A 144179-nucleotide genomic window follows, 5' to 3' on the forward strand; every position below is an offset into this window, starting at 1 on the left:
ACATAAAGGGGGTTGTTTTATTGGTTGTAAATGTCTTGTTTCATGTCCTGATGCTTTTGTTTTGTGGGAAAGGCAAGCTTCCTTATAGCATTAATTATTTTGTACACTTCTATCATGCTGTCGTTTCTTTTTCCTCTCTAATCTAAGCATCTCTACACTTTCCACACATTCCTTAAAAATCATCCCTTCAAATTTTCATTCCTCTAACCACTTCATTTTTCACATATTTCCCTGGACCCTTAGTATTTCTGCAGTACTATTTTGAAACTGGCTGACCTGGAAGGAGGAGAGAGGATGTGTCACTGGTTTATATAATTATATCATATTATTTTCAGTATTGTTTTCTCCTCTTTTTCTTCAATATTCTATCAGTTTGCCAACACTTTTGCTGCTCTCAAAGCATATGGTTTGGTTAAGATGTCTGTTGAGATACTTTTTTTACTGCATGATTGTTAATAATTTAGAGCCAAAAAATACGTCATTCTGATTTTTCCTTCCAACTTACATTAATTTACCTTTGTCTGTAAGGAATTTAATCTACCATCAAGCCACCTTGCTTTCTTTACTACAAAGTTCCTCACAGACTTGTGTCACTTGGACTACCTTATCTCTGCCCGCGTTATTTACAAATCTTACTTCCTTATTGTGTCACTTGCTTTCAAGGGCATTTCTAGTGAGGTTCTTTTCTTTCTTAAAAAACACAAATTTTGTCCCTATTTCACAGTTCCTTTGAAAATGTCTGAATTAGCAGAAGTACCCCATACAGTGCCACAGACAAAGTATCTTAGTGCAACAGCATTTTTCCTGAAGGAATACTAAAAGGGAAAGAACAGTCAACATAAATTAAACAATTCTTATATATTTACAAACCTAATCTTTCTTGCACCCAAGTTTTACAGTCTTCTGCTAGTTTTTTCACGAGGGCAGGAAATTTCCCACTCTGTTCCTCAAAACAGGAGGGAAGATCTTTGTCCTCCAGCAGAACAAAGACTAAACAAGCTCATGCAGGATTGAAGTGAAGGATGTCACTCTCAGAGCTACAAAGTCACAGGATTATTGTGAATGTGGCAATATTCAGTCTAAGAGACTAACGTTTTATACTGAAAAGTGGAATTGTGGGTGCACAGAAACTATGGGACCAATGACAGAGTTGCAGAAACAAGAGACTGAGAGATGTGGAGATATGAAAGGAGCTAGTTGTGGGAGAGGAGTGGAAGTGACTAATTGCTTCCATTTTGTAGGTCCAACTGGGCTTCTTCCCTTCTGACATGAACAATTGAAATTTCTATGAATTTCCTTGATTTTCATTTGCCTAAATACAAAGGCTTTGTCCCTCCCAGTGTAACCAGTCTATACTACAGTTTGCTCACTTAATCTAGAAAGTGAGAGGGGAGGTAATGCCAAAGCAAATTCCGGTTCCCAGCACTGTTTCAGAACCCTGAGTTCCTCTCCAGGCTCTCTGACTCTTCTCATTCACCTTTACCTCTCTCAAGAATTCAAGTACTATTCCAGATGAGTATTCCCCAGGCCACACGACAACAGCGTAGGTAAGGAGCAAATTTTTGCTTGGGTGTGGTAAACAGCAGCACAAAACTGATCTTTTTATTCCACATGACAAATAGAATGTGCATTGCCATTCAGGTCGACAGGATAATTGCTGATTTCAGTGAAGTTTTAGTGAGGATTTTTCAAATTAAGTGTCACAAGCTACTTCTGTCATGGGAGTAAATTCTGAAAGGCTTTTAGACTTCAGCAGAGCTAAGTTGCTTGTCACTGAACATCTTGATAATCTACCCATTGCAAACGTTATTCCTAGAAATTCAGTCACATCGTTTATTCCTTAATTCTCACACTTGAGACTTCAATTCTGTTTCACATGGTTTTGACTATTCAGACTCTGACATATATTGTAACTTTGTAATTTGCAAAATCGTAGATATTTCCCTTATATATCACTAATTGACTTTAGCACATGTTTTATCAGAGTTAGCATGAGAACAGAAAAATTGCTGCATCTGAATACTGTGATGAGTTGCCTCTGCCCAAACCTCTTTAGCACCTGGGAGTAAAATATATCTTTGGGTAATCTGTTTCCCATCGCCATTTTAAAGGTCTGCAATATTTTTATAGGCATAAGGACTAAAGTGACTCAAGACTAAACTGTATTGGCTCACCCTGGGGTAACCCCTGTAAATGACAAACAAATCAGCATTTCACAGTGAAAAAACAACACAAAGTGTTCTGCAAAATCCCCCAGAAATTTACCGCTGTGATTCTAACAATGCTAGACATTAAGGCAAGAAAATTCCTTTCTGCATTTCAAGAGAAAAAACACCACAGCTGTTTCTCAGTGGATTTCCAGCCAAGTTGAAAAGGTCACTGACCCAGTCATGATGTAACACCAAATACTGATAATGGTGACTTCCCTAACCAGCTTTTCTCCAGAGCATTATCCAATAATAACTTTCACCCTCCAAAGAAGGTGTTTATCTGGTGTGCCTCTTACACTAAAGCCTTACTTAAAAAGGGTGGCAAGAGTCTTTGCTCTTCTACTGGTTGAAAATCTCCAGCAAATGTTTGTTAACGGACTGGTAGGAATAAGGAAAATCTGATCCTGAAAGTGACATGCATTACCTTGAACTACTGCAGAGTGTCAATGGTTGAGAGAAAATACCATCTTGACCTCAACACCCATTGAATAATCTACGGTGTGCTTGATTAGAAACTGCATGGGTAGTAATTTCTTTTTCTTGGCAAAACATTGAAGTTACTACATAGCCTAAACAGGAAAGGCAGAAGCTAGAGTTTGTAGGAGCTCTGATGATGTGACTGATGTGATGGGGCAGTAATGGAGGTCTCACAACTGAATGTGTCTGCAAACACCTGTGCACAGGTCACCCTCTCCCCTCCAGTGAGGTGAGAGCTGCATTCTCATTTCCAGGATGGTAGGGAAAACTGGAGGCCTGGGAGGGTTGTAATAACACAGGAAAGATTATTGGTATAACTGATAGCATTTGCACAGGCATCTGCCATCTGCACTGGGCTGTCATCAGCAGGAAACAATGGAGAAGTGGCTTACTGGGAGGGGAAGCACCTGGGAAGACGTACTGGGATCTGATGGGAGGGGACAACCAGGCTAATGCCTCCTTCAGCAGAACAGTGAAGAAAAGCAGTTATCTGCAGTTAACAGTCCTTGTGAAGCAGGAAGTGAGAAAATATGACTCCACATTCACAGAAATTTCCCAATAGATTTTCTCATTTTAGATGCATTTTTTTATACAGCCTGTAAGTTGAAGTGTTAAAACTAATTTACCCCTGAGTGGGCATCTGCAGCCATGCATAAGATTACCTTGGACCTGCTTTTAGTTGTATGGCTAGATTCAAGCTGAACAAGCCATTTTACCTTACCTCATGCTTATCCTTAACTGATGTGTCCAATAATTACAAATTCTGCAACACTGGTCCTTCATATATCCAGGCACAGGTATTTTTGGGATGCGGCAACAGGTGGGCAACCCAGTAGCTTTCAGAACTCACTGCAGCACTCCAGTGTATGTAGCAAAGGGAGAAAGCAGTGACCTTCAAAAAGGAACAGCTGGTTCTGGAAAAGACAGTGCCCAATTGACCATGTTTCATTGAGAATAGCAAAGGAAAATAGCCATTATAATGTCAACATTTGCACATAAACAGGGATGCAAAATGTAAAGTAAACTATATTTGCCATTTTGAAGGGTTATTTCCAAATGTTCTCTCTCTGCTGCAAGCTAAACAAACCTTGTGTACATTTGCACTAACTTCAAGTGTTCAATGAGAAGCTTTTATCTCAAGTACACTCACATTGACTCTCCTTCCTTACTCAAATTACAAAAGATTTTGATGAGGAAGTTTATATTGGTAAACAGAACATCAAAAGCAAAAAGAAAAGAAGTACGTTTTACATCTGCTCTTCCTCTGTGTCCAAAGCACATACCTTGCCCAGAACACAGCTTTGTGGGGCAGATGGCAATCTTTTTCATTTATAAGTGAAGAAAGACAGAAAGCAGTTTATCTGCAAATTTTTTGCATTAGAAACCCATATATTATTTTCCTTTGTATACACTGTAGCAGCGGAAATTCAATGAAGGTACACTATAAAGGCAGGATTGGAAAAAAAAAGCTGGAGAAATGTTTAAAGGGAAAAATGCCTTTAAGATATAATAGACTACAAATCTAAATCTCATTTTTGGCAGGTCTTAAGAATTCATGCTCTATTTACACTGGTCACTGCAGTTTTGAGTAGAGATGCTAAAATAGGTATCAGCAACCTGTCTGGGAGCCAGCTGTGCTAAAGCTCTGCTGACACAACAAAAACACAGCTTTGTGTATCTTCTCAGACCAATGCAGAGTGAAGGCAGCAGACTTCATGCCTGCACGTGCCTGCCTGTGCAAACACAACACAAGTCACTCAAGTGCTTCCTTCATTTCTGAAGCACTATGCATAGATGTATTCATGCACACAGGAATCATTCGGTAACTCACAAAGCTCTGAAAGAAGAGCATCATTAATGCTTAGGTCACCCACTTGATAACTCAGATAGAAAACCATGGAATAAACTACATCCACAAGGGAAAAAAAGAAAAAGATAAAACTAAATAGAAATACATTTTTATTCCCTTATTATGTACTTCAGAAAAAACAGTACACAATTCTGCGGGCGAGGAAGGAGGTGTCAACTTTGTGCCGTTTAAGTGAGTAACTAGTTACTTCACTGAGAAATCGATTTCTTTTTTCTGTTTACTAGCTGCCCTTCTTTCTCAGGTAATTAAGTTTTCTAAAGTTTACCTTTCCCACAGTTTGACTATTACTATACCTTGCTTAGTGATTGATTAGGATGCACTCTGTCATTCATGTTTCTGAATCTAAAGCCAGGAATTGAAAAGGAATTTACATAAATAAACCCCTTTGTATTTTACTCCATTCTAATAACCAGTTAAAGAAGGAAAGACCACTAGGTTATTTTTTGGTTTTGGTTTGGTTTTGTTTGTTTGTTTTTTCTTTTATAATTTTGTGTCCTATAACAAGGGAAGAGAAATATGTCACATTCTAAGAAATAACAGCATCAATTGTTTTTTCTTTCAGATGGAATAAAATTTTGAAATCACTTTTCAAAAATATTGATGCTCCCTAGGGAAAATAAGTTCTGTCATTAGCAGTCTCACTTCCAACACTGATATTTCCTTTTCATGTATTTTTTGTAAGCCTTAGGAATGCGGGTGTCCTTTTCCTACTCTCTGGGCTTAAAATGACTAAAAAGACTTTGAAAGATCCCATTTCTGCTCTGATATTTCTGTGGTGGAGGAGAGGCAAGCCCAGAAAACTTCAGTGGAGGTACCAGGGCTTTAAAAGGAACTGGTTGACCTTGCTCTTTGCCGGTGCATACTGTCACTGTTCTGAAAAGGGAAAATAAAAAAAAAAACTTGTCAGAATTTTTGACAAAGTAGGTTTCTGTGAGAAAAGGCAGCACCAACAGACTTAAACCAAGCCCCAGGCAGATTGCAGGTTTCACTTCAAAAAGTTTCTGTCTGTGCAGCATTTGTAGTATAGTGAAGCTCCACCAGTATGGTCATGTAAAACACACTAGCCAGAGAGATAATGACTCTGATACTGCCTGCAGCAGCACCTGGGTTAGTAACACCCCAGCTTGGAGCTCTGTGCTGCTCTCTGCCATGTGACTTCTACCAATAAAGATGTGGGTGTCTGAGTCTCTATGTAGCAGGCAAAGGATATTGCAGGGCATCCAGATATTGCAGCTGTGAAATAACCTTGCTATGGGAGCTATTGAAAGCAGGGGTCAATAGAAAACTCCCATGTTTCTTGCCTAGAATCAGATCAGAAATCTTCACACCTCAGGGAATCATGGCTCAGCTGGGGCATTTGAACCTAGGGAATTCCAGGTTAAGACTCCTTTTGAAAAGAGATCATTCAATGATGTCCTAGTTAGAACAGCTGGGACCGATTCATCACTGGATAGGTGTAGCCCAAAACTGTGTATTCTATGGCCCTCCATGCCATTTCCCAGAAACTGTTGTTGGGGGGGGGGGCTGCGAGGTGGGGGGGTGTTCCTGTCCTCATAGCCTTTTATGGAATTCCCTGCTCTGAGCATCCTCATACCCTTTTATGGAATTCCCCGCTCTGAGGGAAGAACTGAGCATCCTTTTATGGAATTCCCCGCTCTGAGGGAACGACTGACCATTCCTGCCTGAACTGGAGAATATATAAACCTGGAGTTTCAGAACCTTGCCACCACTCGTGGGATCCAGAGGAAGACTGCAGCTCACTGCTCTCAAACAGACTGAGACCACCACCCTCAACTGGACTGCAATCACCACTTTTGGCCAGACTGCAACAGCTCTCCCACCAGCAGGTTTTTCCCCCCTCTCCCTTTACTTTGGACTCGGGGGGGGGGCAAGGAACACCACTTTGTTCATGCCCCAGGGTGCTGGGTTATACATTTGGGTTTTGTGGGTTAAGACCAATTGTTTGTATAATTGTACTTATTGTACTATTTTAATAAATTGTTATTCTGACTTATAATCTCTCTTTTGAGTTGAGTTCATTTCCCCTGCTGGTTAACTTTTAAACCAGCACAGATGACTTTAAAAATATTTTTGTGGGAAATGGAAAAATTAACTACCAAATCCACTTTTTATTATATATACAAATTAAAGCCACTGTCAAAGGTTAAGGCCAAGGAATATCCAGTCTTTCTTGCAAAAGAGTTTTTTTTTGCTTCCAACACTTTGTATCCCAAAACTACTACTTGGAAAGAGCAGTTACACCGTTGGCATATGAAATGCCTGTGCGTTATGCAGCATATTGAGTAACAAAAGGCTCCAGATGCAGCCCACCAAGGGAAGGGAAGCTGAACAGTAGAGAGGTATAAGGAAGATTTGAGACCTTTTATGCTTTTATTTGTTCATTTGCTTTTCAAGTCTTAATCTTTTTAACAGCTGCAACAAAACCCATTTATGCCCAGGTGTCAACTTTTGCCCTTCATGGACTTAGAAAAACCCTTCTTATCAGTGTCTCAGTTTCACCCCACTCTCACTGGAAGCTACCTGATGGAAAACCCTGCAGCAGACCTGTCTGCCCATGGCCCAGTGCAGGTCCACAGGGTGCTTCTGCCCACCTGCAAAGTAAGCAAGGCCCCATCCAGTCCTGATCAAGAGGACATGCAACAGGACATGCCTGGCACTGTTCTTGTGTCAATACTTCTCATTGCCTGTTAGTATGACCATTGTTTATAAATATCTTTGAAAATTACATTTCCAACTCAGATGAAGGAATGACTGTATGATCATGTCTTCTAAATTTATCAACCTTAGAGTCCCAAAGCAAAGATTTGACAATGACATTTCTTATACTTGCAGATATTCGAGCACACTAAATCCTTCCCTGAGTTGTCAAAGCTTTAGGTATAGTTTGTGAGCAGAGAGGAAGCCATCTCCAGATTGAAATATGGCACCCATTTACGGATACACAGCAGTAGCACAGAACAGTTTGGCAAAGAAATGTGGAAGAAAAACTGCATCCAATTGAGATGGCACGAACATTCACAGGTAGGAAGAATGCAGTTATTCAGGCTGGAAGCAGACCAGGATGCCATACATACTGCCAACTTGGTATTTCTCAAAATGAACTAGCAGACGTTTTTCTAAACTTCTGTCAGGTATGTGTTTTAGTAATTAAATCTGTAAGGACTACTTTGCCTCTCTGCCTTTGGCTTTTTTTTTTTTTCAAACACATGGAAGAAACGTGAAATGTAATTATGTCTCTATATAGATAGATAAATGCATATATATATATACACACACATACACACATGTATTTATATACATATTTTTATACTTTGTTTTGTTCAGAACAGATTAATTTTATGAAGTAGATGAAAGGGGAAAATGTTGCTCTCTGAGGCCTCATGATCATCTCTAGTCTCCAGTTGCAAGAAAGATCCAAGACAGATAAAGCATGAGAAGAGGGCAGCAATTTAGACTGACAGGGTGATAGACTAGGTGATTGTATAGATTTTGCTACTTTTAACCTCTCAGAGGTAGCAGAATAGCTACAAGGAGGGGGATGGTTTTGGGAAGACAGGAGGAGAGATGTAACTAATGCACTGAACGCAAGCAGGTGTACAGCCCTGCAGCTGACCCAACTCTGCAGCTGACTTCTGCAAGATGTACCTGATGAATGGAGATACACAGCATTACTCCTGGCTGAGGATTTTGTGATAGGTAACACACACACACATACACACACAAAGCCCCTTGCTCACTCTTCAGAATTCCTCTGCCACACACTTCTTTTAAAGCTCTAACTATGACAGATAGGGTGAAACAGACTTGCTATACTGTCAGGTGGAAAAGCAAAGAAACAATCAATAAACCAACCAAAACAAACCAAACATCCCCACAAAGCGCCACACCAAAAACAAACAACCAAACAACACAGTAAGGCTTTTTATATTAATGCTTTTTTTCCAAGAAGTGAATAGAAACCACCTACACTGTAGAATATTGGCCTTCTTAGACAGTAAGCAACAGAGCTGACTTGTTTCCTGTCCCCAGCAGAGGGATGTTTGTGTGAGATTCAAGTGCCATGAGACAATATAGCAACAGAAAATTGAAGGTAAATTTCTCACTGTAGGCCTCCCTCCAGATCTCAGTAACTCAACTACTTTAATTAATATTCTTCCAGTGACATGGGAAATTCAGGTGACTGTCTCCTAACAATTCAGTCCCTTCCGCTGATCATAACAGATCATTCACTTTCTCCTTTGTGATGCTATGGTGTTAGGGATGAAAGCAAGCTCTGAGGGCAGTAATTCCTTCCACTTGAAAGAGAATCCTTCAAGCAGCACTAAAGGGAAAGTTGCCATGGAAGATCCCATGTCCCTGACCTTGCCTCTCCAATTAAGATTTCCAGATTTGTAGAGCAAACTAAAACACTCATTTACATTTTTTTCCTCAGTGAAATATGAGAGGGTTTGAGCCAGAACAAATGAAGCCAGAACATTTATCTTTTTCTCAAGTCTTATTTATACAGGTGTCTAGAAGTAGGACAAGATCTTTGGTAAATAAAAATAAGTTAGTTAAATAGCAGTAACAGTCTTACTCCTTCAGCTGGCATCATTATTTTGATTAGGCTGAACATAAACACAGGGGAAAAACAGATATTTTATCTCTAAGCCACGCAAGCTAGCCCCGGTTATTGCTGTAATTTGACATGAACAAATGCAGTACTCTGTTCAAACCGAATGTTCCCAGTTGAAATTGATATTGAAAAATGGGGAATAGTTCAAAAGAGCTGTATGACTCAGTGAATGAATGGTATATGAAACATGTCTGGTGGTGGGAAACTTGATATACTCAATCTATCTGCTTTATCTGAAAACAAATCAAAAGGGAGAAGTTTGCTAATAGCAGACGATTCTTTAATGTAGCAGAAGAAGGCAGAATATGATTTCATAGTGGATAGTTCATCATGGTTGCAAATGATGAAAAATAAACATTTTTGACAGCAAGGGTTATTACACTAAAGCACTGCTCCTGGGGCAGCCTCACCTGGTTCAGTGCAGAGCTGTCAGTCATTTCCACACGTGCTGTCTCACTTATATGACTTAATGCCAGGCAAGGATGCCCCCTCAGGTACTACAATGCCTTTGGATGACACTGGACTAAGATTCAGCAGCCTGGTTTCTCACAGTTCTTGCAATCTTTCTGTCCCTGCTGCTGAGACTGGTCCTCAGCCTCATCTCTGCTCTGCATAGTGCAGGTGCACAAGCCAAGATGGTTGCTCTTTGAAATGACACCTATACACAAGTCAGGCTGGTGGTTTGCATTAAGTATTATTCAGTTCATGTTCAGTTTTAAAAACAATGGTTCAGATTAGTTCTTGGTTCAAGCTCAGTTAAGCTCTGCTCTCATGATTGGAAAGCATCTGACTCACCATCTTTTCTGGATTTATTGAGGATTTACCCGGAAATGATCTAACCTATCTGCAACTGTCAGTGTCTCTGTAGCAGGAGTAGCATGGCAGGAGGGATGCACATGGTCACAGTGAGCCAGGGCCCCTGGGCTACACAGTAAAGGCCAGTTTCTCCTCTTTCTCCCTCTTCCCTAGCCTTGTAACACTGGAAAATCAAATAGAGCCCCCCACACTGTGTTGATCTGTATTTCATTCCCTCTCAAGGTGGAGAGAACTACAGGAAATACTAACATAACCTGCAACTGCTCAGTGGATGCAAGCCTTATATGTAAACTGGAAGAAAACTTTTTTAGAGATTATTGAAAAACCTAGTTATTTATGTCAGGCAGCCAGGAGGTAGGCCAGCTGAGGGGGACAGTGTGCTTTCCAGCAGCCATGGGGGGTTTACAAGATTAACCACATACTGAATTCTTTGTATGCATCTCAGACTATATAACCAGACTGAAACCATACACTCGTGTTTGTTTTCAACTAAGCAAACTCAACAGATCAAGATACTCCTAATTACTAAAGAGTCAGTGCTGGATTCTAGTTATCCTGCGATCAGATGTGGACCTGGTGGTTATATGAAATGTCCCTCTTCCAAGTGTACAGCTTCCTCAGAATCCAAACTGAAAACAAACTGCTCCAGATGCACAGGCATTAATGAGAACACTTTGTTCAGGTAGGTAAAGGGACAGATTATAAACCACAAAATCACTGAGTATGGCAAGGATCTCTGTATCGACTCATCCAATCCCCCTGCTCAAAAGAAGGTTAATCACAGCAGGTTGCTCATGGCCATGCCCAGTTGGGTTTTGCCTGTTTCTTTGGACTGAAATTCCACAGCTTCTCTGGACAACCTGTTTGACCACTCTCACAATTGAAAAAATGGTTTTTTTCTTACATTGGAATGGAATTTTCTGTATTTCAGTTGATTACTGTTGCCTTTGCCCTTTCACTGAGAAAGACCTAAAGTATTATCTGATTTAGAGCAGTACTGGAGTAGACTTTGAACAGCCACAGCATGGAAGGACCCTGGACTCAGGAGGCCTGCCTTCACCCCTCACTTGAGGGACATCCACTCCAACTTCTCCTGCAAAGCACTGTGAGACCTGTCCAGTGCCTATGTTATTGGCAGGTAAAGCCTGTGGGAAGCAGTGATGATTTGTATCAAGCCAGTAGACAGATATAGCTAAGAAAGAAAAAATCACAGATTTTGAGTCACCAGCTGTTTTGTAGGATTGTTCATTCTCATTGGAATTAGAAGTGAGCAGAAGATTTTGCCCTAAGTACGCATTGCAACTGATAAACTCATACCTGAGGCACTCAGTGTAAAAATCTACAGCTTCTTCTTCTTCTTTTCTCAGTATATGCAACCTATAGCAAAATCACTCACAGTTGAGCAGATGTCAGTTTAAATTTCGGTCATGATACATTCATTGGCATGATAACAGAATTTCCTGTTGATATCAGCACAAATTGTCTTCAGATCTGAAGAGCTGGTATTAAGGAGAGTTCAAGCTTAAGAGGAAACATATGTCTCCGAAAGAAGGTGGTTTCAAAATCCTACAGTGCCTAAGTTTATTCTTTCTTTCTTTAATTTAACCCTGTTTCTTCATACACCTCTTCTGGTCAGAGTTAAGCCGAGAAATACCAACGGCCTGCTTTGTCAGCCATGCATGTCCCTCCCTAATTCAAGTCTACAATAAATGGACCTGTCAGGACAAAACTGTTCAGTCATGTCTGTCATTGCTAACAAATGCATCTAAAGACACACCCTAAATGCAATTTCAGTTCAGTTCAGTGAGATGAACTGAGTAGAGTGTTGACCCTGACTTATAGCCTGGAGACATGCTATGCCTCTGAGACAAAACCAGTGAATCTCAGAGGTTTCGTCTAGCTTAGAGAAGCAGGCAAAGTACAAATTTCTTCAGACTTTGTCAGAATGGACAGACTGGCAAATTGAGCTAGAAGTCTCAGGAGAGCAATTTTGTATGAATGTGTTTTGGCAGCAACCTGGAAGAAATATAGTAAGAGAATTGTCTACCATGAGGCAGTTTGGTATTTCCGCTTACCGTCTCCAGAACAGCAGAGATGCCCAGAGACGGTAAAATGGAGCAGCTCATCTCAATTCTCAATTACAGAAGGCATGCAAAATCAGAATTGTCTGTTTTATTTTATGCAGACGAGACAACTCATAGAACTCAAAATATTATTTATGCAAAAGCTGTTTAAAAGACTGAAGCATAAATGTCTGATCTTATCAGTTTTCCTTCAAGTCTAAACATCTTTAATCAGCCAGGAGCAGAGATTGGACTTTTCTGGTACAGGATATAGCCTAAGTCATAATCATGACTGGGAATTTCAGGCAAAGAGGATAAGTTAACAAAATAGAGAGAAATTATTACAAAAGGCCAAGAAAGGTATAGTACTATACATACTAAAGGAGCCTAGCATCTGCATATTGGTGTTTATTCCTGAGCCACTTATCATTTGTTAAATTCTCAGCCTTTGACTAGGTCGCATAAGGAAATGCAAAATGAGACAGGGGGCTCCTGAAGTAAGCAGGGAATAGCAAGGTATGGAACAGAGGCCGTTAGGGCATCGGCCTCAAAAGCGATTGGTAACTGATCTCTTCCATTTGGATTCAGAGATGGGAGCTGTGACTAGAGCCTGGTCCAGACTGTTGCTTTTCAGCAAACACACACAAAAAAAGCCTTGGTTGGAGTCCCACTTCTGCTACTGGATTTCCTGTTAGTTTAAGGCTCTTGCTCTGCAAATTTGGTCGAAATCCTACTTTGCCTATGCAAGGTAGGAATATGGACTGTGGTTTCTCCCTCTCACTCTCAGCTGCATTTCCTGTTCTGCATGAGCAATGTGGCCTTGTTATTTTGTACAAGAGACAGTTTAGTAAGCAAGTTCCAAAGACACTGATCAAGGCAGGGAGAATGCCTGGCAGGCAGGGCAAGAGCAGGACAGGCTTTGGGCTACTGGGCAGGACTGGTGATTGCACATGTACCCAGTGAGTGGCAAACATGTAAGCACCCTGGAGGTTTTACTGGGGGGAATAGAAGAGTAAAGGAAATCTGGCTTCCTTTCAAGTTAAGCAGTAGCTGAACAGGAGGCTGAAAGATCAAAATTTTGGACACAGACAATTAAAATGCCAGTCTCTGTGAATGTGGCTACTGGTGCCTAGAAAGAGATTAATTTAAATCTGCATATCAGATGTACACTAGAAGAAAGGTGTTTTCAGTTCAGAGTAGGATTTAGCCACTGTGCACAGTCAAAGAAATGTTAACAAACTGCAAATACTTTTAAATTATAATTTAATTGTACTGGTGATGCTACTGTAAATATTAATGAAAATGCAAAGCATATGTTTTAAGCAACAATAAAAAAGGCATGTCATGTGAGTGAGATGGGGTCATAGACTACAAGTAAGAGTACAAATATGGGTATTTTTGGAGAGTCAGAAAAAAATTGTAAACTTGACACAGAAAAGAAATTAGCTTGCATTAAAATGTAGCTTGGGCAAAAGAAATAAAATTTTGTTACATATTTTATACTCTTTCTTTGAGCAGATTATAATATAGTGAACCTTTTAATAGTTTTAAGATAAACTAATTGTCAAGTTATTTTTACATTTTGTGCATGATGCTAATCATGCTTGTAGCTTTATGGGTCTGAGTACAATGACTTTTTTATTTCTAGAATTCAAGTAATGCTTTTATAAACTTGTCTCATGCTTATTTTTTTTATAAAGCTACACAGAAAGGTCAAAGAAAAGATTGTCTTTTATACTATGACAGCCCCCAGTGGGTTAAAGAATAGAAGTGGTTTATAAATAAAAGCCTCTTTCATCTGTCCTTTGATTCCCCCATGACAAAACCTCCTTGCAAGTATTTTGCTTGACATAGTCACCATTTCTTATTAGTTTTGAAATATCTACAAGACAATGTCTTGATCTTCAGTTATGAGTACAATCTGCTGGGAACAGAGAAAGGACTTTATTGTGCAGGGAGGGAAGAGGCCATACACTATTTCAATCCATGATTTTTGTCTCCCTGACCCTTGAAAAACTGAACTGGTGATTAAATCTCATGCATTTCAGGACAGGTTCATCGCTGGAAACATCTGGAATTACCTCCAAAAGTTGTGTATCTTAGTCATGTTATTCATTCCTGATTGAGCTACCAATGTTTCTCTGCGTCAAAAGCCATGAAAATAAAAGTTCTTCAGGGCAGCCCTGGACATTTGTGCCAAGTGACCTACAAAGTTTGTGACACTAGTTGTCCTCCTGGTTTCTCAGGCAGAAGGAAGAGGAGGTACTTCACATTCACTCCTCTGTCTCCAAACTCCTCTACTCCATTTTTGGTCTGGCCTAACACCTGTGGTGGGATGTTATACCTTGTGAGGAGAGGCAGCAGCCTGAGTGGGTGACCTACAAATCATTTGCAAACTCCAGCGGGGATATGGGATGAACAGCCAAAGAGGAGAACATCCCAAATTTGACTTTGTGGGTCCTCCACATGGGCAGAGCAGGGTTCCCAGGGTAGAGCTAACAGTGTCAGTCTCTCATTTCTGTGGGCTGGGAATAAAAAGGCCTTTGAAATCAGACAAAATCCCTTCCTTTTAGAACCCTAACTGGGCTGAGTGAAAGAGAAATAATTAATCTCACACACTGAAATAGATGAAAATAGAAATATTTTAAAAGGACTTTCTTTAACTCTTCCAATAAATTATTTTTCATACTTAGCATTTGAAATTTTTATCTGCTTGTAACTTGTTGCTTATGCTCAAACTGTGTGGGGTTTGTTTAGTCCCTTTTCTCTTATAAAATTAAAGTTTACAAAAGTATCATTAATTTTGCTTTATTAAAAACAGTTTTTCTGCATAAAAGTAATTCCAACTGATCATTAAAAACAGACTTTAGGAAGCAGAGAAAATATGTTAAGCGCATAGAATTTGAATGGCAAGAAATATGTTTTTAATTATTGTTATTTTATTAATGGACAAGTGCTATCTTATTAAATCTAAATTGGATGTGCACTGAGGACACTAATGCAAACCATTCCAAAGACAAAAACTAAATACATGTTTGTACATAATAAACCCCTCATGTACAATAGAGATGGTTTGCAAAAAGATCTTTCAACTTTTGAGCAGATCAACATGCAAGCATTTCACCATCTGAGTTCATGGTGAGGTCCCTAGAATAAAGCACATTGCTTAAAAGAGCCTGATCCTTTTTTCTGTTGGGATGTATTTGTGTAGCTTCATCAACTTCCAGGCTACTGCTTCCAGTTTCTAACAGTTCAAAACAAGATTTGAGCTGGAAAAGCTGAAAACATCCGGTTAAAAATTAGTAGGGTAATAACTACCCTACATAAACTACCAAGCATTGACCCCCCCAAAATACATTTCAATTTAATTAAATTCCTATGTACAGCAGATTGCCACTTGTCTTGGCTCCCCTTTCCTTCCTTCACCAGGCAGATTTTTGGTCCTTGTTAGGAGTCAGAGCAGGTGAAGATGACTGTGGTCAGTGTCATGGACCAAGTTCACCCTCTGAACCCTTCTGGTGTCTGACTGCAATTTGGCTTTCCAGTATACAGAAAAGTCTGCTTAAAACAATGTAATAGGCCAATTGGAAGCAGTCCAGGCCAGTTCCAGCTGTTCCTTCTGATGCTCTCACAATGTTAAGCTGAACCCTGTCTTTCACCAAAATACCTGGCAAAGCCACAGTGCCCCCATATGTGTTACAGGTTCCTGTAACACAGGACAGTTGTTGGGGTTTTCAGTGTAACTCTGCTGTTGCTTCGGTCATCTGGTTTCAGAAAAAGTGCAAGTGTATTTGCTTATTCTTTAGTGAAGGGAGGTTATTAGATCACTGATCTGAGCGCACATACCTCAACCCACAGCAGCAGTTTTTCCAAGACATATTGGAATACCAAAAAGGAATTTCCTGTATTTACTTGGAATAATCTATTTTCTGCAACATGTCTTAAGAATATGATCACTGTTTAGAGTGAGAAGTTACAGGCAGATAGACACAACAAAGCTTGGGTTTGGGGTTTTTTTTGTTTGGAGGTAAGTTAATAACTGCCAGTTGTTCATTACTTCACAATCAGCTCCCTCAAAACTCCTAGCTGGAGGTTCAGCCTTTCTGATGCTGGGGATTAGATGCCAATCAAGGGCACTTGTGTGGTCTAGTGGAAAGATCAGGTAAAATTGTCCTGGAGTCCTGTTGGCCATGGAAACAGGACTTCGCTGGAAAGTAAAGTACTCATGTTTGGCCCACGAGTGAGAGGATTTAGGAGTATGTGGCCAGTCCCTGTTGGCTGGTCACGGAGATGACAATGGGCAATGATGAGGACTGCTATGGCATAGGAAGGAAGGGGAGATGGTGGCAGCTTTTCACATTTCAGCAAATCTGCTCAGTTACTCCTTCAGCAACTTTATCTCTTGCTGTCCAGGAATCTGAGAAGACAGTTGGGCAGAATGCAGTTACTGCTGTAGACCTTTGCTACCATGGACCATTGCTACCGTAGATGTTTGCCGTAGTATATTTTGATATCCTTGAGAAGGCAAGACAGGTTACCTGCTTCCGTGGCTTCTTTGCCACAGTGCCAAGTCTGAATCATGAGCTAGTAACTGGATGACATTGCATAATGCACTGGAAAATTCTCTAATTCTGATCTACAAACTACATTTTCCTAGACATTTAAAGAATTGGGGGTTTTTTTACATGTCCTCTCTTTGGGTGTGATTGAGAAAAAAACATTTGCCACACAAGCCAAATCATGATGATTTCGTGCTGGAAAGCATATTGTGAAATCAGTGAGAACTTTTCTCAAGTTAAAGGATTTTACCTTAAAACATGAAAGGGGAAGTGTAAAGTAACAAACCTTCCAAAATGCCAGTTGACTGGCTAAGGCAGAAAAATACGCAAATTGTCTCCAGAGTTTCTCTGCCTTCAAAATTAATTTAAAGAGTCCAGCTGGTTAATAATTTAGAAGAGGTCTAGTAGTTTGTATGGTACTTGTGTACGGTCGACTTTTCTATCTGAAAAAAGCACAATTGATTTGATAATCAATGACCATCAAGAGCTTAATTTAAAAATGAGTATGTTTAAGTAACACTTAGGAAACCGACTAATTTAATTTTTGTTGGCCTTCACATCACACCTGAACACTATGTCAAACACAGATGACACTCTATAACAAATCTGAATCCCCAAAGACTATACCTTGAGGTGCCTTGGACTACCTGCCTGTATTCAGGCACTGCCTGCACTGAACTGAAGCTTTTTGTTATTCTACCAGTAATTACAGAGCATAGTTTAGCTACTGAGGTTAAAACTTTGATCAAAGTTTTTAAGACTTCGTCTAAAAAGGCTTATTATTTATATAGAGTTGGGTTCCTTTGCCATTAGCTAAAAAACCCTCCCAAATCTCCCAGACCCACAATGTTCTGGTCTCATAGATCAAGCATTTTCCACTGTGAAGAATGGGTTTTCAGACAAAGGTAAACAGCTTTTCAAATTTTGTTTATGTTTCACTATATTGAGAGTACAGTTCAGTCCAGAATATAATATGCTCAGAAAAGAAAAATAGAGACACAAGAGATAAGATCTGCATGTAAGTTAATGTACATTCATTTGAATTTCATGAAACTAATCCTGTCAACAAATTAACCACTACTATGTACATTATTAAAGTCCTAGGATGGATTTATGCTAGGATGAGGTAGCTACACAATGAAGCTATGTAGCTAAACTTCTCTAGTACATGTATGCTTGAAACCTTCACAGAAGAACTGGTTAAACAGATTTCTGTTATGCAGAGGCCAGTGTCAGGGTATTGAAATCTCATTTTGAATGAAGTATCTCTCTGTCAGGCTCCACATGAGCAATGAATCAAGCACAGTCCCAGAGGCTCAGCATAACAGAAGACCATGATCACAGGCATTGGGCAGTTTTGCAAAGATTTGGTGATGTGAGGGTAAAGCTAAACAAATGCAGATGATAAGAGGGTGTCATGCAAAGGGTGTGGATGGGAGAGAAGGGAAACCAGTGAAGTTCATCATAATGTTATGGCCATCACTGCCTAATTGCTTGAACAAATAAAGAAGGGGTACAATAATTTTTTGGAACTGTGCTTTACATAGAGAAATTTATGACTAATGTAGTTGTCTGAACCAGAAGCCATAGAGCATGACTGCTCGAAAACATCCAAAAAACAACAGATGCAATCCTTAAGAGAGCGCTTGAGAAACTGAAGGATTTAATTAAAGAGGCCCCAGTCCTGAAATACTATGACAATAAGCACAAAAGTAACTTGTTCATGGGTGCATCCCAGGAGAATATTGGCACAATACTCTTTCATAACACAGCTGAAGCTGGAGACAAGTGGCTAATGCATCATGGCCACTAACAAAAACTGAATGTAAATATGCCTAAAGAATTAAGGGGATTTTGGCCTTAAGCCATGGCTGTAAAAAAAAACAACTCCTTTCTTTATGGTGGACCACTGTTAACTGAAACTGACCATAAACCACATAGTGCTTTTGCCAAGAGAGGCCTGATAAATATCTCTTGGAGAGTACGGAGATTGTTTTTTTCAGCTACAAATGTATGTTTTACAAATTGAGTAAGCCTGGGTAAGATTTGGCAGTTGCAGGTAAACTCACAATCGTTTTACAAAACTTTCAGACATGGATCATGGAGGTGCCCCCCTAAGAAGCCCCCAAACAACCCTCTCCAACTGCAGGGAAAATGTAGACTGTGACTGCCTGTATCACTAATAAGTCTGAGATAATGAGAAAGGTAATGCAGGCTTTTGCACAAAGCTGTCGATGCCTTATCGTAGCCCATTATTGTACCTTGGCAGTGAGGCCTGAACAGTATATGTGAATTTTTAGAAAAGCTTGAATGGAGAATCCTGAATGTATTAAAAAGCAGTATGCGAAGGCCATTCGAAAGCAAAGACCAGACTGTTCAGAAATCAGCAATTATATTACAGCAAGTTGATATTATCTACAAACTTTCCTTATGCTAGCAACACAGGACAACTCCTTCCAAAAGAATTCATGAAGATGGCAAAAGAAGAAGTATGTGTAGATCTCCTAGTTGTTTTTATTTATTAAATTAATAATAACTAAAATATACTATTATTGTTGTAGTTGCCTCTATTGTTACAATTATTTCCCCAACATGGCTTTCCCAGAAGTTACTGCAGTCAAACTGTCAGCCATATTCATATTAACTAAACATGACATATCAAGCACAATAATGTCTGACAACAGTCCACAGTGCAGTAGCTATCACTGAAGACAATTTGCTCTGAAACACAGAAGGGCTGAAGGGCTTTTCCTGGATGAATTGAGGGAGAAGCTTAAAGGGACTGATGGAAGTGTGTAATATTATATATATAGTTGCTTTTAGCTTGTACAGTATTTTTATTTTAGTAAAATAAATGTATATACTTCCCCTTTTCCCCTATGGAAGCCTCTTGCCTGAAAGTTTCTCTTTGGTGTTGAGATAAAATTGTGGGAAGGGGTGGGGGAAGCCTGGAATCTGGATTTTGGATTTTTGTGGTGGTTCAAACCACCACAAGTATAAAACCAGTATTTCAGATTTCTAAATTTACAGAAATGAAAAGAAAATTCCCTCTAAGCATCAGTGGAACATTGCAGGGTTCATCTGAAGCTTGATCCTATGCATCTTGTTGTGAGAGGGAAGCACGGAACAACTTCAGTGGTTGCATGGGGAGACTTGGGTGCAGGCTAAGGGCTGGTTTGGCAGATGGCTGAGCACACCCTTTCTTTTCCCATCCAGTGGGTGTCCTGGGCTCTACCAGAAGCTGTCAGCAGGTCATTATTCATGATAAGGTTGCCATCACACACAGAGGGAGTTCTTGAAAAAAGCTGCCTGTTGAATAAATGATTGGTGAATATGCCTTCAGGGAGAGCTGGATACTCTCTCCCTGAAGCTGGATGCTCTCGCTCCCTTGTTTTATTTTTGTGAGTGTGAAGGAAAAGAAGTATTTAAGATACAAAGTTAGCTATTTCTTTTGTTATTGTGAAGCTGCAAAATGCTTAGACAAGACTTATTTCATGTTGAAAGTTAAGCTTAGAGGATTTTTTATTTTAGTAAGTGTCTGATGATTTGAGCCTACAAGAGATAAAACAGACTCCATTTGTTGCGTTTCCTTTCTCTCAAGTTTTATTATTTCTTCCACATTTGTCAGGCTACCTCTTCTTTAATAAGGATGTCTTTTTTTCCAAAACTATTTTTTAGAGGTAATCAATTAAAAACCCAACAATATGGATTCAGTACAACAATTGATCAACTTAGAATTGTGTTTTGTATAATGCAGCTGATCTGGCTAGAGTAATTTCTGAATAGAAAGCCATGTAGAGAATGGATATACTGTCCTTACCCTCACTGCTGCTCTACATTTAATTTACTTGTAGATAAAGATTTTGATCTAAAATAAGACAGGGCAGTGCTGCCATTCATTAACACATGAATATCTGAGACTAACACACAAAACTGATTGCAAAATGGAGCAAGTTTTGGTATAAACTTACAAGTCTCCCAGGTCTCATATTAACAGTTTAGGAAAACGGCTTTCTGGCCATCCAGAGGAAATTATGATAAAAAGAAATTTAGCAACTCTTGCACATCATAGGTAAGCAGGAGGTTTGAGATTGCTTCAGCTCTGAGCAGAGAGAGAGGAGTACCAAGCTGCATTGCAGCACTGTGGTGAGCAAGCAGTGCATAGACTCTTGCACCTCAAATCCTCCACATCACTTGCATGAAGAAACAATAAAATATTAAAGGGAGATGCAATATTTTTTTTTTTTATTCAACATGGGGCACATTTGCCTCTGGCGCAGCTTGAGAACACTGTGGAATTTCCTTCATTTATACTGTTAACGCATAAAATTCAGAAAAGATTTTCACTAGTATTTTCTTGGGAAGAATTTATCTTCTGGCAACAATTCCAAAGTTGAGACAGATTTATACAATAGAGTCCCATTTTGTATTCCTTGGGTAGAATCCCAAATTCCCTCCACTTTCACCTCCAAGGAGTCATTAGCATTTATCAGGTAAATAATCTGTAAAAGGCAGATTATACCCCTATAAATCCATTATAATTACGTGGATTTCAAAAGTGTTACTGAAGATTTATGCTCACGTAACTGAGCTCACAGTTGGTAAGCTTTCTAAGGAAGACTCTAAACATTTTCTCAAGAGAAAACAGCCCTTACTATGTGCTATTTTTTTCTGTTCTATATGTCCTCACCTGCCATCATAATGAAGTATTTTATATAAACACAACATGAGATAATGACACTAACTGAGAAGGAAAATAAATTCACACTAGAACATCAAGTTGAACTCTTCCCACCTGCTTTTTATTAACACAGACCACCATCTTAACATTATTTTGCATCATATACTTATTTAATTCAGCCCCTTTATTGCCTCTTTACTTTGCCTACGTGAAAAAAACCTTTCTTCTCAGTACACTGTAATACCAGGCATATAAGTCTCAACCATCATCTTCACAGACTGCCCAGACTAGAGAAAAGGCATTCATCAGCTATTTTCTACTGCATATCCAGACACTAACGCACACTACTCTGCCAATGAACCATTTTGAAACATCAGCTCAGTGTTCATTATTTGTGGATACTGCTTTGTAGAGGCTCACAGGAGTCCCATCACAGACCCTGAAGCCCTTTGTGCTGCTGCTTTATGGACAACACCACATCCATTATGTCTTGCACAAAATATGTACATTTAATGCACTGTAACAATATGAATAATCTAATTTAATGGAGATTGAAAAAGGTATTTATTTCCTCATTCAGGTTCTAGTGATCATAAGATTCTACATAGTCGGTCTCAGAAATGTCTTAAATTATTACTGTTCCAATTATAAACTTCTAACACTGTGATGCAAAAAGGCAAAGAATTAGTGATCATTTGTATGTTTATTCATAAGAATGAATATCACTGTGACTTCTTGTGGGAAGAGTTTGAAACATGCAGAATACACTTTGTTATGATATAGGTTATTTTTTTCATAAAATAGAGGTGTGGAGAGAATCTGTGCTCCACACGAAGAGCCCAGAGGTGTGGGAAATCTGCAACACCATAGAAAGTATCAGTGGATGCTCTGTAGGAATTCAGTTACTGGAATTGCTGTGAACTTCAGATTAGCAGCGTCACTAAAAGTGTAAGCAAAGAAAGAAAAACAAAATACATCATATTAGGAAAAAGTAAATGGTTGGAAAAGGAGAGAAACAGAGAAAAGCGTATGATCAGGTACACCAAACATTTGCATAACCAAATGGTTCCAGATTATGATCCACTATTTGTTATGTAAATATACATATTTATTTATGTAGGTAGTAATTGTTTCAGACCTGTCACAGTTTAAAACAAAATACAACAAAACCATAAACCCCCTTCTTTTTATTTCAACAAAGTAGGTGGGGAAAAAGCATTTCCACCTTTGACAAGACTCTCTGCTGGTAGTGACAAGACAGTGAGTGGAGAGCATTGCATGTCCTCATCATCCTAGTCAGTCAGGAAGAAGATTGTTTAAGCTTGTATCACTGATTGCTTGTATCCCAGGGATGAATGCCACCTGGGGGAATAAGGTCAGAGAGTCTCCAGAGGGTTAGGAGAAGTGGTGTGATCAATGGTCTTAACAAAATGCCTATTGCCCAAAACTCTCATGAGGCAGCAAGTTTACAGGTCAACAAAGAAACGGAATAATTGAGGTGGAAAACACCTTTAAGATCATCAAATCCAACCATTAACCCAGCACTGCCAAGCCCTCCACTAAATCACATAAGAGGCACATCTACTTCTGTTTCTGTAAATCCCTCCAAGGATGTGGCTCAACCTCTTCCCCGGGCAGCCTGTTCCAATGCTTAATAACCATTTCTGTGAACAAAGTTTTTCTAACATCAAAACTAAACCTCCGTAGGTGTAATTTGAGGGTGCTTCCTCTGGTTCTGTCACTTTTTACTTGGGAAGAGACTCACCTCACTACAAACCTCCATTCAGTTGTAGGGAGCAATGTCTCCTCTATGATTCTATGACTCTATGACTATATGACATATGCTCCAGATGCTGCACTGGCTCTGTCACCCTTTCTGGAAATGCTCCCACCTCAATGTCCTTCTTGTAGTGAGAGGCCCAAAACTGAACAAAGGATTCGAGGCGTGACTTCATGAGTGCTGAGCAAAGGTGAACAACAATTTCCCTGGTCTTGCTGGCCACACTATTGCTGATACAAGCTAGGATGCCATTGGCCTTCTTCACTGCCTGAGAACAGTGTTGGCTCATGCTCAGCCTCTGTCAATCAGCACCCCCAGGTCGTTTTCCATCAGGCAGTTTTTCAGCCACTCTTGCGGCTTTCAGTGCCTGTAACACTGCCTGGAGTTGTGACCCAAGTGCAGGATCTGGCTGGCCTTGTTGAACCTCATACCACTGGTCTAGGCACAACAATTCCACTTGCCCAGATGCCTCTGTAGATCCAGACCCCTTCTGACCGTCCAGCAGATCAACTCTCCCACACAACTTGATATCGCCTGCAAACTGAGTGTTGACTATCCAGATCACTGATAAAGATATTAAACAGGACTGGCCCCAGTACTGAGTCCTGGGGAACACCACTTTTGACTAATGGCCACCTGGATGTCACTCCATTCACGACCACTCTCTAGTCCCAGTCATCCATTTTGTATCCAGAGAAGTGCAAACCCATCCAAGCTGCAAGCAGACAGTTTCTCCAGGAGAATGCTCTGGGAAATGGTGTAAAGAAAATCTCCTTTAAGTTCTGCTCTACACCACAGGGATGGGTTTGTGTAAATTTTCTCCTTAAATCATCCAATACTCAACCTAGACTACAATCAGCCCCAACATGTTTCTTTCCTCACTCATCCTGCATAATTTTCTGTCTTCTCTTGCAAACTTAAATATAACCTCTCATTTACTAGGAAGAAAAGCAAATGCTGGGTTCCCAGGGCCTGTTAATGCATCCAGATGTTCTCCCAGTTGCTCTGCAGGGCAATATGGTAAGAAGGCCAGGCATGACTGGTTGTGCTCCTCTTCTCACACAGACTTCCTTTCTCAAATTCCAGCTTGTTTCCCACAGAGCACTTCAAGAAAAAAACTTTCGGAAAGGTTCTTCAGTGCCTTTCTAGCTCATCTTTAAAACTATTCAGTCTTTTATTTTAAAACATTGAGTTCACATCCCAGACACTTCACTTTTTGGACTTTCAGATGTTAATAAGTGGACCCAAGGTGTCTTTATTATCTTGGGGTTTGCTGCAGAGACTCCTTTTTGTGCAGATGTCCTAGAGGACCAGCTGAAGTGTGAGAAGCCAGGAGCTTTGTGCTTTGGCTACCGTTCTTACTTAGAAGCTCACACAATTGAAATTATTATTTGAAATTATTAACAGATATTCAGTTACAAGATTACAGTCTAGATGAAGAATAAGACCCGTTTCAATAGCAAAACTTATGGTCATGAACCTGCACATACCTGCACGACAAAAAGACATACTCGTTTTTGGCTGACTTCAGCTCTGTTTTGGTAATGCTAATCAATTTGTGCAATGCCATAATTTTTGGATTTGTTTCATAGCGCTTCATAATTATCTGCAGTCTGTTTTTCTCCAGTTACCTGTAATGCACCTCTGTCTAACAATGAGGGACATTTGGGCCGTGCAGCGTACAGCACAGCCTGTGCTGTGCTGATGATAATGTATAACAGTAACAACTAAAACACCTCAAAAGTTTATGAAGTAAATGTGAGGGAATAAAGCATAAATACAACAAACAGTAACACATCTGAATGTGGACCTCTTTACTGCTGCTGTCACTAGCATAGCTGTTTCCATTTCTGTAGCCTGCACCTCCTATGGCTCTCAAAGTTTGGCATAAAGTACATAAGTGCCATGAAAACACAACTGTCTCTGCCCCACTGGGTAGTAACCAACTAGAACAAAATAGAACAGTGAGAAAACTTACCTAAAATGCTTAGGATTATCAAAATGTGAACAGTGGCACCATGTCTAGCTGATGACATCCATACTTCTGTGGATGTGATGCTGGTTGTGGACAGCCCCCTGACAAAATAGCACTGTGATTTATAGAAGAGACTCATAAGAGTGTGAGGCAGCCAGGACTGTGCTGATGCAGCATCTCACAGCTCCAGTTTTACATTTCCAAGTCTGCAACTGTAGTTAAAACACAGCTTTACCTCCTATTGAAACCAGATTGTGTCATTCCTGGCTTATTTTGCATTCTCTTCTAAGTGCTCATGATTTTGTTTAAGTTGTTCACAGTTTCCATGGGCTGTTTGACTGATTAAGCTGCTCTGATATACTAAATAATTGTGAAAATAATCTAAGACAGCAGTATTGTTCCATTTACTCATGTAAGTTTGTTCATGGTTTTATTCCTGGTACAATATAAAGCTTCCTGTAGGAACTGAAGACACTGGTGGGTACTTATTTCAGTCTCTAATACTGAAATGAGGCAAATAACCTTTTTGAAGTTTTACCCTCTGGCAAGGCTCACAGTCTGGTTTCGCCTTGTTCAAAAGGTTTAATGAGACATGGGTCTTGTGTGCATGTGTTTATGGAAAGAGAAAGAAAGAAGGCCTGTCAACAGCTGGGAAGCATAAGAGTGTGAGAAACAAAATAGGCTTTGTGGGTTGACCTTGGGTATCCCTCACCTACCAGGCTTTCACATGGAAAACTGGTGGTGCCAGAAGAAGGTAAATGTGTGGGAAGGTTAGTGTGCCTCCAAGCTTATCTCTTTCTGTGACCAAAAAGCACTACCTCTCATAACTAACTTTGCCTTATTTATATGTGCTTTATTGTTTTGATCCAGTCCTGAAAGAGTTTGTTTAGAGTAAATTATAATCTGTTTTCCCGGCAACATCTGGGGTACTGTCTCTGCTAGTCCTGAGAGACCATATCTGTAAGCACTTAAGAGGTGCACGGTTTGCAGAAGTAGCCCCTGGGAGCAGCAGAACTCTACAATAGAGTGCCTTCATTTCGGCAGAGAAATCCATGGGAAAAGAGGCTGGCAGTTGGTGGGACAAGACCTGACTGGGTTGCCCACAAAAGGACCTCTATTATAGAGAAACTAAATGAATTCAGGAACTACAAGGGCTTCAGTCTGTTGATTTAGAAGTCATCTATGGTACATCTATGGAATGAGTTTAAGAAGTAATTTATAATCCTAATTAATAATATTTTCCCTCTGACTTTGCTTAGCCATCTACCCAGTTCCCTCACTATTCCATTTCTATTTTGAGATTTTTCAAATTGCTATTACAGTGCATAGTCAAATTACAGCGAGTACTTCTAAAAGCAAGGAACAGTGACTCATCAAAGCCATTACTGAGTAAACACATCTCCTAATACTGATATATTTCTGTAGTGTGGTATTCCAGATGACCACATACATAGCCAGTGCTCATAGCCAAGGAGCCCCAGGTCTTCCACACTTATTTTCATCACGTTCTTCTTAACTGGGATCAGATAATGGAGACTTCTACTGAGACACCTCTACCCCTCCCTACTCATTGTCTCATTTTTAAAATGATTACTTGAACTCCACAGTAAGTAGAAGCTGGACATATTCTGTACTCCAGATAAACTCTTTCAATCAGTGTGAAAATATTTAACCTTGGAGGTGGATGAGGAGAAAAAAAAATTTACAGGACAATGTCTTTCCTCCACTGTACTGTAGTGAGAAATCTGTAGGCTACTGGCACATAGTGACCTTACACCCTATATTGCATATTTCTCTACTTGTAGGCAAATCTTGCTGTGTATTTGCAAATGCTTGCTTCTTGTTTCAACAACAGTACTTTTTTCCCCAATAATTATAACACTTAAAACAGTCATAACTGTCTCAACAACTCATCCTGGAGATTAATAGTAAAGGTGACAAGAGAACAAAATGCTGTTAATTTAAAGCAAAATTACCTTACCTTTTACTGAACCAGACATGCCACATTCTACAGACATTCCTACAGAGACAGGTGTCTCACCGCTGAATACACGTGCTGTCAAATGCTAGTTCACACACACCAGCTTTAAATTCCCACTAGCCCTTACTCTCCTTTACCGCCTTTGCATTCTGCCAGGACAGAGCAGTACAAATTTCCTTTCTCGTTCCCCAGAAGTGTTCTATAAGCAGTATACATTTTCCTGTCATTTCTACACAGCAAGGAAAGTGCAGAAGGAAAGACGGATCAGTGTGCAAGACTTCAAAAATCACAGGGTTCTTTCCCCACAATTGATTTTCTACATCTATACCTGGTACAAAGAAGCATAGAAAAAATATATATACATATATTTCTATAAAATAGGAGGCCACAGGCACATCCTTTCCCTATGGAGCACATTAACTGAGATGACCCAAGCAGCCGTAACAGGCAGCAGCAGATCTCTCTTCGAAGCATTTCAACAGACTAAGATCTGAACAACTCTGATGTGAGAAATACAGTTTTACTATTATGAAAAGTCTTGCCTCAGTGGTTAGGTCACCTCTCAATAAGTTGCTTAAGAACTAAAGGTATTTTTCATTTGCAGATTTTCTGCCAGGTTTATGCAGATGTATTATACAATACCTAAAAATAACTTGCACCAGAGCCCCCAATTTTATATCTGTCCCACAGGGCAACAGAGTCCAGATTACAAGCTTTACCTCAAGCAAAAATGATAATTGTGGGAAAGGCTGTAAGAACTGCCAATGTCTCTTCCTAACAAGTGGGCAAAGTGGGAAAAAGCTGCAGGCAAAATGCTGTGCTAGTTCCATTAAGTGAGCTAATAGAAAATGTCAGCAGCTTTCATGGTAAAAGGGCTATGTTTTGTTTCATTAAGTCTTTACTGAAGCTGGTAGAATAGAAAATATTTGCCATTCAGCACCATGGAATCTGGTGCTTTTGTATCACGTTGGTGGATCTGTCAAATGTAAAGGAAAAAAATTCTTTTATTACACTCCTTACCCACTTTAACAAATTTAGAGGATTTCCAGCTAGGAAAAGACATGATTATCCTGCTTGATCAGTGCATTGGAGTCCGAATATTTACTTGTAACTTCTTTGTCAAATCCATATTTTCTGGCTGAGATACAATGTAATTTCTGCAATGCAACACATCTTCAATTAGTAGCTTTGAAGTAGCTCATGTCCCCAGATAAACAGGATCAGCAGTCATATCTTCTCATGGGTATCTCTGTGCATTTATCCAGTAGCAGCCACCTGCCATAGAGGTTTTTTATGGCTTTATCTACTAGATGAAAGACCTCTCTCTCTCCTATCTGCAAATTGTTTTTCTGTGTAGGTTTCTATCAACTGAAATAAGTCACCTCTTAATCTTCTCCCTCTACTTGATAAACTAAGTAGACCTTCTCACATTTTTCACCACAAAGCAGGCCTGTCAAACCTTAGGGCATCTTGTTCTTTTTTGGTCCACTCCTAAATTTCCAATGCTGTCCTGAAATGGAGCCATCAGATTTGACGGAGCCATTCTGTAGAAAAGTAACATCATCTCCACAGTCTTGCTCAATAATTCCATGCTTATATGTGCACTGTTCTTGAAGCAAAACACCTAGGAGATACTGCTACTGGCTCCAGTACAAGCCTGTGTAGAGAGTACAACCCTCTTCCCAGCTGGCTGGACTCTAGGCTCAGCGGCTCCATATCCTTGCATCTCTGAATGATCAGTAACACTGAACAAGCAGCAGGTTTTCCCTGATGTTCACATGTAAAATGACACATTTACATCTAAATTACATTTACTAAATTTCTGCTCTGGACATCAGTATAGTAATGCTCATTAAAATGTGTGTGTATATACATATATATATATATATTAAAGCAAGGCCATAGTCTCTGCAAACAGAAGAGCACAAAAAATCCCCAGTCCTGCATACTTCTTCCTAAAGCAAGACTCAGCATTTTCCATGGCACTTGTTAAGACGCATGGAGGTCTGCACATGGAGAGCATTTGTATAACAGCTTTACCTGGCCATTGCACCATTAGGATCAGTTAAACTTTTGACATAGGTAGAATTATTCACATGCATAATTGTTTGCAGTATCAAAGTTCACACTGCTTGACCTAGGCAAGTATAAAAAATGTAGGAAAAGCCCTGATTGTTCTAGCACCCAAATCCCTTTTTTTTCATCAGTAGAATTAATGATGTAAAGGTCTGGCTATGTAAAGCTAATAATGGGATTGAAATAGAAGTCAAAAAAATGGAAATCAGAATATAAAGATCCTCCTTTTCCAGTGCAGGGCCACATTTGTAACAGAAAATAGACTGGTGCAAAGGGCTGCCAAGGGGAATTGACTCTGAGACACATATAAAGACAATACAAGGAGAAAATGTCATCTGGACAGGAATGCAAAGCCTACTGAGGTTATAAAAAGGTGGCACAGAGTCTTTCCATTGACCTGAATTACACTATTGTTTTATTTCAACCCAGATAAGTAAAAGTGATACCATTCTTTGGAAGACTGATGCAATGCAGCAGGATATGAATTTCAAGACAGGGTTAGAATTGCTTTGCAGGTCCTTTCACATGTCTTTTGACATTTGAAAAATGTTGTCTTCTATAGAGGAGCCCTTGAAGTCCTACATTGCATCTTGCCGTGGAAGAGTTATAACAGTATACTCCCTTAGAGTCCTGGTGGGGCATCAGAGGCCATCAATGCAGCTCAACCATAGCATTTGCAGTGCATAGCTGGAGAGGTATTGGAAAGCGTTCAGCAGAGTGATACTGTATGGAAATAGCTGTAATTTCAAAAGCATATGCTTACATTGTAAGAAAAGACGCTTATAGAGAGCCTGTCACAGAAGTCATGAAGGCCATTACATGTAGGATCAGCATGCCATTCCCATACACAACATCTTATGAATCACAGGTTACTCTTCTCCAAGAAGAAATATGCCTAGATGAAGTATGCAAGACCTTTGGTCTGCTTGTACCCTGTGTATCGCAAGGTGCCATTCAGCAGTGCACTGAGAGACTCTCCCTGGCACTGAGGCTGTTTGGATTGGGATCTGATCATGAATTTCCCCCATCAAGACTGTTCCCAAATACACCTGTCTGCATCCCACCACCACATATTTCACTGTAGGAAATTCCTGTGGTAATGGAGTAACATACCACAGCTGCCAGAGAACATATTTTTCAAACTTTTCTCAATTGCTGGAAAGAAAATTATTCTTTGCTGAAACAATTACTGTCATCCAGATATCTAAAATGGAAATTGCTGCCTATCTTGTTCAGATTTCACAGGCTCAGAATTTCCTTCTAGCACCAAAGATTTTGAAAGTCCTGCTGCTCTGATAACACATTTCCTTTTACTATTCGCATATCAGGGTTTCAAGATAATGACTTATGGAACCATTATTGTAGCACTCAGGGCATGTAAAAATGTTGGCACCTACCTAGAAAGCAGCATGAGTAGTATACAAATGTCTCTTTCCTCATATTTCCAAAACTCTTCCTTCTGTGTTTATAGGACAGGGACACACAGAGGCCTCAGATGTGATTAGGACCCCTTTGGGCTGGCTACTGTACAGAGAAATGTGTGAAGACCCTATTCCTCAAGGGGATAGTCACAGCAAAGACACAGCAAACAGGGAATCTGATGGATTTGTAAGAAGCATAAAATCATCAGTGACCTATAGGCATATAGTGCCATGATATAATTAAAAAATTCCCTTGCCTTTTTATAGTACATATTTTTGATGCCTTCAGTAGGACCCTACCATCAATAACCTCAGCTTTCTCATCATCTCCACTGTTAAATACAGCTCAGGACCTTTTCCAAACTGAAAAATTTAGTGTGACATAGGAAATGCTGATACCACTAACTACTATCTCTGAGGCATCTCTGTTTTCATGCATTAGTGTGGCAAGACACATGGCAGAAAGGCATTTATCCCCCTCAAAACCTCCTAGACTGTGCAGGTTACTGATCAAAAGTGCAAGGAGAAGAGAAAAAAATGAGCATTACATTAGCTTTACTGCAACTAAATAGGTCAGTGAGCAGTAACTGCCTCTTACTTCACTCCCCTTGCAGCCGCCTCCAACAGTGTCAAGACTCAGGCATTCCCTCTAAAAAGATGTATCTCAGCAGGCTGATATTGCAGGTTCACAGTCAGTAAGAAGGCCAGTACTTCTGCACCATTGCTCTGGAATATACTGTGTAGAAGCAAGTAATTCACCTAGTGCATGGTCTGCCCTACCAGCTTCTGTACCTTTGCTAGACAGCGCTCAGGACCTTACCTGTGGTACATGCAGATGCTGAGCAGCGCACAGCAGATGATTTTCCTTGGAGGCAAGATCCCATCACCTCTTGGGGGGCCTTTTGCTATGTGAGATTTCAGTCTCTCAAGGGCATATCACACAGCCGTCTTCAAGTCACTTAAGGACAAATTGACAGCATTTTTCCAGCTGTCCTGGGATATGTGTTCCTGCCCATGGCAATAGAAGATATGTAAAGTCATCATAGGATAATGATATAAGGATGAAAGATAACACCATCATTATCTACATTAGTTGTGCCACAAAATGCTATTATAGGAACACTGGTGAAAATTGTAGCAGAGCAGATTTTCCACAGCACTCTGTCTCAGCATTAAGAAACCTGCCACTATGTGGAACAAATTATGTGGGTTATATTTACCAGACCTTGGAGTGCAGCAGATAAGTAACACTTCCTAATAATGAACTCTGAGGCCAGGTACAGGGTGTTAGTGATAAGACTGCCATATATGCCTGTACAAATGCAGAGCACCAAGCACTGAAAGCCACCATTGACCTCTGGAGTTTTAGTGAGTTACAAACCCAGTAGAACTTTTGAAATAGTTGCACGCTGCATGGACCATGACAGAAGTGTAAGGAAGGTCTTCAGTCCACAATACTCAACAAAGTCCTTGGAAGAAATTGCCTTTGAGCAATGCCTGGGAGTAAAATGAAAGCCACCTCTTTGGACTGACATAGTGACACTGCAAGATGCTTTTAATGCAGTTTAACTTCCCTTGTGTGACAAACTTAAAGAGAAAGGTAAACAGGAGGACTGAGAGAGCACTTGTGAGACTAATCACAGCTTCTGAGGTCCGAATTCACAAGTTTGTTCCTGAAGCAGATTTGCAGTTTAGAAATTTTTCTATTAGGTAGTTTTTCTATTAGGTACTTTTAAAATGCTAAGTACCTAATAATCTGTTTAATTAAAATAGTCTTTTTTATCTGTAGATAGTAAGTCAGCTGAGAGCTGGAGGTAAATTTGCTCAGAGTGAATTTGCAAAGTTTTGTTCTCCCTATTGAGGAGGTGTCAGGTGTGCAGGGGAGGAAGTTCTGTAGCAGTTAGAAAGGAGGGCCCTGCTCACACAACCTACTGCCTCTGAGATCCAGAGAATTGGGCCAGTTGTGTTGCTGCTACCACCCTCAAGAGACCCATTAAAATTAGTTGCTAATTTTCTGAGTCATTAAGGCATGTGTCATTGTCAGAAAAACTCCTAGTATCAATCGTGTGGTATCCAGCAAGCCTTGGGACCTGGAACAGACTAGCTCAGAACTGTGTTCACAAACTGTCAGCATACAGGGAAGTTAGGTGCATTTTTTTCTCTGTTTTGTAAAACTTTTATAATCCCTAAACATCAGGAAATGCAAATGTTTATTATCAATAGTCAAAGTTCTACTGTATGTATTTTTAAATAGAATATGCTTTTCAGAATTTTTAAAATACAATAGAAGGAATTATGCAAGTGTCCTCTCTTTTACTCTTTTATATGTGTGATGTGTTTTAAAGCCTTAGTCTGCACTTGGATCCATTCTCTTAGATTCTGGATTGAACCCCACTAACATGTCAGGCTATAGGACCACTAATTGGAAGCTGGGGCAGTTTCCCCCTTCAAACATGCCACGTATTAACTTGCAACTTCCTATGTGAAATGGATTTAACATTAATAGCAGTCCATTTCAGAAATTACCCTCACCTTTCTGACATACCTGTGTTGGAGAATGCATTAGATTTGGAAGTCCTCTGCAGCTACTTTTTTCTTTTAAGATCATTTACCTTGTCATACTGTAGCAACACAAACATTGTACTCTGTGTTCTTGAGTTAGCATTTTGAAGGTTTCCCCTTTTCTTATGGCTATACATCTTGACCTTTGACATCTTCATGTGGAAGAGAACAATGGTTGAAGAAGCAGTAGTTTCTTAACTGCTTTAGGCAGAGGTCAGGCAGGGCGATAAGCTGAGAGTCAAGGTAACAATGCAGCTGACCATCCCATTGTGAGTGCTTTGTGTGTCAGTGAACTTGATTCATACTTAGTATGAATAGAGAAACATTCAGCTATTTCAGGAATGTCAGCAATTTTGTCTTAAAGAAACTTTGATCTTGCTCCAGTTTCCCAGGCTCATTCATTAGCTGAGAATATGAAGGGTAAGATAGGCTCTCTCTTCTGGGAGACTGACTGCCTGCTACTTAAATAAATCACCTGCTTTCTCCCTAACCCTAACCTGTCCCTCTCACAATAAAACAGTCCCTCACAGGTCCTCTTGTCATACTATGAAACTTTTACTCCAAGGAAATCTCTCTCTGATGCATGGGCTGAGAGGAATGCCTTTGATTTTTGAAACTGAGGTCAGATTTTATAAACATACCACCCCAAAGCTGATCAGTTCCCATCTACTCCCCCAGTAACTTGAGACATGCTAGTGACCTTTTGATACTTCTGACAATGTGGAAGTCAAAAAAATGTCTATCCTTCCATAAAAAAAGAAGGGCTCTTGTCTTTGTCCTGCCAGTTCTATGTGTTTTGAAGTGCGAAGCTCTCTGTTCTTTCTCCAAGGACAAGCTCTCTTACATTGGGATGGCTGCAGTAGTCTCCAAGCCTGCCCAAGCAGCATTAGCACCAGCAGGGCTAAAGTTTTACGTGCTGTTTGCTCTCTCACCGTCTCTGAAGCAGAAGCACGCGCAGAGGAACATCTTTCTGGGTAGGGTTTGTAGCAAGGGGCTATTTTTCCTCTATTCTGATTTGGGATAAAAAGAAATATTCTAAGCTATCTTTTATTTTCACTGGTACTTTAATAATACTTTTACAAAAAAGACACTTTTCTCTAAGGATCTTATTTTTTTTCTTTCCAAAATAATTAAAGCTCATTTCCCACCTCCCTTTCTCTCCCGCTCCTGCTGTGAAGCAGGAAGTCACCTTTTAAAAGAATGTTAAGTGAGGTAGAGAAAAGCTAATTGATTCATCCAAAGGTCAGAGGGTGTCGGTAGCTGAAGGATAGAATTAAGAAGAGCACCCCAGGTCTTCTATGCTGGCCTTCAGAACACATGCTCTGCCTCAGCTTTCCTCTATGGCACCACCTACGTTTTTCATTTCGTCTCAGTTTATTTTATCTCAGATCCCAGTTTTTCAATCTTCCAAAGTTCGTGGCTTTGCAAGCAACATGTTCATGCTCTCAAACAAACACCCAGAACTCACTAGCACAGTTGTTAAGTCTTGTAATCTTACACATACTTACCTTAAGAAAAGAAATCACAAGCACACTTGTTCAAACAGTTTTTGTGCCAGATTTCCTCAATTTTAATCTTATAAAAATGTTTCAACTACACAAAGGGATTCAGAAACATGTTTAAGAACATTTTCCAAACATTTTTTAAGATTACCGTTAAAGCATTATAGTTGCCAAGTGATGAGATTCTGGAAAAAGTGAAGACAAGATCCTACAGCTCCATCTCCTCAAAGCCTGATCTCTGCATCTTCTCTCATTTCAGCAAAGGCTGAAAGCTGTGAAGCAGAGTCCCTGGGTCTGTTAGGCGTTTTTAAGGGCCAGTGCTGACTGGATGCAGAACATGTGTCAGGGTCATCATAAAGTCAGTCTTTTGGGATGTGGTGAAGGTTGATTCTGTAATTATCCATCTACATGCAATATGGGTCAATACTAATGGGAAAGAAAGCCATTTTTTTGCTTACCACCTTGGGTAAAATCATCCCTGTGGATGCCAGAGGCATTATCTTTTGTTCTTATTTTTATAGCTCTGGAGTGAAAATCATGATATCTTTTACTTGCTTCCAAAATGGTGTATCAGAGAACAGAAATCATACTTTGTGCTCCTAAAAGCAGCCTCTCCCAGTGCTTTATATGTGTAAGGAGAAGTGCTACAGGGAGGAACAAGATTCTCTTCTTATCTGAACACTGCTTTTGAAACTACTTAGAATGCAGCTTTCTTGGACAATAGATGTATTTTCCCCTGTGAGGCAGGAGGATCTGCTACAGTACTGCTCTGATGCAAAATAAATCAAATCATTCAAGCATGCTGTAATAAAAATACTTGCTTTGAAGTACAACCTTAAATGCCTAATTTCCCAGTGGTAACAATGATGCTTTATCATAGGGTTTTTTCATTCAGTCTGTTTTCTCTGTCCAGTTGTTTTGTTAACATGTGTGACTGTCTAACGACTGGATATTGTATTCCAGATGTTTTGGCAAGTGAAAGCACTAAACGGTCATATGCATCCCAGAAACCTTATACCACCCAAGTAGCTGTTATGTCAACTGACTAGCGTAAGCCTACCAAGAAAATTCCTCCCTCTTTCTTCCCCTAGATGGCTGCTAACCCTTTAGTCATCAATACAAAATGACAGAAATTCTTTTCCACAGCTACTATTAAAGAAACATCCATGGTGGGGGATATAAAGCCTCATACAAATGAGATCCATGTGTTTTTTGTTGCCGTGGAATTTTGATGCTGAAAAAATCTCCAGAGCAGTTAATTAGGGGTGAGATAAGAAAAGGTTTATTTTGCCAAGGTTAAGATGTTACAAGATGGGTGCAGGCCGTGCCTGAGATGTTACATTTTGTAATACCATCCATCCAATCCCAGATGTGTCCACCCTGTGGCCTTTACTCTGGTCCGCCCTGGGTCCACCCCCTTAAAATGGGTCTGAGGTGCATTTCAGGACCCCTCATTCATCCCATCTTCACCATCATCAGAGCACAAAGGGTACATAGTTACCTAATTCTTGACCATATTCTGTGGTTTAGGCCCTGATATACTGTTCTGCCAACAATCTAGGCCTTGCCTTGACAAACGACTAAACATCTCTGCTGTATTCAGGAGTAGGATTGATATAGGGAGCATAGAATGGGGTAAGAGGGTTAAGGAATGTATAAACAAGGGTGCTAGAGAAAGGGAAAGGAACAAGGGACAAAGGGGGGGGGTGCTGCTTTTAAAATCTACTTCCACTACTTATAAAACTTACAAGTCTTACAAATATTAGAAAAACAAAAAAACATTAGGGGCTTAAGGCATCATTTTGATGGAGGAAAAAAAGGTATTTTAATTAAATAATGAGCTCAGGTTCTTTCCTGGTGAACACAATGATCAGCTCAGTGATTAAAGGTGTATTTGGACACACATACATGTACACATGCACATATATACATGCAAAAGTACTTCTTTTGCAGGCTGTTTACAGTACTGTTGGTTTTGATCTAAGCTTTTTTCTTGCAGGACAACAGAAGTAACAAGAAAAGCCATCAGTAGCATTTGTTTGTTTCGAAAGCCAACATCCTAATTTATTTAGTGTGGCTATAGCTTTAGCTGCAGCTACGCCAGGAGCTAACAAAGATGCAAAAGAGTTTTCCGTTCTGCCCCTAAACGTGATTTGGTCATCACAGTCTGAAGTACAAGCATGTATTGCTCTCTGTACTCAAGATACATGCGCTACAATATCAGAAATGTTAGGGATAAGAAAAGTCAGGCGGCCTACACTACAAGGGCCTCCTACAGCACAGGAGGGTATCCCAGGCCACGCACAGTTCTCCCCAGATTAAGAAATACCCCTTGGGTAAAGTTAAAGGTTTTGTTATGCTTTCCGTGGGAATAATTCCCAGTGTGCTGTCATTGCATCATGCATTTACGTAACGATATACTACATTGACCAGAGACTTCCTGTCTCTTTATTCTACCAGGTGTACCTAAGGCATAACTACTGCACAGACTGCAGTTAAACCTAACACAAAAGTCTATTTTTACAGACCCAAAAAGATCAAGTTCTAAGGGTTCTATTGTAGCAAAATTTTGTACTAGGATAACTCAGGGAAGGTTGGTTGCATTCAATTTCCATTCAAACACCCAATGTCCAGTACTGATGTGAGTAGCTCGTTCTCAAGCCAGTCCCATATCAGCAGTCTACTGTAATGCCACGAATTTGTCTGCATCTATGGAAAGGCTCACTAAACAAGTCTGAAATGGGTCCGTAGGAGTTGCTGTAAACAGAAGATGGTATCTTGACCCATGGCATTTGCTAAGGTGACTCAGGCGTTGTGTTCTGGCTGCACCATGAACGCCTCTACCATCATCATCATCAGGATGCTGCAGATGACAATGCAGGTTTGACACAGTGTGCTGGAAGCCATCGCATTCTGGAATCTGTGGAAACACAAGCATACCCTTGTCCCCAGGTTATTAGTGGAAAAGGATCTTTCCAATCTCCTGATTCTAAATCTTTTATTTTCACCTGGGCTTTGGTAGGCTTCCCGCTGGGGGTTCCTGTCGTTACTAAAGCAAAATGACGAATCATGGGAGGTACATCAGAACTACCACACTGTAAAAAATTTAAAACATGAAATACTTTGGCCAGCTTTTCTGCTGGTTGTACTAAATGCCCCTTTTTCTGTTTAAGGAGCATGTCTTTCAGTATGCAATGGGCATGTTCAACAATGTCTTGCCCATTAGGATTGTGGGGAATGCCAGTACTACGGTGAACACCCCAGTCTTGCAAGAAAGACTGGATGTTTGAGGAAATATAGGCAGGGTCATTATCAAATAGGCAAAAGCCATAAGACAATGGCAGCATACATCATGAGTTTTTCCACTGTTGTGAGCTGAGGCAAACATTGCCTGAAAAAGTATCAATAGAGATATGAACATACTTAAAAAGACCAAAGGAAGGTACATGGCTGACAGATTGCCAATTCGAGGACTCCAGGACCCTGAGGATTAACCTCGAAAGCTGGTGCTCCAGATCTAATACTTTGACAATCTGGACAGGCAGTAACAATATCTCTCACTTGAGATTTTGAACTGGCATACCAGTGCTTTAGCATTCTAAAATGCATGTGCCAATCAGGCTTGTTGACAATGTGAGGGTATAACAACTGCAGCAGCTCATGCAAAAGAATCAGCAAGTGCGTTACCTTCTGCAATAAAGTCAGGTAACTTCATATGAGATCTAACATGCATCACAAAAAATTGACAAGGGTGCTGTTTCAATAACATCTGAAGCTGCTGAAATAATTTTGTTAGTGGAGATTGGTCAACATATTTCAAATAAGCACCATCCAAGTAGGGTAACAAACCTGCAATACAAGCAGAAGATTTACTGGACAAATAGACCATGTTTCAAAAACCCAAACTACAGCAACAAATTCAACAATTTGAAGTGATCCGTTGGCATGGAGTACCTCAGAACTCCATTTGTCATATTTGTCATTCTGTTTCCGTACTATGACAGCTTTTCCTGTTTTCCTGGAGCCGTCTGTGAAAACTGTTTGAGCTTGGAGTGGTAGAGGGCTGCATTTCGGTTCCAGTTGGATCTGAAAATCTCAATGCAACAATTTATGTTGTGGTACATGATGAACAATTTGTCCTGAAAATCCTGCAACAGCACATTAAAAATCATCAGAATAACAATCCAATTGTTTTAACATATTTGTAGGGACCGGTAGTGCAATAACCGTAGGGTCCATTCCTGTTAAAGTTCTGCAATGACTGCACCCTCGATCTATTAATATTGCATACATCTCTGGTTTAGTAACAACAGTTTTCCCAAATTGATGTGGTAAGGAAATCCATTCTAAAATTAACGATGGGTCCTTTAATAGCTCATTCCACTGAAATAAAAGGCCTTTTGGCTGAAATTCAGGAGCTAGTACAGCAAAAGAAACAGGTAGCTCAGGATCCCATTGGTTTGCATGATGCTGAGAAAATTTTGTGCAAACGTCCTGTAATGCATGACGTGCTGCTGGGGTGAGAGACTGTTCAGATGTTAAGTCACTATCGCCTCTTAACAAATCAAATAAAGGATGTAACAATTCATTTGGAAGTCCCAATAGTGGATGCATCCAGTTAATAGATCCTAACAGTTTCTACAAGTCATTTAAAGTTGTTATGGATACAGGAATTGTGAGTGACTGAGGATAAATAGAATGATCAGTGATTTTCCAGCCTAAATATAAAAAAGGTGTTGTCCATTGAATTTTTTCAGGGGCAATTTCTAAACCATATTTGCTAATTTGACTCTTAATATCCTGTAAAACCTCTTCTGTCTCATTTTGTGAGGGTGCGGCAATCAGTATATCATCCATATAATGATATATGACACAAGAATGAAATAGTTTTCTGGTAGGGGATAAAACACGTGTTACAAACCATTGACAAATTGTAGGACTATTTTTCGTCCCTTGAGGTAACACTACCCAATGATACCTTTGGTAGGGTTCCTGCATATTTTTGGAAGGCACTAAAAAGGCAAATTTAGGAGCATCATCTGGATGCAAAGGAATTGTAAAAAAGCAATCTTTTAAATCAATAACTACAACATGCCAATCATGGGGAATCACGGTTGGTGAAAGGAACCTGTGCTGAAGAGGTCCCATAGGTTCAAGCACAGCATTTACTTGTCTCAGGTCTTGTAGCAATTGCCACTTCCCACTTTTCTTATGAATGACAAAAACTGGAGTATTCTGGGGACCTGTGCTTGGGATAAGCTGGGTTTTACTGCACTATTTCTTGTACTTTTCATTGTGGAGGGGCCACTACCTAAACAGGTCTTTGTGTAATCCATTTCATTTTTAGGGTATGCAGTGGACCAGTGGCCCTTAGGATAAATTTGTGTGTAAGTTCACACCCCATTGTCCCAAGCAATCTCAGTCCCACAAGGTAAATGGAACAGCCATTATAAAAGGTCGTAGGGTTGCTACATGACCCTTAGGTCCTATAATTTAGATACGACTGCAACTTTGGTCTGGGACTGCCAGGCCACCGACACCACTTACTGAAGCAGCAGCTGGGCTAAGAGGCCAGTCAGATTTGGAGACAATGGTCACATCAGCGCCTGTGTCTATCAGGCCTTCCACATTGACAACTCTTTTGTTATAAATCAGAGTAAAAAAAAATGTGGGTAGTGAGTGTGTTATTTTTTGTGCCCACATAATTTGTGGAGGACTGGTCGAACCAAAACCATAAGGGCCCCTAATGGCTTGTTCAACATTCAGGATAAAAGCATCAAACAAAATTATTTGTGCAATAGTAGTACCTCTTAAAATTGTACATGGAGGATTAGGGGTCCAGACCATGATTTTTATCTCCCCTGTATAATCAGCATCACCTGTGGATAAATCCACTCCAGTGCTCCCTCTGGTCTTTGCACAGAGGTCTCAAGCCCAGGTGGCTTGTTCCAAAGTGCCGCCACAGCGGGAAAATTTTGCTATCAGAGTGCCTCCCCTCCAGGCACCTCCCTTCTTGCTGTTTTGTCATATCAGAAATCCTTACAATTGAGTATAATGACTGTCAGTTCTGCCATTGCCTGTGAAGAAAAGTAAAGGTAGATTTCTTTCTCACACCTCGCTGGGTTATGGCAAACCCTTGGCAGATCAAATGCCAGATCTTCTGATTCAGTGAGTGGCAGAGAATGCATTACTTCATTGCCTAATTGTTGATAACGTAGGGCTTTATGGGGGAAGACATGGTCAAAACATGCATTGAAATAGGTAGAACAACAGTGGAGTAGAAGAGAGATGGGCAATGAAACCTGAGACTGGCCAGTGACCTTGGAAGTGAGGGATCTAACCTGAAATCTTATCCAGAAGATGTCAATTCAAAGAGAAATGTCTAAGTAAAAACCACAGGCAAAGAAAATTATTTTAGCCAATGGAGTAAAAAGAGAACAAGATTGAGATCATCTGCAGAAGAGAAAAATGCTTTATGAGAGGCAAGAAGCAGCAGAAATTATGGATAAACATTTAACTAGAGAGAATGGAGGAAGAGAGACAGACACGAGAAGAGAGGGTCAGTTCTGGTGTAGAACAGCCTAGCCTGGAGTTTGACAGCCCAGTATTTTTACACAGCACAGCACAGTGTCACAGGCCATGATAGCTCCTCCAAGCAAGGCTGCTCTTGACTTTATATGCCCCAGGACAGAAGTAGCAGGAGTTGGATATCAATGGAGAAGGAATTGACATCAAGGCTGTGAAAATGTGGGAAAGCTGAGGCAGAGAGATTTTTCCTGCTCCCACAAGTATAGCTCTTGCCTTCTGTCATCTGTATCCAGGGACTTCCTTAGGCCAAATACCATGCTCCCCTAAACTTCACACCCACCAACTATGGCACAGAGATGATAGAGCTTTTCCAGAATTCCCAAAATCATCTAATAAAGCAACTAATTAGACAATGTTGAAAAAAAGAGACATATAAAGCATTGCAAGCGACATTGCTATTATTTAAACTAGTGGGAAGAGTATAGAGACTGTTTTCACAGTCCTTTTCTTTCCAAAGATGGCCACCACAGATGGTCTGCATAATAAAAGATACCATACAGACAGTCTGTAGGCAGCAGCTTGAAGGAAGTTTATCCAATTGCAATAGTGACTCTTTCCCAAAGACCGAAACTGTTTGTAGTGAGACAATCTTTTTGGCTCAATTCAAATAATATCAAATTCAGCATTGCAAATTCCAGCTACACACATATGATGCCAAAAGGTACCATTCCTGGTAAATCACACAACATCTGGAATTCAGCTGCACTCACACAATTTAAGCCTAATTCCGTATGTATTCATATACGTATTCACACATGAATATGAATATGAATCTTTCTACTCAAGAAAATCTGTGACCCCGAATATGAATGGTGAGTAAAGTGACATTGTCAGTGCCATATCTGTAAGACTAACAGATAGCAGTCATGTCTAAGGCTAGAAAGACATTTCTGCCTGATGGAAATCCTATACAGGGATCTGTTTTTAAGGTCAGTTTTTCCTTTGAATCTTTTTGACCATTTACTGAACTATTGCCACAGTAAGGAGTGTTGAAATAACTGCCTCCATCTCTGAGCATTGCATATCCTAGAACATTGCTCTAGGGCTCATGTTTAACAGTAATGTTCCAAGGTCCTTCTTTAGTTCCCTGGTACCAGATTCATCAATCTACTTTCTTCAGAGTGTTTGAAAAAGTCTTCTTCAGTTTCTGGAACTTTTTAGCCTGTTTTTAGTTGAAACTCTAGTATTTCTTTAGCCTGGGAGACTGACATGAGCAGAATGGGTATCTGAAGTTTATTAAAAGCAAGTCATGTGGATAAGAACCTATGAAGAAAGCTATTAATAATGTCTGAGAAACCAACAAGGCTTCAGGATCTGGCCAACTTATACACTTTTACATTAAATCATAGAGCACAGAGCTTTCTGAATGGAGGCCAATTCCAGGGAGACAAGTGATGGCAAATGATGAAATATTATCGCATGTACTCCTGCTTCAGTTTGTACAGATGTCATTCTATTTGTTTCAAGCTGACAGGGTCTGTTAAAGCATGATCACAAAGAAAAGGGAAGACTGGTATTTTATTTTAAGTAAAATAATACCATAATTTTTCTTGAGGAAACCAATGTGATACTGAAGGGAAATAGTATATTTTTTCATGTCAATAATTACAGAAGCAACATAGCTAGCAATTTTTAACCAGTCAAAGCTAGCTGCTCATGTGCTGCATGTCACTCATCCATGAGATGTCTTTTTTTTTTTCTTAAGAAATGAAAGAATGGTACTTTAATTAGGTTAAAATCTCAAAAACAAACCTAGGTTTTTTCATTGTTACGCTGCTCCTGAATATTAAAATACTAAAAATTTCAAGCTAGAAGAACACCTTCTCTATCTCTGTACACAGCTAAGCATATATGTGTGTATGCATGTATGTATACATATATATTCAGATCCATATATAACTTAACTTCATTTATTCAAGAAGTCCGCTCATGATATTCAGCTTTAAAATGCTAGAAAAATGACATGGCAAAAGTTGATCAGAAAGCTTAACACAGATACTAGTGCAAATTTTAACCAGTTTTCAATTTGTCAAGAACTATAATAAATAATAATGATACATTCCATATCATGGAATAAAACACAGCATATTCTGAGGTGGAAGGGACCCACAAGGATCATTGAGTCTAACTCTTAAGTAAATGGCCCATACAGGGATCAAACCCACAACCTTAGTGTTATTAACACTAGGTTCTTACCAACTGAGCTCATCTCAAGGTTGTATGGAATATATTTCATTTTATTTACCAAAAACCCAGACTTGACTTCCCTGTAACATCCACCCATAAATCATCTGCACAATTTAAAATGGCAAGCACACAAATTCCAACTGGCAAAACACCTGGGCAGAGGCTAAGACCCCAGCTTGTTTGCTCTCTTATTCTGAAACAAAATAAAATTCCCACTGAGACAAGGAGGGGCCCAAACTTTCCCCTCAAACGAAGCAAACTCTGGACCAAAATGGTGTAAACAGTCATATGGCTGTGGAGGTCAAGAACGTCAAGAAAGAATCTGAGCCCCTGGCTGCTGGAAGCTGTAAGAATGCATCAGGGGAAGGTTTACCCTGTACGAGCCTTTTGCATACATTGAGCATACACTGACCACTGTCAGCAGAAATGGGATGCTGGATAAGACTCACCTTTGTTCAAGCCCAAATGTCAAGTGAAAATGGAACCACTATAAGACAAAAAAGAACAGCAAGATAAAAATAATTTCCCTCTACAAAGGCACCTATCATTATCGTTCTCAGTATTTGTCTCCAAATCTTCCTGAAACTATTCTGAAGGGAAGAAAATATTGATGATGGCATCAGTTATTGCTGACTCTTCCTTCACTGTAACAATCAGTCAAGGGCAAGATGGTTGATTTGTTCTATAATTAGACATGTCTTCCTGTCTACCTGCCATTGCCACAATAACTACCAGATCCTCATCTCTTTTTTGATGGTTCTCTGTGTCCTCCCTCACTCTTCTACCTCCCTCACTAAAATTATTTACTGATGCTGTGAAATTTTGCCCTAGAAGAAAAGCTTGGGTGCAGAAACGCAGGGACAGAAAGATGCATCAGCTGAGACCTGAAGTAAAGTGAGTTGATCACGTGTTATGTACATGAGCACAACATAGGTACCTTCCTTTTTCCACATACATTCTCTGTTTGAAGTAAATATTGGTATCAAGTGTGGATAGATCACAGCCCAAATCTGAAACTTGGCTGGTATCTACCTCCTTTTTAGGATCCTAAACTAAGGGTCACTAGGGATTTAGATACATAAATGCCTGTTTGGATGTGGTAATGCAGAAAACAAGACATTTCACTCACGTGCAGAAGTATTTGTCTTTATTGGGATGTAGTGAAGATATCTTTATTTCATGACACTTGACATGAATAGGTCATTACTTAAGGTCTCATATTAACCCTCCCTTTGCTGGAAGTTGAATTTCCCTAACTCTTGCTCTGGGTGTAACATTTACCTCATTTTATTTAAATTGAAATGGATGTCTTCTTTACCCTGATTTTAAAATTTATTTTGCTTCAGAGAAACATTAAGAAACTCTGATTACCATCAAGCAATTTTAAACAATGTATTTTCAACTCCGTCTCCAGTCTGTTGCCTGCAAGTCAAAATATTTTAAGTGTTAATCACTATTAGTTTTCCAGTCTTTCCCCAGCCTGCTAAAAACATCAGTAACTTGTTTCTCTAATTAGTCGGCTACATCTATTGCCAAACCAGACTGTTGTGAGCAGACTGCTACCTCTTACATGGTCTGCTTATTATCAACCCTTATTGCAGCAAAATATAAACACCTAGGGGGTTACCAGTTACTCCAGAGTTGTCAGGATATTTCTAGGATGATTATTGTGGTGTCCATGTAGCAAGTGCTAATCCAGGCATGTGATCACTGATATTTATACCTACCAGATGGTTTTATCTGTCTGGGTAACTGGGAGCTACTTCAACAAACTCACAGCATTGAAATGCAGTTACTTTTCAGATAGAGAACATCAGCAGAAGACTCTTCATTTTTAAATGACTTGTTAACATCAGTCTCAGATTTAAGCAGTAACTACACCTCTTAATCTGTATGATAATTTGGAAAATAGGAAAGCAAAAAACCCAAACAAGGAGAAATCCCCTCCTATCTGCCTTCTCTCCATCTTTTAGCCTATCAATACAATAGGCAAAGATATTGCAGAATTTCTTATGACTCTGACCAGAAGTGTGTGATCCTCTGCTCTTGAAATACGTACAGTGTGTATTTCCTATAAAATGCAGCTTGATTTTCTCCTGCTTCTAGCATCATCCAGTGTATTCCAAATAACAGAGCCTGGTCTCCTTTCCTACTCCTTTGTGTTTTTCTGTAGTGATTCCTGACCTGCCCTATGAGCAGCTCTACAAGATATTAATCTGCATTTTATGTAAGACAAAGTAAATCTGGAAATCTTTCCTGGATTTGCAGGACATGAACTGAACAGTTTAAAGAGCCAACAATGTTAGAAAAAGTCAATCAAAGAAGGCTTTTACTAAGGTATTAATCAATACGGTATCAATGTAAAAATGAAAAAAACCCCACCTATATAGAAAAGAAGCACACAGAAGAAGGTGATGGAAGTTTTCTGTAGAAAAAGGTTTAGGACAAGTGCCAACCAATGTCAGAAAGGCCATGGAAGACTCAGTGTAAATCCAGTAGAGTAATTTTATAAAGCACTGTGGAAGGATTCTGTTGCATGACTCTTGCTACAGTCATAGGAAAGTAAAAGGTTAAAAAGCTTGCAAAGTATCTTAAAAGACAGTCAGCACCTCTAATGTTCCTTTCTCTCCTCTATCCAATCTCATTAAATATTCTTTATTGGGTGTTTTTTCTCTTACAGTTAAGTAACAGCTAGTCTCCTGTTGAGTTGCCAGCATGTAAATTATAGTTTATGTTTGGTTTTCTTCTAGAGATTTCAAATGGAAGTGGGGATAACAGAACAACAAATGGCAGGGTGGGTTCATCTCTGCTGCAGTTCCACTGATCTGAGAAGACACAAAACCAGCACAACTAGGATTCATGCACAGGCCATCTTAACTGACCATGGGCAGGGCTGGTGCCTTCCTCAAATTTTCTGTATGCTTTAGGAGAGCTCAAGAGTTTTCCATGCTGCTGGTTTAATGCTCAGAGGGCTGTTTTCTTGGGAACTGTGGATTGGTGAATAACACAGGCCAGCAGCAGCACAAATATGAGGCCAGCATCCACTTGGATGTCAATGGCAGCCCAGTTGACATATCTTTCACTCTTTGTCCCAGCATAAGCCTTCTCAGTTCAGCTCAAATTGATGCATTTTTAGTGGAGTGCCTGGAGCTTCATCTCTATACAACTAGGTGACTTCTCATACTTCTTACAGTCCCTGTAGTAAGAGTGAAACACAGTCTTTGAAGACTAAAATGCTGTTATGTACTCTAAATGCACTCCACCGGAAAAACTCTTTGTGTGACAAGTCAATGCAGCTGGATGGATGGCTTCCTTTCCATTTGAGGATAAACAGAAACAAGAGGATAATGCAACCCCTTCTCCAGCCAAAACATGTCTTGTACAGAAGCCTTATTGTGTTCAGGTGCATTTATAACTGGGTCATGACATAAAGTCACAAAAGAGGTACAAGCTGCTCCTCACCATGACCCGATGCTTCAGTTGAAGGTACAGAGAGAGCTATTGGTTGGGCAGCACTTGGATCAGTCTACAATAGTGCTCTTCTCAGCTTTGTTATAAGTGACGTGCCTACTAATCATCTCACAGTCTAAGCCAGGGGTGGTCTGTATGTCATAAAACATAAAATGGCCCAGAAGCTACCTGATATAGAGAGCTGGAAGAGAAGTGGGGGCCCTTCAGGGAGGAATCGCAGGTATCTCCCATTGCAGTGTAGGGCTTGGCTGGAAAAGCAGCCAAGACCTGAGGCTCACTTCCCAAGTCCTCCAGGCTCAACTGTACTGCAGTTCTGGCTCAGCAAAAGGAAGTGCGCGCAGCAGCCCATGGCCACCCCAGCACAGTGCTCCTCCCACCCGGCTAAACTCCACTTCTTCACTCTCCTAGCAGATGACACTCTGTTCCATTTGTTGAAGAGGTCATTCACACAGCCCACTGCTGTTGTATAGCATAAGCACCTGCCAAAAGGCTCCCCAGAACCATTTATGGGTGTGTGCATCCAGAAGAACAACTGAAAGGAAATTAAAAAATGCTACTATGGGATACAGTGAGAAAATATAATTCCTCAAAGACTGAACTAGCAAAGCTGGCATTAATTTGCTTGGCATTGAGTCGTCTTTGTCTAAAACAGCTGAGGACCTTGGATCAGAGAGCAGAAGTTGATTATTTTGTTCCACATCCTACGGAGATGTCAACTTTCTCACTTTTTAGTTTATTTAATTCTGCCCCATTAAACTTGGTTTCATTCACTGTCGATGAACTTCTGCTGGCTTGCCCCCTGACACAAACTACAGTAATGCCAATCAAAGTCTTCTTGTCATACCCTGATGGTAGGAAAGCTTGAATGGCTGAATGCCTGAGGGAAGGTGACCTCATGAGGAGGAGACAAGGTCTGCATGAGGGATCTCTGGCCTTGGACTCAGGTGCTGGACCTTTGAACATGTCACTAGTCATCCCTGACTAGACACCTCCATTGCAGAAGCTACTTAGCTGGATTAAACTACCCAAGTAGGTTATGATTCTGGCTAAGATGGACACCAAGACACCAGCAGAAATCCAGGAGTTCAGTGAGAGCCATTCTCTCACAATTGTGAGGAGAATCTCTGAATGGAAAGAGTTAAAAAAGATAAGGGCAGATTTGGTTACACGAGAGAGGAACTTTTCTAATTCTTCAGAAAGTCATCCCAGAAAAAGATCGATCCCCATATCCTCTGTACCTCACTCCACTTTGTGCCAGCCCAATGTGTTTTAATTTGAGTTGAAATGTTTCATGGAAGGATTTCAACAGCCAGCCTCCCTCTGTCACCACCAGACATGAGAATGGACAGAAAAAAGCTCTGCCTTTCTGATGGTGGTGTTATCCCTCAGGTTGACTTCAAGTCATTTACATAAAGGGTCTTCATAATGGAGGGCCTATTGGCTTTTTGTTCTGGAATTTAACTAATATTGGATGTTTCACATTGAAACCTTACTGAAATAAAGATGGATCAATTACTCAATTCTCACGTAATGAAGACAGGCATCTGTTTGTATACAAAGCAGGAGTGGCTGTATGCATATTGATCTAATCTAAAAATGGCAGTTTATTATCAAAATGGGCCTGAAACATTAAAAATACAGCTGGAAATAGCAGTTTCTGAGACAAGTACATTGCACTATGACCACTCCCCCACTTACAAACAAAACCTAAGTAAAACCCCAAATGACAAGAAACACTGAGTTTGCAGTGCTGTCTTTCCCTCTAATACCTGTATGCAAGAATTTAAAGGTAAAGCTAGCACTTTATATGCAAAACAGAAAAAGAAGGGGTTTTTTGTTGGTTATTTTTAAATGTACTCTATAACCTGCTCCAGGGCTTAAACAATGAGGCAAACTTTGAAGTATCCTTGTTCTTCAGCAAGAATCCAAAAGGGAAAATTTTGGCCTTTGAGGTTGTAGGAAGTCTTGCTTTACATTCTTCAGTGTAACTTTTAATTCAATTATAAAAATGCTCTGGTCTTCAGAATAATTCAAAGGTGATGAATGAGACAGAAGCTGTATTCCATTGAAATCCTGAGATATGGCAGACTTTCCTAGGAAATCCAGTTCACACAGCTGTGGCTTTATGAGAATTAGACATACCTAGTAGATCAAATCTAGATGCCAGGACTGAAATAATAAACATGCTGACATCATAGTAATTGATTTGTTTTTATAATGCAAAGGTCTGCACAGAAAGATTATGCTCTGATAAAAGCCCCATCATTTGAAATATGTAACTATTTTCTATAGATTGCTTTTCAGAGCATCTGGAAAACATGATCTACTAAAGATAAAAGTGTTCCTGCAAACACATTAAAAAGGACTACATGGACTGAGTTATAAGTCATCCAAATTTAGAGAAAGATGTCATTACTTACAGTGGTAGAGGAATGTTGCTCCATCTCATTCAAAGATGGTGTCCTCAGGTTACAAGATAGATCTGTGTGCTGGTTTTCACCGAGTTTGTTTCCTTCACAATATCTAGTATGGGGCTATGTTTGGATTTGGGCTGAAAACAGCGTTGATAACACAGGGATAGTTTGGTTACTGCTGAGCAACACTTATATAACATCAAGGCAATTTCTGTTCCTTGCCCCCACACAGCAATGAGGACACTGGGAATGCACAAGGAGTTGCAAAGGGACATAGCTGGGACAGCTGACCCAAACTGAAACATTGCTCAGCATTTAAAGCAGGGAGAAGGAGAAGGAAAAGGGGGATGTTCAAAGTGATGGCCTTTGTCTTCCCCAGTAACCATGTGGTGGAGTCCAGCTTTCCTAGGGGTGGCTGAACACCTGCCTGCCCATGGAAAGCAGGGAATTGATTTCTTGTTTTGCTTTGCTTGTGTGCCCAGCTTTTGCTTTACCTATTCAATTGTCTTTGTCTCAATTCATAAGTTTTCTCACTTTTACCCTTCCAGTTGTCTCCCTCACCAGTGGGGAATGAGCAAGCAGTTGAGTAGGGATCAGCTGCTACTTGGGTTTAAGTCATAACAATATGAAACCAAAAGACTGGATCTGAATTACCCTGAGTAACTCTCTTTTAGAGGCTCTCTCTTATTGAGAAACAGATCTGACTTCAGATTTTACATGTCACTTCAGACTAAATAAAATACAGTATGTGATCATCCACACAATATGAAACTTAGATCCATTGAGAGACAGAAACATTTTTTAATCAGGATCAGTTTGCGGTCTATAAACATAAGGAAGCCAACATGCCAAGATGAAATTTATACAAAAATTAATAAGATGTGAATTCTTTTGGGGGAAAAACTTTTTTAACAGAAACCTCCCATTAATTTTCTTCCACTTACTGAGAACTTGGTCCACACCAAGGCACTGGCACATAGAAGAGAACAAACTTGGATAATTCTTGGAATAATTTTTTGGAGAGGATGTTGAAATCAATTAGCTGTTTCTATAAAATTAGGCTGCTTTTCAGTCCCAAGGTAGCTAACTATTCTAATTTCAAACATCAGAATTTTTTCATCACACCTTTAAGTGCAACAAATCAATCAAAATGGAAGTGTACTCTACTTTTTAATGATGGAATTATGAGTGATAAAAATATCTGCACAGTGCAATAAATAAATAAGAGATAATGGTTACAGTATATTTTACTAATATATGCTGAAAGATCAATTAAGAGGCACTATATTTATACAGAGTATAAACATTTTATGTGAGGAAACAGGAAGACAGTATCTTGAGGTCATTGGATGAGCCTTCCAATTGCATAAGTACAAAACTAGCAATAGAGAAGATATGAGGTTTTAACTAAACGAGTACTTTATATGAGCACAGTTGAATAAACTGTTTTGCAAAGGGTTCTTCAATTGGATAATGCTGTGGTAATAAAGAAGGGCAGTAACTTTTTTACAAAATACAGAGCTCTATTATCTACTTTGCAAGTGCTCCTTCTCCCTTTCTTTTTCCCAGAGGATAAGGGGTGTGGAGTAGATTCACTCCCTGTTCATTCTAATGAAGAGGATCTTAATTTAAAGAGATTATTTGGCATTAATTCATAGTAAAGAATTACAATGACCGACAGACAACAGAAGGGAAACGAACTCAGAAGGCATTTCCTGAACAATACACGACCTTACTGTTGTTGGTCAAATAGCTGTCTTGCAATGAAAACCAAAGTTGTTTTCCCTGGAGAATTAACACAAAGAGAAGAAAGCTTGTCACCAGGATTACAAATAAAGTGAACTGATTTGATAATATATTTATAAATTACTACACTTTATCTACACAAACAAAACTCATTCCAAACATTTGTCAAAATATTTAATATCCAGAGGTCTCAACTTACATCTTTGAAGTAAAATGGGGAATTTGATTTCCTTCTCTAATGCTCACAAACAGATCCTCAGACTCCCTGAGATATACTATGTTGGGGCTCTGGCCCATTTTGCAGACACCAGAAACTTTCTCTTCTTACCTCATATCCACAAGCATCCAGTCTGGACCTGTTCTCATACCCACATGATTACTGATATAAATAGACAAAAGGATGTAATTCAAAAGTCTGTTAATCTGCTAATGTTGTATATATAGTGTGACTCCAAATTAGTAAATCAGCCCATTCTCTTAGTTTTACAGCCAGCTACAAGTGGTTTGGGAACCACTGCTCAATTATAGAATGGTTTGGGTTGGAAGGGACTTTGTATGGTCATCTAGTCTAAGTCCCCTGCATGGCCAAGGACATCTGCAACTAGATCAGGTTGATGGTTGAGCTTAGAGCTCCATCCAAACTGAACTTGAATGTTGCAGGGATGGAGCATCTACCACATCCTCTGGGCAACTTGAACCAGTGTTTCACCACTCCCATCATAAAAAATTTTCTTCCTTTTATTTATTCTGAATCCTACACTCTCATAGTTTAAAACCTGTACCCCTTGTCCTGTCACAAGTCCCACTAAAAAAATCTATCCCCATCTTTCTTATGAGCCTCCTTTAAGTATTGAAAGGCTGTGGTAAGATCTCTCCGGAGTCTTCACTTCTCCAGATGGAACAACCCCAACTCTCTAAACCTTTTCTTATAGGAGGGGTGCTCCAGCCCTTTCATCATCTCTGTAGTCCTTCCTTCTCTGGAGCTGCTCCAACAGATCCATGTTTTTCCTGCACTGAGGACCAGAGCTGGGTGCAGTATTCTAGGTGTGAGCCAGGTGGATACAGTACACCAAGTGAACAGTCATTTTTGAGCTGTGGGTCTCATCACCACAGGAGACCAAAATTACAAATGGGTTCAAAAAGTGGTCAGATATATTTATGCAAAAAATTAGTCAGGAGCAAGTACATACATATCATTTGGTGACCCTAGGACTCAGGAAGATCCTAACCGACAGATTGCAGCAAGTTTGAACAAATGCAAAAAGGGCAGCATTCCTCAGTGCTTGCTCTTTGCCTCACTTTTTTCCCAAAGCACTTGTTTCCCAAATCCAGAGGTGGGACAGTTTGTCAAACAGATTTTTGGCTTTAGGTGGTACAGTTTTGGAGGTAAGCAAGACAAAGAGGCAAGGGCCAGTAAAATCAAGGATACAAGCGTAAACTTCCAGCTACAGAAATGTAGGATGGAGCAGATGCCAGGTAAACAGTGCTGGCACTTCAGGAAATAGTTTGGGATTTCCTTTTCTCACTGTGTTATTCTACCTTCCTTTATTCTTCTCTTTTCTAGATACTTAAAGAGGAACAACATTCAAAATTTCTGAGCTCTGTCCCCTAAGTGTTTCTTTGTTTCAGTTATCAGAACAGATTTTTGACAATTTGTTCTCAAACCAAGGTAAATCAGGAGTACCACCACTGGTGTCGCTGAGCTAGATCCACTAACTGATAATAATAATGGATTTCAAAATTATTGTGGCATTTTACAGCCTCAGAGTACTGAGTAGTGCATTCCTGTTGAAATATTCAGTAACTGAAGAGAATAGTTTGCATACAGATACCTCAGACAAAATAAATATGAAAAGATGAAAACTTACTTTTGTCACTAAACCCAAGGCTTTTAAAATACTTGAACAATGCAAGCTAAAGTTACCGGGAAAACTAAGTTTATTTTTCAGAGAAATATTCTTTGTACTTTCCTCAACAGTAAAGGTCAAGGCACTCCCACAGTGATGATCACTATTTCGTAGTGTCTCTTCATCTTTGAGATTTGGGTTGTTTCATTATAAGTGAAAAGAAAAGCTTCCTGAGCACGATCAGACAATGGGATTGGCTAATGACTGTGTTCTGTTTCTTCCTAGCTACAGAGTAAAGGGTAAGGAATAGTCGTGTATCAATTAGGAAAAAGCAAGGGATTAAAAAACAATCATTTGTTTTTTGTAGGATAAATGATTTCCCTGACTGAATTAATTCTGTTGACTTTTTTCTTACTGTGATAATGCTTCCCATGCATGGCAGCCTTCTCTTGGGTTTTAAAGCTAAAGACTGAAAATTACGTCACAAAATCTCAATGTACATAGGTATCTGCTTTTGAATTCTCCCTCCCCAGCTGATTTTGCCCAGTCAGGGGGAAAAGAAAAAGAGCAACTTATTGGCTCCCTGTCTTCTTATCAGGACTACTGAAGAATAATTATCATGATCCAAATTCTAATGTGTCTATAATTTGTGGCTGCTCCTTCCTGAGGCTCAGTTTTCAGTTGGACTGCAGCTCAATCCAAAGGGCAGGGAGTCACCCATGTGCACATGAAGCTGGAATGATGCTAAACTTCTTGTGAGCTGATGTTTGGGGGCCTGCAGAGTAAGCCTAAGGCAGGGCAGCACAGATTCACCGCCACAGATAAAATTAGGGCAAAATGGGAACTGTATCTGTTAGAAACATCAGTTCTTTTGTTCATTCTTCCCAGGAACTTCCCTTTAACACCTTATTACCATGGACTTTTCTAAGAAATGCAAAATTCTGCACGTGGAAGGCAAAACCTACATGTGTTGGTCCAGGCTGCAGAAAAGGATTTTAGTATCCTGGTGGAAAGTTTAGTATGAGTCAGCAGTAAACTCTTGCAGCAATGCAAGAGTATCACTAGTAGGTCAAGGAAAATAATGATCCATTTCTGCTTGGCACTCATGAGGCTGCATCTGGAGTAGTCTTCTGTTTTGGGAACAAGTCCAGAGGGAGGCCACTAAGATGTGTAGGAGCTGTTCGAGAGGCTAAGGCAAGTGGGGAGAGAAGAAAAGGATTCTAGTAACTGTCTTCAGCTACCTAGTCAGAGCTATAGAGAAGAGGGCTGTAGAGAAGACATATCTTGTCTCTTCTCAGGGATGTACTGTCATAGTGATCACAGTTTGCAGGAAATGAAATTGCAACTGGTCATAAGGAAAACGTCCTACTCCATGACACTGTGACAGGTTGCCCAGAGACATCATGGAATCTACATTCTCCATCCCTATACATTTCCAAAATTTGACAGGAAAACGCCCTGTGCAACTTGATATAACGTTGGAGTCTGCCCTGATTTCAGCAAGGATGTGGACTGGAGACTTCCACACGCTACTTCCTACCCAGAGTATTCCATGATATGTATAAAATGGCAGCATGTGAAGTGCCCCTACAGAGCACCAGAGATGAGAGGGGTTGGGCATGGGGCTGTTAGGTACTGTTAAAAGCTGAAAAGAAATGGATCCTGTTACTTTGGTTAAAAGGGTAAACCTTTTTAGATGTAGAATTCTGTATTGCAAACAATATAAAATAGTATCCATGGCATCAAGTGGATCTTTAAGATCCTCTTTAAAAGAGATGATAAATTATCCTTATAAGTGAAGGTTTGCAATGACTTCATAAGATGCATTGCAGTTTATAGATGACTCCTGACCAAGTCTTTCCTCATGAGTACATTTAGTATGTTTTTTAAGGGTTTCTGAAGTACTTTTTTTAGGGAGAACTTCAGATTTTGTTTACAAGAAGAAGTTGTGGGAAAATAGTCTTGCAAATGTTATCATGAAAAACAACTAGACTGATTTCCTAGAATGTAAGTAAAGACCTCAGAACATTTCAAACACAAAAGGAATGTCAAAATTTTCAAGTAAGTCTCATGGTTTTTCAAAGCCTGACTTGTGGTTGTGTGATACTGGTGGTCAGCAATACTGTAGAGAGAATACACTTGAAAAAAATTTATTTTGGAGATGTGTTGCTGGAGTCCTTCCTTCTCCATAGCATGAGGAAACAAACTCCCCAAGCTGTGAGAACCAGAGTCTAAGACAAGGTCCAAAAGGGAATCGATGTATTCAGGCTCACCTCCAACATCTGGGAGGCCTGTGTTTGCATCAAAGCTGCTGATTTGACTCAGAAAGGTCACTTGAGATTTAATGAAGCTGGAAATAGAGCAAGAACCACTACTCTATGCTTGTGAAAGCAAGGGCCCTTGCGGCAGTGTTCATTCGCGCAGTGCAGGCAGAAGCTGCTGATCTAAGGTAATTTTGTTGCTAGCACAGAATGCTTCAGTGGTTGGCTGAGGGGGTGAGAGGACAACATGTAATAAAAATGCTATGGAGAAAATGAGCTGATGAAACACTTTCTGTTTCACTTTCTGGAGACAGAAGGATTATCTTTCACTGACTGCTTTTTTAACCTGTCATATTAAACAAAAACAAAACAAAACAAAAACAAAAACAAACAAAAACCCCCAAAACCAAAAACAAAACAAAAGCAAAAACAAATTTAAAAAAACCAGAAGAGCTTCCAGAGCAGTCTTGAGTTTAGTACAGTATTTAAACCCATTTAATTACTGTGATTAATTACACACCTGCCATTGATGTTCTTATTTGCCCTTACAGGCTGTTCATTTGGCCTTCTCAAAGTACAAAGTTTGAAGTTGGTTTCTGTTTACTTACGTTAATAACTAATCACAGGAATCAAAAAGAGCTGTACATGGCTAATTGACCAGTTTGTTTTACTGTCCTCCGTGGCAATGCTGATAAGGTTTTCTGACAGCATGCAAATCAGTCTGCTATCAGGAAAAGGCCTACTCTGTATAAAAAGCAAAAGGAGCAGGCAAGGTGCAGTTATTATCTAGGAAAGATAGCAGCCACTTGGGAAAAAGGAGGGGCCTTTTGCTGGAAATATCAGGCCAGAGAGGAGGACAGGATTTAATGAGCTGCGAGGACAAGAGATCTGCAGCGTAATTAACTCCCAGAAGATCTCACTGAGTGTTCAGCAGAACCCCCACTCAGCAGTCCTTCCACCTTCATTGGAATTAAAGTTTAATTTGGTGTCAAAGGGCAGAGGAAAGACCTGCATTATCAAGCGTGGAAATCAATGAACCAAGTGAAGGAAAAGGTCACACCCCCACTTGCAGCACAGAAGGTCAAGAAGGAAAAGGTGAAGACATAAAACTGCTCAGCACTTACTCTCAGTGTTGGTAGTGGGACAGATGAATGTTTTACCATACAGATTTGTCACCACCTCTCTTTCCGTAAAAGAATCTCTATTGCAATAGAAGAGGGCAATGAAGGGTTTTTTCTCTGTACTTGTGCCCATTGCTGTTGTTATTTCTAAGCCTAAAGAGTTGTTGCACAACTTTTTACCTGATTTAATGCAGGTATCGGACAGGTGAAGCAAGCATTTCCATCCACAGTGACCTAAAACATTTCAAGACATCTTAGCTCACTCAGTGCATTTTTCTGGTGTTACTGGGCATTATATCCATCCTGCTACACCCATAAATAAGAATACTAGCTGCCATAAGACACCCACTTGCTATATGGAAACTGAATAATTTTCCATGCAGAATCTTTTCTGAGTAACAACTAGCAACCTAAATCAGTGCAGGCCATGAGTAGCATTCAGTTAGAAGCAAGAATAGCAACTGGTAGGAAAATACTTCCCACTGCCAACTGGGTGCAGGTTGCCTGAATCCCAGGCTTTCCCCAGCATGGTAGAGCCGTCTCTATGGGGAGGCACTGCACTGAGAACAGTGGAAACTCACCTCAACAAATCCATCTGCAGTTTGATCTCTTGCCTCTGTTGGGTAGTATACCCCTTCTAGTGAAGATATTTTTGCTCTTCCTGTGCCATTCCCCACCAGCCACCTCTCAGCTCTCACTGTGTTGCATCTGCTGCAGATATCTGAGTCACTGTCCTACTACCTGCTAATTTCTGAATGGAGTATGGCATGCCTGAGTGTAGTATAATATTATCACTATTACAGTACTTGGAAACTAAAAAAGGTTTTCATTTATCTTCAGAATGAACAGAATATCAACAGAAAGACAAACCCATGTAAAACAGGTAAGCATACATACTCTCCCCAATACTTGGCCCAATAGGCAGGTAGGTCTTGGGAAATATCTTTCAACTTTGGTTGTATTTTCAGCTATTTACATTTGAACTCCACCTTTACTATTCCACATTCATTGTCCTTTCACTTCACACTTGCTTTACAGCTTGCACCATGGCAGTCTTTTCAGAGCCACAACTGAGTTTACTCGATCAGCAGTAAGCTTTAGTAGGCATCTGCTTCCCTCTGCCAGATCATATGGATCCTCCATGAAAGAGAACTTCTGCTACCATTGGTTCAGAAGCCCAATGAAACTTACATTAGATGTTCAAATTACAACCTGCAACCTTTTCATGCCCATCCCTGAGAAAATACAGTGGATGCTGCAGTTATTTGTAAAAACAAACTGTAAACATCACCTAAGCAAGTTGGGCACCGCACGTGTTTCCATAGTAGACAGATGAAGTAACTCCTATCTCATCCTGCCCAATCACCCCAGCTCAGACATGGGTGGTTCCCACCCGATCCATTCACTGTCTGATCAAACGCAGCTTTACTCTAAGACTGCAGCAGAGCAAGCTCACCCCTTTTCAGTTGCAGCTAATTAGAGTTCATCAGCCAGTCCCTCAGAGAAACAGTGGACACACATCTGCATCGTTTTCAGAATTAAGTCAGTAGTTTCCTTCCTCTTGAGCAATAATGTTGGAATCAGACATAAAAAAAGCACTAATCCTGCTACAACTTTTACAGACTAAAAAAAAAAACAAAAAAACCCCAAAAAACCAAACCAATTTAGGAACTCTTGATACACATAATCATTTCACTGTAGACAACCTAATATTTTTTCAAGTGTTTTTCCCAATTCTTTTTCCATCATTATTCAGATTAATTCCTACAATGACAAAAATGTAAAAGCTGAAAGATCAGCTCCATTAAGTCTTTGAACAATGACTACTTCACACTGGGAGCCATCATCTTACTAAAAAAACCCCCAAAACTCCAAAACAATTCCTGTTACTACTTCGATTTCCTTGCAAAATTCTTTCTACAAATTTCATTGCATAGACTGGGATTTCAGTCTTGTATGAATTTTTTATATGTAAACCACAGATCAGTAACAAAAATACTCTCAAAACTCCAAACATACATGTTCATCAGAAATGTTTCTTTATTTTCTTACAACAGCTGTAGAAAAATTATAACTTTCCAGTGCAATACACAGGGTGTGCCAGTAGGTTTCCATAAACTTACAGGGTAAATTAATTTTATATATTCTAAATAAAAATTTAGCCAACAACAACATATCACATGGCTAAGTTTCAAAAGTGTCTAACAAAATAAAGGAAGTTTAAATGATGTTTCTGTTTGACAGGTCTGCATAACTGCTCTTCTGTTGAATGTGTCTAAAGTGAGAATTAGAGTTAGAATTGTAATAAAAAGATATTTTCATTAGCATGCATCCAAACCGTGTTACCACAAGTCTGCTTTAATGGTTTTCATAATCTCTACTTGCTTTCTGCACTGTTTAGACTAGCAAGATCTAATTCACAAGAATAATTCCAGAAAGGTTTGTGAGCTACCTCATGTTCTAGATGTTTGCAGAGTTGCTTCCACTGCAGAGTGCTGGTTTCAAAGGAAGCAAGTTCATCATCAAAAGTGTTACCATGTGTCTTCAGTGTCCAACATCCTGCACTGACAATGAACAACCAGTGATGCACCGACAATCTTGGCCAATCGCCTACAGGCAGCTAAAATGAACCTGTAACAAACACATACTGTGCATTTTGGAGTAAATGTTTTTAAATCTATATGTAGTTATTTTGCAAGCAGAAAAATGGGTGAAGTTCAAATGAAGGGGGAAAGAACATTTTAGGCCCTCATGGGTGCACTAGAGCATGTGTGTGGCCAGTTGCAGAGGCAGACTGGTATGACAGATCTCAGTTGCATCCTAGAATTTACCCATGCCCACTCTGTTTGCTGGAAATTCTGTCTTCATTATCTATCCATTTGGTCTTCAGAAACTCAAGCCACAGCTTCCTTTACTTTTGAATTATTCTGCAGTGCAATTCTATTTTCTGAGGTGCTGAATTTCTTCTGCAGAGCATTGAATGTCCCAAAGCTCTCCAAGCCGCAAAAGACAAAGCAAACTGCTATTTTGCTGCACTCCCAAGAGGATCTTGCAGTGGGGAAAATTTATTAGAATGACAATATAAAACTCTGCTGGGGGCAGGAACAAAAGCCTTTGCAACCAAGTATTAATCTTGGCTTGAAGCTAAAGGCAGAAGCATAGTCAAAAGAGCCTCTGTCCTCAGAGAGGAAGACTAATATTCCCCACCTTGCTTCAGCTAGCACAGCCAGCACCCTCATGGGCCCTCTGGGGCCTTTCTTTGCCCCTATGTCTTTTCTCAGAAACAGTATTTCTTATGAGCAAGTGTTAGATCAATCCACAGAGCAAGAAGGCACATACAAGCATTAATGGCACAATACATTCCTCAGCAGAAAGCAGGACATAAGGACCCCACAATTCTACTGATGGACAAGTGCTGTCTACTGAGTCTCACTGTTATCCTGAGCAGGTGAGAAAAGGTAACACAGGGTGCAACATCAGCCCTGTGGCACCAGAACTACTGCATGTGCTGGGGAACTTCCTAGGTAAAGAAAGCTCATCTCTGGCAAGAGGGAGCTAGAAGGCTGGATGGAATGGGAGTAGTAGTTTTTTACATCACAAATGTGTTTCCTTGTGTTTTTCCCAACATAAAAATGATTTTCATAAAAATCACTGATGTCAAAATCACTGGTCAAAGCCTATGCATGGAGTATAAACCTTGTGGAGTGCTATGAAAAAATGAAGACTGCTGTTTGCAAACAATAGCTCTAGAGCGTGGTCAGCTACATCAGTCCCACCACCTAAGCCATGTATGAAAATGAGCACTGACTGTACTTCGTCGGTCTTCAGTTACCTATATTATGCCAAGATAAATGGTCTTGTGCTAATTGTCCCTGCACTTGATGAAGCTATGCGCTTCCCAGCAGGATGTATTTCTCCATTCTCAGGTATATGTCTAACCACTAACATGGAACAAGTAGTTCATGGCTTAAAAGGATGATGGACCAAACAATTAATGAAAGAGATAATGTCTGGAGAAACTCGTGGCTAGAGAAGGAAACTAGGAAGAAATCTCTGACTGATGAAAAGAGAAATCTGGAGGAAACTGTGGGAACTAACCTTTTTAATAATGAATTTCATATACATACAAACCAAACTTTGTCCCCCAGAGCTCACGGCATACTCTCTTAAAATACCTTCCACAGCCAAGTGAGATTCACTCACCCAAAGAACTTGCAGCAACAATCAAAAAGCTGCATCCTCCTGTTCCCTCCCACTACCTCAAGTAAAACTGGTAATGGATGACCTGATACACAGTTCACACAAGGCAATCAGAGTCTCTCTATGCCCTTCAGTGGATGAGTCTCTCAATGGCACATTTGGCATGAAGTGGATCCTGTCTCTAAGATGAAGGAAGGAGACAGTCAACTGTTTCCACCCGAGTAGGTGCTGTGAAGAGAGGCACATTGAGCATTACAGCAAGCACAGTTTATTTATTCCCTACAGGTTAAAGAAGGCTCTAAAGAGCCAAGGCGCTTGGCTGCCAAGGCTGTGCAGTGAAACAGCTACACAAATCCTGCAGAGTCAAGCTGAATCCACTTGCTGGCTGAAAAATAACAGAATCCCAGATAACCTGAGACACATTTTGAGGGCTGACCATAGAGATGCACTGTCAAAAAGACCTTTTGTTTATTCATGGACTCTGTTACGCTGTCTGTCGAACACCGTTTGAGACACACACGCCACAAAGCAAGACAAACCAGTGCAGCAAGATCTTTAGAAGCACTGCTGATGTCAGATACCTTTAGTTTCTTGTAATTTCCAGGCATCAGATGTAGTGTGTGGCAGACCTGGGATGTGGGTTGGGAGACAGCACTATCTCTCTGCAGGAATAACCTCTTCCTTCCTCACACTGAGTCATATGCATCTATATGATGCTAATGCTGAACTGGTCAACAGCTTAAGGAAAGTTGGCTTCAAGGTGTAAAAGGATTTCAGCATAGGCCTTGAGGTATACGCACTTCATAATGGAGAAGTCAGGATTAAGCACTGACCTTAATAAACAAGCAGGTTCCAACTTCACCTGTTGTTCCATTCTGCAAATATTTCCGTGCTAAAAAAGGTTTCTGGGGCTTCAAGGAAAACTGGTTTCTAAATAAAAGCATCTTTGTCATTAATTATCACAGACATCTCAAGATGTTCTTTGAATCTGAAGTCATTAGTCATTAGTGAGCCCTGTCCATAACAGAACTGTTAAGGTATAAAGGATAAGATTTAGTTTTGTCATCTGAAGACCACATTACTTTCTCTGGTTGGAAGTAGGTCAAGTGCCCTCAGGAAATAGCTATTTCATTCTCACTAGGAAGTAATCTGATACTCATACATCTACAGCTTTAAAACTTCAGTATGAGGTAAAGTCAAGGATGTCAGCTTAGTTTCTTGTTGCACTGAAAGGACAAGAGGTGATGTTTGAAATGAAAAATTTAGTATTTTTAGTCAGACACTCATGCAAATCACATTGTCAGTGAATCACATGCAGAGTTATTCAGTTTTCCAGCATCCCACACAAGACCAATAACGCAAGGAAACAACAGAGCAGCTACAGGATAGATCTTGCAAGGTGGCATGCACTGAGAAGCCATGTAATAGGTTTAGTGTGCTTAATTTAAAGGCCATGAGCAATCCGCACCACTATTATTTTCACTAGAAGCACTTGCTTACACAGTTGGCTGAGAATGGGATGAGACAGAGGATATAGGAAAAGACATCCCTGCATACTAGTGAAAACCATCATTACTATGGAGGTAGCTACAAGCGATTTTTATGGATGCTGTGTGTCAGGCCATCAAATTTTGCTTCTCCAGCTAGAAGTGATGTAATCTATCAAGTACATGCCCTGTCCTGAGCCATGTTTTTATTATTATTAATCTTTACTTCTTCAATAATTGCTTTTCTTTGAGAAGAGGCAGTGAGGACCCAAAATCAGGTGAGGGGAGTTAGATGAATTATGTAACTCTGATATGAGTTTCATGAGAGGATTGAAAACTAGGCCAAGTGAGCTCTGAGCTCCCTGCCACAGATTTTATTTTTTGACTTGCCTAGGGGAATAAAAGGGTGTGGCCTCATTTCTCCAATTTCAAAAGAAGGCAAAACTGTTCACTTTGTTTTCAGATCTGACACAAAATCCATGTGGTGTTCATAGGAAAACAAAATCCTGCAAAAGAAACACAAAGCATCTCATTTTAATTATTTTAGAACATAAAGGCTGAGGCAGGTCGATGATGTAAATAGTTATTACCTTAAAGGACAGCTATGGTAGCAATTCTCATTTTCCCATAGCACTTTGCCAACCTGCCTTGCCTCACTTGACTGGCCCTGAGTATCTTCTCTGATCCCTTTTGAGAAGTCCGGAGTCCTGTTCTTTGACCATCCAGGCTCCAATATACTAATTGAAGGCTGCCATGAAGATGCCACAAGACATTTATATGTATGTGCCCCATTCAAACTCCTGTCCTCTCCAGAGGAGGAAGTTCTTCATGGATGCCAGATGGAGTAATCCAGTGAGGATTACAGGAACAGGTAGCTCTAATACGGTTCTAATCCTATATGCAAACTGATCTGCACATTTTCTGCAAAGCTCCAGCAATCAAACCAAAAGTGAGGACAAATGACCATTTCCCACAGCACATGGTGAGGAGTTCCTCCTGCCCTGTCCTGCCCTAGGGATTTGCAAGTGCAGCCCTCCTCATGGTCACACTTGGTCTGACAACTGCACCATTTCTCTGCAAGCAAGAGGACCACATACATTATCCAAGCCTACCTCATTAAGTATAATTATTCTCATTGTGCATCCCCTTTATAGAAGATCCTCATGTTGAGCCAGAGGGATGTGCCAAGACCAGAGAGGGGATTAGTGACAGAGTGTGGGTAGAAAGTTTCTGGCTCCCACCCTGTCCTCTGACTGCACCTCTTCATCATGCGAGGGCTATTTTTTGCCGAGTAATATCTGAGGGGAAAAGGAAAAACAACAAAAAGACCAACAGATTTCAAAATAACAAGCCTTTTATATATCCCCAGGTGCCAAGCCAAGAAACTCTCCTTAGCAGCCTAGCAGCTAAGTCAATCTGATTAACAAGTTCCTCTGCAATACAACTTCCTCTGGAAGCAAAGAGGAAGCCAGTACAGAAAGCTGGATTAAGGTATGAGATGTACACAGTGGCCTATGCCACTCAGGAGGCTGGCAGAGAGTTGTGTCAGAGCTGCAGCTGCTCAGTGGACTTCCCTAGAGAAGGCAGAAACATTACTGCTACTGTTGAAGTGATGAGACCATGAAAAAATACAAGAGTGTTGCCCTTGAGAGTAATGGCTGCAAATTTTGGGCTGGACCATGCATTAAATGAGAGTCTGGCAGCAGCTTTGGGTGCAGCAAGATCCCAAGATCTTGCTGGCTTATTCTGGCAACTGGCAACGTGCAGTGGAGTGAGAAGAACAGTGTCATATAAAAGCATGTGAGTATAGATACTTATGGTTGGTTGGATTGAAGCTAATATGTTAACTTCACGCCTTTGGGGAAAAAAAAAGAATGCAGCCAACTTGTAGCAAACAAAATCATTAGCACACAGATAGATTTTAGTGCTGCAAAGATATTTACTGAAAAACATTAAATAATGCTGAACCCAGTAGAGTTATGCATAGCTCCCATTTACTTTACTGAACTAAAAGAACTCGTTTGAAGTACCGCCTGTTACCTGAAAAAGAATGAAAAGCTATACATCAAGAAAAATAAAAGGTGAGCTTTGTCAAAAAGTTAAAATGGCAAATTTAGGGGAAATTATATTAATGAAGATCCTTTGTCAATGGTTGTATGGGTAATCATTTGATATTATCAAAGGCCTGGTACTAGTAAGCAGATAAACAGTATGTGTCTCAGTTTCATACAGGTTTAAATAAATTGATTAGAGTTTGGACTGGTAGTAAAATCAAAAAAGAAGTTGCAGATCAATCCAGACAGAATTTATATATTTTAAGGGTGAGTTTGACGAATAAAAAGTAAAACAACAAAAGAGATCCTATTCTACACATTTAGCAAAAAGCTAAGAAAATGAATATGAAGTGCTAATCTTAGGCCCCATCTACTAAACCAGTGAGGTAGAACAAGTCTCTCTAATTAACCAATAACCCAGAGGGCAGGGAGTTAACTTCTGGATGTTCCTTGCATATTTTTTATATGGTATCCATAATGGAAGGTGACATGATGAGTATATAGAATTGCTCTGAATTTATCCCACTGGTGTTCCATTTTGCTATAAGATACTTAAATACTCAGAAAATAAAGGGAAAAAATATTACAATAATTTCATGATAAATTGGGTGCCCCCTTGAGAAGCAGGATATGGACTTCCATCTTAATTTCAAGGACCATTTTTTGCAAAGTGAAAAAACATGTACAGAGGAGACTGTCAGTGAAACAGAAGAATTCTGAAGGTTGGGGACACTCTCTCAAATGTGAGGGAACATGGAGTTTTGAATTCCAGGTTCATGTATCACAGACAAGCATGCTGATTGCCATCTATTGAAGAGAAAGGGGGATCAACACCACTCCTACCTCTTGAGTGCAACCAGGGAAAAAAAACCCCAAACAATAAAAATCATTCAGCCTGAAAAATTTAACTTGAATCCATAAATAGAGTTTCCCATGAAGCCAACAGATTTGCACAAGTACAAAACTGATTAGCCACACTGGAAATGAGGCCTTCTATCTACTAAAGAGATTTTACAACTGAGATTGACATGCACTTGGAGCCATGCTGTTTCTCCATTCTCTCTTCACAGAACCTCCTGGGTCATACAGTGGGAAGATTTGCCCTTCTACTCTTCTCTCTGACATTCACTGACTCTCTATATCAATGGTAAATACTTGATCACCTCTGAGGACTGGACACACAGTTATACAAATTCTCTTACTTCATTGTGGAGAATATAATCACAGGATGTAGCTTAGCAATCCTCCTCTTGGGACAGGCTTCAGTGTAGGATTCATTAAATAAATGGTGACATGAAGGTATTTGTCAGGAGCAGTACATTAAAGGTTAACAAATAAGCTTATTAAACACATAATTTTCTTCACATGACAAAAAAATAGAGATGTGCAAAGATTCCTTTCCACAGTACATGTCTTGATTAGTCAAAGGATTAATACTTACTAATTCTATTTTTACAGTATGGACATCACTTCATAGCCAGATATCAGCCAAATTTCTTGAAAATTTGGGCCCCAACAATTTTGTTTAGCTTTGTTTAGGACTGTGTTCAGACATTGGACTAATATAACAAGATTTTGAATAAAATTCTCCTGAGTATAGCAAAGTAAAAGCGATGTTCCAGTTTGCAACTGAGGTAAGGCCCTACAAGAGAACTCTTACCCCCTTTCTAAGCTACAGTTAATTCACTTATTGATTTGTGATCTTATTAAATCACAAGTCTGGTTCCAGAAAATCTTTCTAATTCTTTTCATTCTCTGGCAATAGGCACCATTTCTGGAATATGAGCAGGAAGGAGACGCAATGGCTATTCACATCATGCTCCATGTAAACGAGAATAACATCAGCATGTGCTTAGGACTTCTAAAGTCAAAAGACACTCTCCTTTTCCTCCTTTCCTCCTTTAACTTCCTCAGTCATTTCTTTAACCTTTAACATTCTTGTTCGCCATATATCTTTGTAACAACTAATTCCATAGTGTAATTAGGTACAGTGTGAAAAAGTACTTATTTTGCTTGCTATAAACCACTTGCTTAAACATTATTTTTCTCTTTGGCAGGACTTCATGTGTTCAGAATGGGATTTCATCTGTCAATTTACTGTTTTGTCATTCAAATACCTCAGATCTTTACAATAAGACCTCAGATCTTTACAATAAGATCTTTACACAGTTCTTTACAATAAGGTTCCATTGCCAATAATCTAAATGCTTTGGTATTATCTTCTAATTTTGTCATCTCACTGTTCATCCTGCTTTTTAGATCATATGAACATGGTGAGTAGAACTATGACTTCTGTTTCCATTAGGAAAAAAATTCTTTCTTTTCCTCCTGCATTTTAGTCAACCATTTAACCCTGAAATGAATCACTTAATCCTGAAAGAACCTTTTTTTTTTTTTAGTACCATGGCAGTTTATGAATTTTAAGTGTTTGAAAATCCACATCTAATTGAAAATCCACATATTTAATATTATGGGCTTGCTGATTCTAAAGAATCCTAATGGCTGACAAAGCATGCCTTTCCTTCATAAAATTCATGCTGATTCTTCTGGTGTATTCCATGTCCTGCTGACCATATTCTTCATTATACCATTTACCATATCCAAGCACTTACAATAAAATACAGTGTCATCCAGATGATTTGCCAGTCTTCAGATTATTGTTTCATTACACTAATTTGCATTATCACCTCCAACAGGACAGTCAGGATCAAGCCGAAGACACTCAGGCTTACCAACATAAAATTCTACAAGATGAGCCACTGGTGCCAAGCTAGAATGGAGTGGTGAACACACACTCTTCTAATATAACTTTAGGCAACTCAAAGAAAACACTCTGTCCATGAGGGTCCTCATTCCCTTATTAAAGCAAATAATAATAGTCTGTTTTTCACACCACTGGTCATCTAAGGGCATCCAGTGTAGAAGTATTTGCAAAAAAATCTGTGCACATAATGAAATTCTACCTTGGGTAAGGGTATCCTAGCCATTCAGTAACAGCAGATATAATTAATTCCAGTAAAGCAGCACTGTTACATCAGCTGAAGGTGACCTGGCATCCCTTTTTGGTTGTAAGAGGCCAGGACTATCAGGAGTGTCCTGATCTCCTGTCAAAAGTCCTTTTTGGATGCTATTTTGTTCTGGATTTTTGCCCGATGGGATTTTTTTCCTGTCTCCATCCCAAGCCAGGGCTCTGGAAAAAGGCCTATAACAGTTACACTGGAATAATTTCGTGCTGTTCACAACCCAGTGTGTAGTTAGCAAAAAGCTTGTGTCTATTGGAAAAGTTTGGCTTTACTGTGAAATTTAAGGACCTGCCACCTTTGGCTCGGGAAAGAGCCTCTGGGTAAGGCAGAAGGTCTCTCATAGGAGAGACCTATATTCACTACAGTCCATGCACCAACATCTCTCAGTTTTCTCTTTATGCAAAGTTAGTGACTATAGAGGAGTACAAATTATTTCCTTGAGCATTGTTTGCAAGACAAGTTTACTGTAACAGCAGTGTGCTTCCTATGCAATGGGAATATCCACCCAGAGCTTACTGCCTGGATACCCATGACAGCAGTGCTCATAACACTGACATCCTTTGGGTGTTCCAAGTGGGAACAACACACGTTGTCTATCGTCTGTGCATGAAACAGCCTGCATTTGGTAAAGTTGGATCATATTGAGGTAAAATTGCTCTTAAAAGCAATTGAAGAATAACTCTGCTTAATTTTATGAACCAGAGTCACTTTAAAGACCTTTTGGTTCCAACTGAAATCAACAGGTGTGCTTAGACTACAACACAGCTCACGTGAGGTGACAGAGCCAAGCTGCAGAGTTGCTGACAGACATCTCCCAAAAGGTAAACCTGAAGAAAAATGCACTTCAGCTTGTGTTTACAAATGGGCAGAGAGTACACATGAACGTGCAAAGAATCAGCAAGGCATGCATCAAAAGGTAGGTACCTGAAAGCGTGGGAAATGTCGTTCCTACTGACTGTGGTGTTAGTCGGCACTGTTGGGACTAAATGACTTTCAAAAGTAACATCAAGTGTTTGCAGACAGACTCGCAAAACTTGTACATGTGTCTGTGGCCTAAGCAGGTTTGCACTTAATGAGATGCCTATTTCCATAAAAACAGGGATGCTGCAGTAACACAAAAAAAGAAGGCCATTAAAGCTGAAGAGAATCATGTCTCTTACTTCAACTCATACAGCCTGGAGGGACTTTGCAGGTTGTCACAGGTGACCTGGCTGCAGGGACACTGAAAGGTTGAGTGGAGCAACCACAGCACACTGCAGTGCTGCTGTCATTGCAACACCATCAGCAATATTCACACTCACTGCAACAGCTGGGGCAGAGATGAGGTGACAACAAGATGCTGAGACATGTCTAGGATACACAAGTACAGGTCACTGAGAATGAGAACCTGGTCAAATATGCATATGAACCTGTCAAGTGTTTGCAATGCCCAAATTTCTCGGATGCATTTCCACAGACTTCTTCAGGTTTACTTACATTAACCTTCAAGGAAGAAAAGAAAGAGAAGAAAATCCACAGTGCAGTTTAATCAGAGGAAATAATCAAGCGCATGCCAGCCTTAGCCCTGGGCCTTTCTTGTACCCAGTAGGTCAATAGGCTTTTCCCCTAGCACAGTGGTGTTTTTGCTGCTAGGAGGAATGCAGCAGAAAGAATAACTGTTTTGTTTACTGAGGAAACTCAGAGGCCAGGAATACCCATATGATTAGGACAGAGCTAGAACCCCTGTTTACTAGAGATGGTAAGAAAGCAATTTAAGGAATTTCCAAGTGAAATAAACAGGCAAGGCCAGATCCAGGCCCTTCTCTGGGCAAGATCCAGGTCTGGTGACACAGGCTCTGATGGACTGCATAGGGAATCAGCCCCTTTTCCTAAAACCCAAAGGCCACCAAATTCTATCATATTTCCCAGAGAGATGTGAGAATGCAAGAACAGGCTAAGATCATGTGTGTTTGAGATTCCTAAACAAATCTATATTCATTTGTTCCAAGCAAAAACTAGCAAGGGATAGACCCCCTTCCCATAGTGTAAATCAAGATTAAAGTGCAACTATGTTCACTTTATGACATCGGAGATTCCTTCTACAGACACTAATAGCACTGCAGCTATCCTTGTCTTTCTAAAACCCACCAGCTCTGCCCACATGCTGAGCCAACATTCACAGGGGCAATTTTCTACCAAGCAGTACTGAATCTTTATGGCTAGACACGAGTGCAAGTTGCTAAAGCAGAAGCACATGGATGGTACTGTAACTCTGGGTATTTATTAACAGTCTTGAGAGCCGAAACGTACCATTTTTTCAAGCAGTTTAATGTTTAGGGGGGATTAGATTCCTCTTTTCACTAATACTTTTCTTACTTTATGTACTTTCCTACTTCTACTATATGCTACATGATAGGTTACTTCCTAATCCAACCTCTCCTTGTGCTCTTCTAGCTCTCTGGACCCTCTTTAGCTCCTGTCATTTCACTTCCTTTTCCCAGTATACCTCTAAGGTATCATACTATAAAAAGCAGCAGGCTGTAGACATCCTACAGATGGGCTGTCAGCACACACAGTAGAGGGAGAGACCTCTGCCCTGCCATGGTGAGACATTCTCAGTGATGGAAAGGTCCTGGGGAGCACGTTGCCTCCACAGGCTTTTGAAGCAGCTGTAGGACTGCCCATTGATCCGTGTCTGGTGCCCCTGCTGGTTGTGGTAAGCATCTCACTGGTACCTTCATGCCATAGGCAGCTCTTTTGGTCATGAAGGAGTCTAACCACAAATAAGAATAGTGCAGCATCAGAGGCAAACCCCTAGGCTTAGAGAACATGCTCTTCCCTTTCCCAGGGCAAGTTGGGAGGGAGGGAGAATAATATGTGATCACGAGGTTCAGGGATTTCTTCATGCTTTTATGAAATATCTGGCATTTTTTCAAAAACCTCCTTGGGATCTCCCTTTCCTGCTCCTTACCCACACAGTGATTGTGTTTACTGTCAATCTCATGTGATGTTGTTCGCTGACACCCTCCCTTTCCCAGCACTGTGGAAGTACAGCACTGAGCAAGAATGCTTAAGGAGGCAGCTGGCAGCATTGCAGCAATTCCCCAGCTCCCCAAACCCTTTGCTCCACAGAGAAAAATATTTTGTACAGATACAGACCTGCTCTTTTGTTACCCTAGCTGACAGAAAGTTTGTTCTGCACTGGGGAAACTCGATGCAAAGAGGAAGGTGGATGAAAAGTATTTTGAGCACACTTCTCATTTTCCTGCATTGGAAATCAAGAATAGCAGAAGACACAGAAGTAACAAGTACTACTCCCACATCACACTATGTGGCACAGTTTAGAGCCCTCTTTGCTGCAACATTTACTTACACACTGTCCAATTCTTGTATGTCGACAAGGTCTTTCTCATCCTCTTCACACCCCTATGGCTGCCTACATCATACACGACAATAAACTGCAATTTTGCATGCTGTATCAGCCCCATTTTGCTACTCAAAGTCTTTTCTTGTTCCATCTAAAAAATTGTGCTTCATTTCTTAAATGCCTTGGGAAAGGCATTTTTCCCTTTTGCAAAAAGAGGAGCTTCTTTTTGAAACCTGAGCTCCTACAGGAACTGTCTGCACTATACCTGCACCTATTTAATTAAATCAGCACAAATAAATTATTTTTTTACTTACTGCAAAGAAAGGTGACAAAAAAAATGTTGTCAGGAAAAGCAATAGTTGTTTTATTTGAGGTTTTTTCAAGGAAAAAGTAAACACAAAGCTATCACATTCAGGTAAATGTCAAAAGTGTGTGGCTGGTTATCCAACAAGAACATACATTTTCCAAAATCAAGTATACTTTTCTGAGAAATTGTTTCTGGCTGAGAATCAAGTTCTTCTTTTCTTTAAATTGTCACATTATTGATCAACCCTGAGCAATATTCCTGTATAAATATAGGATGGATTATTTTTGCTAAGTTTAAATTCCATTCCTTATTACCTTCCATTAAATCAATAAAGCCAATTTAAAATTAAATTAGGGTGTCAGAAATTATATCAGTTCAAAGTAAATTGTTTCTACTTCTCTTTTTTTTAAAATTAAAACTGATGTACCCATATACACAGGTTCCAAAATACATACACCCAAGCACCTGAATGGGATGATATTGGTCCACATTTGCAAGTGCATATACATGCTTAGGCCTGGAAATAGCACTTTAAAGTCCTATACTACCCGTAAAAAGGTTTCTTGCCCTGGAAGGTCAGGTTTTTTGTGTGACAATTAATTCCTCTATCAAAGGTTATTTCTGCAGGAAAAGACGGCATTTTTGAGATTCTGAGATGATACTGAATCAGATATTATTGCCAAGGTAATGTTTTGAAATTTTTAATTATATTACAATTGCTTCTTCCTATCATCTTCACGAAAGTTATACATTGCACTTTGATGAATTTGGGGATGAAGTAATAATTGTCTTTCTAAGATAGAAAGGTTCATGCAGTTACGTCGCCCACATGTACTCTTCTAGCTGAATAACTTGCAAACCCTGTGAACTAGTTTCAACCAATTTCAACACAGTAGCAGAGTTCTCACAAATTCTGAGTCTAAAAGTTTCATGAAAATAGGTGACTGGCTTTCCAAATGGTATGGATACCCCATGGCTGTAGTTTGCTTCCACTCTCATTGCATTTGTTCACTTCCTTGCTACTGCTGTCTTGGGATGGAGGTAGTCAGGACAAAGTAAGAAGTGAACCCAAATTGAAGGCAATGGTCTAGAAAGTAAAAGGTGCAGCTAGCAATCAAAAATGTGCACACGCACTGCTCAGTCCATGGCTTCCATCCACTTTGCTTCTATAATCTCCCCTGATAGACCTGACATCACACACAATGCAATCATTGGCACAGAAGGTACACCACAGATGCAGCAATGTGTTAGCAAAGGGACTGATGAAGGAACAACAGATGAAAAAAAAAAAAACCTCTTACTTGTTGGCATTAAAAAATATGGTTCTCAGGAAATTTAGGGGCTTTGTACAGCATAAATTTGGTTGAACACATGCAGGTCACTTTAACAGTTAACTGGATCTGTATTCAGACACTTTTGGTTTATCCCACTCCACTCAAAACCAGACATTTAATGAAATCTTCCAGCTATGCAATGAAGTCATATTTTACTGTCCTGTGTGATGATTTGGCTTCTCTGAATTAAGATACCACACAAATACCCACTAAGTAAACATAGATGCTTTTAATTGCTAAAATAATATCTAGCCTTTTTGTTTCTCGAAAAGAGACTAAATTAATAGACAAATTTTTAAAAACAGGAGCATATCACACTTATTCCAGCCAAAACCATGATTGCTTATCGGGGCAAGACACATGTTTGCAGAAACAGAATTAGATTTTACAAGAGTCACATTTCTTTGTTTCCATCATTATGTTTATTCCCCTTTAAATACATGCTCCAAAATTGGACTTTAATAAAGGTGATGCTAGGTGATGAGTAAAGTAAGTAAACAGCATTGTCCATACTTACATTGTTCTTTTTTACTGTATTTCAATCTTGTTTTTAAGGTTGGTAGACTCCTGACAGCCTTACGTTAGTCGTCATGGCTCAGACAGGAAAATCAGTCTGCCATGGATTCCTGACTCTATGTACACAGACAGAGATGAAGAAATAATCTATTACCACACAGGCATAAACCTGACTGCTTGGACTGTATCTGAATACACACCACCAGGGCTCTGACATGGCTTTTTTCTCACCCTATATTCCCAAAGAAGTTGTCTGCATCCCTACTGACACAGAGTGTCTACAGACAAATGCTGGTACATAAAACGAAACTACAGCTCACATATCAGTCTTAGATCCAATAATGCTGTGGCTTTTTATGAAGGTTCAAAACAATCCTTGCAAGCACCTGCTGTGGTGCAACTGTCAGTGCCTACATTTTAGCTATTTTGTTCTTTTTATTATGCGTGAGACAGAGGTGCATCCAGAGATATTCTCTGTGTCCATTGCAGCTTTCTGAGCTTCTGCTGAAGTACTAAACATTTTGGAGAATGCCAAGTGCACTCAGTTTCCGTTTACCTCAACAACATGCGAAGCACCTGGCAGCATCCAGCCTCAAAGCTAATTTCTGGCTCGTCTTGGCAAGTTTGCATCTAAACTTTGCAACTAAGGCCTAGACTCACATGAAATTAATGCTCCTCCTTCATTGGTATAAACTTCAGGTAAAATCTGAGTTGAGAAAAAAACCTTGCAGCAGAATAAATCTCTGACAGTTTATGGTTAAAAGAACTGAGAAGTGCAACTTGAAATTGCTCCTTATGTAACAAGAGCCTGAGAACTGCACTAATATTTAATTGAGGGAAAAGTAACCAAAGGAGAATTGCTTGGAGATCTGCCAGAAGGATTTTAACAGCTGGAAGTTGAAAAGTGATTAATTTTGACAGCAATAAACACTCCATGTTCATAAGCAATTATGTTTAGTTTTCCGAGCTGCTTGAATTCTTTTCTATGTACTATTAACATTTTATTATCCAGATAGGATTTTGGATTATCATCATTTAGAAAATTTATGAAAACCTACTTTTTCCCTAGCACATACCTGCTTATCTTGGGAAAAGAAAAATGAATGCATACTGGAATTAATAACTCATAAGAACTGGACTCAGTGAAAAGTGACCACATTTACACAATCTCTTAAGAGAAGACAAGGGACAACTGCTAGGACAGGCCCAAGAAAAGAGAGAAACACATCTTTTTTCTCCAACAAATTCAAGAGCCTGTGATATACCTGATAGCTATTTTTATGATCTCTCCTGACATATGGCAATGGCTACCAAACCCATAGGAGTTACAAAACATAGTCTCCTTTGAACAGATACAAGCATAACCCTGACTACATCAAGAGAGAGAACAAGGGCATTAAGGGTAAGCTGAAGTAATTTGTTGACGGTGCCACACAATTAGACACCAGCAATGGAGTAGTCAAAGTGAAGTACATTGGCTGGACATCATAACTTTGTGCTGGATATTGAAGATGCAATGAGATAGACATCTGATATAAGACATGAGGAATGAGACATCTAAACAGATTAAGCTTAGGAGTTATCAGCTGAGGGCATGGAATCCTCAGCCATGAAACAGTGTGCAGATATTAGTGTGTGGAAGATGCAGTATAGTCCTAGCCATACACAATATTTGACTAGTAAGCAAAGTCTCCCTGGACATGCTCTGGCTTAAGCAAAATCCGGTACAAACTTGCAGCCAGCTGGGAAGAGTGGCCAGCCCCTTTACATGCAGATAGAGAGATGAAGGCATTCAGCTCTCCAGTTGTAGATGACCATCTTTGGGAATCCATCCTTGAAAAAAAGTCCAAGGACCACTGATACCCCAAGCAGAAGAAAAGACCAAAATCAGTTCTGCCCTCCTGTGTCTGAAAGAACTCATACAGATGGCTGAAAATAAGAGAATCCAGAGGAAACCTATAAAATGACCTCCCTTAGGGAAGAACATGGCTGGAATTTTTTTTTCTTGCAAGTATTATGGTTACAGCTGTAAGAAAACTCTTCACAATTAACAGCAAAGGAAGACTGTTTGCTGCAACAGGGAGTTCCGAGGTACTGCCAGTTCTGGCACACGAACCTCTGAGGAGCTCACAATGAAACACAGTCTCCTTAACCGGCACGTATTGTTTATGAGAGACAAAAGCAACAGGCTCAATTTGCAGCCGATTTCATGGGGCACACCCTGTACTGATAAGGCAAACATCAACCCTCACATCTGCCACCGGTGGAGCCTCACCCCTGAACAGAGCAAGTGATGGTGCAGCCCCCTATGTAGCCCCCTGTGCAGGCTGGGGAGGACAAGAGCACAGAATACAAGGTGCAGGGAGCTCTGCTGGCAAATCCACTGATATGCACATACCAGCCATTAGATAAACATCTATGTGATGTCAGTGTGGAGGGGGAAACTATTTCAACTAACCCTTTTCTCTCTACTGCATATCACCCAGCCCATACAAAGCTTAACAGAGGCTGATTTGTTGCAGTGCACTTTTGTCCTAGCATGGGAGATTCCCAGATTCATATATAATCTCCTGGCTTTCTTCCTCATTATAAAAGGCATTGAAAATATTTGCCAAGCCCTTGGCATAGTTTTGGAAACAAAGAACTAGTAAAACAAGGAGAAGAATGCAGTTGCAAAAGGGAGTTACATTTAGGAAGTGGTGTGTGGGAATTCTCCTGTGGTAGTTTGATCCAGGCATTTGATGGGTATTAACACTGGTCTCTAAAGACAGTGATTAACTTAGACTAGATACACATCTTGCAAGTGGCTTTACTTCAGGAAGATGAGTTATCTCACAGCTTGTTTTGTATTCTAGGTTGTAACTGAGTGTGTTTCCTATTCCTGTCATTCCCCTCTAGCTGCTCCCAGGCTCAGAGATAACTGTAGAAAGAAAGGAGGACAGGGTGAAGCAGAGAAGGAAAGGACAGGCTTTTTTGAGCTACACTTTATTTTCCAGATGAGTCTGTTGAAATCAGGCAGAGATCTAACACTGTACCTATCATCAGGTTTTTCCCTCATGGGAAAAATCACGTGGCCTGGGTCACTTGTCAGAGACCTTTCACAGCTGGAAGTTGAAAACAAGAGCATAAGGCCCAAATGTGGAATGCCCAACTCACTAACAAACTTTGTGCTGAGCCAGAACATTCGTTGGGTGAAACTCCAGACAGCTCCAGTGTCAAAATTAAAGTTTTTTTAAAAGAGGAATTTGAGAAGCTGCCAAGAAGGGATCAACATTTCTTCCTCTGTAACCTTTCAGGGTTTTATTTTAGGAAGGGCTAAGTAAGGTCTTGGCATTTATCCTCAAGAAGCATCGTACTTATCCAGTTCCATCCTACTTTCCACGTGCCTGATACATGGGCATTTCTTCCTTTGTAACTTCTCAGTGGTTTACTTCACTAGGTAACTCCAACCTTAAAAAACGAAAGCTTCAGGAAGATGCTTAAAATCAGCGTCATGTGCTATTCAGTTCTTTTGATATTTAATATCATGATATGTATAAGAACTGTGCAAATTGAATTAGACTCAGAAACAGTCTTCTTTAGTGTGGACTAGTATATGTTTACTGAGCCTCCATCTAGTCAGTGGAAAACAGAAAATTCTTTCAAAATGGCTTACCTCCATCCCCATTTTTCTCAATCTATGAGTGAATTTAGAGCTGGCTTCCCGCCAAATCTCCAAAACTCAGCAAAAGCCTTTTCCCTCCCTCCCCCTTTAGGCAAACAAACAAAAAAACTATAGAAACTGAGAGAAATTTAAACCAACCGAATTATATCAATCTATATATGTATTTTTTACATATATTACAGTTATATACAGTAAGAATATTATATACAGCTCCCAAAAAGGGGAAGAGAGGAAGGGAAAATGGGGAAAAAGGGACAAAAAGGGACAAAAAGGGAGAAAACAAAACAGATATGCACAATCGAAAAACTCAGAGACTAGTGGAATAAAGAATTAGCAAAAGAATATCTTACTAATCTCCTTGGGACAGCAGAAATCGTGCTGAAGGACCGCCGGCACCCTCCACCTCCCAGGGTCTACAAGGCCTCACTAGGCCTCACTCCCCCACACAGCAGAACCAACAGCAGGGAACCTGCACCTTCAGAACCACCAGAAGGGAAGAGGGTGAGCTCTCCTATCTGCGCCTTATTTATACGTTGTGTTACGCTAAAGGATGATATGGAATACTTCCTTAGATTTCTCACCCCCATTGCTAAGGAAGGCCTAAAAAATCCAAAAGCCAACCCACTATATTCTATCATGAGCTCCTTCCTTCAGATGATGGAGCAGGTGGAGGACAATTAAGGGAGGAGCAGTTGGTAAGAAAAATGAACAACAGTTAATTGGAAAACCCAGTTAGACTATCTGGCTGAATACCCACTTAAATACCTTTTTTCCTGTGTACTTTGGGGGTCACAGATACAAAGAGGGCATTATTGTGAAAAAGTGAAGGTTCTGTGTCTCCTACTTGAGCAAAATGGATTGGGGAAATATTTAGGCTTGCCCAGTTAAGTGCAACAATTTGCTGTAGCTTCAGAATCAAACTTGAACAATTCTTAAGCATGACACAGTAAGAAAACTGCATCACAGCCCTGATACTTTTTTCATTTGCATTCATAAAATGTACAAGACGTGTACCTCATCTCTGGCAACATGTCCTCTCTCCCCCCTTATTAATACGTCTTGTTACTGCAACCCTCTAATAATCAGCTATCAGCAAACATCTTTCAGAGCCACTGCAAAATGTAGCTGTACATTTGCCCTGCAGAGAGTGCAGAGGGTCAGGATTCTTTAGGATATGGCATGGAATTGCACTGCTTTTGTTGCTGGCTGTTAGTCGGCTTAGATGCTACCTAGTCCTAGCTAGTTGGAAAGCTAGCTTAACTGCTAGGTGTAGTAAGTGGGAATTTTGACACAGCCTTCAACAGAGCCAACATCTCAGGTCAGCTGCAAACATAGAGGCTGCAGCATGTTAAGTATTTGTTCTTTTCACTTGAGAACTGAGAACATTTCATACCTGATAACAGCAAAGCATCTTTGATGTGTCACACTTTTAAAAAGACCCACGTATCTGAAAATCCTGTAGTCAGTTTGGCACTTGTTCTCACAGAATCATAGAATTGTTAGGATTGGAAGGGCCCTCTGGAGATCATCTAGTCCAACATCCCTGCCAAAGCAGGGTCACCCAGAGCAGGTGACACAGGAACTCATCCAGGTAGGTTTTGAATGTCTCCAGAGAGGGAGACTCCATGACCTCCCTTGTCAGCTTGTTCCAGTGCTCTGCCATCCTCAATGTAAAGAACTTCATCTTCATGTTGAGGTTAAACTTCTTTTGGTTTACTTTATGATCATTGCTCCTTGTTCTGTCCCTGGGCACCACTGAAAAGAGTCTAGCTCCATATTCTTGGCACCTGCCTTTGAGACATTTATATGCATTAATGAGATCTCCTCTCCATCTTCTCTTCTCTTGACAGAACAGGCGCAGCTCCCATAGTCTCTCCTCATAAGAGAGATGCTCCAGACATCTCATCATCTTTGTAGCCCTCCACTGGACCCTCTCCAGTAGCTCCTTATTTTTCTTCTGATAAGATAAAGAGTACTGGACAAAATACTCCTAGTGTGGCCTCACTAGTGCTGAGTAGTTCTCATTCTCCACGTGGCTCTGAAGAGACAACATCCATTCAGACACATTTAATGACCAGTAGGGAACCCCAATAATATGTAAAATAGGCTATCACCGTGAGTCCTCCACCTTCTTTCTAATGCTGTCTCCTAGGATACAGCAATGTCTCCAGTTCCTCCCATGCTCTGCATCTCTGCTCCATCTTTATTACTGCTGAGATGTTTTGGATTTCTCCATGGAGGCAGTTAATAGAATCTATTGTTAGCTACAAACTCTGCAAATCCAGTCCCTGGAAGATAAGCCAATGCAATATGCTGGCTTCAAAGCTGGCAGGATCAAACTAAGCAGGATCATTTTGTGGGATTTCTGCCCATAAGGGAGCTGAATGCCAGGTCATGCAGGATTACCAAAGGGAAGTAATTTGTCTTGTGTTGCAAAGCAAGTGTGACTTTGACTGAGGTCTCCCTTAGTCTTTGAATCACCCAATTCAGGTGATTCACCCAATTCACCCAATTCAAGGTGAGGATGGGGTTAAAAGAAAGGATTCCTAAATGCAACTCTGTTCCAAAAAGGTTAGGGATGAAACTAAAAGCAATGATGTACTGTTACTAAAATAGCACCTAGAGCTGAATGCCAAGAGCCTCGCTAAACACACAGAAACGATTCCTGCACCAAAGAATTTTCAATATGAACAGACAAGACAAAGACAGTACTGTTGTTCTCATTTTGCAAACACTGAACCTAGACGCAGAGACTAAGTCACCACAGCACAGTGATTAGGTCACTTGCCAAGGTCATATGAGGGCTCTTTGCTAAAGCCAGGACCTGAATCTATTTGTACGTCTGAAACATAGTCCTATGCTTCAGAAAAGCAGTCCCCTTAGTCTTCCCAATTTTCCGGAATTGTATTGGTCCAGCTTTGATTTTCAGAAGGAAAAGTCAAAGATACTTTATCTCAGACTCCTACTGCACCCAATCCCCAGCAGCAATGAAGTCTGAATGCAGGAAGAATATGTTTCCATAAACCAAGCCATGTTCTTTATAGGCTCAGGCTCACATCTAAAAGAACCTCTTATTCAGTCAGAATGTTGCCACCTTGCCCACTGTTACATGCACAAAAAATCCCAGCAACAGGTCGTCTAATACTTGCTTGTTGTGTAAAAATGCCCTTTTTTTATTGCTTGCAAAAGAGTGGGAAGGAATCCTATGTAACCACACCATTGGGCACCTGGCCCAGCAAAAAACTTTTGAAGTAATTTATTCCAACAATTTTATAAAGATAATTTTAATAAATGTTTTACTTCAAAACAAAACCCAATCCAGCTCTTTATAGTCAACATCTCCGTTCTGAAGTCCAAAGCAATGAAGAGGAGATTTCAAAGGTCAAAATGCCAGTATTTAATTCTCACTTATTTTCAAGGACTTTAGGGACTTGATGACTCTTTGTGCCTCTCCAAATCTTTAGACATTCTCAGTCTTACATCTAGAATACAATTAAGAATTACTTACATCTATAATGCTATTGGGCTCTTAGGTATTACTGAGAAGTCTTTCACTTCAAACTCAAACTGAGATATTTTATGTGCATGCTACAATAAGACATTTCTGTTGTTCTGAAACAGATTGCTTATCTCTTCTGGCTGTTGCCCGTAAACAAAGACACAAACCAACAGAGTGCCGGTTTATGGGTGCTTTATTCGGGGCCCCGGGAACCTGCGGGCTAACGCCCCAAGTCAGGATTCCGACGACCCTCGTTCTCAGTTCAACTTTTATACAGAAACAAGTTTACATGTATTCTCACGGCTAAAACAATTACAGTTTCTATAGCAACCCAGGTGCAGTAGTTTATAACAATTAACAATCATCTACTCTAATCATAAATCTGCTTAAGTTGCCTTACCCCCCTAGAAACTGTTTCACAGACCCTTACCACATCTAAGGTACAAATCGTTACGTACATGCTTGACTAAATCTTTTGATTATTGTTTCTACTTCTTCAGTACATTCTATTCCCATGAACAAGGCTGCTGCTTAACTCACTACTGTAATGTGTTGCTTTCTAGGCCTTACCCTTTTACTTAAGCCTTAGCCATTCTACTACTAAATTTAAACTGCTTTGCAACAGTCCCCCCTTTTGAGCATTCTTCAGGCTTTGCTTGCAAGGATGCTCAAATACAGCAATCTTCAGGTTGCAGTTTCTTGATGGATGGGAGGTGATCCATTTTGCGGTGAGATTACTTCTTTTCTTGTTATAGCTTTCATGATGCGTCTCGTATGTTGACCTTCTTTTACAATCATTCCTAAAAGACACTTGTAAACAGTTATGGCTATGACAACAATTATTACAATCAATATTCCGTACTGGATAACAGAAGATATCCATCCTGACACATGGAGACCTAGGGAGCTGAATAATTGTCCTATCCAATTGTGTTCCGCTTCTTTCTGCAGTTTATGAACATTCTCATCAATTTGTTCTAATTGATGAATATCTTTCTCTACTTCTTGAGTGACATTTGGGATGTGTACACAACAATGCTCATCCTTTGCATGCAGGTAACCGCAAACTCCATGTTCTTTGAGTAATATCAGGTCTAATGCCATGCGGTTTTGTATGGTCATTCTAGAGGTGGCTTGTAATTGTAAATTTAGATCTTTAAATCCTTTCTTAGTGACTGCTGCTAACCTTTCGGTCTGGCTCATCAGTTTGAACAATATTTCTCTATTTCGATATGTTGAAATTGGGGCAAACAAAGATTCTAGTGCCCATCCGAATTTAACTCCTGCTGATGGCTCATGCCAATCTGTTAGTTCCAGGTCATTAATGTCATTACTAACTTCTCTTTTCTCCCGTGGTCGCATCTCTGCTGGTGTTAACTTCTCTTTTCTCCAGAGTGGACAAAGAGTAGGTATCCCTAGTGTGACAGGTACAACCGGGCCGTCTAGTGGCATGTGGGTGGTCCATTGACCATGTCCCATGACCCATACTAGGTTTCCGGGACTTCTAACTGTAGTAGTGTGACAATCAATGTTTTTCACATGTCCTTTAATAGTATGGTTATATCCTCGACACTCACATCCTAACTGCAGGAGGGCTTTGACTGGCATTAAGCCTATTTCATCGTCTGGGGTATCACATGTATATATTCGGGTACAATTCCAATCCTCTTTTGTATGTGTTTCTGTCCTCCAATTATGATTCCCTCTATTTCCTGTAGAATAAGTTTGATTCTTTTTCCTCTTCCAGTGAATGCACCACTGTACCTTTCCAATATAACTATATGTCTCTAGCAGGCTGGGTCCCCAAATTGTTTGCCATTCTTCCATGGTTGTAGAACTGGTAATATTTTGACAGACCTCTTCTTGTTTTTCTCGTTTTACTGAAGCCGGAACTTTAGAGCATGGGTGTGTTGAATTTGTAACTAAACAGTATCCTTTTAATTCATTAATTGTTTCACTTGTTACCCATGTCCCAATTACTACCCATCGGAAATATCCCGGCATCTGTTCACATTGCTTCTTCATCATTTTGTCACTTAATAAACATACATCTACCGTTTCGCTCCATGTGATGGTTACAAATTTGCAATTCCTTGTAATATTCTTAAACATTTTGGGTATTTCCGGCACTGGAATTATTCCCCATGGAATTGGGTCTCCTGCTGCATGAGGCATAGGGAGACATGCAGTAATTTTAGTAACGTTTTGTACTTTCCCAAAATCTCGAATTAGGCCCACAATTAAATTTTCCTGTTCTATTTCTCTATTCGGAATCTGCAGATCTCTCACATGTCGAGTTTTCCTAAGGGGTATAACTTGTACCTTAGTCATTATTCCCGAGTTGTGTTTATCATGTGTATTTCTACATACCCATAATCAAAACTCCTTTGAATCCAAACTACACACATGTATGTCCCTTCTACGGTTTTAGACACCTCAGGTACCTGCAGGACGGTATAACCCTTTTGTTGTGTCGCATCCCAAACTGTTGTCACTCCTTCTGTTATGATTCGATCTTGATCCCTCCGTCTCCACTTGACGTGGACATCTCTTAATTCAGCTCCCTGGTCATCTGAAAACAGACAAGTTAAGTTTACATCAGTGTGTTCTGGTACAAACAAATAAGGATCTGGGGTTTCAATTCTCACGGTGGTCTCTGCTAGACTTATCAACCCCAGGAATACCACAATCTTCAATTGTTGGCTCGAAATACCATCTTTGTAGGTGAGTGAGGTTCTACCGACCATGAGACTGGAACCTTCTTGACTCGGGTGTAATGGATCCAATTGTCGATTCCCTCGACTTTCACCGCCGTATAAGTGGTCATTATCACCTGGCGAGGACCGTCCCATGTTCCCTTTAATGGTTCCACTGACCAGTTTTTCACATAGACTTGGTCTCCTGGAGAAATGTCATGAACCGGATTCTCCAGGGGCAGAGGCCGATTCCACTGCAGCGCTCCTCTGAGGGCTGTGAGGGTCTTATTCAAAGATAACACATAGTTAAATACTGCCTGATCACCCACTACATGAGGATCCCCTTGGTAAGTAGCCGCATGATAGGGCTTGCCATACAATATTTCGTATGGACTTACTCCTATTCTTTCCCTTGGTTTAATCCTAACTCTCAGCAGAGCGAGGGGTACTGCTTGGGGCCACTGGATTTTGGCTTCCTGACAGATCTTCTTCAATTGACCTTTTAATGTCTGATTCATTCTTTCTACTTGTCCACTAGACTGCGGTCTCCATGGTGTATGGAGATTCCATGTTATCCCTAATACAGCTGACACATCTCGGACTATCCCTGCTGTAAAGTGCGGTCCTCGATCAGAGGACAGCCCTAGGGGAACTCCAAATCTTGGGATGATTTCCTTCAGAAGGGTTTTCACTACTTCTTTTGCCTGATTGGTCCTGCATGGAAAAGCTTCTGGCCACCCTGAGAAGGTACAAACATACACTAGCAGATATTTAAAAGTTTGGGCCTTAGGCAACTCAGAAAAATCTACTTGCCAATAGTCTCCTGGTAACTGTCCTACTTGTAGTTTTCCCATTTGTACTTGCTTCCTGACTACTGGATTATTCTTTATACACATAGGACACATTGCATTCACCCTTTTAGCTAGTGTTAACATCTGGTTTGAGAAAATTTCGTTTTTCAAGAATTTCACTAGTGCTTCTGCACCCCAGTGGCACTTGTTGTGTTCCATTTCAAGCACTGCTTTCATTATTCTGACTGGTAAAATTACCTGTCTCGTAGGAGTGATATACCACCCCCTGATATTTTTCTTCGCTTCCATCATCACAGCTAATTTCTCATCTTCAGGTGAATAATGCGGTTTCTCTTCCATGAATGCTATTGCTGGATTATTCCGGGTTGGTAAAAGAACCATTTGAGTCCATACCTCTCTCGCAGCCCTCCTGGCTGCTTGGTCAGCGTATCGATTTCTCTGAAACTCTCATCCTGGATCAGCCTGGTGTCCTCTGACATGCATTATTGCCACTGCTGAGGACTTATGTATTGCCGTTTTCTACAAAACTAGATCCGTCGGTGTACAGCTCCCAGTCAGGATCTGTCAGTGGTTCGTCCTTCAAGTCTCTTCTGCTCGCGTAGACTGGTTCAATGGTCTCTACACAGTCATGCTCCAGGGTGCCTTCTTCCTGTGTAGACCTAAGGAATTCTGCTGGGTTGAGATGGTTAGTAATTTTCAGTTCAACATCATCTTGTTCTCTCAACAAAGCCTGGTATTGCAACATGCGGCTGGAGGAGAGCCAATGCCCCCCTTTTTGCTCTAGAACTGCTATGACCATGTGGGGTACATACACTATCATGTGTTTTCCCAGAGTCAATTTGCGTGCTTCCTGTATTAAAATGACCGTCGCTGCCACAGCTCTGAGACACCCTGGCCATCCCCCACTTACTGCGTCTAGCCGTTTGGAGAAGTACCCAACCGGTCTCTTCCAGGATCCTAGACGCTGAGTGAGGACTCCTAAGGCCATTCGCTGTCTCTCACAAACATAGAGCTGAAATTCCTTGGTTGGGTCCGGTAGTCCCAGGGCAGGTGCTTCCTGGAGGGCTTTCTTCAGTTCCTGGAATGCTTTTTCTTGCTCTGTCCCCCAGGTTAGCTTGGACTCCTTTGCTGCTTCATACAGTGGTCGAGCAGTCAGTCCGAAGTTAGGAATCCACAGCCTGCACCATCCGACCATTCCTAGAAAAGATCTCAGTTCTTGATTATTTCTAGGCACAGGTATAGCACATATTGCTTGAATTCTATTTGTTCCCAGGCGCCGGACTCCTTGGGAAATTTCACATCCCAGATAGATAACTTTCCGTTTTACTAATTGTGCTTTTTCTTTTGAGACTTGGTAGCCTGCTTGGCCCAGCATGTTTAACAGTTCAATAGTTAACTGACGACAAAGTCCCTGTTCTGTAGCTCCTAAGAAAATGTCATCTACATATTGCAGTATTATATATGAAAAAGGAGATTCTTTTACCTGAGTAGTCTTCCATTCCTCTAGTTCCTTTGCTAACTGATTACCAAATATCGTGGGTGAGCATTTGAATCCTTGTGGTAATCGAGTCCAAGCGAGCTGTCTCTTTCGTCCTGTCTCCGGACTTTCCCATTCAAAGGCAAAGATTTTCCAACTTTCTCGTGCCAGTGGTATGCAGAAGAAAGCATCTTTCAAATCAACCACAGTAAACCACTGAAACTTCTCAGACACAGATGTTAGCAAGGTATAAGGATTTGCTACAACCGGGTGAATATCTTTTGTAATAAGATTTACTGCTCTCAAATCTTGTACTAATCTATATTTTCCATTTGGTTTTTTTATCGGAAATATGGGGGTGTTAAATTCTGATTCACATTCTTGTAATATTCCTAGAGTTAGGAACTGTGAAATCATAGGGGCTATTCCCTTTCTTGCTTCTAAACTAATTGGGTATTGCCTAACTCTGACAGGTTGTGCTCCTTCTTTTAATTCTATTCTAACTGGGGTGGCTGCTTTAGATTTCCCAGGAACCCCGGTCTCCCACACCCAGGGTACAACAGCCTGTTCAATCTCTTGGGGTATTTCTTCCTTTTCCACTTCTTTCACAACAAAAATTTTTGCTAAATTTTCTTCTGGAATTTCTATCTTGACTCTCCCTTTTTCAAATATAATTTTAGCTTGCAAGGCTGAAAGCAAATCCCTTCCTAATAAACATTCAGGACTGTTAGGCATGTACAGAAATTGATGATCTAATTCTCTTCCCTTAAATTTGATATCTAGAGGTCGCAGAAATGTTCTTTCTTCTATCTGTCCTGAAACTCCCACTACTTGTACGGTTGAATCACTTAATGGCCCCATCAATTTATTCATTGCCGAAAAACTAGCTCCAGTATCTATTCTAAATTCCGTCGGCTCCCCCTCTACTTCCAAAACAACCTTTAAGTCTGAATCTAGCCGACTCTGTCTTCCACAACTCCCTAACATAAATGCTTGGGCGACACCCTGTGGCGTGCCCATACCAACAGGGTTTTGTGGATTCACAAAGCTTTGAGGATTCCAAGGATTCATTCCATTTCCAGCATTTAATGGGCATTCGTTTTTCCAATGTCCTTGTCCTTTACAAAGAGCACACTGATTTGGTCCTACTCTACCACGTCCTCCCCCGTATTGATTTCCAAATCCCGACTGATTGTTAAATCCTCTACCCATTCCTCCCCTTCCCCTATTACCACGACTTCTTCCTCTATGGCCACCGGCCCCATTGTTCTCTCCTGAAGCTTGTAAAAGCGCCAACAAGTTCGCTTGTTGTTTCTTAGTACTTTCCTTTTCCCGATTGTTATATGCTTTCCAAGCCACTTCTAACAATTTCTCTAAATCTCTTGTTTCTCTCCCTTCCAGTTTTTGAAATTTCTTTCTAATATATTCTTGTGATTGTCCCATAAAAAGCAATGCTAATTGTAATTTTCCAGACTCGTCTTCCACATCTAAATCTGTATACCTCCTAGCTGTTTCCTTTAGCCTTTCTAAAAAGGCAGAAGGGGACTCAGTCTTATCTTGCATTACTGAATATAACTTAGACCAATTCAACGTTTTTGGAATGCCACATCGTATTCCCTCTACCAATAATTCCTGATAAATTTTTAACTTTTTATAATCTGCGGGGTTATTAGCGTCCCAATCGGGATCCTCCCGCGGTACAAAATCATTTACCGTCCCCCGCGCTGCCCGAGGCAGGGTACGAATCCTTTCCTTTGCTCTCTCCACCATCACCTTTAATACCATTTCTTTTTCTGTTGAATCTAAAATTGTATCTATTAATACCTGTAAATCATTCCAGTCCGGGTCTTGTGTTTTTATAACCATTTTTATAACACGAGCCACCCACTCAGGATTTTCTCTATATGTCCCAGCTGACTGTTTCCAAATTAGTAAATCATTAGGCGAAAAAGGAACTTTTATCATGATTTTTCCCCTGCCTGCTCCAACCGCTTCTCACAAGGGAGCCATCAATCTAGGGGGTGAGAGCGAAACGTCTGTCTCCCTCCCCCCTCCCCGTCTTCTTTCCCTCTCCCTTCGCCCTCTCCGAGTCCGTTCTGCTAGAGGAGTTCTGTCACATTCCCGCCCCCCTGTTTCTTCCTCATCCGAGGATGATTCTAACGGGGGCATGGTGTGTGATTGTGCCCTTGCACGTGAAGGGAGACTATTTCTCGGGGGCGCACTTGGAGTTACTCCGGGGGAGACTAACAAAGACACATCCTCCTCTGGTTCTGAAAACCGTATTTTCTGCTCATGTTTATCATCCAATCCTTTCAATATCTTTATACTCCGCTCTTGACATTTCTTACATTTATCATCCTCCAGTTCCAGTTCTTTCAACACTAAGATACCACATTCCTTTTGCCATTCAGTGTTTTGTTCTAAATAATAAAACAAATCCAGATATGGTATTTCATCCCACTTCTCATTCTCTCGTAAATATCGCATCAGAGGGGTTATAATTTCCAAAGTCAGTGAACCATTTCTAGGCCACGGCATTCCTTCTGTTTCATATTGAGGCCATACATTATTACAATAATCAATCAACTGTTTCTTGCTTAACTCTTGTCCAAAATTTCCTTCCTTCCAATGTTTTAACAAGCAACCAAGCGGAGAATCGCTAGGGATATCTTTTTCTGTGCAGGATAGTGCTCTAAAGGTTTTAAATGACATCATGCTTGCTACTAGCTCACACACACACCACAATCTAAATTCATCAAATTCACAATAACACAACAACACAAAACAATACTTTTAACGACCAGCACGATAACACAACAATATAAACCAGAACAAAACCAAAACCAAAACCAACTCGCCGATTCTCCCTCTGAGAGGCGAGTGCTGGTACTGCGCAGCTTTCGCCGCGTCTTACGACCAGCGCCTAGGCTTCCCAACCAAGGTACCTTTAGCCCAACCCAGCGGGACACTCACTATCCCGTCTTATAGGCAGGCTCCCAACCAACAAACCTAAAAGAATAAAGCACCTTCGGGCTTACCTAGAGGGTTGTCCGGCGGGCACGGGTCGGGCACGGGTCGATGTCTCCCCAGAAATCACCTGGTTGCCGGCATGGAGTAGATCAGCTCGTGAGCCGCCCAGCTACCCCCGGAGTCCCATCTGGGTCGCCAAAACTGTTGCCCGTAAACAAAGACACAAACCAACAGAGTGCCGGTTTATGGGTGCTTTATTCGGGGCCCCGGGAACCTGCGGGCTAACGCCCCAAGTCAGGATTCCGACGACCCTCGTTCTCAGTTCAACTTTTATACACAAACAAGTTTACATGTATTCTCACGGCTAAAACAATTACAGTTTCTATAGCAACCCAGGTGCAGTAGTTTATAACAATTAACAATCATCTACTCTAATCATAAATCTGCTTAAGTTGCCTTACCCCCCTAGAAACTGTTTCACAGACCCTTACCACATCTAAGGTACAAATCGTTACGTACATGCTTGACTAAATCTTTTGATTATTGTTTCTACTTCTTCAGTACATTCTATTCCCACGAACAAGGCTGCTGCTTAACTCACTACTGTAATGTGTTGCTTTCTAGGCCTTACCCTTTTACTTAAGCCTTAGCCATTCTACTACTAAATTTAAACTGCTTTGCAACATGGCTGATACTGTCTTCTCCCCTAAGCATTTTACAGGAAATGAACAGGGATCAGAGAGATGTCACTCTCTTCCCCACCTGCATTGCTTGCTTAAGAAGCAAAACCATTTTATTTGTAACAGGCTTGACAATTCACAGAAGTAATTTCTGATGAGACTTGTATGTCTTGCTGGCATGTCATTTGTTACTATAAAGATGGCAAACCCATTTTTATTACCATATGTTACAAGCAGAATTTCAGGTGAATTTTTGACCACTACCTCCTTTGCCACCATTTCTTTACTTAGAGGTCAAACTTATTGGTTAGGTTATTTCCTATTAAAATTGATAGCTCTTTTCTGATTATTCAAGCTAGCAGGAGTAGCAAAAGATTTCTGCTTCTTTTCTGGCACTCACCCATGCTTTTAGATAGAGCTACACTACCTTTCTCAGGGATTGTGTACCTCTAGTTAATGGAAACATTCCCTGAAAATCACTTATTTCTGCCAGAGACTCTGCCCATTGAAAATATGGAATTTCAACTGATTCTGATGATGTAGAAGCAAAATCCCTTTTGCCACAAGGTCTGAGCCCTACTGCTGAATTCACCACTTAAATTCCATAGAAAGATGAAAATAGGAAGTAGGAAATTATTTTTGGAACTACCCCACTGCCGTTACAGATATACTGTATTAAGTTCATGTCACATATTAAAAAATACCAAATCCATAGTTAATTAATAATGTATTTCTCATTAATCATCCTATGGATCAGTACATGGATCAGTGATTTCCAGCATGAGAGAGAAAGAGTCTGCAAGGAAGCCCAGCTTACCAGCAGGAAGTTCGAAGTACAACTTACCAGCATAATAACTGATGTTCTGGCATCTTCAAAAATACCACACAAAAAAACTGAACCCCTCAAAACCCCAAAACAAAACAGCACACACTTGTTTTCTCACTAAGTAATTATAGTTTTACAGGTAGCATCAAACCACTACACAGCTAATGCTGCTTTAAAAAATATAGCATTTCATTATTGATTCATATAGATGTTCAATAAAAACAGAAGGATTTTGTTCCCTTTGAAGAATGCTAACAGAATCCTAACTTGTGAATCAGAATATCAGATAAGCTAGTCCATATTGATAAATCAATTATTTCTATCATTCTTTTTTATTTTTAATGAAAAACTCATTAAGTCAGTGGGTAAGCTGTTCTGAGGAAGAATAATCAGAAGATAATCATGCCAGTTTGAATAATTTTACCACAGCTCTTCCACTTTAGTGGAAGTGATCTGAAGGATGGGATTTGAACTTCATTGTGAACTGATTATAAATATAATTCAGATGGAAGAGAAAGTAATTTGAAGAATTTTTATCCTGGTAATGAGTTCCCTTTGAAGCTTGTGAGCTGGTTGTTGGACAAATTTGCAAACAATTATTGCTTGTCTACAAGGAACTAGGACACTGAAGAAGTTTCGGGTTTTATTAATTAAATTAGCATTTAAGCAGAGAATGAAGAACTCTGCATAGAATTTCTCTTTTATCCTATTAAGTATGTCTTCCGCTGCTCTAATGGCTGAAAGTTTTTAATGACCCCATCACTGAGCTGAGACCATGTCCTTTTTTTTCAAGCTACAACTTGGCCTGATAAAAGAGAGGCTTTTCTCTCTTGCATCCACTACATATCTTAGATACTCAAAGCAGCTTCATCAGTATTACTTTGAGAACCTGCTCATGCAGCATATGCTCACCCAATGCTTCACAAGGGCTGTCATTACAGGTTGTGTTACCAGCACTATTCAGCTTCCTCAAAAGATACAAAAAACTGGCCTGATAGGTGGTGCATCATGATCACTAGGAAGCAGTGGCTGCATATCATATGTGCTATGTCAGATTCATTCTTATTACCACCTGCTCAGCTCATTTACCTCTTGCAGTTTTGTAGCACCTTCTACCAGGAGCAGGGATGGTGGTGCAAGCACATCTCTCTACAGAATGAGCCACTGCAGGCTCTGAGTATCCATCTTGATGCAGTGACAAGCAGGCACCATTACGGACAATCCTGTTTGAGTCTGCCCCAAGACCGTGCTCTGCATTACTGTTGCAAAACAGAACATTTCTGTGATACATGCACACTGACCTACCCCTCTCGGGGTACTCTCCTTGAGGTCTTCAGGTGAGGACAGAGAAGATGCACAAACCTTTTCAGTGAATCAATTTCCATGCAGCTGGCATCTCAGTACCCCACAAACATGCTGTAGGAACTGCAAATGCTGTAGGAACTGCCAGAGCATGGCATGCAGAAAACTCAAGGCCTGAGACCAGCAGCCTTGTCCTCAGACCACTGCAATGGAAGTTGGGTTCAGCTTAGCGCTTAGTGCCTTCGAGAAATGGGTTTCAACAACAAACTTCAAGCAACTCCAAACTTGGTTAAGGCCTGAATTTGTAAAATTGCGTGTTTCAGATAGCTGTAGTGATAAAAGCACCAACTCAGTAGTTGAATTTAAAGACACATGAAAAATTAGCGTTTCATACTAAGCCTGTAATAGCCCTCAGGACGCTGTCTTACAATGTAGCAATGCTACTCCCATGGTCATACACCTGGCAGAATAAGTAGTCCCTTCAATTAAAAATGTCTTTAGGAATGCTAAGACAAGAAAGAGGTACACAATGCTCATTTGTATGCTGGTAACTACAATTTTCAGCCTCAGATTATCAAGTAGACACAAAGAAAGCAGCAAACACAGAATGTATCTATTAATAATAAACTGATTTTCCTCTCTGTTCACCTGAAAACATTTTCTTATTGAACACATACAAAACCATCAGTACTTCACAGATGTAAGATCCCAAAGGACTGTGGAATCAAGTCTGTCCAGACAACATATTTAAGTACAACCATTCTTGTCCACGCTAAAGACAACATCCTGTTAACATGTGTCTTAGCAGTTTTTGGCAAAATGTATTAGCTCATTACAGATAAGCCCTGAGCGTAAGCGGTCTGGGCTAAGTGAGAGAAAGAATAGTGCCTTTCTAAAGGATGAACTGAGAACTAGAAGAGGAAATTCAACTTCACCAGGGAGACCATCTCAGCAGCAGCTCCTGTAACACAAGTCACAGAAATTTTAAATGCTTAGTGATTTTCCTTGATTTTCCATCAGCTTGTTGTTCCTAAAGGTACCGAGGGCTCAGACAAATTGTTTAGTCTTGGAATTGGGAACATACAAAGTAATTTCAAATTTATTTATAAACTCAACTCCTATCTTAAAAACATTTAGGATTCTTCTTAAATCTTTAACAATTCACTTGAAAGGCTGTTAAAGGCTGTCACATTTTTGCTGGCTAAAAACCTCTAGGCTTCTACCCTAAGCCCATTAAGCCAGGGCAATAAGACGTCAGCTAACATGGAATTCTGCATCCACAGAAACTAATGACAAAATTCCCACAGACCTCAGTAGGTCCTATATTTCTCCTTCAGATTTGCAGTATATTAATATTAATTTGCAAAAATATTAAGCCAGAAAGAAATATTTAAAATAAGACTGCAGTACTGCACCCAAAATGTGTTATAGAAAGGTTAGTAGAATTTGTATTATTGAGTATTTGCAGAGATGTACATCCAGTGATTATCTTTATTGCTCACTCATGCTGGGAAGAGTTATTATTCGTTGCTCCAAATTCCTCACTTTCGAAAACACTATATATATTGTCAACTTTTAAAATATTTATTACTGACTATTATAAAAGAGAGCTATAAACAAAAAGTATGTTAGGCCACTGTTCTAAAGATTGATTGAAAATGATGAATGGGTTATTCTTTCTTGCAATTTTTAACTGTCAAACCAGAGGGATATGCTTTTGCAAAGGCAACACATTTTTTTGCTTATATCTGAGAATTTTTTACATTTAACAAATCAGCCAACTACAGACCACAGTTCAAGCCTATAAGATGTTGATAACTTTCTCCCTCTCACTACTTGTTGAGATCACTTATCATTTTACATTATCTTCTCTTTGTTTAAAAGAATTTGGTAGTTCATTGCCTCATCTTAGTGAGCAACTTGCTCCACATCCTCTTTATGGAGTACCCTGTACCTTGAGATTGCTTGTTCATCCTTCAAGATGAAGAGAGATTGTTTCTCTGAACAGAATTGACTAGATTCTGATGGCATTTATAATACTGCAACTTTAATAATTTTAAAGAAACCTGTACATTTTATTTCTCTGAAAACAGCCCTTACATCTGATAGCCATTACATTTATAGCCATACTTGTGCTGTTTTGCAGTCACAGGAGCAACACTGTGCAACCAGTTCTAAGACAACAACCATGTTACTGAAACAGACCACTGCTGGAGTATGCCTGCAAAGTCAGGTAAGCAGCTGTGTGAATGCTCTCTGCCACCCACATCGAAGACACTGAAGTCCCCCCAACCCTGCCTATAACTGGAATAAGAACATGTGTTTGCTTGCCTGCATGCATGCAGATATGCCTTTTATCTTGTCGTGATACAGCCAACACTTGGAGGATGGTGCCAGTTCCCAGACAGTTCAGGTTTTGGTGAGACACCCTTTAATGTGTCATGATTGGTGAGAGGCAAGGAGAAGGCTTCTTGCTATCCTAGGAAAGACATCTATTAACTGTAAAGGGCACTCGGGGTGGCTAGCTGAGTGAAGAAATCTACCTGTAGGCATCTAAAAACGGGAAAACTAAGACTCAGTTGACAGGTATGAGTTTCATGCTCTAGAAAAGGAAAATTTCACACTGAACAACTGCAGAAATCATCCATTTGCAGAGCACATATTTCCAGAGTATTGCCATCTAAGCACTAAACTGGACAAGGATAAGATTTAAGTGGTTTTGAAAAATCCAATTCAAAAACGGTGTCCCATCTGGTGCAGGTTTGGGGAACCCCAGTGAAAATCCTGAACTAAATGGGCGGAATAGAGTAAGCCCTTCCCTGCCTGCCCAGCTTCTGCCAGTGACAGCAGGGTAGGGTGGCCAGTGACGCTCAGCCCTGACGTGGAAAGTCAGTGGCAGATCCTCAGCAGCCAGAGATCTGCATTTTGGGAGGGAGGATGTGGGTCTCCAATTAATTACAGGCCTTGGCACGGGTTCAGATGTTGTCATGCCTATGACTTGATAGGTTTAGAGGAAATGTATATCTGAAAGGAGGATCTGTCCAGGATGATTGAGTTATACTGCAGTTAAAAGCAGAACAGATGTATAAGCAGCAGTGATGGTGTCACTGCGAATCAGTAACATATCTCATGGGAAAACCTTCATTTGTTGGATAAGGACAATATGCTATACTGCACACATATCCTCCTATAAATGTAATCAATTTTTCCTTCTCTGAAAGCATGTGTGACAGCTGTTCTGCCCAGAAGCAAACCGACTATTTATATCAAAAGCATTATTGGTTTTTCATCTTAACTGATTTTAGTAACACTTTGAAAACGAATGTTAATATACAATACGAATCTACAGAAATTATCAGTCTTACAAGTGGAAAGGGTTTGGCATTTTCTGTTAATTCTTCACACTTCACATCTTTCTGCATTTTCTGATTACATCAGAAGAAAAGTCTTCAATCTGGATCATCCAGAGAAAAGTTGAAAAAGCCTGAGAAAAGTCTGAGCAGGGAAAATTCATAGATTAAAGAGGTGCAATTTGTTAATCTCAGACATGCATTTAGGAAAACAATGAACCAGAACAGGATGCAGGTAGCCAAGTTTGTAAGTCAGTGTCCTGGCTGCAGGACCAAAGGATTCCCAGTGCCCATTGGAGTGCAATACCTTGCTGCAGGAATGGAATTCCTCATAAAAGCAGGTGAGAATCAGTTCCACACAAAATCTGTGACATGCTTTTTGCACCATGGAGTCTTCTCCACCCCCCTTCCCTGGGGAGATGGTAGTCCCAGGCCATCTGCCTGGAAGTAATGGGCCTTCACTGTGATTCTCTTCTCTTTGGACCTCTCTTCCTGAACTCAGACAGCCTCTGTATCTCATCAGGACTAACTTCATGTCTCTTTGTGCTTACCATATGGTCTAGTATTTACTCTGTCTAGCTGGTAGGATAAAATACACCACAGAGAGGACACAGGTGTCTCTTAAAAGAAAGAATAGATGGTACCTCATTAGTTTCTTGGAGAAATCCTACATGCATGCTGTAGGTTCCTGCTATGAACTGCTGTCATTGGGATATCTCAGCCATCAGCTTAATGATCTACAATTAAAGTTTAAATGCTTGTGAAATGCTTCCCATGTCCCGTGGTCAAGAGTCAGTGAATGAGCTCTGTGAAGAAGTCCAATTTCTCTGCTATCTTTGGAAAGAAGCCAAGACCACTGGAAGCAGCTTGTGATTTAAAAAAAAAAAAAAAAAAAAAAAAAAAAAAGATGATTTTCAGTGGAATGGGGAAAATTATTCAACAGCAGTCATATGGTTTGAGAAAGATCGAGTCTCCCATTCAGAGAAACTGTATTTATACAAAATGGAACACCTCTAGCAGGGGCTACAGCAAGAATGCCAACACCAAATACATTGCAGCCTTGTAATCAAGCCACAAATGGACTGTAGGAAAATGAGGTTCTTGTGACACATAGACATGAGAAAAATGCATTTCTCTTACAGATAATTTGCCTGTCAATAGAGGGATGTAACTTCACACAAAGTTTTGGTATCAAAGAAACGTTATTTGGTAAAAAAAAACAAAACAAAAAAACAACCCAAAAGAACCCAAAACCCAAAAGAACTACACAACAGTTTTATAGAGAAATTCCAAAACAGCTCAATTTCTAATATTTATCTCCTTGGAATTCGTTTACCAGGTGCACAAAAGAACTAGGTACATTCCTTTTTTGGCCAGCTCCCCTTACTTGTGCTGGCTGCAGGCCACACAGGTGAGCCTCAGCTGCTCTTATGTAAGCCATGAAACACTTCAGAAAAAGAGAGAAAGATATAGAATGATATCTGTATCATCAATGAGCAAAAGTCAGAAGTTTCAGCTGTTGGTATCAGCAGGGGAAATGTAATGACATTTTCAAGACATTTATATTTATTACTGTTTAGCTACAATAGTCCTTGCTGAAGGGTAGTTTTGCAATAGCTATTATATTTATATATATTTTATATATTTATATAATAGCTATTTTGCAATAGCTATTATATTTATCATGACATTCCCTTGTTTGGTGAGAAATACTTTTTTGTGTGATAATGCACACATATTGTCTACTCATTGATAAAAAAGGGATACTTAATGCAAATAAGGAATGAAGAAGCCTGTTGGCTTTTCTAATCTTGTAAGTGAGCAGTTAGTGAAATATGCAGCTGAAAGACGTTTGGGATGGAGCTTGAGTTCAACCTCGAAGGGTATGGAAGCTGTGACTGACTCAGAGTTTTCGCTAGTGTGTTCTTTCTAAACTGTAAAAATATTCTACTGAAACCTACTGGGAGATCTGTTTCTGCCAAATTGGCTGCTTTCCATTCCAGCTTTAGTAGTAGTAGATTTTCTAAGTTTTGTCATCAACAAATTGATTTTACATGAGAAATTTGCCTTTATCACCATGAACACTGTGTAATAGCCTCCAAAACTCAATTCCCAGTTTACTGCAGATACTCCTTGCTCAGAATACATTGCTGACCTCTGTGCAATTTCACAGATGCTACCTCTTTTGTATTAAAACCAGTCATTGTCATCAACTCTAGACTAACAAACATATTAAATATAACGAATACAAAGAGTTCTGGGCAAACATTCATTATGTAGTATGTTTAAATTCTGGATCATCAATTCTATAATCTCTTTGGTGTATTTTGATGCTTTGGGGTTAGGTGAATTCAATAACAATTTCATTCAAAAGGAGCTTTGGCAAGCTTAATTTCTGTACTGTATTACTGAAGCATTTCACATTTGTGCTTCTACACATAGGGCATTGCACCAACAAGCCCTTCACACCATTTGTCTTCTGTATTAGTCCAGATCAAAGAAGTTCTTCATGGTGCAGTGATGATGTTATTTTGATTTTTGTGTATGCAATTTTTTTTCTTGGTTGATGTGACTGAAGACTGTGTAATGAATGTGGATTTTAATGATCATTCTTAACCATGTGATTCACAGTGGTGAGGGGTGGAATGTGCTGGATTTGCATGACATGGTTTTGGTAGCATGGGCTACAGGAGTAGTTTCTGTGAGAAGTTGCCAGAACCTTCCCCTATTCCTACAGAGCCAATGCCAGCCAGCTCCAAGATAGACCTACCACAGGTCAAGGCTGAGACAATCAGAGATGGTAGTAATGCCTCTGTGATATCATATTTAAGAAGGAGAGAGGAGGGGAAATATTAAGCAAAAGCAATTGCAATTGAAGCCAGAGAGGAGTGAGAACATGTGAGTGAAGCACTTCTGCAGACGCCAAGATCAGTGAAGAAGGAGGAGCAGAAGGTGCTCCAGGCACCAGAGCAGAGATTCTCCTGAAGCCCATGGTGAAGACCATGGTGAGGCAGCTGTGCCCCTGCAGTCCATGGAGGTCCATGAAATGCAGAGATCCAACACCATCCATGGAAGACCCCACACTGGAGCAGGTGGATGCCCAAAAGAAGGCTGTGACCCCACAGGAAGCTCGCACTGGAGCAGGCCCCTGGTAGAACCTGTGGCCCTGTAGGGAGAGAAACCCATACTAGAGCAGGTTTACTGGTAGGACTTGTGACCTTATGGGGGACACATGCTGGGGGAATCTTGAAGGAATGTATGTCACGGACAAAAGGATACCCATCTCTCTGAGCCACTCTGGGGAAGGAGGTAGAGAATTATGAATAAAGCTAAGGTTGGAAGGGAAGGAGGGATGGGAGGAAGGTGTTCTTTAGATTTGTTTTATTTCTCATTATCCAACTCTGATTTTGACTGGGAATAAATTCGATTAATTTTCACAGAATCACAGAATGTGTTGAGTTGGAAGGGACCCATAAGGATCATTGAGTCCAACCCTTAGCCCTGCACAGGACCATCCCCAAGAGTCACACATGTGCCCGAGAGTACCATCCAAATGCTTTTTAAACTCTATCAGGCTTGTTGCTGTGACTACTTCCCTGGGGAGCCTGTACCAGCACCCAGAGCCACCCTCTGGGTGAGGAAACTTTTTCTAATATCCAACCTAAACCTCCCCTGACATAACTCCAGGCCATTCCCTTGGGTTCTGTCACCGGTCGCCACAGAGCAGAAATCAGTGCCTGCCCATCTCTTCCCCTTATGAGGAAGTTGTACACTGCAATGAGATCTCCTCTCAGTTTCCCCTTCTCCAGGCTGAACGCACCAAGTGACCTCAGCTGCTCCTCATACAGCCCCTCAAGGCCATTCACCATCTTCGTTGCCCTCCTTTGGACACTTTCTAAGAGCTCAATACCTTTCCTACATTGTGATGCCCAAAACTGCACACAATATTCAAGGTGAGGCCACCCCAGCGCAGAGCAGAGCGGGACAATCCCCTCCCTCGATCGACTGGCAATGGATACTTTGCCTGATGCCCCCCAGCACATGGTTGGCCCTCCTGGCTGCCAGGGCACTGCTGACTCATATTCAACTTGTCATCAACCAGGACCCCTAGGTCCCTTTCCATGGCACTGCTTTCCAACATCTCATTCCTGTCACACCGCTCTGGGAAGTGGTTTGAGAGAGGTAATCCTACTCAGCCCTGCTGAGGCCTCACCTGGAGTGCTGTGTCCAGTTCTGGGCTCACCAGTACAAGAGAGACATGGAGCTCCCAAAGTGGGACCAGTGGACGGCAACAAAAAAGATTAAGGGACTGGAACATCTCTGTTATGAGGAAAGGCTGAAAGAGTTGGGCCTCTTCAGACTCAGTAAGAGATGGCTGAGAGCAGATTGTACCAGTGTATGTCAGTACCTGAAGGGAGGGTGTCAAAAGGATGGAGCTAGGCTCTTCTTGGTGATGCCAAACAACAGGACAAGAACCAACAGGCAGAAATTGATGCACAGGAAGTTCTATCAGAATATGAGGAAGAACTGCTTTATTGTGTGGGCGGCTGAGCACTGAAACAGATTGCCCAGAGAGGTTGTGGAGTCTCCTCCCCTAAAGATATGAAATAGCCATCCGGACACAATCCTGAGTAGCAGGGAACCCTGCTTGAACATGGAGGTTGGACTAGATGACCTCTAGTGATAATATGTCCAGTGGTCCCTTCCAGCCTTAAACTATTTTAAAATTCTGTGATTCTGTACTTAAATACCTGAAAGTGTTTGAAAGACTTGTAGACACTGCACTTAGAGACATGGTTTAGTGCCAAATTTGGCAGTGGTAAATTTATGGCCTGACTCAGTGGGTCTTTTCCAGCCTAAATGATTCTGGTTCTATGGTCTTGGAGATGATACAGGAAACCCTAAAGGAGACCCATGTACTTATTGAGGGGTACGAGCCAGTTAGGTAAGATACAGTCTTTTGCATTTCAAGAGGCTCTGGTTGCATAACATGTGGATGACTGAACCCCAGCACATCAGTAGCATTTCTGCTGTTGGATATGAGCTGTTTCCATAATCTTGTTTGTGAAGGAGCAAGATTCAGGATGGGAACGGTTCCAGGCGTGGAGAAAAGCATACTGTAATTGGCAGGACTTTATTATATGTACCTTACAGTTATTATATAGGCTTTACTGTTATTATGTGGTTTCCTCGTATTCACACTACACAGTGCACAGCCTGGACATGCCCGGGCTTGCCACGAATTTGCCTGCTCCTTGCTTTCCCCGCTCCCCTCTCTGGTAGGCTGAAGAAGCTGCAGAGAGGAGACAGGTACCGTTTGCCCTTTCCTTCTCCAGTCCCTCCCTCTTTCGCCTGTGCCCCTATCCTGATTTGCTCCCCCTTTTGTCTGTCGCATGCTCCACCCTTTCCCCACCTAAAACCCGTAACCCCCCGACACACCTGAATAAAGGGTCCCATTTTGCATCTCTACCTTGTCCCCGAACCCATCCGTGCTGTGTCACGGCCCCATTCCCTCCCCCACCCCCCGGACCGTGGCACCTGTTCCCTTGTAACCAAAAAGAGAGGTCTCCTTCCTTCCATTAGCCCTGCCATCCAGGAGAAAACCAAGGATTTTATAGAAACAACTTCCTGTCCAGAAGCGTATCATTCTAATACAATACACAGTGCCCAGTACGCTTGCCCACATGTTTCTACAGGCATGTGAGTGTTCAGTTCTCCTTTATTTAGTGCCCCAGCAGAAGAAAACATATGTCAGCTAGAGAGGTGAGTTTGGAGTGTCCAAAAATGTGCAGTGAATGCACTTCCTCCTCTTTCCTATATACACATATGAACATTTTTCCACCCAAAATAAAATTCCTTTTCAAGATGAGCCAATTCATTTAGAAAAAAGCCTAAATAACCAAAGCTTAATATAGTCCCTGAAATAAGCTTTAAGAAACCCTGATGCGACCAGGAACCATAAGAAATTCGTGCAATCAGTCAAAATTGGGTTTCTACTTGAAGAAGCAGAGAGCAAACACTGGAGTTTTTGTTTCTGAGACAGTATTTAATCACATACTGAGAACACTGTTTCAGAAACTAAATCCTACAAAGTCTCCACTTCCCCATGGTATAAGTGAGCTTTTGTCATGCATCTCCCTGCATGAAATCTTTCAGTAATCCCACCTGATTTTAAAGAAGACTTTCCCATCGCTTTACTTTTTTTTTTTTAAAGAAGATGGAACTGAAGATTAGATTTGTGCAGCCAGTGACAGCTAGTCACTCTGTTGCTCTAATGCCTTCAGAAATTGCAAACAAATGTGTTTCTGGTGCTAAAAAAAAAAGTAGCCCTAACCAAGTAAAAAAATATCTCTGCCAGAGCATCTGTACTAGTCCATGACTTATACCTCTTGCATGCAGTCATTTTTCTCAACAATGACCTGAGTGTCCTTGTTTTATAGGAAATTCTCTTGTCAGGAACTCCCTCCCACAAATCCAGACATGCAGAAGCTCAGCACAGGAAGTCAGGCTGTCATGGCTCCAGGCATTGTTAATCATTTTAAAATGATTATTAAAAGGCAGCAGCAGCAGCAAAAGGATGCGGCTCTGGTGAGGTCAGATAACAAAAATGTCTTTTTTTTTTCAGGGGGGTGGGGGGCAGTGTAAAACAAAAACACATTTTGCAGACTGAGTTTTAAACATTCTATTGGAGTTTAGGACAGGAAAAGAAAAATACGGCACTGGGCTGATAGTTTCTGAGGCCATTCCTACCCTACTTCCTACACCCTCCTCCCCCCTCCTCCATTCCCAACAGACAGACCCACACTCCCTCTGTCTCTTTGTGCAACCACAGAGACTTTGCTGTACCCAGTGCTACCTCGGGTCTAACACCTCAGGTCTCCAAGATCTGACAATTCACAAAATGCTGTAATTGCAATAATACTACTCACTCCACAGTTTTTGGGCACCGTGCCCTGCTTTGAAAACTTTAAACTCTTTTGATTTCTTAAAGCCTTTGGATTTTAAACCATTAAAATTCAGATCCAATTTAAGTTTTGTGATGCAGTCCAATTTTTGCAGTCTATATGTCCTGTACCTATGTTTTGTCATCATTAATTATGCCCACTCATGGCTTTGGTGTCATTTGTGCCATCAACTAAATGTCATTGACCCTATTATTATGAGAAATGTATAGCACAACATATTTCTTCTCCCCTTCTGAACCTTTCCTATATACTACCATATGGTTTCTGTACCCAGGGCACTCCACCATCTGGACTGTGGAGCTTAATGCCCTTAGGAAGAAACTCACATAAACCAATTTGTGTTAAGACCCAGACCCCAGACATACAATACTAGTGTGGCCATACATCAGGCCCCCACAGATGAGGATGGATTGTCAAGTCTCCAGTAGCTTTCCCAGTTCCTCCCACCATCGGTGGTCCCAGTTCTCAGCTGTTGCAGGCATATCCATGTGATCCCCTGGGACCCATTTAGAGATACTGCCCACCCTGCCAGCAGACTTCTGCCAAGGCCTCTCACAGGCAGGAAAAGCTCTGATCACTCACTCTGAATCCACACAGTATTCTTGTGGCACTGACTCAGATCAGCAAGTGGGGTCTTGGTGGAGGTAGCAGATCAGCAACCCTTTTACACCTTGTTTCTTTTTGTAAACTCTCCCCATTTAAGCCCTTATTTTCTCAGACCTGGTTGTACTCCTGCCTACCCCTCCCAGATTTTGATCCTCATCTGCCTCCGGGGACCTTTTTCTCTTATGCATCTGAAAAGCAACCTCTGTTTCAGTCCAGAGGACAGTATGGATATAGATAAAAGATTTTCACCATAAAGCTAGGACCATTTTTTCTGACTTATTTTTGTCAGTGTCCATAGTGCAAATGCTGCTCGTCACCAATACACAGAGAAACCATTGATAACCTCTGGCAGCACCTCCAGCATGTGCTGCCTAAGCCAGCATCTCAGAGGGGTGCTCTGTGTCTCAACTCTCTCTTCAGGTTGCCATTCCTGCCCATACAGGAGAAGCTCACAGCCCAGCAGCACCGCTGTGCCAGGCAGCACAATCCTGCACCCCACTGCCAGAAAACCACAGTGAAGCTTTCAGTCTTGAATATGTGTATTTTAAGAAAAGCTGAGAAAAACTAATGGCTGGTGACCTTGCAAAACAAAACACAAATTTTTGCTTATTAGTCCACACTCAACTTCACAATTCAGTCTTGCACCTTTTTATTTTGCTCTTTTTTCTCTTGCTTCATTGCAAAACACTGAACTAGGCTGCTTGGCAACTAATTCATAGCTGTAGTTGCTAAGGAACCAGTAAAGAAAGTAGATTAGTCTCCAGTAACCTGTTTCATTGTCAGAGATGTTTATTTTGCATAAAGCCAATAACTGTACACAAAGGGGTTTATTGAACTTGGATGAACAAGTAAATTATGCATTACTTTTCCTTCCAATAGCTTTCTCTGCTGTCACAAAGCTCCACACAAAGACTTGAGCATTCCCTCAGGGAACAGGATTTATTTATTCAAAATTGTGCAGTCCATTCAGGGTCAAACTGGAGGATGTTGTCTTGAAGGCTGCACTCCAGTTTTCCCAAGGACATGTATGAGGGATATTTGTGTCCTTTGCCCCTTCTCTCCAAGCATGCTCACCTGCCAACCACAGCACTAGCCCTCGGCCTTCCCAAGACCTGACAGCCAGGGAGGACACAACAGACTGCCAACTGACACCAGCCCAAAATAGCACTGCTTCTGGCAGCAGAGTGATTCTGTGGAGCTCATTTTTCCCTGTTCAACTGCTGACTGCCCCATGTAGTTAGCAGCAGAAGCAGAGCCTCCCCTGCCTGTACTGCCCTACAGCCATGCTACCCACAGTGTCCTGTCCACCCGCGGGCTCTATTGCCCTGCAAGTCACCTCCATGCACTTCTGTTGGCTACAGCTGCCAGAGCAGCACTGGAATAAACCTCTTCCAAACACTCTACCTTCAGTGAGGAGCAAATGCCTTATCAGCATACTCCAAACAAGAAGCCTGACTACATTGCTTTATGTGTCCTTAAGACCTAGTTCCTCTAGTTGTCCTGCTCCAACACTTTCTCCTACGCCCAAGCCTTGTCTGTTGGAGAAATTTCTGACACTTCTTTAGATGTTTTTTTCATATCAATAGACAAACAGGAAGGGATGAGCTGTTCAAGAATTACAGCAACTAGGAATTTGGAGATAAAGAGCAAAAACAAATGCAACTGGTACAAAGGACTAGTGCGGTTCTGCTCGGAGAGCTGAGGTAATACTGCCCAAACCACCTCATACAGAAAGGATCTGTGGTGCCCTAACACCAACTGGTGACATAAGCACAGATTTGCAGAATTTTGTGCACAGAATTCTGGAGATACCTGGGCTGGTTTTCACTTCTTTTCTTGGTTTTGGTTTTTGTTTTGTTTGTTTGTTTGTGTTTGCTTTGTTTTGTTTTTATGCAGTTTTTTGGGAAAAGTAAGTCTCAAGATGATAAAACAAGAAAAGTTTTCAACCATGAAATCTAATGCTGGTAGCTACGCCAATGAATTCTAAAACAAAAATTACAAAAACTTCCTATGTGGGGTGAATTTAAGTTCCACAGGGAGTCACAATATGGCAGATAGAAGTACACAGCAGCAAATAAAACTGGCACATTCTTTAGTGAAAAGAAAAACTGTTCAGGTTTCTTACAGACTCAAGTCCTCATCTGCCTTTCCAGTGTAGTAACCTCAGTTACTCTATTCCTTCATGTCACCCATGTGCTGTGGTCAGTTGGCTTCTTCATACATGAAGACTGGATGACTGTTACTAAACAGTTTGACAAACAGCTGACTTATGACTACCTTTTTAAATGAGGCACTAATTAAGATCTCTTTCTTCTTTCCACCTATTAATTTAAAAAACAAACAAAAACAAACAAAAAACACACCACCACATTAGGATGTATTTCATGTTAAGATTTCTATCATCTCCTTCAGACTCAGTTAAATTTGGCTAGCAAACTGCAGAGTTACCAGGGCAGAGGGAACTGATACACAACTGGAGAGATAGACCCTGTTATCACAGAAACTTCAGTTCCTTAGGAAGCCTGGCTAAAAGTTCATATACAAGCATTACAGTTACTGGAAAGAAGCACAGGTCTTGGATGATAGGCAATCCACAATTGAAGCTTAAAGGAAAAACGGTAAATGAAAGGTATTTAACATTATTTACAGCAATACTGATGTAGACACCACTACAGGGATTTCTAGGAACGGTCTTCTAGACCACTTGTTTCAGGTATTTTGAATCATCAGGAAAGATGTCAATGTGGTTTTAATGGAGGGAACTGTGCACTTATATTCTGTCAAAACTGATGAGGTACACATCATCTCACAAGGTGCTTAGTAGGGCTTGGTTTTTATTACTCTAGTAAGACTAGCACAAGATTACAACACCAGTGTGGTACAGCTACTCAGGTACTAGCATGGGAATTAAATTCACAGCTATATAGCTGTAAATTGAACTACTATGATACAGACTCCTCACAGATGCCATTCCACAAAACGTGGTGCCATCAATCTCTCTTCTCCATTTCCTTCTTCTCCCCAGGAGATCTCTAATTGGGGAAGTCTGTGTTATACTACCTTATGTTACAGTTTCTGGAGGCTGATGTAACTTTTTCAATATACTGAAAATCTAGCTGATAACCAATCCTAGGTCATTTTCTTAATTTACCATTGATTAATGAACAATCCAGCTGTTGCAAAATTCTCCCAATAGAGCAATTTGTTAGGTCAAGGAGAGGGGAAAAAACCCCCCACCACTTAAGTTAGAGATGTTTTGTAGAAGCTTCTACAAAATAAGTGTTACAAACACTAAATTCTCCATGTCCAAGTTGTGAAACAATGGCTTGTGTTATATTCCCATGGCAATTTTCTTTTAAAGAGAGAGAGGGTTGTAATTCTCTTCTCTGTTTTCAAAGTATGATCTCACTCTCCAGAGCTAGTTAAGGGCAGAAGCAGCCTGAAATTGTAATGACAAGAACAGGAAGGGCATCTGTGTACTCTTTTCACTAGTATGTGAAAGACTATTCACACAAGTCTACACAATAACCTGGTTGATGGTCCAAAGCAAAACTCTGACCTCTGTCATGTAGCAGGATGTGCAAGAAGAAGTTCAAAACAGTATCAAATAAAATGTTTGGATCATATCACCAAAATATACTGCATTATTCCTTTGGTTTGTTTGGAATATTTGTACTTTAGAAATTTTAAACAGTATTTTATAAAACTATGGCGATTGTTATCAATCATAAAAAAAATGTTATGTGTGAAAAAAATTAATTTGGTTTAAAATTATGTTACAAGAATATTATTCTCAGTGAAGAAAAAAAAAAAGAAGACATTACTTTTTTAAATCCCATAGAATCAAAACCTTTTTGACACATGCGAAATTTCAAATGCACCAGATGGTTTTCAAAAAATCCTCTGTAAGTCAGATGTATACATACTCACATATTCTAAAAGTTTGAAAGTTGTTCCTATGAGATTCCTGGCTGAATTTGATTGGTTTATCCACAAGCCTTTCTGGAAAAATTAGAAACTTCAAAGAAGTCTTCGATCTTAAATCTTATTTCCTGTTCCTTCTAGAATTATTTTCTCTACTTTATCCCTCAGTATGAACATATAGAAAGCAAAATCTTGGCCAAATATGATTTGCTTGCATATGTCAGTTCTGATGGGGCATACATCACTTCTACAGTTTCTCACTCTGGAGAGCAACACTTGATTCCTTTTCATATACAAGACTATGATGTCAACATGACATCAGTAACATTCGAGATCAAGATAAGAGAGGAGGGAAGGTATTAGTGCTTTGTTACCAAAAGGCAAAAAGAAGGATAAAGTCTTGATAGATTTACAGATAATGATCTGGAAAGGGAGGATAGCTGGGACCACTAATGGGGGCAAAGACAGAAAACAATAGTGCATGAAAGGATAAGGATTTTCCACTTTCTATTCAGACAGGAAAGTATTAAACAGGAACCCTTATGATGCCTAAATGTTCTTTCCTTTTGCTGTGTCCCTGAGGCACTTCTTTGGCTTCTGTCTCTAGATAAGTCTGAATCAGTTATCATTCAGAGTGAAAGCCAATGCCAAAACATTTACATCGAAGTGCAGCTCATTCAGACATTGGACCCTAAATAATTCTTGTTATATTTCTCTATACAAAACGATGAGTGCAAGGATGAGTACTATTGCAAAGCAGACCATTCCATCAAACCAGCAAACCTTGAACTACAGTTCATCCAACTGCTGGCTTTCTTCTAGAATTAGACAAAAGCAGTATATTTAGCTGAGTGTAAAATAATTTAAAAATACAAGGTTCAATATGTCAATGTGGATGCCCATTTTGCACAAGGGTAATGCTGCTGAACTTGGTAGAGGGGCTTCACTGAATGTGCTCTAATATAAAGGGAATTCAATTAGGCATGAAAATTTAGTATTTCTTTAGATAAAGAAAGAAGTAAGTGCTGCTGCTGCTGACAATCAACCTGCAACAAAGTCTGACCATAAATAATTGGATAAATGCTGACAGAAAGAAAGCTGTTACTTTTGGCCATTGCTATTGGCATGATCTTATAACACACGTGGAAAAATATGGCTCAAGTTTCACATACTGCCTATCAAAAGTAGATAGCAATGAAAAGACATAATTTCCTTTGTAGTGTATCTATCTTTGTAGGGTATCTTATTTTGTTCTAGTGCATGAATAACTAAAATAATTGGCTATGAAGACAATGTACCTCATCAGGGTCTCAGATTTCAAGACTGTCATTATCCAGCCTGGATTTGTGCAAAAACACAAAATGTAGAATGTCATTAAGCAGTTCTTTTGTTAAGTCAAGTGCCTCATGGTTGGGTTGGAATATTGTTCCACCGAAAGATATCCAGCCCTGATTTGAAAATATCAAAAAAAAGCAAACCCACAGCATCCTGAAATGCATCGTTCACTGCCTAACCATAGTAATTTCTAATCTAGTCTTAGCCTCTGACTGAATCTCTTATCTACTAGATTAAAGAGTTGTCCGTAATCACAAATACTCTTTTCCATGCTTTTAGATCTCATGGGCTGAGTCTCACTGTATCAGCATGTTGCACAGGCAACTGCTGGCTGTACTGCACAATCTGGCTGAATGCATGGGATGTATGGTCAGCAATGCAGAGTGACCTGTAGCTGTCCTGGTTTTACTGAGCACTCATAGTCTGCACATGTGCCAGAGGTCCCACCTTCTGCTCCCACCTAAGGGGAAGAAATGCAAGGAGGCTGTGGATGCTAAACTTGTGAATAGAGAGTCTGACAACAGTCAATGGCACAAATGAATAGCGCTCACAGATCACAGGAGGTGGTCTGAAACAACAGTAGCCAAACTAAGTCAACTCACCAGTTCAATGCTGGTATGTAACCATCATCACACATAAATCCCTCGCAAGGTAAAAGCTTTCCAAAACAATTTTATTCATGGAATTATTTTCAATCATGCACGTAGTTTTTAAAAATATTGGGCAGAGCGCTTTCCAAATACCTTGACCAATGCCATTCACAAGGTCTGTTGAGCTCCATTCTTCTTACTGTCTGCCATTCTGATCACACATTCAAAGAACAAGCTCCCTTCCATGCAGTTTCACATTCTAAGTTCATGCTCTGTTTATTGTCCACCACAATCCTTGAACCTGTCAGATTCAATGCCCTGCAAAATACAGCCTCGGCTGTGTGCTTTGAGTGGAATGTACACCCATTGTTCCATGATGGATAATGTTGTATGTGGATGTTAAAAGGTGAACAAAACCAAGCAGCTATAGAACTGTTTGTCAGCATTAGGACACAGCCGTCAGTATGGGGAATACTTTTATTTCATTTACTCAAATATTGCCTCAAAGTACTGTTAAAGGCCAGCTGCAAAGCTTCATAGCAAATATTACTAAACAGTCATGCTACATATGTTATGTGTCTTCATAAGATTAGAGCTCATCAGGACCACTAGAGTGACCAAAGCTATTCCAAAATATCCTAGCTCAAATTACCATCCGGAGAGCATTCAAGTCCATTCTCAAGTGTTAAGGTGTTTACAATGTTCACCAGTCCAGAAAGAAGAGGATGAGAATAGTAAAGTGGAGATTATATGATGAAAAATAATCTTCTTTAGCACAGAAAAAAGTGTTGCAAGAAAACAAAAGGTTTTAAAAAAAAAATCCAAAATGTTCCAAAAGGAAAATATGGTAACAAATCAAAATCCAATAGATTTTGATTTTAAAATATGACTCCACAACTTTGTGGACACCACAGTGCAGGTACCTCTCAGGAACAGCCCCTCAGCCAGAGTTCCTTGATAGCAATGCCCTACAACTACACAGATGCCAGAGCACTCCATGTCCCTCTCGTGCCTTAGCATATAGGACAGACATTTGAGCTGCACTCCTGGGAAGGTAAATCCTTCAGGCTCTGTAGTATACAGCAGTATATTACAAATGCAGTGTACATTGGTAGCCACTTCAAAATTAGTCTTCGAGGTCAGGCCATAAAAAAATATGTGAAAACGTCTATCTCAGCCAGTGTCCCTTTTCCAAAAGAGACCAGTAACAAATGCTACAACATGCAGAGAACTATGTGTACCAGTACACCTTTCTATTGTCAGTCTATTAGCTACACAGGAGTAATCAGACACAGATACAAGATCCACACCTCTAGATTTAGTAGCAACAAACAAAACCATCCTCCAAAAATTTCTATAGATCTTTTTGTGACCCACCATGTCTCATGCCAATGAGTTCTTCCTCTGTCTTACTCCTGAAGTGAAAAATTTCCAGTTAGATCTAATTTAATCAACCCTAATTGTTAATTAGTTTTTGCTGTGTGAGGTAAAAAATTAAATATCATTCCATATTTATTTTATGTTTTCTCTTAAAATTTTTTCAGGGCATTTTCCTCTGAGCTGTGGGCTTCTCTTCAACCTTTCTGTATACTCGAGACCATTCTGTTAGTATTGCTTCCCTTCTCTATGGTATTTCTTGTCATACCTGTTCTTCTAGGGGTGAAGAGATCAGAATTGCCCACATTGTCCAAAAATGGATATGCTAGAGATTTATGTCACATATTAATGACATTTTCTGGCTTGTTCCTTACAACTCCCTTAAGGATTACAAGTGCTGTTTTTGCTCCTCTGATCCCATCCAATTATTGGGCTGACATTTTTGGGCCTTCTTATGGTGGAGATAGATAGATAGATAGATAGATAGATGCACATAAATAATGTCCTCTCTCTCCATCTGCCCCTCTTTCTCCCTCTGTCCTACATGTATGTCTTCTGTACTTACTATACTGAATGTTATGTGCCAGTTTGTATTTCAGGATCATAAGATCACCCTGCAACTCTCCATATTCATTTCAAAAAGTTGTACCTTTTAAAACCTGATAAAAGAATAGTTAAAAAAAATCAATATAAAGAAGACTTAGCTGCCTTTTCTGAAGAGTCAACCCTTTCTCAGATTAACCTGTCTTGAAGAGAAAAAAAAAATTTAGTTGGCTGCTCTATTCTTTATTAAACATGTGCTGTGTCCCTTATTACTCTAACCTATGGAAGTTGTAGAATTTTTATAACCCAAACTTCTTAAGGAGAATTCTCATTCAAAGCAGTCCCTGTTCCACATCTGTCCTCTGGCTGATCAACCTAATTTTCCCCAACCTTATAAAATCCAAGGGTCAAACAAAGTCAAAGAGCACAAAGATTTCCTAGAATGAGTCAGTCAACTCCAAAGAGAATAACCTTTCATCTGCTATTACAAAAATCTTCATGTGACCCTACAGACAGACAGCAAAATCATATTGCTTGCTCCAAAGGGCCACGGCAGACCTCAATGATCAGGATGGTATCTACATTCGATATCGTACTGATGGAGGCCTTTTCAACCTAAGGCAACTGAAGGCCCACACTAAGACCTTAAATCATCTTGTCCGGGAGCTGCTCTACGCTGATGACGCCGCCCTTGTCGCCCACATGTTCCAGCACATGGTACATATTCCATCAGTAGATGGTACATATGTGCTACTACATCCCACTTCTATCATAAAGATGTGTTATCAGCTGTAGTTTAAAGCAGATATAAAACGCATAAATAAGTGGGAGGAGGGACTATAGTTTACCCTCATTTCATGTGGATACAATGAGTTTTGTTATAACTTTGGGGGGCAGGTCTAACAAAATTTAAAGTACCTAGAAGTGAATAATTTACAAACTATGATTAAGAGCTGTATAAAAATCACAGAGTAAAGAGAAAAAAGATCATTCAGTTGGAAAAATCAGTCACAAATGCATATTTCTTTCTTTTATGTTTCACCAAATTACATGAACTGGAAAATTAAAAAAAACCCCAAATCCCAAAATGTTAAGTTTGCATTCCTGAATCATCTGTTCAGGTAGTGAAAGTCTCTGGAGTTATGTTCATTTATAAGCCCGGAGGATCTGTCATCCATGTTTTTATTTAAGTACTGGAGTCCATCATCAATGTTGCATTTCAGGGTGTTTTCAACATTCTGACATTGAAAGATGAAACAAAAGCATCCAGAAACAAAGGGCGGAATGGTTACAAAATATTTGCCTGTAGATGGTCCATGAACATTTGTGCCAGTGGGTGTCCTGTATTGCTTTTAAATAAATGAAGAGAAATAGGAGACAAGTTTTACACCTTACTGCCCCATAACTGGAAAAACATGGTCACTTGACAAGAAGATAATGTGTAATGGGAATAGTATAAAACCACAGAGATGAAACAAATACAGATATTCCTTAGAAAAGAACTTGGGAATGTTTGAAACAGCATTATGGATCTTAGTTTGCAGCTTGTTTGAAATGGTCCCACTGAAACCAGTGTCAAAATCTCCCTCTGATTTGAATGCATACAAATCCTGATCTACTCCAAACTTAATCCCTGCACAAGATACATAAGAACTTGCATTATTATACATAGGACTTATCCATGAAAGGCATTTCTAGCTCTCCACACTGCAAACACTTGCATATTGAATGAACGATGGTCTGCATATCCCAGTAAAAGTGCACTGTCCACAGATAATACTACATTTCTTTCTGACCTACCTACCAAGGCGGATTCACTCATGACTCATGTAGAAAATCCATGCCACCAAATGATGGGATAAGCCTGTGGCTAAGCGGGAGGTGCTGTTGGCACAACATAACAGGAAACAGTGGGTCAAAGGTTTCTCCCCCAGGATCTTGCAAGGAGTCTCAAGGATTTTTCCAGGACACTGAAAGGTTTAAACATGGCTCTATGTTTGTTTTGGTTTTCTTTCCTCCTAGGATAAAACAGATAGAATTTGAGTGGGTTTTTTGGTTTGGTTTTGGGGTGAATTTTTTTTGTTGTTGTTTTTGTTTGGTTGGTTGTTGTTTGTTTTTTCCTAAAAATCAATTCTAAAGGGTCAGAGTAATTTGGAGAAAATATTTCAAGACTCAGAAATCTGGAAATTATTTTCTGATACTAAATATGCACATACTAGTAATTATAAGTCCAGTTTTTCTGTGGAAATTTCAAAATTGCTGCCATATCAAATATCCTTCTAAGTTGATTTAGCTTTGGGTAATAAAATAGAACTGCTGATATATCATAATTTCCAGGAAGACTGAGGACACAGATGGCAGAAGAAAATGGAGCTGTCAGGAACTACGATCATTTGTATAGACTGTCATACTATCTATCCTGATGCTTTTCCCCCGGTATTGTCTTTCTGCAAATGTGGAATACCTGAGAACTACTGGTGTTCAAAACAGAAAAATCTGCCTGGTCTTCTCCACACACAAGTCGTTTGGAAGCCACGGAAGAAACTGTAAAAAAGTATATTTAAAGTAATATTCAAGATAAAGGTGACAGATTTACAAAAATTGCCTTCTGCAGTCAAGGATAGTAATGAGAAATACCATGACATCTGCTCTATAACACTTTAAGAAGTGAAAAGTCTTCAAATTTTGGAGTGGGGGTCTATAGCCAAGAACTGTATTTGGCAATAGATTCACATCAGCTCCTTTTTCTCCATTTAAGTTCAGCACTATATTTATAGGCATCAAGCTATTTTACAAAGTGAGAAATTTAACCTAGTTATGATTTTCTCTGCTGAGATTAAATCCTTAAGAAACTAAAAAAGATAAAAATGTTTTTAAGCCGTTCTCTCAAAGCTGCACAGAAGATTTGCAACAGCAACATTGCCAGAAGCCAGGCTTCTGTCACAGTCTTGCTCTTTAGCTAAAATAACATCATTTAAGTTAGGATATTTTTAAAACATTTTAGGGTATTAAAAAAAATAAGAAAAAGCAATAACTTACAAGAGGTAATTTTCATACAATCTGAAATCAACCAACCAGAGGATAAAACCCCAGAGGATATAACCCGATATCTTCCTTACATGCTTTTAGTGACTTTCTCTGATCCTATTGGAATGCTCAAAACAACTCTTTATGTCTACCTTTTTCTCATCACCACAGGAATCAGCCCAACTCAGTGACTTTCAAGAGAGTTAGAGACATGTACAGACAGGAGAGCCTTTCCAGGTACTGTAAATGAGCAAGCTAGAGATCTCACTTTGAAGAGATAATGAAGGAAAAAAGCAACAGGAAAGAGAGAAGGATGTAAACACAAAGAAAACAGTCAAGTAACTTGAAAGAATGTTCTGGAATTATATATATGTTGGCCCAACATATGTTTTCTTTATTCAAAATCTGAAATTGTTGCTCTTGGATAAAAAAATTCAGAGAGTGTGGATGAAGTGAAACATTAGGTGATCTCCATTAAGGCCATTAAGCTTTAAGGCCAAAACAGAGTGAAAGCAGTTGCAGGATTTGGAGTTACATGTGCAAGAACTTCAGTCACCATATTTTGATTAGTCAAACTATGCTTTCCACCATTTCTAAATACAGGCAGTACTTTTCTCTGCATGCCAGACATCTACTTTATAGAATCCCATTAGTCCATCAAAGCAGATTATTAATTTATGGGCACTACAGTTTTATGGAAGCATCTGATATAGGAAGCTAATTTCCTTAGCTGCCCTATTTTGGTTTTAATGTGTTTCTTCTGCAGTGTAAAGGAGAAAAAAAAATGCATATTTGAACTTAATAAAATACCATTTAAGGACAGAAGAAACATTTGTAATGTGATTGCGCTTGTGGAAGCACCACCTTCTCCGCAGAAATAGTAATTTCTGTGAACAATAAAACTTCCTAGATACTGTGAATTATTTCCTCAATACATTTATTTCTATCTGACATCTATTTATTGATGAAACTGGTTACACAACTAAGGACATAGAGGCCTGGCCAAGTTTAAAAAATTTTTTCCAAGTATTGATACTGTTGGTATTTCAGAATTGCTCCCAACTGCTTTAAAACCAGAACCATTCAAGGTATTTTATGACAGGACATAAGGGTGGTATGACAGGAAGGAGATCAAAAGCAGAGCAGATTTTTCCTAGACACAGCATTTGCTCTCCAGTCTCTACAGAACTGCTTTCCCATCCATATCTGCACCTACCTCCCTTGAACATCACCACGGAAATTGGAATTTCACCCCAATTTAGCAAGTAGTTGATAGACACCATTGTAACCCTCCAGAGTGCCAGAGAAGCGTTTTGAAGACACAAAGTCTGAATTTCCAGACAGAAAACACAGTATGTATTTGCCCTTCTGATTCATACATTCAGTTGAGACTGTGAGAATACCTCTGCAGGGCAAGGAATGAAAGACTGCTTTGTTCCATCATCCTCTTTCCCAGCCACCTGCAGGACATCCCGACATCACTGTCACAGGCTTCCCAGCACAGGATGTGAGCACGTGCCTGGTACCACTGGCTGGTTTTTCAGCTGATGCTTCTTCATCCGCAGCAGTGGAGGTCTGCACTCTCCTCTCTCTTTCTCACTAAAAGTGTGTCACAAGGCATACAAAGCACATCCAGCCTCCCTTCACACCTTATACTCCTTTTATCCCTTCACTGTTCAGCATGTTTGTCTTCTTTTCCTTCCCACTTTATCACATACACTGAAAGCCAGCAATGGTTCAGATAATGAGATACTAACTCCACATGGTCTGGGCCAGACTTGCTCACTTTTTCTTTAAGTTGTTTCACATATTTTATAAACTTTTCATACATTTTCATTTCTGTTGAAAACAGAGTTCCTTGAGGTTACTGTTGGCTCTGGTAATTCATCAGCATAAGCTTAGCAAGAGAGGGACTCTGGGTGTCTCTACTGGGTCAATTCCAAACTAAGTATAATGTCTTTGAAAGTAAATAAATGCTAGTTTTCTAAAATGCATTTGTAAAATGAAGGTTGAGTAGTATAAAGTAAGAGGAAGTTTATCCATGACCCTAGTATATCCCTGCTCATTAACTGGTACATTACAAACTTGCTATGACATATAATCCCTCCCTTTTTACCCTTTGTATGCTTTGTAAAAAGTAAAAAAAAAAAAAGTAACAAACAAAACAAAAAACCCCAAACAAAAACAAAACTCCACCAAACAAACAAACAAAGAAAAAAAATGGCAAGTTCAGATTCAGAATTTTGAGCTCCAAGGTCTTCCACAGGTCCCTTATAGATGAGGTTTTCAAGTTCCCTCAGGAAATCCATTTTGCAGATAATAGAAATCTTTATAACTCCAGGAGAATAATTCCTTCTCATCTCTGGTAGAGGAAGGACAGTGAGATGCCCTGTCTGGCCTGCATTGTTACCCATATTGTATCTCTGGCAACACTACAGAGCCATGAAAACAGTGCAGCAAATCCATCAAACTTTTCGTATGTATATTGACTCCTAGGCTGTGCTGCACACTCAGGGCTAATGTGTATGTGTGTACGTGTATACATGTACACACACACATTCACACTGACATTTGTAGCATATAGGCAAAGAAAGAAAAATGTGCAGGAGCTACTTGAGGAGGAGTCACAAGTAGCACTGGCCAGAGCAATCAAAGCATCCCAGTCACTGACAGATGGAAACCCACTGAATATTCTGTCCCTACAGAACTCTGGACAGCCAGATATGCTGGGGCTAGAGGGTAGGGGGTGGAGACCACCACTGTAGGGTTGCAGGTAAAGAAGTGAGATGTTCCTGTGCATAGGTTATAGGAGAAATGATGAGTCTGTCTGTCTTTATGTGCTGGATCCAACACCCTACACTCATTTGCAGATCCCAGGAGAGTGAGCAGGTTGTGAGTGAAGGCAGAAGCAGAAAAGTTATAGTTGAAGAGAGAGAGGTGGGAAGAGTCTGGAAGTTACACATTTTAGGATTAGCTCAAATACAGGAAGGCTTGGTGAGACAAAGACAGGAGACATCATCATTCCCCTCCCCTCATAAATGCCCACTTCTTCATTCCTCCTCTTCAGCAATAGTCCCTTCTACTTCATTCCCTATCTCATCCCTCAGCCTGCACTCTCAAAAGACCCAGGCAATACCATCACAAAAGAGTTTTCTTCTTCAAAGACAGGAGCAGAAAAAGGCATCCTGGTTCCATCAGAAGTTCATAGTATTCTGAGCCCTGTGAAAAGACTTGGACACCCAGCAGTCTCTGGTTGAGACCATGAACAGCTGGGATAAATCCAAGAACTGCCTTGGAATTTATTTTATTTATTTCAAAGTCTAATCTGTCCCTGGCCAGCAGCAACAGAGGGAAAATATGATTCACAACCACCTTTTCTAGTGTGGCAAAAGACTATTCTTTCTTCCAGGCCAGAGATAGTTAGCCTGTCCCAAAATAATCTGCTTTTTTTTTTCTTATTTTTGGCAATTCATTTTTTGCCTCTGCTCTTTGATATCAATTCCAAAACTCCCTTTTACTTCATCAAGTATAGGATTTGCCAGTGTGAGACACAGTGTAAGCCAGTGGGATCCCCATTTAACATGCATGGATAGGACATTTCACTCTGTGACTACATGTCTCTCCATCTTTTCTAACTGAACCAGTTAGGACAATAGCCACAGTGTGTGGAACAACTCTGCATGGTGTGTATTTTAATGGGCACTGTAGCACAGGGGTGGCAGCATGACAGGTACCACATCACCTTCAGCGAAGCTGAAGGCATGTCAGCAATTGTGGTAGGTTGGTTGTCACATCAGGTTGGCTAGCCATCCTCACTGAGCAAGAAAGGAGTTACACACCTGATTTTTTGATAGGCTTTGCCGTATGTCACAAAGTGCTATATTTTCCCTCACATTTTTTCAAGCAGTTTCCTTTATGTCCTCTCTGGTAGTAGACAGAGACATTCATTCAGTGTACAGTGACACCTAGATAAATGAGGAGCAACGTTTTTTGGCACCCGTGACTTCCTACAGTGCTGAAATTCACACGGCAGCCTGAGCTTCCAGCGTATCTACCTGGCAGTGACAGCCCCATCTACCCTGTGATTTATGGTGCTGCTCTGTCAGGGCCTTACTGTCATAACCCCAGCAAAAACACTAGAGAAATTTAGATACCTGCTTTTGCCAAATAATCAACAGCATCTTTTCAGACAAAGATAGGAGAGGTTAGAAGCTACTCAGTAAATTATCCAAGTGACTCCTGGCTTTCCATATCAAACTGCTGCAAAATGTTTCCTACATAACCAGGGCATTTCACTGGTAACAACTCATGGACTTGTGTTGACTCTAATTACTCAGACATGTTTTGCACACTTTGACCAAAAAATAAAGCTGTTACAATGTACTTCTTATAAGCAACCTGTAGTAGACATTACATAAATAATTCCTTGAGCACGTAAATGAAAGCTGCTTGATAACATTTTCTCATGACCAATGTCATTCACTTTGTGTTACAAGAGGGACACTACTATGACCCAGAACACTACACTTCAGCAAAACAGCTATTTTCTTGTTCAACAAACTGAAAAACAAGTTATACAGGGCTTTGATTGGCTATAACTCTGCATTATTTTCCATTTAAATACACTTTGGAATGTGAAGTTGTAAGTAGAGTCAACAGGTTATACCATATGACATCAGACAACACAGAAGACGAGGCAGAAGGGACCTATCAAAGCCCAGATAATTTCTTAAACAAAATAAGCTGATGCATTTTAAAAAAGCTTTTTTTCCTACATTGTTTATTTGATGGCATGGCAATTTGCTTGCTGTTACTTCAGGTGTATAGTCTCCACCAAAATACCTAAAATAGGTTTCATATAACATGACTCCCTGGGTCATGTGATAAGAGAATGCATGTGAAGAGGGGTAAAACACGAGTGCAGTAGAGTCACAGGAATGGCACATGATGACAGGCATGGAAAAATATAATCATCAGGCAAAACAAGCTATGTTTACATCAACATCTCAGACAAAAACATGCTCCTGTGAAACCAGGACATACTTACAAGCCACAGACACCAGATCTTGTAGTAGTAGCAGCTAATGTATCTCAGTGCTCATGACATTTCATTTCTAGAAGCTGGATGTTGCTGGAGCATGGCTACTTGCAGGACAAAAGCATGCTGGGAGACTTCACAGTGTGTCAGTGAGACAGTCACTGAAGAGAAGCTGCATTTCCAACTGAAACGGTCATAAATGAATAACAACTTGATGTGATATCTAGTTCCCATAGTCTTTTCATTGACATGCTTGTGTCGAAATGTAGTCCAACCACACACCACTACTTCTCCATACAGATTAAATTCCAGATTTAATAACCTCAGTACAGTGACTGTGCTGTAAAGACTTTCAGATGTCTGGTTTAAATCTGCAATGTCTCTTTCAGAGAGTAGACTCAGTTGCCGTACTGAACTCCAGGGTGATCAGGGCACCAGGGAATGTAGTGGAAGGGCTCTCCTCTTTCTGACAGGACTCAGGAAGGAAAAGTGCTCTCCATTCAAGCAGGGACTAACCTTCTATTAGAGATAGAGTTGGGATTTCTAGAGCACTGCCTTAACTTGGCTCATTTTGAAATCAGTAAGCATAATTCCCAGTGGCAGCAGAGTTAGGCCAGTGAGATTCAAGTGAAACTGAAAATTAATGATGCCTGTAAGTGCAAGACAGTCTTCTGCATACAGAACAGTGCCTGCTTAGTTTTTGTCACTGTTCTGCATCGACACGTTTGCGTATTTTCTTTGAGCAAAAGTCAGATCCTCACTATTAATGTAAAATGCTAGAGACCAATTACTTCTTACTATTTATATTTTGTTGGGTCTGTACAGGTTTATTGAAAAAGTGATCCTGCAGAAAGGCCCGTGAAATATAAATCAATATAAATGAAATATAAAGGCATTTTTTTCTCACCTCATGTCTCACCTGGAAATTTCTTCTTGTGCTAGACAAAGGCTTCATTGCTGGAACATGATGCCTGTCATAATAACTGAAGCACACCATGGGAAGGGGAGATCAAATTGTTCCCCGTTTTTTCCTTTCCTTTGTCCCATACTTTCTCTGGTTTTCTTTTCTATGTGCACTAATATAGATTTTACTGATCAGTGAGAAATCCTCTTAATGAATGAATCCACTCTGCAAAAATTGTATTACATATTAATTTTTTTATAAGTTTCAGTGGCCCTATATTAAACATAGTCTCTCCCAAATGTCAGTCAAACACACCTTTAGATTCAGAGTTAATATCTTTTGAAAGGGAAGAAAGGACTTTCTTTTTATTGGATTAGCAGCAAAAAAGTCCCCAAACTCTGTAACAAAACTGAGCCCTTGCCACATTCACATTAAACCAGTAGAGCAGTTTATTCTACATCTCAAGGATAGAACCTACTGCATATTACCATTTACAGAAATAATCTGCTCCATTGTTTGAAGCAGTTCTCCATGACATTAGGGCAGTCCCAGACCTCAGGACACTTTGCACTGCAGAGAGCCTGAAAGAAGATGTGCAATTCAGCTCTCTTTCATGTGTTGTGTCTCATAAGAAAGCAGGAAAGATTTTGTGCAGAAATTCCTGGCTGTGACTCTGCGCAGAGAGAGAGAGATCAACAGAATAAAAATAAGCTTTTTATAACCCTAACTTTGCAGTTTTCTACCACATTTCAAATACTTTCCAACTTTGGATGCTTGCCCATCTTCTCTATAACGCTGATTTGCATACCTCCGATAGTTCCATTGATTGGTTTTGGATTTTTATAATGATGAAAATATAAGTATCAAACTACCCACTATGCTATGATCAAAGAAAAATATCATATGCACCAGCAGACATAAAATAGCTCCAGGAAAGATTGTTGCTAGTGGATATAGCCCTCACTGCTCATATAAAGCACAGTGCTGCCACTGATTCCTAATAGCAGTAATCCTCCCTGAATGGGTTTATTAAAGTGTTCTCAGCCTCAATGTGGGCTGTTAATGATCTGGTGATAACAGCCCACTTTATCTAGCGCTTAACCCACACCTATTTCTGCTGTTGCATTTTTTTTCTCCACATTTATCATTCTCTGAAAATGTTTTTAATATTCTTTCTTGCAGCACAGATGGAGAATGCCTTCTAATTGTCATTCAGAGTCTGGATCTTCTGCATAAATGTACTTGCAAAATCAGCAGCCTCATATACTCCTGCCCTCCCAGTCCTGTTCCACAGCAATTGCAGTGGTGGCCTCTTCCAGTTTTGTTACAAGGAGACCACATTCTGCCTTCCATCTCAGAGACTCACCCTGTACCTATGTTCTCTGACTAGACACCACAGCACATTGTAGCATCCTGCTTCCTTGGCTGTCCAGAGAAGGTTCCCTTTTGGAGCATACCAGGCTCTGGCCAGAAGTATCTCCATATAATCCTATAGAAACAGCATTGCTGGAGGAGGGGGAAGGGGCCACACGCTGATTTGTGGTGGGTCTGATGCATGTACCCTGATGCATGCCAATGAATCCTGATGCATGCTGGATTTCACTCTGATACAGTGCTGTGAAAAAAATCTCCATAGTTTAAGAATGGGTCCAGGTACCCGGAACTGATCTCATCTTCTCAAGTCTATGTAAAACACCAGAATCCCACTCACATTGCATAAAACAGCAGAAGTTCACTGTATAGTTTTTTCCATTTCAGCTTTGTCTGAATTCTCTGTTTTGCAGAAAGCATTAATTACCCCAACCAGTAAGTTTCCAAAGCCAGGGACTGTTTTGATGGGAAAAAGGCTTAAAAGTCCTCAGTTTTGCAAATCTCAGCTTTCAACTAGCTTCCCTTTCACAGAGAAGGTTTTTTCCCAACAAAAATAGATCTAATAAAAGGTCTAAGTATGAAAATTTCAGTCAGCAATGCAATTAATAATTCTGTTGAATTCCTGCCATCAATTGATGATCAATTGATGTTTTGCAGAGATGCAGCAGAAAAATCCTAGCACTGATTTTCTTAATAACTTTGCTGCTGTTTGGTTTTGAATACTGTTAATATCTGTGCACAAAAATGTGATTCAATTATGCAAAGAAAATGCACATAATATTCCCTATGATTGTTTTGTTCAGGTAGTTTTGTATATTTATAGATAAAACACAGTGATGAAAACAAAATTTGAAGTACTATTCCACGAGGCATTAGATTTAAGGACATTCATCATAAGCAGTGATGTTGTTTGATGTGATATTTTAAAAGCCAAGGTGCAGAGGCTTATCAGCTCTATCATCTGCATGTATCGTCTGCAAATGTCACCTAAATCCGACTCAGAATAGACTCTCTCTCCAGCATTCCAGCAGAAATAACCTTTAAATAGGTAACATACATTTAGGTAATTGACAATGAAAAAGAGATATCAGTTCATCTATCCTGGGTGTCAAATAGGCAGTTTCAATTTACGACCCTGGAACTGTTCACCATATATCTTTTGTCTTAAAATACTCTTCATATTCAAAAGCCTGGAAAAATAAATCAAAGCCTGAGGAAGTCCCGGGGAGAAAATTTGCTATGAACATTCAAGTTGCATGAGTTGCTTTTGACTTGTCTAGCTGTCTCTGGTGTTCTAGGATTCATTTGGTTATGAATGTCTGCTATTGTCTTGGAAGATCTTTAAGGTCAAAAGTAATGGAAAGGGAAGAGATTTCAAATTGTGCCTGGAAGACATTAAATCAAATTACAGTATAGTTAGGTAGATTATCTTCCCCATGTAACTGGCTGTCCAAGAGTGCATTTTTTTATTCCAATGGCAAAAGATATGAGGGTGGTAAATTATTACCTTAGGGTGGTGAAACACTGAAACAGGTTGCCCAGAGAGGTGCTGGATGCCCTATCCCTGCAAACATTCAACATCAAGTTGGATGGGGCTCTGCACAAGCAGATCTAGTTGAAGATGTCCCTTCTCATTGCAGGGGGATTGGACTGGATGAGGTTTAAAGGTCCCTTCCAACATAAACTATTCTATTATTACATGACACAAAAAATGTATCAGAAATCAGAAAACTCCTATAACTGTTTCTGAAGGAATAAAAGGTATGTATTTGTATTTTATGGGTACGAAAAATAAGACACATAGCCAAGACCTGTTTCTGAAAATCCAAGTACAATCCAGAGTTGAATCTGAATCCAAATATCTCTGTGTTCATGTTCTATTAAATCATTAAACTGTGACTCACATTTCAGAGCTTTGGAGTAATTTTGTTATTGTTGTTAAACTGACATTGTAAGAATACACTGAAGCTTATGTTGCCTCTCTTCCCTACTGTTTTTGTTTGAGCTGGAAATGCCAACTGAAAGCACAGTTTTTATTTTTAAATCTTTGATAAACTTAAAGCACAGAGACAGCATAGAAAAAAAAAGAAAAAACCCGACAACATCCTCCAAACACCAACACCCCCCCCTCCACAAGTGTCTTTGGCCCTTTAGGGAAGGCTTTATCATACTAAGATCAAAGGGCTGGTTTTCACCTTTCAAAAAGGACATGATTTTAGTCACGAGTAAGGATAGATGCCTTCAATATGCTTATGTTAAACAAAGCAATAATTTGAAGCATGGATAAGATTCACCAAGCCCACATTAAGAAGCTAGGTTCCTGTAAGCACCACAAACCATAGTAAAATGCCAAATTGCACAAAATTTTGGCAGGCATTTTATCAAAAGGTGTTAATGCCCTGTGGTATTAGGTATGCCAGTCTGGTTTTTTTCCCCTGAAAGGAGTAAAGGGTGCTAGAGGCAATGATTTTCAGGGTTTATAGGAAAGCACCGCCTGTTATGCTTTAGAAATACCCGTCTGAAGTTTCACATGGTGTTCTGAAAGGCTCCACTGATATCTGCTTTCAGAGCACAGTGATGTTAGTCTAGTTACTTGTCCTTTTAATTCATCTTTTCGTAAGTGGTTTTGCATTTATAATTTTCAGTATGAAGGGAAGCCTGTTTTTAACCAGAAACTCACAGTTAATGCTTGTGATAAGTCACTGTGACATAGAAGGAAAGTTAGGCATTGGTAAGAGTCTCTCCAGACCACCCTCAGTATTTCAAAGCCTTCTGTGCTGCACACACACAATTTTTAGTACTATTTTCCATAACCATGCAGCCACCTGGTCTCTTTTAAGAGCAGAAGTCTGGGAACTTCTCTTAAATGCTCTGCTCTTCTTATAAGATCTTCAACAAGCCGAAAGCTTATGCCCAAGAAAAACCTCTCGCCTCAGTACAACTTTTAAGAAGTAAGGATGCTGTTTTAAAATGATAGTTGTGTGAGCAATAGCAAATTACTTCATATACTGAGAAATACCTCACAAGTAACAGACAAACTAGTGTCATGCACTTTTGCATGTCTCTGCATTTGCATGTTATTTAGCTCATTATACAGGTTTATTCCCAGTTTAAATGATGCTTACACAGTTCTCACCACTAAAAGGCTAACAATGATTAAGACAAGGTGTATACATGAAATAGCTGGATGGTGTTTCTGGGAGGAGACACAGCAGTTAAAATCTGTCTTCCAAATTTTAGGTTTACAGTGATGCCAGTACCAAAGCTAGACTGAGATTATGTCTTAAGAAAATTCCTTCCAGCTACATTTGAAAGAAGCTGATACATAAGGGTTGTGCAGCTGCTTACTAAACAGCTTGGGTTTGAATTCATTAACAGAAGGAACTGTTTGTATTCCACGTCTAACTGAAGTGTTTTGGAAGTGATACCCACATGGCACTGTTTTATTAGAGTTAACTCAAAGTTAAGGCAAGTGGACAAATCCTCACAAAACCAAACTACACAAACTCTTACATATGAGACACTTGGTCGGTCCTTTTACAGCTCCAGGTTGGTTGCTCTTTGCTAGTGTCCAGCTTCTCTGTGATCTGGGAGCAATCAGACTCCCTTGTTTGTGTCAAAAAAAGAAACCCATTATGAGACACCCAGGTGCTTTGAAAACAGGTAGAAACAGATAGAAAGAAGTGGATTAGGTGTGCCAACATAATCTAGTACTGTGATGCCCTTGTGAAGATATATTGTGCTTAACTGTCCAGTCTAAAGCTGCACAGATGACATATGAAGTATACCCACTAGTACAGCCTAGGGTTCACATCACTTGTAGTGGGGAAGCTGCATAGTTTTTAGTCCCTTGAAGTCTTACCAGCCTATGATGAGGAGTTCAGCAAAATAAAGGTTTTAAAATAGAAAAAGTAAGTGACCGAAACTGCTTTAGACAGCTGCTATATGAGGTAGCAGGTGGTGAACCTACCCCAGAGGTCCCAAGAAATATTAATATTTAAAAGGTCTTACATTTTGCTAACTTCAGAGGAGTGTGTGGCACTGTCTGTCACCTTAAGGAAATGGAAGCCATAGAAATGAGAATTAATTAATCAGAGAAGGGCTTTCAGCTTCTCTGAAATGTTTCTCTCACAGCACTTCCCCAGACCTGCTCTCCATCCTCAGCGGTTCATCAGCATACCAGGCCAACAACCCCCTGGGTTCCTGGTAGCAGTCCCCACCCCCCACACACAGTCTTTTCCAGGTCACAGCAAGTGAGACATAAGTACTATTCCTTTCACCACTACCTCGGTGAATCACATATTTAAGAATTATCATGAAAATCCACATTCATCACACAATCTTCACTCATATCAACAACAAATGTCAACCAAAAAAGAAAATAATTCCCCACACCAAAATCAAGATAACATTATTACAACCCTGAATGGAAGCTGACAATTTAGACACAATCCACCACTCACTACCACAATTACAACAGAAATTCCTCACTATCATTCTACTCTCTCACATTGTTCAGTCCATGTTTTGCCCATTACTACTCCCCACTACCAACCTTATCTCAAATTCCTCATGTCCCATGTTAGGCATCAAAAGGGACTCTGGTGGTTTGACCCTGGTTGAATGACAGGTGCCCACCAAAGCCACTCTTGTCACTCTTCTTCTCAGCTGGATGGGGAGACATAATATGACAAAAGGCTCATGAGTCGAGATAAGGACAGGGAGAGTTACTCAGCAATTGCTATCACAGGCAGAAAAAAAAGACTCAGCTTGGGGAAATTTCTTGCCAATTCAATCACAGCAGGATAATGAGAAGTAAAACCAAATCTCAAAAACACATTTCTCCTGCCCCTCCCTTCTTCACAGGTTTAACTTAATTCCAGATTCTCTATCTCTTTCCTCACAGCTGTGCAGAGGGACAAGGAATGGGGGCTATGGTCAGTTCATCACACATTTCTGCTGTTCCTTACTCCTCATGATGAGGAGTCCTTTCCTTACTCTAGTGTGGGGTCCTTCCCACAGAAGACAGTCCTGTATGAACTTCTTCAGTGTACAAGCTTTAATTGTACAAGCTTGTACAATTCCCACAAGCTGCAGTTCTTCAAAAACTGCTCCTGCATGGGTCCCTTCAACGATGCGCAGTCCTCCAGGAACAGACTGCTCTAGTGTGGGTCCCCCACAGGGTCACAAGCCCTGCCAGGAAACCTCCTCTAGTGTGGGCTCCTCTCTCCATGGGGCCACAAGTCCTACCAGAAATCTGCTGCAGCGTGGGCTTCACAAGGAGTCACAATCTTCTTTTGATACCTCCACATCCTCCAGTATGGGGTTCTCATGACCTGTAGGTGGATATCTGTGCCACTACCATCCTCCATGGGCTGCAGCAGAACAGCCTACCTCCTCACAGTCTTCACCATGGGCTGCAGGGGAATTTCTGCTCCAGCACCTGGAGCACCTCCTCCACCTCCTTCTGCACTGGCCTGAGATGTAGAGTTGTTTCTCTCACATGTTCTTACTCCTCTGTAATTTTCTTCTGGCCAATAACTTTCCTTGCTTCTTAAATACCTTATCCCAGAGTCACTGATGGGCTTGGCCTTGGCAAGCAACAGGTGTGTCTTGGAGCTGGCTGGCATTGGCTCTGTCTGACGTGGGAGAAACTTCTGGTAGCTACTCAGAAGCCATAGCTGTAGTCCTTCCCAGCTATTGAAATTTTGCCATGCAAACCCACTATAACTATGCTGTATAAAAAGCAACCATGTAAAGCTTAGCTCTGTCATGGTTGTTGCTGGTATACCAGGGTAGCATGGCACTTTTTGGAGTTGACGATCATCTATCACATCGGTTTTGCCTGTAACAGACTGCAGTTCTCATGAACCTATTTTTTTTAGCTGTGTGATGCAATTCTTTGCTGTTCTGGGCATTGCTTATAGCTCAAGAGTGTTATGCTACTCTGGCATTCACACGAAATCTGCCACTGAGACAAAATTTGGTAATTAAAAAAAATGGTTTGGTTTTTTACCACTTAATATTACATTGTCATCTTTAGAATTAAATACACATCCCCACCTGATTCAGGTAAACAGCCATACAATGGTATCTTAATATCAAAACTCCTGGTCTTCTAGGTTTACAAGATGGCTTTTTTTTGGCAGGAAAAGAAAAGCCACATAGTGATTGCTTTTTACTGTTGGACCAAGTCAGGTATCCTAGTCATTCAGTCAAGCTCCTGGCCCTGCACTGGACAATCCCAAAAATTATGTACCTGAGAGTGTTATCCAAACGCTTCTTGAACTCTGTCAGGCTTGGTGCTGTGGCCACTTCCTGAGGAGCCTGTTCCAGTGCCCAACTACCTTCTGGGTGAAAAAACTTTTCCTAGTATCCAACCTAAACCTCCCCTGACGCAACTTTATACCATTCACTTGGGTTCTGTCACTGGAGAAGAAGAGATCAGTGCATACCCTTTGACTTCCCCTTGTCAGGAAGCTGTAGATTCTGATGAGGTCTTCCCTCAGTCTCTTCTTCTTCAGGCTAAACAGACCAAGAGATCTTGTCTGCTCCTCATACAGCTTCCCATTTAGGCCCTTCATCACCTTCATAGCCCTCCTTTGGATGCCCTGTAATATCTTAATAACTTTGTTATTAAGAAAAAAAAGAGATCTTGATAGTATAGTTCACTGTGTATTCACTGGGAAAAGATATTAGATGTCTGGAAAGCTAGTTGAAGTCATCAGAACCTCCTTGGTATGGACACGGGTGGTCTGTTGTGAGTGAAATTTTTGTTATCTGGCTACAGCTGCACATTCCATACCCAGGTGGGACTAGGCTGCCCAGGTTAAGTGTGAAACCTTGTGTCTTCAGCCGATACTTACATTGATTTCAAGTTTGACCTGCTGCAGTTCAGTCCAATAGACATAGGTAGACGAAATTCAGAACAGGTCAGACGTTCAATCTGCTACACAAAATTATCACCTTGGGGAAAGGCTGAAAAGAGGAATGACCAGAAACTCCAGAGCTGCAGAAGCCACAGGCTTTTCTACTTCAGGTCTCATCCAATTTTGGCTTCTCAATCAAATCTGACATGCAAGCACCTTCAGAGTTAGGCAGTGTCTTTTGGTGAGTTCCAGTTGCTTTATTGGGAATAACTCTAAATCTCCAGGATGAAGGAGAATTTCCCTAGTCTGCAGGGTGCCATAGAAAATGCCACCCAAACACTCAGACTGGCTACAGTAGCCTGGGAGGCCACAGTAATTAAGTAGTGTCATGCTGACACACCAGTACAATATTTGAGATCAGAATTAATACGTCTGTATGTGCTGGACAATAACAAGTGGCTCTACCACTGTCCTGTTTTAGGCTGAGACAGAGTTAATTTTTTTCCTAGTGCCGTGTTTTGGATTTAGTAGATTTAGTTTTAGCTTAAAACACACTGATGTTTTAGTTGTTGCTTTGTAGTGCTTACCTTAAATCAAAGGTCTATTCAGTCTCCAATGCTCTGCCACAGAGCAGGCGCACAAAAACCTGGGAGGGTACACAGCCAGGACAGGTGACCCAAACTACCCAAAGGGATATTCTATACCACAAAATGTCACGCCCAGTATCCAAACTGGAGGGAAATAGTCAGAAGGGCTGCTTGGGGACAGGCTGGGTATCAAACAGCAGGTAGTGAGCAATTGCATTGTGCACAACTTGGTTTTTCTAGGGTTTTATTCCTTTCTTTTTGTTACCTCCTTTTACATTGTTGTTGTGGTTGCTTTTTACTTTATTTCAATTATTAAGATGTTTTTATCTCAACTGACAGGGTTTACATTTTTCCAGTTGTCTGTGACCCACTGGGGTGTGGGGCTAAGTGAGCATGCATATGCATGGTACTTCGTTGCCAGCTGGGGTTAAACCACAATCCACAATAATCTCACACTTACAGCTATGCCTTTTGCTTTGCTTATCTTCTCAGCAGTCTATCTAAAATCATATTTCTTAAACTTCAGTTTGGGAAAAACACAGTTCTCTTGTTTCTCCAATAACACAAAAGACAGGAATCAGAGAAAGTAAGCAAGAACTATTTGAAATATTCAACGATCTCTCTGTCAGCATCCACTACTGGTGGGCTCAGAGAGGAGTACTCTTCAATTTCCCAGTTCTCTGGTATGACCCCGTAGCACTCCTTACTATTGGAACACTATTTGACTTAGTGGGGGTTCACCCTTCACTGGACCACTCCCTCATGCAACTTTAAGGGCCTGCAGTAACAAGTAGTTCAAGGAACACACAGAACTATGTTTCAGTTTCTTTGCTCTGGCGTTTCCTGGGGAAGTGAGACCTATTCAAACCCTTAAAGTGTCAATCTGTCTCTCCCCTTTACCTATAACAGCTTCTTCAATTCTGTCCATCTTTTACCTGTCTGTCAAATACAGATGAAGACTCAGAAATAAAAGTCTCCAAGAAATGTTGTGAAAATTCATATTTGGATAGAAGACTGGTTAAATCACCATCTGAGGGGGTGAATTAAAACCACTTTTTCCTTATCAAAACAGAGAAGTTTTATCCAGATGGCCCATAAGCACACAGGTGCTGTCCAGCTGATCTGCACATACCCAGCTTTCAGATAATAGTAATATACACCAGTACTCAACTGGACCAGTGTGAGGGGAACTGGGAAGGTATTGGGATGGGGGAATGGCACTGCAAAGAGCAATGAGAAGGTCATGGTAAGAAAATGAGATGCTGCAAGGAGACAGTAGTTTTTAGGGCACACACAACACAAATCCTTGGAGAAATCAGGCCTTTTTTTTTGTTTTCAAGGATTATGGTATGACACACATAAACATAGACAGTGGGGAGGAATGCGAAATACACACTTTGTGGTACACTGATGCAATAGAAATCCATTTGAACTTTGTCATATTAAAAAGAAGTGGTACTATGAATACTGATCAGAGTGCAAAGTCATGTCACCCTATGGAAATAGTCTGGGTCTAGACAGTCTGACCAGACTTAGCTCATTAAAGAAAACACCACCCTCAGATGAGAATTTAATGCGGAGTTTCACAACACCCAGGCAAACTTTGTAACTGGAGCGTTCAAATGTTTGAGTAGATACTGAAAAGTGCTCCATTCTCTGCAACTGGAAGTCAATATTATCTTCAAAATTAGCAAGAGCTCAGGATCTCTGGAGCCTGAATTCTTAATAAATCTTTCCCACAAATTCTGAGCTCTCAATTACTGTAGTTTTGTTTTGTTGACTAGAGAAGATTCACACTGAATGTCGACTGTGCAGCACTTCTACTCAGAGTAGAAGTTACGGTTGATTTTTTAGTCAGAATTTGCTCATCCAAAAGCCAACCACTAAGCAGTGAAGCACTATGGCCCTTCAGCAGCCTACTGCTAATCCCCTACAATTTGCTATGAAATGGAGAATCTCCTCCAGGGATAGAGTAGACAATATCATGTCAATTTCTGAACAAGGTTTATTCCTTTTCTGAAAGTAGATGAGAGTCCTTCCCTCCAGCAGTCTTATTTTAGGCAGGTTTGTGAAGGAGAGCCTTTATGTACAAAGAATAGTTAAAAGTTTGATACCTCATTCACAATACTAAATTTTCAGACATTCCCTAAACTTTAAAATAACATTTCCCCCACTTTAATTACCCTGTCAAGAGAGTTTTATGCTTTTCTCTTTCAAGATATTTAGTTTGGGAAACATGTGGTCACTGTCAAACTATGGATAATAAGCTACAATTTTATGAAATGCCAAATATTAGCATAGATCTATTAAAACTAACTTCTGTGAAGCTTGCTACTTCTACTCAACATGACTGGCATAATTCAATATGCTGTTGTCTCCTATAATCTGAACAAATTTCTATCTGCATTATTTATGCATTTTTTGCAGTAAGACAACACCTGGCAATCTTGGAAAAGCTCTTCCTGAATCCACACTTTGCATCTAATTTCAGTTTTCAGAGCAAAACCATCATCCTGACCATTTTTTGCTGAAAATGGCTTGGTCTGGTAGTTCAATATTTTAAACAAAGGGGTTGTATTTATTTGCTGTTAGAGAATACCCATACCCACCACCATTTAATTGAAGCCTAAATTACATTCAGCAATACCACAGAACTGCACTCCACCATTGTGGAAACATACTGCTGAAAATCCAAATGGTCTCGTTAATTTAGGTCTTCTTTACACTCCTGCATTAGCTCTTACTTTGCCATCGTGGGCAAGGACTTTCTGGAGTATTTGTAACTCAGGTGATGAGCTGTTTGAAAAGACCAGGTAGTATCTTGCCTACTCACTACGAACTACAGCCTGTAGTAATATGGTTGCAGTTCAACCTTGCACACAGCTAAACACCACACAGTTTTTCACTCATTCTCCCACAGTAGGATGGGGGAGAGAATCAGGAAAAAGGTGAAACTCATGGGTTGAGACATAGACAGTTTAATAGAACAAATAAGGAAGGAAAAATAATAATTAGAAAAAGAATGTGCAAAACAAGTGATGCACAATGCAATTTCTCACCACCTGCTGACTGATGCCCAGCCTGCCTCCAAGGAGTAGGTCCTCACTCACTAGCCAACTCCCTCAGTTTTACTGTTCAGCTCAATGCCACATGGTATGCAACATCCCTTTGGCTAGTTGGGGCCAGCTGTCCTGGCTGTGTCCCTTGCAATTTCTTGTGCACCCCCAGCTTCCTCTCTGGCAGGGTATGAGAAGATGAAAAGTCTTTGATGTAGTGTAAGCCCTGTTCAATAACAACTAAAACATCAGTGTGCTCTCAACATTATTCTCACCCTAAATCTAAACCACAGAACTGTACTAGCTACTAGGAAGAAAGCTAACTCTATCCAAGCCAAAAGCAGGTCAAATAGAAATAATAGAATGAAGACATAGTACAGTCAACTTAGGGTATTCTATAGAGTCAAAGTATAACCTAATACACACAGACAGGACAAGTTACAGCACTGAATACCTGGCTTACCCAAGAATGTAAATGCAAGCACCATGGTAGATAATAAGAAGGGAAACATCTTAACCAGGGTTCAGAGTGACCATTTTCTATTTCACTGTTGTACAGAGGGACCCCCTCTTCCCATAGGTAGATTTCTGACTCCCAGAGCTATCACTAGTACCTTGTGCATCGAGCATAATTTGAATAGGTTTAAAGGATTAAAGGGACTGGTTCAGAAGATTAAAAGGAGTAGTTATTCTCTTGATTAAAATACAATACAAACATGGCCAATTCTAGCAGGGCTGAGTTACTGTTACTGATAGCAAGCAGCAATAAGAACGAAAGCTTTGGAAGATGCAGGTCCACCACCTAAAACCACCATGGATGACCTTGGGCAAGTCTCTTACTCCTTTCCCCTTGGCTACTTGGGGAAAATAAGCATCATGCTACCCTGCAGAAATATAGAGATAGATTGAAAAAGGCAATGGGAGTTGTATGTATGCATAAGACATTTTTCCTGATGAAATTTTTGCTAGTTAAGGACTCAATGGACTATTGATCTCTTCTCTCTCGTGTCTGGTAATAGCACCTGAGGGAATGACATGGATCCAACGGAATGGCATGAAGCTGTGTCAGAGGAGGTTTCGGTTTGGCTAACAGTTTTGGGTACTGGAACAGGCTCCCCAGGGCAGTGGTCACAGCACCAAGCCTGTCTGAGTTCAAGAAGCATTTGGACGATACTCTCAGGTACATGGTGTGATTCTTGGGGCTGTCCTGCACAGGGCTAGGAGTTGGACTCAGTGACCCTTGTGGCTCTTTTCCAATTCAGGATATTCCGTGATTCAAAAAGGCAAGACAAAATGCAACCCTACCATACAAAAGTATATGTTAAAAACCACAAGCTATATAAGACAGAAACTCCTTAAAATCAAGATAGCCTGAGCCATGTACAAAGGCTGTTTAGCTTCAAAAAGTTGTTCTGATCACTGTCTTACAGAGATACTTGCAAACATCAGTACCGATTGGGAGCCTAAATATTTTGGGCTGAAAATTTTGATAACAATATAACCCAGGGATGACTATTAACTTCATAAAGCCACAGCTGAAGTAAAATCCTGCTTAAGATGAATAATTCTGAGAAGTGTCAGTCACACTGCCTTTGGCTGGAACCAAGTAGAGTTGAGTTCTAGAAGAAGTACATAAACAGATTAGGGAAAATAAATTGACTTGCAATTCACGTGTGTGTGGTTCCATAAATGTGCTCACAGTAAACCCATTCCTCCCACCATTCTTTCAAATATTGTATTTCTTTCTCCTAACCAGTAGTTTCAGGCACACCACATTCTTGGCATCTTCCTTCCCGAGACAGACTGAACTTCTGCTACCTGTGTCTCATCTGTGCATCATATGGTGACATGAAAATCACCAGTCTCCAATGCTGCCAGGCTGTGTGAGCCAAAAAACTTCTTCGTAAACTGAAGAGTGGTTTTCTCAGTGCTAAATAGCTGTATTGATAAATTACAGATATTAAACTTCCAGTAACCAATAGCATTCAGCACTTATTCCTGGTTTCATTGACTTGCAAGCTGAAACGGTTTCTAATGTTTCAAAATATATACCATTGCATCTAACCTGTAGTTCAGCTCAGACCCTGGGTTAAGAAATAGTCCAACCTGTCTGTTAATGCCTTTCTTACACACTGAACAAAATAAAGCATAGCATGGCAATCTTTCTCCAGGGCAATTGAATAGGTCTTAATGTTCAAAGTTTTGCTATGGTGCTCTGTTCACTGAAAACCAAAAGATTTTTAATAGGCAAGATTTGCTTTGTGGCAAATCTATTTCCTCTAGTTCAAATCAAATAAAACATTAAACCTAAGCATAGAGTTCACAAACAATACTTCAAAAATAATTTTTAAATTTCATTTTTTAATAATCTTATATTCCTAAACCAAATACTTTACAAAGAAAGTTCAGCAAGATTTATAAGAAACAGCAATAAGTATTACCATAACTGCTACTGCTGGGGGAAGAAAATAGACAAATATTTCAAAAAATAATCTTTCGAGTCTGAAATAGAAGCAATAAAATGTCAGGATACATACAGGTAAAGAACTATTGTCCAGTTTCAGCTTAATATAATCAAAGAAAGACTAGTCAGGTTGTATTAATCCAAAAGAAGAGTATGAGCCCCAGAGCAAGTCTGGTTTCTAAATGATGTAGCACCAAATGACTGCAAAGGAAGTAGGCTTCTGAATGACTGATGGATTGTTTTCATTAGTGGAACGTGCATTCTTATTTCCTTAAAGAAATCAATAAAAAGTACTAGCACTAGCTTTTTGGCTCTTTGGCCTCAGGAAGTACCTTCTTAAACTCTGACTTATTTGACTTTAGACTAAAACAAAGTCACTGAATAGAGTGTTTTCTGTGACATTTCTTTTTAAAAAGAATTTTTAATATGATTGGGTTCATAGAAAGTCTATAACTTATTAAAACATTTGATACTACTACAATAATGTTTTTCAGACCTGGCTTTCCTCCATTAAAGCTCAATGAAACACCATCAACCAGATGCCTGCTTTGCAAAATCATGAACCAATTTCTTCACAAAGTGAAGAAGGCTTTTCTTAAGACACTGCAATACACAGCTCTTTCAGCATCAGTAGGCAAGTAATCCCTCAGCTGGCCCAGCTGAGAGCAAGATTTGTAAGCTGTATGCCCAGCAGTAGTTTTTGTTTGTGCCGCAGTAACACTTAAACGTACCATCTAGGGAATAGGACCTGTTTGTCTAAATATTGTGTTTTCTCAGACATGGGAGAGACAGGTTATTTAAGAACAAACTGGAACTACAATCACATACCTTACAACAGGAAAAACTAGAAGCAGAAACCAATAAATATCATGAGTCTCAACTTTTTCTGTGTTATTTATGTAGTTTCCCAATGTCAATAGCAATTGCAGAACTAAAAGTGAATCAGAATGACAATGCTGCTCATTTTTTCTAAAGTAAGGTATTTTTCTTGGAAAATCATAACAGATTCTTTCAGATTCCTCATCATCCCTCTAGCCCAATGTACTAGGCTATGTGATAGCATACATTTCACAGGTTCCACTTTTTTTACTATCATCAGAGGACTGACCTTTACTTGCAGTCATCAGTTGCAACCAGCACTGAAGCCTACAGCAGAAAGACCAAGTAAGAATGTGATGGTCAGGTTTATGATGCTGTTTGGTTAATTGTCCTCTTTATTCATAAAAGGACATATTCATTATTTATATCATATTCACTATGCGTTAGTACAGTCAAAACAGGAAGTGAATACTAATTGAACAACAACCAGTCAATTACCATAATGCATGTCAAATGTAGAACATCAGAGGGAGGATTTAACTTATTTTCCTGTGTACAGACACTTAATAGCATGCTGTGATTTATGCTTGCTTTAATGACAAAGCCTGGTTATCTAAATGCCTTTCAAAACAAATTTCCAGTAAATAAATCTAGAATAACGTAGAATTTATTTGTAGAATAACTTCTGTTAATGAAGAAATACAAAGTCCACAAAATTAATCCCTTCCACAGTCTTCAAATTGAGGTTTTGTTTTCAAAGTATACCATAGAGCTCTCATTTTGTGCCTTATATATGTATTTTTATCAGTTCCATCCTTAATCCTACCAATTCTGCAATTAATATGCTTCCCACTATTCCTGTTGATACACAAATACAGTGTTTTGAGCTCCAGGTAGAAAATAAAGGTCAGAACAAGCCAGACCATTTATTGATAAACTATGGCACAAAAGGAGCTGAACATTGCTGTGTCAACATTTCTCAGATCTGAATTGCTGTGTAGCCCAGAGAAAGGTTCATAAATATTCTAATTTTCTGCCCACTGGTACATTTCCCATAACCCATAATATTATTTCTCACATCCAGCAAGCTTTACAAGTTAAACCCATGCTATTAATCCCATTTAAAGACTAGTTAATTAATGGAACTAGGCTTCATGGGAACACCTCTGACTAAGGCAGGATTATAACTGAGCTCCCCACTCTTCCAGGTTAAGTCACACAAGTCTTCCACTCATAGACAGTGCAGGTTCTGTTTTGGTGAAGTACAGAGGTCCAGAAATTAGTCGGGTGTCTGCCAATAAGAACACTTAATGTAAAAGTGAATTAAAAACAAAATAAAAGAAAACAGGGAACGGTTCTTTAATTTAAAAGAACTAGAGCTCCACGGGCTTGTTTTGGAATTCCTTAAACAAGTAGTCACTACCTCAAAGCCTTTTGAACAGCTTCAAGGTTTGAAAACACAAATCAAGAAAATTCATAGATTTTTATATGTGTGTTTGGCAAATGATACTTGGTTTTTTAATCTTTTATAATCTGTTTTCCATTTTATTTTTCCTTGGGCCTTGTTAGTTTTATCTGAGTTAAAGCCATGCTAGAATTCAAGTTATGCTGCTTTTTTTTTTTAAGCAACCAAACCTTACACCTGCATTAATATCATAATTAACAACTGAGTTTTGTTATAGTATTATGCTAGCATATAGAACTTCAAAATAAAGAAGCCACATATTAATGCATTGTTTGGATAATTTGAGGAACAAACTGAATGGTGTGAGCCAATCATGATGACCTAATTGTATAGAATTTTCTTTGCTTTTTTCAGACAAAAAAGAATTAAAAGTTCAGTATTATCTTTCATTCAATCGCATTTTTTAACTTTCTTGATTTGTCCTGTCTGATGTCTAAGTTGTATAGAAATAATGTATTAAAAAGGAAAAGAAACCTTGACAGTTTGTTACCCAATATTCAAGATAAATGAAACCTTTTTTCACGAAGTACTTTCAGCACTGAGCTTATCAGATCACTACTGACTGAACATTTGCAAGACTGAGGGCCTCCGGCTACAAAGCAAAGTGTTTCCTGAAGTGATTAATGTCAGACTGTGAGGAAGGAAAACAGTGTAGCACTTAAAATTAGAACAGAAAATAACAAAATGAAGATCAGTTAGTTGCACTAATGCCAATGCTGACAAATGTAAAGATACACTGAAGACAATAGCATGTCATACTGCAGGAAAACTAGGCCCTGGAAACCTGTTTATTCCAAGATAGTAAGCTGATTATGGTAAACTGAGTATTGTTATGTTATTGTTCTAGCAAAAAAAAATTGTGGCTTATATTCAAATGTGCTCATCCAAATGTATTTATTGTACAAGCAGTGAAGTCCAGAGATATAATCAAGAGTGAGCAGTCTACAGGCTTATTGTAGTAGCCTCAAATTCTTGTGGGATGCCTTTCTTTTCATCTGTGCAGACTATAAAAAGAAAAGGAGAATTTGTTTTTAATTACGACATATAGGATTCTTCTACTGTAACTCCTTCAACAGGAAGTCCCTTTTGACTTTTGGTTTATTATCCAGCTCATACACTGATGCAAGTCATGCCAATATGTCCCTCTGTGTTCCGTCAGGGATTGTTGTTGTCAAGTTTCAGAGACTTGGCGGGAAGCTGGTCTCCAGGAAGGCCTAGAGTGAAACCATCACAGTTGTACGTAGAAATATGCAGCACTGCACAGTAACAGGACAATTTATTCTGATTCTTAAGAGAGTTCAACAGCTTTGCTGCGGGCTTCCTAGCTGACTTCAGAGAAGTTTTTTCAGAGATGTTTTTCATTTCCTTGTATTTAAAGTGATGATTTAATTCAATTTTACCTTTGTTCATTCTAGTTTATCTGTTGGGAGCCAAACTCAGAGACTTTCTTACATGTGGTTAGTTAGCATGTACCTCAGTAAATCCCAAATATTGCCTGAAGTTTGTAAAAGCAAATATTAATCTTCCACTGCCGTGATGTACATACTTTGCAGAACAGACCCAGGAGTCCTGGCAGTCTCCAAAACAAGGCATTGTAGTTTATCAGGAAAAGAAAGCAGTTTTATTCTAACCATGCTCATTTTTGAAGTTACATCATCATCAAGAACATAAGGAAGTGCCTACATTAGCATTTTACTTCGTATGAGACACATTTCTAAAACCAGTTTCGTGACAGTCCCTACTAAGAGTATTTTGATTTGCACTGCAAGTGGTCTCAGAGAATAGAATTGAACTCTTTTTGGATGAAACTAAACCAGAGGATACACTCTGAGAACACAGCTAATACTCTTTAAGCTCCAGTGGGCTTTAGGCTCACAGGAGCTTCTCAAAAGTGTACATATATATATATATACACTTATACACAGATCAGCCATGAAATGTACATTATTTGGGTGCTGGATCTTTAACAGTAAACAACTCAGTACATCTAGACATTAGGAGTGATTCTATAATTGTATTTTAAAGTATTTTAAAGTTACTCAGCCATACTCATTATTTAAATAAGAGGAGCAGTAAAATTTTTAGCCAAGTTAAAACTCTGTAGAGAAGAAGGCACTAGCCACATGCAAGGGCCTCAGCAGAACCCATCAGCTCTTCTCCTGGAGAGTCAAGATCTCCATCAAGCAGCTGGTAAGAAAGCTGAGGTATCTATGTGCAAGTTCAACCTCTACAAAGTCCCATTATGTTTCTATGGCTTTAGTTACCTTACCTAAGTTTTTCTCTTACATAGCCAACAGCAACTATGTCTGCAGATGCAGGTGTCTGGTTGGGAACTTCTGGTTTCCAACTTCTGAAATAAAACATATTTGAATTCCGAGTTGGACCCTGTCCTTTTGATCAGCATGTGTGCTTCTCAGAAGCACTTACCAGGATTATCAGTTAAGTGAATCTCAGCATCCTCTGTCACCCCACTTTCTTTCTCCTCCCTCCTTCCATCACTCCTGCTTTGTCTGCTGGTTCCTACTCCCTCCACACATGTTAAAATCCTTCCAGAGCTGATTCACATTGCTAACCTAGTGGAAAACTGTTTTCTTTTCTCTTTCTGAAGTAGGTGAGGGATGACTAAGCTAATGTTCTGCAGGATGAACAAATGAAACCAACTCACAGGGAACATAAGGGACAAAACCAAAGTGAAGATAGAAAATACATAGCCACAACAGACAAAAAGAGGAGGAAGTCCTTCTCCATCAGTAGCTTTCACATCGGGTCACAATTTTGATTGAGTATGAAGTGCTGCTGTGAGCAAAATCCTTATTCCCCTTTCTGTTTTAAGGGATGTTGAGAAACTGGAGAGTAGACAGCAAAGAATCACAAAAATAATTCTAAAAAAAGAGATAGAATTGTGAACAACTCTATTAGACTGAGTAGTGCTGGATGCTAAAACACTTTTTTTATCTAGGTGGGAAACACACAGCAAGAAGCAATAGGTAAAAGGTGAAGTCAGATATACATATATATAACCTCAAATACTCAAAATAGCCTAACAATGTGGTTTAGTACACTCTGGTTTACTAAAGGAATGGTAGACTCTCCCCTTGCTTTTGAATCAGGTTTGAATGCCTTTATGAGGGAAAGTCTGAAAGATATCCACCTCAGACAAGCATCAGTATGCAAGCAAAATTCAGTGGCCTGAGTGGGATTAGTTTAGAAATCCAGTGATCTGTCCCAGACGCTGCAGAACTGTGACTGACACCAACTGAATTAGAAACAGGATCAGTTTGCATAAGTTCATTAACTAAGGGAAAAGAGATCTAATGAATAAGTGACTACACAAACACCCAGCACAATGATTTCTATTTGCGCCCTCAAAGGCTCCTTACTCCAGCTGCTTGTCAGGCTGAGGAAGCCTGTCATTCACTCCTTTGTAACTATACCCATTGTCCAAAACCCCTTTTCTTCTATGGAGAAACTCCTTATTTTGGTCTTATGGAGAAACCTTTAAGAGCTGAGAGAGGGAAAAGGAGCCTTTAGCTCAAAACAAAGGGAAATGGAGCTTCTATCAGCAGGAGGCTAACAAGTAAATGACAATTTCTGTATTTCTAGGATCTGAGCACAATCTCTGCAGGCAGTGTCAAGCCCTGTGTCAGTTTCCTGCCCTGACAGCCTTCCACAATAGGTCATGAGGTCTGCCTTACCCCCCCAGAAAACCGGCTCAGCTAGCTCCCAGGCAGGATGTTCCCTGCAAGGGTCCATTTGGCATGCTATCCCTCCACCATCCTGAGGCTGGCTGATGGCCTAAATAGCAGCAAGTTATAGCTGTGTTGAAACAATCAAGTACCAATAATGGCAGAAGCAGAGCAGGAGTACATGCCATGTGGGCTCTGTTTACCATTCAATGTTCTGCATTAATAGCCATTATATTACAAAATAATGTAAGGTTTGCACCAGATGAAAACATGACTAGAATTTGTGCTGTGCATTGCAATCCCAGAGAAGACTGAAGATGGCTGCACCAAGGCAAGTTATTTAGCATCAGAAACTAAGCCAGTTGCAAGGGGCTCTTTCTTTAAGCTTTCTAGGCAACTCCTTTTGATTGGCTGGGAGGAGAACAGAGAAATTGTTTCTCTGCTAAGCAGGTCTACTAAAGCCATCTCAGCAAAGGCCAGGAGGAATCTTCTCCCATCAAAAACACAGAAAAAGAGAAAAAAAAATTAGCTAACTCAATTACAAGGTGGAGAAATTGCGCAGAAAAGAATTCTGACACATGTTCTCCTGCACCCTATGGACACCTTACACAAGAGAAAAGATCATAAGGAACTGAATGTGCCCAGTCAATACAACATGCCAAGACCATTTTCAGAAGCACAGAGCAAGGTGATAGAACCTGCGATTCAGCAACTGTGGCATTCATCTCATTTTCTCTGAGAATTCAGTCATCCTGAGTTGTCTTCTTTCATCAGTTTTTAACGACTTTTTTTTCTGCCTGCTCCTTTTAGTTTTTTGAATTTCTGGACCACCACTTCTGTAACAGAAGAGAATGGTCACAGAACAAGCAATGAGGTAGTTCTGTCTCAATTACTGCTTATAAAACACTGCTCTAGATGCAACTTGAGTTCTGTGACAACATATTGCTGGGAAGTCATCTCCAGTGATCGGTGCTATTGGTTTCAAGAGAAGCATGAATTTTGCCCAATTCATGAAAGAAGGAACTTCTTTTATACTCAGACCTCAGAGGAGAAAAGAGTTGAAAAAGAGTCATAAAAAGCTGTTACTGTCAAATTCATCAGTGAACTAAGCAAGAGTTCCTCTTTTACATGTCCCAACAAATATATTCTTTATTTTTACATGGTCTTTTAAGACATGCTGCATAATCATTCTTTGATCATTCTTTGATACAAATAATTCCCTTTTTGCCTCTGCAAGGCAGTAAATAGAAGAATAGCCCTTTTTGTGATAAGAACATCTAAAAAAGTAAGAAGTGTTCTTTTTTATGGAACTGACCTCTTGATGAGTAAAAACAAAAAGATCATTTATTGTAAGTGATCCTCTGCCAACAGTCCCTATGCCTGTTACAAATTTCAAACACTTTATGTTCCCCTCCAGAAAGGCTTTGTACTCTTTCCCACTCATTAGAAGATGGCTATTGTAAATAGCACTTCCAGCATTAATATTAAATACAGAAAGAAATATGTTCAAACCAGGTTATGGCTGTAAGGCAAACTGACATAAACCAGGAAATTCGTAAGTCAAATCCAGCCCTTAGCTAGCGTTGTTGTGAAAACAAATATGTGGGAGTTAGCAAGGTGCCCAGGGTCAGCACAAAGAGTACACTTCCTGGCTTTTGTCAGACTATGTCAAAACATCGACCTGACCTAAACATTAGTTCTGTCATGTCTAAAAACAGTCTTTCATGCTGGGAAGAGGGAAGGGCACACCTACCTTCCTGTTGTGGCTGCCCTGGCTTCAGTGAGGCTCCCAGGATCCCGGAGACTGAGACGATATCCCAGTGGTGACCCACTGACTCCCAGGATGGAAACCCCCCAGCACCCGCACTCAAACTGAGTGTCCTCTGTTTGCGATTTGGTAGCGATTTGTTTGGATTGTCCTTACAGGGGAAAAAAAAAATCGAGATCTTTATCACAGGCATGCCAAAATTCCCTTTGTCTTAATCTCACGAGCATCACAAGCTCCTTTGGTGGGGGTCTCTAAAGGCTGAAGGACCATGCTGCTGTGCTGCCCAAGGGAGAAGGGGCTTGACTGGGCAAAAGGTCTGCCAGGGCCAGTCTGAGGCACTTAGGCAGCAGCCATGTGCATTCCTGTGGGCTCAGGAAGCCTGTCCCTGGCCAGCTAGAGTTACCAGCTTAGCCCCTCAACTGCTCCAGCAGCATGCCAGTAGTTCAGGAAGGCAGAAAAAGGGTTAACAGCCTGATAAATGTTCATTACATTCAAAAAGTTAAATTACTTTGATGAACACTAACTTGACAGTCAATATTGTAGCAGATTTTCCCAGCAGGCAAAAAGACAAACTGGGGCAGATGAGGAGGGAGGGGAACTTACTTAGAAATAATTTAGTTTTTGTAGGAATAGTTTTTCTTGTTCCCATGTGGATGTTTTACGTGTAAAATCAATGGGATCTGGTACTCTTTTCTAGATCAAGAAGGTGGCAGCTAATCTCTGCACTGCCCAAGAGAAGGGAGGAAAAACATCTTGGCCTAAATCCTTTTCTTTTAACCAACACATTTGGGAAAAAAAAATTCAGTACTGTAACTAGTATTTGATTTAAACTAGGTTAATTAAATGGATTCAAACCTCATATCATTAAAAACACACTGTACATAGTTGTATTCATACTAATTCCTGTCAGGTCAAGTTAAAGAGGTTGAATCAAGCTCTGCATAGGCTGTCAGTGCAGCTTTTTGGACCAGTTCAGCTAGCACACACCTTCTCCAAACCAAGTGCAGATCTCACACAGAATATCCTGCAGACACAATAAATATTTAATTGTATGACATATGTTTTATCTGACTCAGGAGACTGACAGCAATACAGGTGGTCAGCTCAGCACAAGTTGAGAGAAAACAGGTGAGTCAACCTCATACTGAAGTGTTAGCTTATTATTTCATGATGCCCGGTTTTTGAAGGAATACATCTTTTATAAGCTAGCAGAATAATTAGGAGACTGTTTATGGAATGAAATGTCTTCAGTTTCTAATTAGAAGGAGAGCAGTTGCAGTGTCATTTGTAGGGATCTTAATAATTTAATTCATTTTTAACACAGGTGTATTTGTTCTGTATAATTTTCATCCATATGCCAACAGAAAAAGACATTTTTTGTTGTTTTCACTACACATTTCCTTCACTTTAACCCTTTATTGAATCAAGCTGGGGAAAAAATAAATAACAAAGAAATACTACGCTTTGAAAGTGACAAAATGCAAGATGTGAGATTTTTTTAAATTTTCCATGTTTTCTTTGGTTGTTTTTTTTTCTCCTTATATAACCTGTTATTCTTTGAAGCAATGCAAACTTACAGCTTCTTCAGCTGTCATTTACACATTTCATTGGTGCTTTTCAGTAAAAAATAAAGAAATAAAATAAATATTTGTTCAGAAAACCACTAAAACCCTTTAACCATTTACTCGTAGCCTGGAGTCTCTCTTTTCGTATTAGGTAAGAAAAAGCTTGAAGACTAAATTAGAGACAACATCATCTAAGTGCACACTACATCGAAGCTGAGATTTCAACTAATCCCAGAGTTATTTATTTAAATGCAAGTTTCTCATTGGCAAGGCCTCAAGAGGAACGTGGAGGCAATGAGGGGAATTCCATTCTTCCCTCCCCCCCAAACTTCTTCTCCCGGGCACAGGACCAACACCAAGAAAATAAACCAGTCACCAAATACAGCACAATGGGCTTTTTCCTCCTTAATTACCTTTAAAATTCCCAGCCAAGCACAGAGATCCCACACTGAATTTCTATGCTACATATTAGCACCGGTTCAGCTGAGTGATGAACCTCAGAAAATAAAAAGCTTAATAATGGAGCTGCTGACACAGCAAAGAGCATCGCCGCACAACTGAGTAGTTTACGAGAGGCCGGCTCACCCCATCCATTCCCATCCCAATCCGGCCGAGGCGTTTCTGCCTCTGAAAGCCGCCTTTTGTGCGGCTCACATCCCGACGGGCTGCTCCCGGTCAGGTTGTTTGCTGTTCTTGGGAGACTTCTGCTGCTTCCTACATCAGATGGAATTTACCTTCATGTAATTATTTGTTCTAGGAGCTTTGATCTCCACTTCCCTTGTAACTGCAATGTAGTCACACTTTGAACTACAAGAAAGTACCAATTTAAGGCTCTTGCTGCAAACATTATAATGGTTAATCCGAACAAAGAGGTGTTAATTGGTCTCCTGGTGATTCTAAGTCGAAGTCACAATAGGCTCTTATATTTGTTTACCAGCGCCGTATTTCCTCCTTATCCCAGTAAAAGTGCATTAGATCTGGCAACCTTTTAGGCAAGCTCCTGGTTTCTCAGCTCACAGTTTAGGACAAAACCCAAGTACCTATCAGTGTCAGAGGAGCAGTTCTGGTCTGACCCGATAAGACTGCAGACCAGTAGCTTCACAGTAAGCCATCAAAGACTGCCTACTGAAGAAGTAAAAATTTAGATGACTCCAAAATTCTCCCTGAAGCACAATAGAGCCTCTGTACGAGATGAAAGCTGTTTCTTCATATAATACATTCAAACCTTTGGCCCTGATAGAGATTTCATAGAGCTGGAGAGGAGCATTATTCTGTTTCATTTTTGGATCTATCTCATCCTGTTCAGCAGTTCAACTTTAAACTGAAGTGCTTTAAAATGAAGAAAATGCTTAAATAGCTCAAAGTCATGAAAATCGCTCATCATTCTGGACTGCAAGATGGATTTTCAAGAGCTTTTTTTGCTTTTTGTCTTACACAAACAGGGTCTTTACTTCTAATACAACCGCTGAATTTTGGTCATGGTCAGGCTTTCTCTCTCAAAAAAAAAAATAAAGTTACATATATGAGTGAAGACACTGAAACTGATTTTTTCAAGCCCTCGGGCTGTTTCTTCAGTGTTCTCAGTGCAATGTCAAAAGGATCAGACAGAACTGCAACTCCAGTGCTTAGACTGCATATTTCTGGAGTGCACACAAGTCTGCTGTTCATCAAAGGTTATGCAAATGCGGAATGGCAAGGGACCACCATCCCACCTCACTCTTCTGAACTCTTAAGGAAATTGCCAGCTCTACCTCCCACTTTTCTCTTTCATATAAAAACAGGCAATAAAAATATTTTTATTTACTTCTGCTAGACCAGCTCTTCCCACTGACCAGTTCTCCTGAGGCAAGTTTTCCTGTTGTCCTCTTCCTGTGATTACGGCACTTCAGAGTCAAATACTTCAAAAGTCCTGCTGAAAACACCAGGAGAGCCAGCTCTCCTGAGGACAACTCTTGAACCCTGACTGAACTCCCATTTCCTCCGAGTGTATAGGGCTGCAGATTTATTGTGGCACGAATGCTGTCAAGGTGCACTCCTGCCAAGAGCACACTTGCACACCTGCACAGCCTCCCTGCAAAGAGCCTGTCTGCCCTCCTGGACCAACGTGGAAAGAGTTTTCTTCACAAGAATGGCCCTTCTTCCCCCAGTGAAAGGCTGCCCTTCCTCTCCCCTAGAGAAGCAAGATACACCTGTATTCCACAAAGGAAATATTGGTTGTGAGAGAGGAAGCAGTGTCTGGCAAGCTTGATGGGAATAAGGTGACCTGTGTACAAGATCTAGGCTGCGGGAAAGGAAATATTTTTTCTTCTGAGCCACAAGCAACAAGCTCACATACCCAGACCCAGATCACTTAGCAACATTCTTCTATCAGTAAAGGCTTTTGTTAGTTGCTACACACGTGTGCACACTCAGTTGCAAACTACTATCCCAGGG

General features: G+C 40.2%; 1 long non-coding RNA gene across 1 annotated transcript; it reads right to left on the reverse strand.

Annotated features, from left to right (window-relative positions):
- Positions 1–36324: 36324 nt before the first annotated feature.
- Positions 36325–76673, reverse strand: LOC127471382 (uncharacterized). Its single transcript, XR_007904633.1, has 3 exons — positions 76526–76673; positions 38564–38703; positions 36325–37529 (listed from the first exon to the last, which is right to left on the reverse strand). It is a non-coding gene; the product is annotated as an uncharacterized LOC127471382 (long non-coding RNA).
- Between the last annotated feature and the right edge of the window lie 67506 nt (positions 76674–144179).

Source organism: Manacus candei, unplaced genomic scaffold, assembly GCF_025592945.1.
Source record: "Manacus candei isolate 608988 ecotype Guabito, Panama unplaced genomic scaffold, ASM2559294v1 h1tg000024l, whole genome shotgun sequence".
Taxonomy (NCBI): Eukaryota; Metazoa; Chordata; class Aves; order Passeriformes; family Pipridae; genus Manacus; species Manacus candei.